Here is a 136667-nt window from a genome sequence, read left to right as displayed (position 1 = left end):
CCCCAGCGACTCTGGCACAGAGCACTGACTCTTTGGGGTGCTGGTGCAAGCCTACTGCGAAGGCCTACAGCACCCCACGGCCCAGGGCGGGGCTCACCCAGGGCTTGAAGCACCAGCAGCTGGGGGTGGGAGGGGCACACCCTCCTGTCCCACCGGCTGGAGGCCCAGGGAGTGGAGGGAGGCAGGCTGCACACCCCCCCCAGCTGCACACCCCCCCAGCTGCACACCCTCCAAACTGCACACCCTTCCAGCTGCACACCCTCCCGGCTGCACACCCTCCCAGCTGCACACCCTCCCAACTGCACACCCTTCCAGCTGCACACCCTCCCAGCTGCACACCCTCCCAGCTGCACACCCTCCCGGCTGCACACCCTTCCAGCTGCACCCCCCCCAGCTGCACACCCTCCCGGCTGCACACCCTCCCAGCTGCACACCCTCCCAGCTGAACACCCTCCCAGCTGCACACCCCCCCCAGCTGCACACCCTCCCAGCTGCACACCCTTCCAGCTGCACACCCTCCAGGCTGCACACCCTTCCGGCTGCACACCCCCCCAGCTGCACACCCTCCAAACTGCACACCCTCCCGGCTTCACACCCCCCCAGCTGCACACCCTCCAAACTGCACACCCTCCCGGCTTCACACCCCCCCAGCTGCACACCCTCCAAACTGCACACCCTCCCAGCTGCACACCCTTCCAGCTGCACACCCTCCAGGCTGCACACCCTTCCAGCTGCACACCCTCCAGGCTGCACACCCTTCCAGCCGCACACCCTCCAGGCTGCACACCCTCCCAGCCGCACACCCTCCCGGCTGCACACCCTCCAGGCTGCACACCCTTCCAGCTGAACACCCTCCCAGCTGCACACCCTCCTGGCTGCACACCCTTCCCGCTGCACACCCTCCCAGCCGCACACCCTCCCAACTAAACACCCTCCCAGCCGCACACCCTCCAAACTGCACACCCTCCCGGCTTCACACCCCCCCAGCTGCACACCCTCCAAACTGCACACCCTCCCAGCTGCACACCCTTCCAGCTGCACACCCTCCAGGCTGCACACCCTTCCAGCTGCACACCCTCCAGGCTGCACACCCTCCAGGCTGCACACCCTCCAAACTGCACACCCTCCCGGCTTCACACCCCCCCAGCTGCACACCCTCCAAACTGCACACCCTCCCAGCTGCACACCCTTCCCGCTGCACACCCTCCAGGCTGCACACCCTCCAGGCTGCACACCCTCCAGGCTGCACACCCTTCCAACTGCACACCCCCCCCAACTGCACACCCTTCCAACTGCACACCCCCCCAACTGCACACCCTTCCAACTGCACACCCCCCCAACTGCACACCCTTCCAACTGCACACCCCCCCAACTGCACACCCTTCCAACTGCACACCCTCCCAGCTGCACACCCTCCCGGCTGCACACCCTTCCAGCTGCACACCCTCCCAGCTGCACACCCTCCAGGCTGTGGACCCTTCCAGGCTGCAGGTAGGGATGAAGGGCTTTCACTGGCACTTCGGGCAGCTTCCAGGCACGGGCGGGCGTGTGCAAGGGGCGACCCCCTGTCCTCCCCCTAGGAGGGAATTCCCTCCGGCTGCCTTCCTCTGACCCAAGTGGCAGGGGGAAGGTGGGCCATTGCCCCAGGTGGTCCCTATGGTTGGAACTGGGGTGACAGAGGCTGGTGGGCCACGTCTGCACTGAGATGCACATGTGTGGCAGTCTCTGAGGGTCCCTCTCTTCCCACCCGCAACCTCCTGCTTTTGTTTTCTGTTCTGCAAACATTGCGAGGCCGTCCTAGAAGGCTCGGAATTTGTCCCCCAGAGCATGGAGACACCCATCTAGGCAAGGTGAGGGGGCCCAGCCGCACGCTCTGCCTAGGTGACCTCTTGTTTTTAACTCATTGTTTTGCCCTGGCTGGTTTGGCTCAGTGGATAGAGCACCGGCCTGCGGACTGAAGGGTCCCGGGTTCAATTCTGGTCAGGGCACATGCCCGGGTTGCGGGCTTGATCCCCAGTAGGGGGTGTGCAGGAGGCAGCTGATCAATGATTCTCATCATAAATGTTTCTCTCTCCCTTCCTCTCTGAAATCAATAAAATAAATAGATAAGTAAATAAAATTAAAATGACAGCTTTACTGCGATGTCACTGACACCCATCAATCCCCCTTCCAGGTGCACAGCAGCATCTTCACGCACTGAGAGCTGTGTGTCACCACCACTGCCAAGTACGTGCCCATCACCCCAAAGACACCTGTGCCCATCAGCATTGCTCCCATCCCAGACGCCTCCCCGCAGTCCCTGGCAGCCACTAATCCACTTTCCGTCTCTATGGATTAGACAAGGATAATTTTTCAGGAAATCCCACCGGTCTGGAAAGGAGTGTATGAGTGAGGGCGGGGGAGGCCTAAACACACTCTCTGGATCAACGTGCTCCTGAGACACGAGAAAGTGCCACCGGGAGCCAGGAGCCAGGAGCCAGGAGGGACCAGGGATGGTGGTGCTGCAGCCATTGGCCACGTCCTAAGCCCAGGCCCACGTTCTACTCATCAGCACTCTTTTTTTAAAGAGTTTATAGCCCAGCCAGTGTGGCTCAGTGGTTGAGTATCGACGTATGAACCAGGAGGTAATGGTTCAATTCCAGGTCAGGGCACAGGCCTGAGTTGCAGGCTCCATCCCCAGTGTGGGGTGTGCAGGAGGTAGCCAATCAATAATTCTCTCTCATCATTGATGTTTCTCTAGCTCGCTCGCTCGCTCGCGCGCTCTCTCTCTCTAAAAAATGTTTTAAAAAAAGAGTTTACAGATCGGCTCTTACTCGCTCCTGCTGCTCTGTTGCCTGCCTGCACCTGTGGCTCCCAGCAGGGCAGATGGCGGCTCTCCGGTCAGCTCAGTCCCTTGGTGAGACGCTGTCCCCTGGGGCTAGCTTGGCACCCAGATTGGCTGCTGGTTCCTCGTGGCCACCCCAGCCCTGCCCTCAGCCTCAGGGACCTGTTTTGATAGTCAGTGGCCGCCTCGCGTCCTGATGCTCTGCCAACTACGAGTTGGATTGTAAAGCCTCACTCGGGTCAAAAATGCCATTTTGTTTTTCCTGAACAAAAAAAAACAGTTTTGGACTTAGCCTATTTTTAACACCGAATCTTGCCGTTCATTACCCCATTCTTTACAAGCCAAACTCCTAGCAATCACAGTGCTGGGTTTCTAATGAGTATTTTCCTGATTTAGAGCAGAAATGGGCAGTTATCTGCTAATAACCCCTGAGTCTGAAATGAAAAGGAATAGAGAAAATAACCCGAATGGCGGAGATCAGTTCTTGTTAAATAAAGCCACTGGGGGAGACGCACGGCGACATTCCCGAGCGTTAGACCAGGGGCGGCCGGCTGGCCTGTGCGGCTGCGATTATCCCTGCGTCAGCAGCACCGAGTGCGCCCAACAACACTGATGGCACCTGCTCATTCCCTCAGCACAGCCCATCCGTCCGGCTACTTTCACTCAGAGAGCCTGAGGCAGGGGGACAGGTGAGGCGGGGAGACAGGTGAGGCAAGGGGGACAGGTGAGGGAGGTGAGGCAGGTGGACAGGTGAAGCGGGGGGACAGGTGAGACGGGGGACAGGTGAGACGGGGGACAGGTGAGGCAGGGGGACAGGTGAGGCGGGGGACAGGTAAGGCGGGGGACAGGTGAGGCAGGGGGACAGGTGAGGCAGGGGGACAGGTGAGGCGGGGGACAGGTAAGGCAGGGGGACAGGTGAGGCGGGGGGACAGGTGAGGCGGGGGACAGGTGAGGCGGGGGGACAGGTGAGGCGGGGGGACAGGTGAGGCACGGGGACAGGTGAGGCAGGGGGACAGGTGAGGTGGGGGGACAGGTGAGGCAGGGGGACAGGTGAGGCAGGGGGACAGGTGAGGCAGGGGGACAGGTGAGGCGGGGGACAGGTAAGGCGGGGGACAGGTGAGGCGGGGGGACAGGTGAGGCGGGGGACAGGTGAGGCGGGGGGACAGGTGAGGCGGGGGACAGGTGAGGCACGGGGACAGGTGAGGCAGGGGGACAGGTGAGGCGGGGGGACAGGTGAGGCAGGGGGACAGGTGAGGCAGGGGGACAGGTGAGGTGGGGGGACAGGTGAGGCAGGGGGACAGGTGACACTCGGGATGTTTGGCACCAGAACCTCTTCCCCTGGTGGCTCCAGCCGCCGTCCAGGCTCTCAGCTCTGTCCTGCGCAGTGGTCATAGCAGTGGGGGGGTGGGAGGGTGGGGGGGGCTAGAGACTCTGAAGAAGTCCCCAATAAAGGTCAGTCCTGCAGACCCATGACAGGAGCAGGGATGCTGAGAGTCCAAATGGACGTTAAGCTGAGGACAGTGCGGTGAGCCCGAGGGGCAGTCCAGAGAGCAGCAGGTCACCAGGGGACCGGCACAGCCCAGCTGACACTTCGCCACAGCACGGTGGAGACGCTAAGGGGCAGGTTTCCTTGTTCTGCCCCCACCCCCGCCCCCACCAGGGCTGTCCCAGGACCACAGGAGCGGGAGGGCGCTCTCTGTGGTGCCCACTGCCTCACCAGCAGGGGTGCTTCCATCCCGACACACAGACACGGAGGGCCAGAGCGTGGCTGGGAGACCGTCCCCGAGCACATCCCAGCCTGGTGGGCTGGCCAGGCGGGTGGGGGGGTGCCCTCCCAGCCCCACACCCGTCCCCACTCACTCTCTGACCCCTTCACGACCCCCCTGGCTCTGCAAGACACCCACACCCAGCGGAGCCTTGCGAGTGTCCCACGCTCAGAACAGGCGGCTCTAGAGAGGAGGCGGCAGGGTCCAGCCCTCGTCTTGGCCTGTTGGATTCTTGGGACCAAGAAGAAGTGGGGAGATGCAACCTGCAGGGCCTGTGGGTGCAGAACCTGCCCAATGGGCCAGGTCAGTTGTGGGACAAGGCCCACAGGGTCCCGAGCGTCCTCAGGGGTCAGGCTGTGTCCTGAGGAGGCTGCCACCAACAGCCAGGGGGAAGCAGGCGTGGGAGACACTGCAGGCCAGGCTGAGCCCCCGCTCGCCGAGAGGGCCCTGCTGTGGGGCAGTTCTCGGAGGGGCGAGGCTAGACTGCAGGACAGGCCGCGCTGGGATGCCATGGGGCCGGACTCCACAGGCTCTGCCGCCCCGAGGGGGAGCCTGCGGCAGGTCTTGGCTGGGAAGAGGTCCTTGGCCGGACGGTCAGGGAAGCGGCTTGCCCAGGGGTCCGGAGCTGGCCCGGGCGGAGGCCTGTGTGGTTGCAGGTCCGGGACAGGTGGCACCAGCCAGTACCAAAGGCCAGTTTAGTGATAGAGGCTGCACCCCTGGGACTCAGGTACCCCAGGGAGGCGGGGTTAGGCAGGGCTGGTAGAGTAGGGGTGTGGGGATGGGCTTGGGGAGGGGTTGGCCATGGCCCAGGGAGGGGGCTGCTCTGGGTGGGTGCTGTCAGGAAGAGGGTCGTGCGAGAAGACTGCGCACTGGCTGTGGCGGCCAGCAGAGGGGACTTTGGGACTCTGGGGTCTGCAAAGGAACTGTTTTTGGTCGGTGTTCAGACCAGAGAATGAATGTGCCCTCTGTCACCCCAGAGCCACTGTGTGCTGCTGGGGGTGGCCTGTGACAGCGGCAGGAGGGCAGCCAGGCCCCCGGGGCGTCCCGACCTCGGGCTGCTGGTCTCCCTTTCAGCCCCTGGAGCATCTCCAAAATCCCAGTCACTGTGTCTTGTCACTCCAGGCCTGCTCACCACTCTTAGGTTACATTTCTCCTTAACCTACTTGAAATAGAAGCACTTATAACTCAGTCCGATCCTAAGACCAAGCCCATGAAGACGGCAGCTCCACATGCCCAGGCTCCTCCTGTGCCCACACTGAGGGGTGCCCACGTCCTGTAAGCCAATGTTCAAGAATCTGTGTTTTTATTTACCAGTATCATGACTCACTTCTTTATTTCATAGAACCTAGTGCCATTATGTGAGTCTTATTTAAAATGGCTGCTTCCTGGGAAATTGTGTTCTCAGGAAATTTCATTTTATATTTACAACTGAAAAAATTTTAATTGATTTTTAGAGAGAGAGGAAGGGAGAGGGGGAGAGAAACATCAGTGTGAGAGAGAATCATCAATCGGCTGCCTCTTGCCCGCCCGCAACGGGGGATCAAGCCCACAACCAGGGTATGTGCCCTGACCAGGAATTGAACCGGTGACCTTTCAGTGCATAGGATGGTGCGCCAACCACTGGACAGCACCAGCCAGGGCTATGTTTGCAGCTTCTGTAGAAGAAAACAAGCAGAGCCAGTCAGACCTCAGGTCCCTCTTTGAATCACTCCTAGAAAGGAACAACGGAGCTATTTGTGTACATGTAGGTCAGACGGCACAGTGAGCTATTTTTTCATTCTATGTGCTATTTTAATAGTACTGACAATACTACTAATAAAGGTGTTTGCTTGTAAAACTTAAAAGAATAAAATAAAAGGAAAGTGATCTTTGGATGACGCCCCAGCCACCCTGCCCCGTCCCGGCACCGCCCAGCAGGGGGCTGTCCTCTGTGGCTCAAGTCAGATTCCGCCGCAGGGAGGCCACCCCCTGGGACAGGGGCTCCTGTGCTGGACGGAGCAGATGTCCTCAGCGTCCTTCCCTCCGCCTGGGTCACGTGAGCACCTCCACCTCCGTGGGCACCTCCACCTCCATTGCCACAGCGCGCCCTGCAGCAACCAGGTCTGCGGAAGGGCTGCCTGCCACCTGCTCACCCGTCACCCCTGGGCTTCCTTTACTCCTGAGGAGCAGCACCCCCTGATAGGAGGTCTGTGTTCCCTGGGGCCGTGTTCTCCTTCTCCCCCAGCTTCCGATCAGACCAAGGACAGTGAGCCACCAGACCGGCCGGACATGGCAAACTGCTCCTCCCTGCCCCTGAAGCAGGCGTGTTTTCCTGAACCCTCACCCTACCTGTTTTCCCTGCCAACACATCACTACACTTCGGGCACTTGGTTGTCTCCAAACGTTTTGGTGTTGCATAAACATATCTGAATAATTAAAAATAAGCCACCAAATCAGGAGTAGCCGTTAGACACTCAGAGAGTCCCCAGCGCACAGCGTGAAGAGGAAGATGCGCCGTGAGGTCATCATCGCGCCTCCTGCTGGGAGCCGAGCAGGACCCTGTCCCTTCATTTGATCTGCATGGTCCCCAGCCTCAGCTGTTTTATTAATTCTTTTATCTACAATTCTAAACTACTATTTCATTTATTAGAACAATAGGGAAGCTTATTGAGGTTGTATTTTTATTAAAATTTCTATTAACTTTTGCTATCAGTGCAGTTGTAGATTAATTAATTTTTACTACTTTTCTAAAGCAAAAAATATTAGAGCTGATCCCAAATTACTTCAAATGTGAAACAAGCAGCTCAGAGAAAGAGCAGTTCAGCCGCGTGGTTTCCAGAGCACATTTGGATTCAGAGGGTTTATGACCGCAGGATGAGAACACGGCGGGTCCGGGAGAGGACGCGAGCTTCCTCCTCACCTGCTCAGGTGAGTTCTGCCTTCAGAAATGCAGAGTTTACTCTTAGTTTGGGTTTTTGGTGTATGTGTATATGTGTTTTTAGGGGTGTATACTTCTGAGGTTTTTGTTTTGTTTTGTTTTTTTCAGAGAGAGAGGGAGAGGGAGAGGGAAATAGAAACATTAATAATGAAAGAGAATCACTGATTGGCTGCCTCCTGCACAGCCCCTACTGGGGATGGAGCCTGCCACCCAGACATGTGCCCTGACCCCTGACCAGGAATCGAACCGTGATCTCCTGGTTCTTAGGTCGACACTAACCCCTAAGCCACACCGGCCGGGCCTGAAAGGGAGCATCACTGCCCTCGGTGCTGCGGCTCCAGCAGGTCCGGGACACCCAGCCCCGTGCCCACCACCCGTCCCGAGGCTGCGCCTGCTCTGACGCTGATGCCAATGGGCTCACACTCTGTGCCCGCTGTGCCTGTGCTCAGCGAGCACGGACTCGAGGCCCCAGGCTGTGCCGTGGCCAGCGCCTCCTCCTCTCCCAGCCGAGCGCACCCACTGCACAGACTCCACTCTGTCCATCCGCATGTCCACTCACGGACACGGACACTCGTCTCGCCTGCGACTGTGGTGAGCAGAGCTGCCACGAACGTGTGTGCAGGTGTTTGAATACTTCTGGGCAATGCCACGTCTCACTCTCAGGAGCCGTCACTGTTTGCTTCTCTCTCCTTCCTTCAGCGTTTGCTGGTCACCTTCCCGTCCCTGCCTCCATCAGGGAGCTTGGGGGTGAGGTGCAGGGTGGGCGGTAGCGACCTGCCCCAGCTGGACCCGCTCACCTGGGGGGGTGGAGGGAGCTGCCTCCTCTGCGGCTCTTCCTGCAGGTGACATTCCTGAGGCACAGCCTGGGGTCACCCCGGATGTTTCCTGGTAGAGTACGGAGGTCACGATTAGCCACACCTATTTTTTCTTCTAAACTTGCTCCATTTTGAACTGGTGTATGTTCAAATCTCCCAATACTCCAACTGGAGAGGAAACCCAGTGATTGGGTAGCAGGGGAGGCCCATCCTGGGCCTGGGCAGGGCCTCGCTCACCCCCCCTCACCTGGAGGACGAGTTTCACAGATGGAGGAGCTGAAGCAAGAGAGACTGGACCCTGAGGAGGAGTCAGGGCGAGCCCAGCCCACCTTTCCCAAGGGGGCACCGGTCAAGCACAGACCCCAGAGGGAAGGGCGGGCCATCCCCCGAGGGGACCCACAGGTCAGTAAGGGAGCAGTTCCAAGGCCTCCACATCCTGGGCCCCAGGCCGGCTGCCAGGCTGGGGACGCCCAAGGAGGGGCTGGCTCTTCCTGGACGTGCTGATCTGGGCCTCTGGGCAGCCTGTGGCTCTGGCTCCCCCTGCCTGGCCCGCAGGCAGCTGCAGAGCATCCTCGAAGCACCGCCCACTGGTCCTCAGTGACTGTCACCCTGCGGCCAGGCCAGGCACGAGCAATCCAACATGGCAGGGTCTGCTGTGGAGCCGGGCACGCGCTTCCTGCTGTTTGCAGGGAAAGGTGCGTGGGTCTGGGGGGGCGGAGGCTGGGGCGAGAAGAAGGCAACAGAAAGGACCCTGGGCTGCGGGCTGCGTTCCTCGGTGCAGCCATCAGCCTGTCCCAGCCGAGCAGGGCAGCCTCCGGGCGAGGGTGCGGCCGCAGTCAGCTGTGTGGACTGCGGCCTGGCAGCTGCCCCAGGCACAGGGAGGGTCCCCCCTCTCCCCTTCGTCTGACCCCCCGCCCTCAGTGTCACCCAAGGACCAGGGGGAGCCGTCGGCACAGTGGCTTCTGTGTGAGCCTCAGCGTGGTGTCCAGCCCTCTCCCCTCAGCCCGGCCTCCCTGCCCGCGCTGACCTGCCCGGAGAAAGGGCTGGGGCGGGAGCAGGGCACTGGCCAGTTAGAGCCTCGGAGGTGAGAGGTGTCCAGCTTCCTGGGGATGCTGTGAAGGCAGGCTTTCTGTCGGCTCTGGACCGGCCCTGCTCCAGGACTGGACTCCCTCGGCCTAGGGCCCTGGGCGCCACAGGAGGGGCACCCACAGGGAAGGCTGGCAGGTAAGGTGCTTACAGCCAGGAGTCTAGGCAGTGACGGAACACTGAATAAGGTGCAGACATTATGATGAGGCGATATCACAAATCCCTTCCCCAAACTCATTTAAAGTCACACTACTTGTCTAGGTCAGGGCACATGTCTGGGTTGTGGGCTTGATCCCCAATGGGAGGCAGGCGGTCGATGGTTCTCTCCCACCATTGATGTTTTTTATCTTTCTCTCCCTCTGCCTTCCTCTCTGCAATCAATTTTTTAACAATTATATTATATATATAGACATCACAAATATCTATATATCTATATCTATATATTAATGAAACCAGCTGATAGATATGATTTCAAAATGACCTCTTCTATATCCCATCCAGTTCCTGGGAGAAATGTCTATATGATATGGTCATTTCATATGGATCCTGGGGTTTACTAGCTCTCAGAGTGGGGGGTGCAGCCTAGACAAGTAGTGTGACTTTAAATGAGTCTGGGGAAGGGATTTGTGATGTCTCCTCATCATAATGTCTACACCTTATTCAGTGTTCCGTCACTGCCTAGACTCCTGGCATGTGGTTTTTAAATTTAAAAATCTGTGCTGATGAGTGTGTGGTTACATGGAGGGCCGGCATCCAGGCAGAGGTGGGGGCTGAGGCCAACGGCTGGCGAACAGCGCCACCCTCTGGCACCCGGCTCCGCACACTCCTCACGCGGCTCCCAGAGCCAGGCGTCCTGAGTGGATGAAAGGATCCTGCCGAGCCCCCAGGCTCACACAGAATGCTGCCCAGACCACAGCGGTGCCTGGGGACAGCTGCTCCCAGCACCCGCGGACTCTGCCCAGCTTACAGTTATGCTCTGTCCGCAGCACGGAGCCACGCTGAGACAGGACCCGGGCACCTCGGGAGCCCTCGCGCCAACCCCATGAAGCATCTGTGCGCATACGGAGGGCAGCGTGGCACAGGCTCTAAGCCCATGGGTGCCCCAGGAGCCGAGCGGAAGGACTCGCTCTCCCTCCTCACCTGGGCAGCCCATCAAGGTGGGGGCCCAGGAGGCTGGAGGAGATTTTTGTTCCTGTTTTTTAAAATTAAACTTTTAATTGTAAGATCAGTGCAGACACGGTCAGCTCTGAGAAATGACAGGTACCCCACGTGCCCTCCTCGTGTTCGTTCCCCAAGGGGAGCATCTTGCGACACTCGTACAGTCACACCCGGGACTTGATCAACATCGACACAGTCCAGCTCTCCCGCAGCCCCAAGTTTCGCCTGCTGTTTGGGCAGGCGTACGCGCTTTAGTCTGTAGACTGGGCCCCGGTGGGAGGCGGACGATCTCAGCACGAGGACCCCTCCGCATACACCCCCCACCAGCCTTCACACCTTCCCCTGTGGGTCTCATTGGTTCCACATCCCTGAGTTATGTAAGGGAATCATACACTACGTAACATTTTGAGATGGGCTTCTTTTCCCATCAGTATAACTCTGGGCAGATTAATCCAAGTTGTCCCATGTATCCATAGTTTATTTCTTATTGCTAAATAGTATTTTGTCTGGTGAGGTTTTGAGAGTTTGTAAATTATAAAGATCACTTGCAACTTTTCAGATGAAGGGAGATTTGCCCTGTTGAGATCTGTGGCACTGGAGTGAGAAGAAAATTTTGCGTATCTCCAGAATCTTAAATATCCTATAAAACGATACTTGCTTTTTGTGTCTTTCTGAAGACACTAACTTAATCCTGATCATGCGAAACTTCAGCTAAACTTATCAACTATTTTACTGCAGTTAAATAACCTCTCTCCAGATATATTAAAAGGTATAGAAGTTATCTTTCTTATCGCTCTTTAAAGTTATTTATGTGCAAAATATGACTTACATCTTATTTCTATTTTATTTTCCTTTTCCCTTGGCTAAAAATATTCTTCATCTGTCTCTTCTATTGGCTTGTTTTTATTGTGCTGCTGCTAGAATATATGGTCTCTCATTTATTAGTTTATCCTTGTATTAAATTACGTCCATAAAAGGTTTGCAAGAAAAATGGTGCTTCAGCTTCCTTGGGGATTTGGGTGGCTTGTCTTTGGGAGGCTGATTCACAAGAGAGAAATGACCGCTTGAAAGGTGAGGGTCTTTGAGCTGCAAACCAGACTCTCCTGGGGCCTGCGGCCCGCTCTCCTCTCTCCGAGGGTTACAGGCTCCTGAAGACGGTGTTTGCATCCAGGGATGGGAGGAGTCATGGACGCTCCCGAGAAGGACCGCTGGTTGTAGGGACCCAGGGTCCCCAGGCTCTCCGCGTTTCCCTGAGGACCTGTGAGCTCCCTCCTGGGGGCGGGTCTTTGGCACTTTCCCACTGGCTGTTCACTCAGACTGTTCCTTTTTTTATAATCCTCACCTGAGGATATGTTCATTGATTTTAGACAGGAAGGGAGAAAGAGAGAGAGAGAGAGAGGGGGGGGGGGGGGAGAGGGAGAGAGGTCTAGTGTTCTGCCCATTCTTGCACTCATTGGTTTCTTCTCATCCTGGCCCTGACCGGGGACTGAACCCCCAGCCTTGGCATATGTGACGACGCTCTCACTGACTGAGCTACCTGGCCAGGGCTGAACTGTTCACTATAAAATGGAGAATTTAATATTGTGTGAATTTCATCTCCATTTAAACAGTTTTGTGATGATCTTTACAGAACTCCGTCATTCATTCATTCACTGAATCTATTCACTCATCCAACTGACACGTGTGTGCTTCCCGTGGTGTGGAGCAGGTGCCAGGAGCAGGCACTGAAGGGGCAGCAAACACTTCACACACACCCCCCACCGTGACTACCCGCGCCCCCTTTGCCAGGAGCCCATTGTGCAGAACCATGGTCCTCACGGATCCAGACTTAAAATGCAAGGCCTGGGATTCTGAGTGGGGCGACTGAGATCAGGCCCCGGTGTGAACAGTTTTAAACACCAGCCTGATCGGAGTCAGTGGTTGAGACCACCTCTAACCAAGTCCATAAAGAGCCTCACTCTGGGCTTGGAAATACCCTCAGGAAAGCATGCCCGGCCCACGTCCACACGTCGAAGGGAAGCCGGCTAAGTCCCCGCAGGTCACCAGTGGGAGGGCGGAGCAGGACTAGCCTGTGTGAACTGGTGTCATGCCTGCCTCTCCCCACTTGGTGGCAGCAAACTGGGCCGGACCTCCAGGCAGTGGGCAGGAGATTTAGATCTACTTGCCTCCCCTGGCCTGGGACGGCTGTGAGGACAGCTGGAGGGAGGAGAGGAAACAGCAAATGCAAAGGCTTGAGCTGGGAGTTCCAGGTTTGGCTGCAGGGTTCACTTTCTAAATGGTATTGTGGTTTTAGGTTCAAATTTTAATCACTCGTTGCTGGGATGCAGGGAAGCAATCAACATTTGCATGTTAACCTGTCTCTTGCACCCTTGCTTTAATTGCTTATTAGCTCCAGGAGGTTTTTTTGTTGAGAGGGAGAGAGAGAGAAACATCAGTGATGAAAGAGAATCATTGATCGGCTGCCACCTGCACGCCCCCCACTGGGGATTGAGCCCACAACCCGGGCATGAGCCCTGACCGGGAATCGAACCATGACCTCCTGGTTCATAGGTCAACACTCAACCACTGAGCCACGCCGGCCGGGCTTTGTTGATTCTTTGGGATTTTCCACAATCATGTCATCTGCAGACGAAGACAGTTTCATTCCTTCCTTCTGAAACTGCTTGGTCTTCTTTTTCCCGTTTTGCTGCATCCGCTAGAGCTTCCAGTGTGATGTTCGGTGGAAGCGTGAAGGGGCCTGATCCTGGTTTGCTTGGGTGACACTGGTTTCCCCCAGCTCTCCACCCTGACAGCCGGGCATCCGAGCGTGTGCATGTGGAGATCGGGTCTGTTCCTGGCCCCCTACTCCCCGAATGGGAACACGGCCCAGGACCTGCGGGTCAGAGCGCCTCCCACCACACCTGTCTTCTTGGCCCTGACTGGGCCTCTGGGCCGCCTGCTGAGTGTCCCCCCTCTTGAACCCTGGATTCCTAGTGGTGGTCCTCAGGTGCCCACAGGACCACAGCCCTGCTCCTTCCGTCTCACCCTGTTCCCCAGGATCTCCGGATGCTCCTGGATGACCATTCCCATCGTCCACCGTGGCTAGGTCTGCCAGGGACCTTCCCAGATGCCTCCCCAAAGACCTGGTCCCCAGTGGCTGTCCCCATGTGCCCACGGGACTAGAGCCATTCCTCCTGCTTGGGCGTCCTATCTCGTGGGTATTGGTGAGACAAGGTGAACCCGTCTGCTCAGGCCCGTGTGACAATCAGCACGCACAGCCCTCTCAGGCCCCGTGCCCTGGCATGGCTGTGAGCACCTGCGTGGAGGTGCGGTCTCCTCACCTCCCCTCTCCTCGCCTGCGGAACGCGGCTGTAGGCAGAGCATTACCAGTTCCTCACCACACGGCCTCCACAGGCTCTTCATGCCCCAGCCCTTTGGCCCTGTTCTGCTTACGTGAGTGGGAATGGACCCCAGTACGGAAGTTTGCAGGTGAGCTCTGGGTGAGGTACCGAGGCACCCGGACAACGGAGTCAGTGACGACTGCAGTGACACGCGAGGGAGGCCCAGGCCTGCGGGAGCCCTCGGGTTCTCGGGAAAGACAGGTGGGTGAGCCCCTCGCATGAGAGCCAGGGCAGAGAGGTGCGTGGAGGCCGCTGTGCACCCAAGTGACCGAATCTCCCACGCCAGCCCCAGCATCCACAGCCGGGGCTGCAAGCACCATCCTGCGCCAGAAAGAATTTGGCGGCGGCAAACCTTCAGGTGGCTGCCTGGGCAACAGCAGCAGGTCAGAGGTCATGTGCCCAGCACCACCGGCTGCGCCCTCTGATCACACTCAGAAGTGCTCCCAGGCCCCTCCTGCCTCGTGGGAGCAGCACAAGCGGCTGCAGGAACTGGAAAGAGAAGAGGAGGCCACACGGGGACCCGGGAGGGTGGGTGTGGCCCACATGAGGGGCTGCTTCCTCTGCAGCTCAAACTGCGGTTACTGCAGGACCGAATTCGACTCGAAACACACGAGTCGTCGGTGTGGGGTGCGTGCGGGGCAGGAGTAAGCTCCCTCCCTGTGGGCACCAAACCTGTTCCGCTCAACTCCACAGCAGCGTGACTTGGGAGCCCCTGCCTTCCTCGCAGGCTGTCCAGGTGGACCCTGAAGTGTCAGGACTGGCACAGCCCCCTCTCCCCCAACACTGCCTCACACCCCAAAGCTGAATCCAGCCGGGCCTGGGAGCTGCTGGCCTGCAGAGGAAGCTGCCCCTCACGGGGCTGATGGGACCTGCGTAAGTGGGAGGCACCGCACCCACCACACTCTCCTGCTGCCTGGGACCCAGAGGCCCCCGGGCAGGCCTGGCACTTGATGGCTACATGAGGTCTGGTTTCATTTCAGCTGCTGGCAGCAGCCGGACGGACATGGACGCAGGAGCCCTTCCCAGAGAGCCCAGGCGGTCGCAAAAGCAGCCCCCCCCCCACCTCTGCCTCCCGCCCTTCTCATTCACCCCTCCCCTCACTTCCTCCCTCCCCTCAGGCAGAACTCTAACATCTCACAGGGCACTGGGCATGGCCCGTGGAGCTTCTGTCAGCAACACAGACAAGATGGCCCCTGTCTCACAGGAAGAGTCTGTGTGAATGACACTGAAATGAGCCCAGGCCCTGGGGAAAGCTTGTGGGCAGACCCTCCTCCAACCTCAGACTCACGCAGGCCCTCGAGGCCCAAGAGGGACCCCAGGGCCGGAGCACAGAGCTGGCTGAGCTGCAGGAGTCCTGCTCGGAGGAGGTGGGAAATCGTTCCCTGGATCTCACACTTGTATTTGTGGGGAAGCAGCAGCGCTATGTCCCAGCCAATAGACCTGAGTGATGGACAACCCAGCAGCCAGCCAGCCACAGCCGCTACACACAGACCCTGGCTGCCTCCAGCACCAGCTGCCAGCGTGGGGCTTGAATATTTAACGCGGTGACTGGTGGGGGGACGGTGAGGGGGGGGGGCAGAGGGGCCTGGCCCGGACATGGAGTCCCTGGGAAATCAGGATGATTATTACTTATTCAAAGCCCACTCCGGAACCAGCACAACACTGAAAACACAGGCTGATTGTGCGTCGGTCTGATTTTCAGCTGAGCCGGTCCCCGTGGTCCTAGACTGGGAATCCTGCCGCAGTGCAGGCGGGGCTCTGCTCAGAGCAGCGCTGTAAAATCAGGAACAACACCTTTGATGCAGGAACACCCTAATGGCACAGGGTGCGTCTAACCATTGCTCCTTGATAAGCCAGAGCAAGATTAACTATCCACCTTGGACAGACATAGCAGGTGCCACACGTGTCCCAAGTTCATTCAAAGCATTTTCCTATTTCTCCTGTGAAAGAAAATGGGCCGCATACTAGCCCTGACAAGGCCTTACAGCTGCGGGACCAAACATAACCACAGGAGGGTCTGGTCAGATTCCTGCCGGGGTGATCCTGGCGGGTACTCGCCGTGCGGCCCAGGCCTACAGCTTTCTCAGCACAGCGAAGCCTTGACCGTGAGCGAGCCCTGTCCACTGTTCGTATACATCTAGGCGCAGTGGTCAGCAAACTCTTTAGTCAACAGAGCCAAATATAAACAGTACAACAATTGAAATTTCTTTTGAGAGTCAAATTTTTTAAACTTAAACTATATAGGTAGGTACATTGTTGTTATCTTAATTAGGGTACTCCTAAGGCTTAGGAAGAGCCACACTCAAGGGGCCAAAGAGCCGCATGTGGCTCCCGAGCCTCAGTTTGCCAACCAAGGATCTAGGGTAACACACCTTCGAAACGTCAGAGCATTTTCTCCTCCTGACCCTCGAACGCACGGCCACCGGCATCAGGGCTGCGACCACAGACCCCTCATCATTGCCCTGGCCCACCTACCGTCTCCGTGTGCAGCAATGGTTAACTGTTAGCCTTCCCGTACCCATCAATGCAAAAGAAGTATGTGTTTCTCCATTTTGCTTTTTATCCAATCCCAGAGGTTTTGCCTCTCTTCTTTCTCCTGCCCCTTCATTGATCACACATGGCTTTCATGTACCTTCCTTAGGTTTTTCTCCTTTGATTCAAAATACATAAAAGAAACAACAAAACTACCATTTTCTGGACCATTTCTCAGTCCATAAAGATCTTGCTTCCAGGCATGCCCTCAACACTTTGGCTTAAGGAAACTCTTATAAAACTTTTCAGGTTTGGATGGTCTTTCATGGACACTTAGTGCAGCATAAAGATTTAAACTGAAAACAAAGTACCATCCTACCTCAGCGCCTCGTGCCTCCTTCTCCTGCGGACTCTGACGTGTGGCAGAACCCTCGGCTCCTGGATGGTGATCCCCTGCAAATCAAGACGTTCCAGCTGTAGTTGCAAGAGTTGTTAAGTGTCTTAATTCCAGGGGAAGGTGCACAGCCCACAGCATGCCGCCCATCTCCCCGGGAAGTGGAGGAAGGTGCCGCCTCAGTTCCCCCACAGCCACGGCACACTTTCCGAGGGCGGGCAGGCGGGTGGGCAGCAGGGAAACTGCAAACCTCGCCTGGCACAGCAGGGCCGCTCACTGTAGACTCGTGGCACTGGAAGCATTCAGGCCCACAGAGAGCTGTGCAGGCCGCCCGCCCGAGGCTCTTGTGTGCCCTGCCCGCCCCCACCGCCCCCCAGCCCGGCCTCCCTGACTGCCAACGGTTCTGAAAACTAAGAAGTGAGCGTGGTAACCAGGTCTTCCACGTTCATCAGAGCCTGATCCCCCACCCCTGCTTGTCTTCCACGGCCACCACCTTGACTTGCACAGTCCACATCACAGGCTGCAAGTGGTGCGGCATCTTTTCTAGAAGCTTCCAACATTGATGGCTCACCGGGCCAGAGACTCCTCCCTGTCAGTGAATGAGGCTGTGATACTCGAGGTTATGGGGAACCCAGGCGCTGCTGGTGGCTCAGAGGAACGGAGGTTTAGATAGTCCTACGGCGGGGGGGGGGGGGGGGGGGGGGGGGGTTTCCACATTCTTAATGTGCCCCATTTCGCCCTTTCTAACTTGGCATTTGCATTTCCAGTGTAAAACGTCCCAGGACAACCGCCGAGGACAGCACTGAGCAGGGCTCTCCTGCTCGTCCGCCCCGACAGAGCTTAGAGGGAAGCCCTCGTGTGGGTTGATTATTGCAGGATGGAGTGAGCGAGTCCTGCCCAGGCTGATGAGCAGGCCCATGTGCTGGGTAATATTCGGCCACCTCTGCCCTTCAGCTGCCGCCACCACCGCCGTCTGGGCGCCCAGGCCAGTCCCTTGTGTCCTGCAGGCTCTGGCTGACTCCACAGTGTGTGAGGGGCAAGTCACATGCGTCATCTCCTGTAGTTCGTCTGAGATCGTCTGTCCAGCCAACACGGGGCCCATGAAGTGTTCGTGCTCCACGCCACGTGTCCAAGGGAACAGAGTGTGACTCCCGCTGGCAGTTTCTACTGAAAGGGCCCTGTCTCCCTCCGTGACCCTCAGGTTCCCAGCTCCAGGCCCAAAGAGGAATCAATGGGAGGCCCGGTCTCTTGGGAGCAGAGGTGCTTCTGGGAAAACACATTCCCCGTAATGAAAAAGAGATACCCATTAGACAAGGCCCTCTTCTAGAAAGGACTGTTGTGATGCTTGGAAATAGCAGCCGTCTTGCTGACAGGGAGGCCAGGCTGCAGCACCAGGCCCCAACGCTGGGGAGGCAGAGGGCATGGCGGGAGGAGCCTGGTCGGCGATGGTGCAGCTGAGCTGATGACCAGTCTCCTGCCTCTGGGCTTCTCTTCACGTGAGAGAACACACGGCCTTCTTGTTCAAGACATTTAAAAAGTTATTTGTAGCCAAAAGCACTCTTACCGCTAAGGGGGAGTTCTTTCCTGGACAGCTGTGTGAAGTATATACAGCAGGCATTCCTTCTGCCCGTCCTCAAGGTCCTGCGGAGAGCATTTCGGCGATTCCCTTTCACGCTACAAAGCCCAGTCTGTTCATGACCGCCTAGGCCTTGCCGGTCTGGCCCTGCCTGCCTCTACCTCACCCCTCGCCAGCAGAGGCCGAGAGGAAGAGGTGAGAATGTGGACTCGGGAACCTGGGTTTGACTCTCCTCAGAGGCATGTCTCTTAACTCCTCTGTGCCTCAGTGTCCTCCTCTGTAAAACATGGACCCTGAAGTGACCTGTCCGTGAAGAGCCCTGTGGTCCCGACAGAGAACCGTGTCCCTGACATGCACTGAGGCCTCTAACTGCAAGGAGCCATTTGAGGTTTGCTGACGCAGGCTCCGCGGGCCGCCTCGCCTTCCCTGTGGAGCCAGGAGTTCCAGGTCCTTCCTCCCCTGCCGACCACGAGGCAGCTCTCAGAGGACATCCAAGGAAGCCCTTGATCTTGGTGTGGGAAGAAACTCGGGTGCCTGGAGGGCTCCTAACGTATGCCGGGTGGCACCTCTCTTTGTATGAATGCAGATGTCCAGTTAGTGACAAAACACTAAACTTAAGAATATGACTTGAGCCTTAGCCGGTTTGGCTCAGTGGATAGAACCTCGGCCCTCGGACGGAAGGATCCCAGGTTCGATTCTGGTCAAGCGCACGTTCCTCAGTTGCAGGCTCAATCCCAGGCCCTGGTCGGATGAGTGCGAGCGGGAGGCAACCAATCGACGTGTCTCTCTCACATCAATGTTTCTGTCTGTCTCTCCCCATCCCTTCCACTCTCTCTAAAAATCAGTGGAAAAATAACCTCAGGTGAGGATTAAAAATATATATATTTAAAAAATAATCTGACTTGACAGTCATTGTTCTCACAACGTGGTGTGATCTTGGCCAGATCAGGACCAAGAACAGTAGAGGCGAGCCAAGTGCACCTGGTAAAACCTCTGGGTGTCCATTTCCAGGCCTACTGACCATCTCCACACACCAGAGGATGCTTGTGTGAATTCCGGCTCTGAACAGGCATGTGGGAGCCTGTGTGTGTGACGTGTGCGTGTGTGCCTGTGTGTCTGGGGAAGGTGCAGTGTCCAACCAATTACATTTCTTTGGTTAAAAACTCATTGATGAATCTTGTTTTTTTTTTAAAAACATTCATGAGATGCTTTTTACATTTCAAAAAGAAGATAAAAGCACTGTATAATGACACTGAGAATTTTTAACATTTCACTTTTTAAAAAAATATATTTTTATTGATTTCAGAGAGGAAGGGAGAGGGAGAGATAGAAACATTGATGAGAATTATGGATTGGCTGCCTCCTGCACACCCCACACTGGGGATTGAGCCCACAACCCAGGCATGCACCCTGACCAAACTGTGACCTGGTTCATAGGTTAATACTCAACCACTGAGCCACACCAGCCAGCTAACATCCCACTTTCAAATACTGTGATCTTCTTCCTCCCTGTGGCAGTAAGTGTAGTTATCACCGTGGCAGATGTAGTTACTAAGTGTAGTTACCACTGTGGCAAGCAAAATACTGCCCTCACCCCCACAAAAAATGTCCACGTCCTAACCCTGGACCCATGCACCTGTACACTACAGGACAAAACGGGTTTTGCAGCTGTGAATATGTTAAGGGTCCTGAGATGAGATGACACTGGCTGTCTGGGTGGCCAATGCCATCGTTTTAAGAGAAAGTCAGAGAAGGAAGAGAGCTGGAGTCAAAGAGATGTGGCACATCTAACCCATTTCTGAGAGTAACTAAGTTTCTTTTATCTTTAACACTGGTTATTTAACATTCTCAATTGACTTTTGGAAATGTGAGTTCATATAGCACAGTGATGGCGAACCTATGACACTCATTTTTTTGGTTGATTTTTCTTTGTTAAATGGCATTTAAATATCTACACTAATAAAAGACAAACATGCAAATTGACTGTACTTTCGCTATGTCTTAAGCCATGCCCACCAGCCAATCAGAGCGGCTATATGCAAATTAATCCACCCAAGATGATGGTTAATTTGCATATACCGGCTGGGAGCGAAGACTGAAGACAAAGTGGAAGTGAAGCACTACAGAAGGGAGCAAAGTAGAGGCGGCGGAGACAGGAACGGAGCCAAGGCTGCGGAGACGGGAGGTGGGAGGGAAAACCCAGCCGGTGGCTGGGAGCGGGAGCGAAGCCGCCTCAGTGGGTTTCGCTCCCTTCTCTGCTTCGCTCCAGCCACAGGAAGCCCTATTCTTGCAGGAATCTTCCTGCAACAGGCCTCTAGTATAAAATAAATATCAAAAATATAAGTCTTTGTTCTACTATGGTTGCAAATATCAAAAAATTTCTATATGTGACACGGCACCAGAGTTAAGTTAGGGTTTTTCAAAATGCTGACACGCTGAGCTCGAAAGGTTCGCCATCACTGATATAGCATGAAGGTAATGGATATTTGTATTTATCAAAAGGCCCAATAAATGAAAGTTCTATAGTAGGATCATTAACAAGGTTAATAATGTGATTTCTGATCCTTGAGTAATAATAATCTTGAAGGCTTGCATTTGTTTATACTTCCTTAGTAAATGCTCGTTACAAAAAAAATCCTTGTAGAAGAAAATCGAAGGCTTTGACTGGCACTGGATTTGACCACCAGGAAGAAGGGGGGATGCTGTGGAGGCAGTTTGCCAACCGCTGCTTAAGGACCTGGGTTGCTGAGGGGTGAGCACCAAGGCAGCAGGTGGAGAAAACGGCCAGAGAGGTTGGTTTCATTAAGCAAATAAACCACAGATTAAGGATAATCAAAGCCAGATCTTATACTGCTGGAGAAAGCACTTACACAGAAAGGGATGGATATTAATTTTATTTTATTTTTATTACTTTAAAGTATGTTTTCATTGATTTCAGAGAGAGGAAGAAAGAAACATCAATGATGAGAAAGAATCACAGATTGGCTGCCTCCTGCACGCCTCCTACTGGGGATCAAGCCCTAAACCCGGGCATGTGCCCTGATTAGGAATCAAACCGTGACCTCCTGGTCCATAGGTTGATGCTCAACCACTGAGCCAAACCGGCAAGGAAATCTTGCTTTAAAAAGAAAGAGGTGTTGGAGAAATGTTTATTCCAGGGCTGGGCCAGAAGATGTTCCATTGAGCCTGGAACATCTTGCGCCAGAAGATAAGGAAGGGTTTGAAGAATGATGGGGACATGTCAAAAGAATTCAGGATCCAGCTGGATGAGGCTCTCAGTGACCAAACTTGAACAATTTGAACATCAAAATAGATAATGATAGCAATAGAATACTACCCATGGAATAAAATACAAATCCATGAATCCATACTGCTATACACAGATGAGGAAAAATTAAAGAGAAGGAAAATCTTTTCCTTAAGAATGCCAACTAACAAATGTAGAACAGATGATGGGCATTTTAGAAACTGCACAGTATATCTGGCAAGGACCACAGTGACTCGGGCAGAAGTCATTGGTAAAGGTCAAGAAAGCCAGGCAGAGGTGGATGAACAAAAAGATGGTGGGATCTCGGAACCTCTCCCTCCAGAACACTAATCAACCTACAAACGGAGAAAGGGAGAAACCTCGCAGACACTGCCATGACTGGCACTGGAGATCAGTATCGCCCATGGCAGGACGGGCTGCAATCTTGTGCCCCCGATGAGCACCCGTTTCTGTCGTCTTCCTACTGAAAAGACACATCCGGCCCTGTCCTGATGACACATCGACGGACCCCGAGTGAGTCATCTTGTGTACGTGCCATTGAGTGCACTCGGACTCCTGGCAACCCTGTGATGAGTGACGTTGTGTCCTGTCCTCCGTAGCCCTGCTCAGCTCTTGGAGACTCAGCTGGTGGCTTCTGTCATGGGGCCCATCCATCTCCTATTGGGTCTTTCTCTTTCCCTGCCGCTTTCTATTTTTTCCAGCACTGTCTTTTCCAAAGAACCCTGACTTCTTCTATGTATGTATAGTCTGTGTGTTTTTTAATGTTTTTTTAATTGATTTTTAGAGAGGAAGGGGGAGGGACAGATAGAGACATCATCGAGAGAGAAACATCAATGGGCTGCCTCCTACTGGGGGTCGAGCCCACAACCTAGGCACGTGCCCTGACCAGAAATGGAATAGGATACCTTTTTTTGTTGTTGTTAATCCTCACCTGAGGGTATTTTTTTTCCCCACCGATTTTTAGACAGAGTGGAAGGGAGGGGGAGAGACAGAGAGACACCCATTATTTTGTTGCCTCTCTCAGGTGCCCAGACTGGGGCCAGGGATTGAACCTCCAGTCTTCGGGAGCTACGTGCCCTTGACTGGAATCGAACTCGGGACCCTTCAGTCCATTGTGTGGGCTAATGCTCCCACCACTGAGCAAAACTGGCTAGGGCGAACTGGTGACCGCTTGGTTCATGGGTTGACACTCAACCAGAGTCACACTGGCGGGGCAAAAGTCTGTGATTTTTCTTTTTGGTGTCTGTGTGTGTTTCTGTCATTAAGCCTCATCTGAGGATATTTTCCCATTGATTTCTAGAGAAAGTGGAAGGGAGGGGGAGGCAGAGAGAGAACATCAATGTGAGAGAGACACATAGATTGGTGGCCTGCCACATGCCTCGACCAGGGCCAGGGATCGAACCTGCAACCAAGTTATGTGCCCTTGATCAGAATAGAACCTGGGACCCTTTAGTCCACAGGCTGATGCTCTATCCACTGAGCCAAACCAGTTAGGGCAAAAGTCTATGATTTTGAATTAACACTGAAAAACTATCAGGGACAGGAATGACAAAGGACCGGGTCCTAGGTTGGAGGGGACTAAACATGTGATCGTGAGTGGGATCCTGGGGGTGGGGAGTGGGGAACATTGTTGACAGAATTCAAATGGGGTCTGTGGATTGAAACAGTATCGTTTGAATGGTGACTTCATCTGCATGGTTGGGTGGAGAACTGTTATGTAGGAGTGTCTGCTTTTGGGAAATACACAGGGGAGTATCTGGGCTTCCTGTCATGTGCAGAGCATGCTCTCAAACAGCTCAGAAAAAGACTGGGGGAAATGGGCATCTCTATAATAAAGGGGTAATATGCTAATTGACCAGACGTCTTCCAGACGTCCTTCCTGACGAAGCCGGGGCCTGGGGGAAGGTGGGGCGGGGAGGGAAGGCCGGGTCCTGAGTACTGGAGAAAGGCGGGTGCCCGAGGAAAGGCCTTCTCTTGCACGAATTTTCGTGCACTGGGCCTCTAGCATGTGCATAAATGCGCGTGCGCACCCACATGCACACACACACACACAGTCTAACCTTGCTGTTTTCCACTCCACCTGTGTGCACCTGCCTACTTGCTGAGACCCGTAACTCCAGAATCAAGGCTTGCAGAGCTTCCTGGGCCGTTGGGCCGCGGCCAGGGTGCAGGAACCCTGCAGGCGGACGGGCGGGCACAGCCCCAGCGGAGGTGCCACAGGTGCCGCTGCTTTGTTTCCGCTCCGATAGGTGAACGGGGGTCTGTCTGGCGGCGGGTCCGTGGGGCGCTGGCATTTCCGCGCTTCCGGTGGCGTCTGCTGTGTGGGACGACCAAGCGGGCGCCCTGAAGGCTGTGCGGTGAGACACGGAGAAAAGACGGCGGCGGGGGGAGCAAGTTCAGGCTGCCGCCGGTTCAACCTTCCGACGGAAACACACGGAGCCGGCTCTCCGGGCCGCAGACCGGCAGCGATGGCCCTTGCGGGGGACGTTGTGACGTATGGCGCTGAGGCGACGCCCGGTGAGTGCGGCTGCCACGGCCACGTCCGGGCCCAGGCCCCACAGTGGGGCCGGCGGTCGGGCACCGACAGGCGGCTCGGGACCGACTGGCCATGGCGGTACCGCCGCAGTCTCTATGCACCTTTAACCATCCGCGTTCTTCCGGAAACAAGGGCTTTTCTCCTACTCGGACGGCCACGCTCCCCCGGCGGCGCCCGAGGACCTGAGGCCGACCCGGCACCCCAGCCTCGCTGACCCCGCGGGCCACTGCCCTGACAGCTGCGTACCTCGCTGCGGCCCTCCGCGCCGCCCGCCGGCGCCGTCCAGCGCGGTCCGTCCAGCGCGCTCCGTCCATCTGCGCGGGCCCCGAGGCCAACCGGCCACACGCGCTGGCGGCTGTTCCCGCCCGGACTCCGCTTTCCCGCGCCTGGCGGTGAGCCCAGTGCGCCTGCGCGGAGCTGCGTCACGGTGACTGCGCAGCTCTGACTGCGCTTCGAGAAGCTGCGCGCCTGTTGGAGAAGGGAGGCGGGGCGTCGAGGAGTGGGCGGGCCGACGCGGTCGCGACCGGGCGGGATTGGTCGGGCTTCCGACGACGTCTCGGGGCGCGCCCTGAACGGCGGGACGGGATTGGCCTCTCCGGAGGGGTCGTCAGCGGGGTGGGAACGCGGGCGTCCAGGCTGCTCTCTGACGCGTCCGCCGCGAATAAATGGCAGGGACCTTGGGGTGCGCGATGCCGCTCTCTCTCCCGGGCTCGGGCGGACCGCGGTCCCTTCTCGGGCCCAGTTTTCCTTGTCCTTTCGGCCTTGGGCCGCGGAAGAGGACCACCCCGTTCCCCGGCTGCGCCACCTCCGGCTCGCCTCCGCCGCTGCGCCGGCCTTCGACGAGAGCCAGGTGCGGGGCCGGGGTCCAGGCTGGGGGCGGGGCGCAGCGGCCGGGGTCCAGGGCTGGGGCTGGGGCCGGGGTCCAGGGCTGGGGCTGGGGCCGGGGTTCAGGGCTGGGGCCGGGATCCAGCGCTGGGGCGGGGCGCAGTGACCGGGGTCCAGGGCTGGGACTGGGGCCGGGGTCCAGGGCTGGGGCCGGGGTCCAGGGCTGGGACTGGGGCTGGGGTCCAGGGCTGGGGCCGGGGTCCAGGGCTGGGGCCGGGGTCCAGCGCTGGGGCCGGGGTCCAGGGCTGGGGCTGGGGCCGGGGTCCAGAGCTGGGGCCGGGGTCCAGGGCTGGGGCCGGGGCGGGCAGGAGCAGCGGGGCCGGGGTCCAGGCTGGGGGCGGGGCTGGGGCCGGGCTGGAGTAGCGGGGTCTGGGTCCAGGGCTGGGGCCGGGGCGGGCAGGAGCAGCGGGGCCGGGGTCCAGGGCTGGGACTGGGGCCGGGGTCCAGGGCTGGGGCCGGGGTCCAGGGCCGGGGCCGGGGTCCCGCGCTGGGGCGGGGCGCAGTGACCGGGGTGCAGGCTGGGGGCGGGGCTGGGGCCGGGGCGGGCTGGAGCAGCGGGGCCGGGGTCCAGGGCTGGGGCCGGGTGCGGGGAAGGAGCAGCGGGGCCGGGGTCCAGGGCTGGGGCCGGGGCGCAGGGGCCGCAGCAGGGCTCCGGCTTGTGGGACGGATCAGCGCGCTAATGTTCCAGCAGGGCTGCCCCGGGTCCGGCTCTCACGCCCCTGCTGCGGAGTCCAGGACCGAGGTCGGGCTCTCGAGGTCGGAGCACCCGCAGGGTTGACAGTGGAGGACGGGTCTGCGCTTGGGAACCGACCGTGCCGGGAGGGGTGCGGGAGCCCGGAAGAGCCGCGGCTCGGTGGCTTGGGTGCGGCGGTGAGGGTGGCAGCAGAGGCCCTTGGGAGGGAGCGACCCTTCACCGACGCGAGGGGGCAGCATAGGAGACGCTCCCCGGAGCGGAGGGCGCGGGAGGGGCGGTCCGGAAGGCCTTCGGGGTTTGAGCTCTGGGAGGGACAAGAGTTCTCCCAGACCCGGCGGGGACCGGTCCCCCAGGGCCCCTTGGGAGGCGCAGTGGCTTCTCCAGTTGTCTCCGTTTTCCACGGTGAGTCAACAGCTTGCTGCCTCCCTGATGAGCCCCGGATTGTCGTTAAGGAACAAGTTCGAAGTAAAACCCGATGCATAAGGGGGTGTCGGAGAGCAGCGAGGGAAGAGTTGAATCTCTTCGGGAAAGTCGTCACCTAGTGTGACTTAGCTCCTGGTCACAGAGGTTTGTTTATGTCCACAAGTGTATCCAGTGGAAGGAATTAATTGTGCCCTAAACGCCACCGGGGCTGCAGCTTCCACTGGCAGCCGCGTAGGTTGAAAATGGGAAGCCCTTGTCTGCACGAGTCAAACTTTGGTTTCGCTGAAATCCTGAATTGGGGTGAGCTTCACAAGGCAGAAGGGAAAGGACTGAAAAACTGCATCTCAATGGGCTTGATTCCAAAGGAGCTGGTACTTGTGGTCCCCCCCCCCCCCCCCCCCCCCATTTTTCTCTTTGTTGAAAGAAAAGAATTTGTGACGCTTTCGTCCCCGAAGGGGCCCGGGATGACGGGGACATTTATTAACGGTCCCTGCAGAGCAGACTTGCCTGCTCTCTTTAGCTGCAAGTTACAAATCCTGGTGGCCAGCCCCAGCCGTCCTTGCTCTCCTCCTGACGGCTCCAATTCTCGTAGGTGCTGCTACACTCTGCCCTCTGTGTTCGGGACACTGTCTCCTGATGGAGTTCCCTGACTTGGGGAAGCATTGTTCAGAAAAGACCTGCAAGCAGCTAGGTAAGCACTTTTAAGAGATGTTAATAGGAAATGGGTATTTTGTTGGCTATTTTGTAGGGGAGAAATGGCCGCTGTATTAGCTGCCAGGACCAAGTGGATAGAAGTGAGAAGTGTGCTGCTGAAATACTCGTGATGGACTCTCCTTTGGAAAGATAGCTTTATAGGTTCCTCAGTGTTGCTGACACTGTGAAGTTCGTGACCCCCCCCCAGTTTTTTCTCATGAGGAGTACCTCAAAGATGTATTTGACAGTCAGTCATAAAGAACTTAGTGTAGGTGAATACCTGTTTACCATCCTATCCTATATAATTAAACCCTAATACGCAATGGACCAAACGGCGATCGACCGGTCACTATGATGTGCACTGACCACCAGAGGGCAGACACTCAACGCAGGAGCTGCCCCCTGGTGGTCAGTGCACCCCCACAGGGAGAGCACCGCTCAGCCAGAAGCCGGCTCGTGGCTGGAGAGCGCAACAATGACGGCAGGAGCCTCTCCCGCCTCCACAGCACTAAGGAGCAGCCAGCTGAGCTGTAAGGAGCAGCTAACAGGTGGGAGGTAAGGAGCAAGGGGTCCTGGACTGCAAGAGGTGCAGGCTGGGCTGAGGGACCCCCTGGTCCCACACAGTGTACAGATTTTGTGTACCGGGCCTCTAGTCCTATATAATAAAAGTCTAATATGCTAAGTGTTCAACTGTTGGTTCAACCAGTCACTATGACCCACACTGATGACCAGGGGGTAGATGGTCCGACCAGTAGGTTAGCTTCCTGCTGGGGTCCGATTGATTGGGACTAGGGGAGATGAGCTGGACACACCCTGGAGCCCTCCCACGGTCCCTCCCCAGCCCCACTCGTGCACCAGTGGGGTCCCTTGGCCTAGCCTGTGGCCTCTTGCAAGCCGGGACCCCTCAGGGGAAGTCTGCAGGCCAGGCCAAGGGACTCCACCAGTGCACAAATCCATGCACTGGGCCTCTAGTCTCTCTATATATAAAAGGCTAAGTGTCTGTCTGACTGGTTGCTATGATGCGCACTGACCACCAGGGGGCAGATGCTCAACGCAGGAGCTGCCATGACTTACACTGGCCATTTAAATATAATAAATGGCACCACGGAGCTGATGCCAACAAACCAACACTCAGCTTCCCCCAAGTAGGACACAGGCCCCACCACCACCCCAGGGCAACACCCCACCGATCACAATGCTGCCAAGACCCCATGGCATAAAATGCTGCCCATAGTCCAGCCCAGCCTGGAAGGGGTCGCTGTGGGTGCCGGGTAATGACGTCACATAGCAACGCCTAGCTTCCTCTCCCTAGCGACTAGCCTCCTTGCAGTTTCTTCAGCCCAGGAACACGACCTGCTCTATAGCCAGGTGCAGACATTTCACACCGTAATCAAATGTCTGTGAAGCGTTTTCCCATTTGATCCTCACAGAAGTCCTGGAGTAGGCAGATAGGAGACGCAGTGGAATCCTATTTTCTTTTCACTAGCCAGAAAATGGAGATTTAGAAAGTTTAGAAACTTGACCTGACTGAAAAGAATGGTGGAACTTGAAAACGACTTCAGGTTTTCTCACTGCGCAGAATATAGTCAGACGCGGCTGCAGTTAAATATTTTACCCTTTGTTCTCCCTGCGTGATCTACAATAATAATCTGCTTCGTGTTGATCTTTCCTGCTGTGTTGCTGACAATTACCTGAAAGAGAAGTTGGGGTGCTTCACTGGGCATGAAAAAGTTTAGCTACATCAGAAAACAGGTCTAATTAAACAAGTTTGTATATATTAGAGGCCTGGTCCACGAATTCGTCCAAAAGACCCCACGATCAGGGCTGGGGAGGGTTGGGGAGGGGTGCGGGAGGGCTCCAGAGCGTGTCTGGCCTGTCTCGCACAGTCCCAATCAGCTGGACCCCAGCAGCAAGCTAACCTACCGGCCGACTGTCTGCCCCATGGTGGTTGGTCAGTGCACGTCATAGCGAGCAGTTGAGCAGCCTTAGCATATATCATTAGCATATTACGCTCTGGTTGGTTGAATGGCTGACCCGTCGACCTGACACTTAGCATATTAGGCTTTTATTATATAGAATAAAGCTCTCGCTGGCACCAATCATACACATGGGTTTCGATCTGTCATTGTCGATCGTGAATCTGGTTGACACCTACTACACAGAAAGGGCGAATAGCAATATTAAAATATTTCTTCTAATTAATTTCCTTTCAATGTGCATGAATTCGTGCACCTGGACACTCGTTTAAAAATGAATGATGACTCGCGCACGCGTGATACATATAAGTTCTTGGAATGGATATTATTGAAATCCCCCGTGAAATGATTTGTAACGGATCTATTATTGAAGCTACCTTTGGAAATAGTATATCTATAGATAATAAAAATATATCTAAGCATGTGATTCTTTGTCCTAAAAATGAGCGTGTTCATAAATTAAATGAAGAAATTTTGGATATACTCGATGGAGATTTTTACACCTATTTGATGATTCCATCGATTCAATGGATGATGCCTAAAAGGAAAATTTTCCCATCGAATTTCTTAATAGTATTATTCCTTCAGGAATGCCGTGTCATAAGTTAAAATTGAAAGTAGACACAATCATTATGCTACTGAGAAATCTTAATAGTAAAGGGGGTGTTTGTAATGGCACTAGATTTATTATCAAAAGATTGCAACCTAACATAAAGCTGAAGTATTAACAGGATCTGCAGAGGGAGAGGCTGTTCTGATCCAAGAATTGATTTGTCCCCGTCTTACACTGGCCTCTCATTTAAATTAATTTGAAGACAGTTTCTCATGATGCTAGCATTTGCGATGACAATTAATAAATCACAAGGACAAACTAGACAGACTAGGAATATTCCTACCTGAACCCGCTTTCACACATGGTCAGTTATATGTTGCTTTCTCTCGAGTTCGAAGAGTGTGTGACATTCAAATTGAAGTTGTAAATACTTGATCACAAGGGAAATTAGTCAAGCACTCTGAAAGTGTTTTTACTCTTAATGTGGTGTACAGGGAGATATTAGAATAAGTTTAATAAATTAATCATTGTTTTTATCAATGTTTTTATATCGTTTTTGTTTTTATATCATCTCTTTGTTATATAATGTTATTGTTTATTAACTTATATGTTATTTTCATATACATTTTACTAATTTTCTTTCATCTCTGACACTTCTATTATAGAGAAAGGGAGAATAGCGATATTAAAATATTTCTTCTAATTAGTTCCCTATCAATGTGCACGAATCCGTGAACCAGACCACTAGCGATCTATAATTCTGTTGTTCTAGTCTTTAAAGCACTTTACTGGTTTGTGTTTTTGTTTTTGTTTTAGATTTTCTTCCATTGAAATGTGATGTATGTGAGCAAGATTTCTGTAAAGATCATTTTACCTATGCTGCACATAAATGTCCCTTTGCCTACAAGAAGGTAATTTATCATACTTTATTAGAAAGATTCTAGTTCTTACTCTTTAAAACTGTGCTGTCCAAGATAGACACCAGCCTCATGTAGCTAATAACTTGGTTAATGTCAGTCTCTCAGTCGCACTGGCCCCGGTCCGGGTGTTGAGTAATCACAGGACAGCGATTGCTGTGCTCTGTTGGGTGGTGTGGACATGGAGCATCTCCGCCATCGCAGGACGTTCCGGGCAGCACTGCCCTCGATGGACTTCTGCAGGTGGCGCCCAGCCTGGAGGCACTGTTTCTGGGCGGCACTGGGACTGCCTCAAGAGCTCTCTCGGCACTCTGCTGCTTCGTCAGCAGGCAGCAGAAATGGGAATGACTTGGCGTCACATGCTTTGATCAGTGCTGGCTGGCGTCTGAGCCTCCAGCGTATTCCAGGTCGCGAGGTGGAGGTGACTCACACACTCATGTTTACAGGCACTGAGGACCAGGCCCGAGTACTCCCTTCATTTGTTGACTTGACCTCACCTGTCCCTAGGGAGGGTCTGCCTTGGAGACCAGTAGTGAAGCTTTATTTCTTAGACTTGCTGGCTGGGGGAGCATTCCTGGGTGACTTTTCAGCTCAGCCCCAGACTGTAGGCCCCCGTGATTCTGGGATTACCTGTCACCTTCCGGGTGTCAGTTGTCACCTCAGTGTTCTCACTGAGCTAAGTTTCCTCAGCTCCTGCCCAGGCTCGGAGGTGGTTTTGACTGTGTGAGGCGTTCAGCTGCTGGGAGCTGTGTTCTCACGGGTTGTTAGGCACCTGGCTGCCTTTCACGCACGGCACCATCTTGCCTTTTTCTCATGTGAGTTTCAATTGCCTGAATGTGGAATGTCATCTTATGTTCATTATTTTAGGATGTTCAGGTCCCAGTGTGCCCGCTTTGTAACCGCCCAATCCCAGTGAAGAAGGGAGAGATACCGGATGTGGTGGTTGGTGAGCACATGGATGGAGATTGTGGAAGCCGTCCTGGGAAGAAGGAGAAGGTGAGGACCGGTTCCCTGTCGCTCTGTGAGTGGGGTTTTCCTTAGGGGAACGGGCCAGTTATCACTCAGAATTCGTCCTGATAGTTTGTGTACAAACTGAAGCTCTAATAAAGTTGGTGTTGTGAGTGGCATAGGCTTTTACAGTCAAATAAACACATTCTCTGAGTATTTGGGTCTATGTTAGGATTTGCTTTCTTTTTTTGTGTGTGAATCCTCACCTGAGGATATTTTTCCCCATTGATTTTTAGAGAGTGTGGAGGGGAGGAAGGGGGCGGAGGGGAGAGAGAAACATTGATGTGAGATGAACACATCGATTGGTTGCCTCCCACATGTGCCCCGATGTCCTGAGATTGAACCTGCAACCCAGCTACGTGCTGTTGATCAAGAGTCAAACTGTGATCCTTTGGTGAGCAGGCCGGTGCTCTAACCACTGAGCCACCGGCCAGCACAGATTTGCTTTCTTTATGAGAACCGAACCGGAACCGAACCGAGAGCCGTTCTGTGAGTGCCTCCTTCCCCCTACGCACCTCCCGGGGAAGTGCAGGAGGAGGAAGCGGAGAGGACCAGTGTGCTCGCTTGGCGGCCAAGCTGTTATCAGGGTGCTTGTGCCCCTGCTAGGGGGCGTGCAGCCGCGCCTCTCACCTCGCAGCCATGTGGTTCGTTTAGGGCAACGGTTTTTTCTCCAGGCGCGCACACTGTTAGATCTCGGGTTCGGCAGGTCTACCCGTGGGTTTGGGCGTCACCTTTTACCACAGTGTGAGCTGAACATGGAGCTCCTGTCCCCATTCTGACTCCCACACATTCTCGCCCCGTCCCCCACCCTCCCAGGAAACTGGCTCTTGTTTAGCTTAAATCTCAGTTTCAGTCATGGGTCCTTATGTGTAGTTACCAACTACCTTAACATGTCACGTTAAATACACAGCAATTACAATTACAGTAAATAAACATAAGGTCCGTTAACTTCTGCCTCCTGTTTCTCCTCGAACCCGAGAGAAGAACATCCCTGTGCCTTCCTGGCCCTCGCCTCTCCCTGCTCTCACTGTGCCCTGCGAGCTCTGCCTCCCAGCCCTCGGGAAGGTCTCCCAAAGCAAAGGCCCACTAAGCGGGGGGCTCCGCCCAGACTTTCCACCTGCGTCCTTCCCTCCGCCTCATGTGGGGGTGGCTCCATGTTCTTCAGGAGCTTTGCTCCTACCTGCTGCCGACATCGGTGTTCTCCGGGGCCCAGCACCTGTGTCCCTGCTGTTTGCACACGCTCAGGTCACTTGAGGCAGCTCACACCTGTCCTTGCAGAGGGCTGCCCCCGGCTGCTGGACACCCCTCTTCACTGACATTCTTTTTTTTTTTTTTAAATATATTTTCTTGATTTTTTACAGAGAGGAAGGGAGAGAGATAGAGAGTTAGAAACATCGATGAGAGAGAAACACCGATCAGCTGCCTCCTGCACACCTACTGGGGATATGCCCACAACCAAGGTACATGCCCTTGACCGGAATCGAACCTGGGACCTTTCAGTCCGCAGGCCGATGCTCTATCCACTGAGCCAAACCGGTTTCAGCAATTCACTGACATTCTTAACCTCCACAGACTCGGAACTGCCTGGGGCTATAGATAGATGGTCCAGCTCCCTTCCCCTGGTGGGGACGCTTCCATGTCTCCTGAGCCCCTGAAGCCAGCAGCCCTCTGAGGGACTGTGCGTGATGTCACATGCTTGGCCTCCTTCCCTCCCATGTCCCCAGTCCCCACTCCCCCGGGTGTGTGTGTGTGTGTGTGTGTGTTTTCCTGAGAATACCTCTAATCACCCTACATGAATCCCCAACTAAATAGCTGCTTTTGTATTTATCACTTAAAACTTTGTCTCCTTAATTAGTAGTTATTGTTTTATAGTAAAGCTAGAGGCCTGGTGCATGAAATTTGTGCACTTAGCGGGGGGGGGGGGGGGGGGGGGGGGCGGTCCCTCAGTCCGGCCTGTGCCCTCTCGCAGTCCGGGAGCCCTCGGGGGATGTCCAACTGACATGGAGGCTGGAGAGGCTCCCGCCACCGCCACTGTGCTCACCAGCCGTGAGCTTGGCTTCTGGCTGAGCGGCGCTTCCTGTGGGAGCACACTGACTACCTGGGGGCAGCTCCTGCATTGAGTATCTACCCCCGGTGGTCAGTGCATGTCATCGATCTGCCGTTCAGTTGATTTGCATATTAGCCTTTTATTATATAGGATGTTTGAATATAACCTTGACCTCTTCATTCCTAGTAACTAAAAACTGTTTCTAGTTCAATGTTAATGGTCTTACTATGGGGCTTGTTAAAAAATTGCTTATGGACGCAATTGAAATACTGAAGTAAATGGTTTTCTCAGGTTTTTACCTTCCGGTGCTCGAAAAAGGGGTGTAAGAAGAAAGAGATGCTGCCAGTGGCTTGTGACCAGTGTCGTGGCAACTTCTGTATTCAACACAGACATCCTCTGGATCATAGCTGCACACGCGGGAGCAGAGCCGTCAGCATCGGGGGGTGAGAAGTCCCAGCCGGGGCGCTGGCCTGACGCCTCCCCTGACGAGGGTAGAGCCAGCTTCCCGCCCACGGAGGGCAGCGAGCAGCCTGGAGCGTTGTTCTCTGTCAAGTGGTGGATGCAGGAGTTTGCATGAATATGATCTTCATTAAAGTTGGATTCTAAATTAAAGTTGGAGTCTAGCTGTGTTGTTTCCTGGGGCGGCCGTAACAAAGAACCACTAACGTGGCTCAAACAACAGGATTCCTCACCTCAGTTCCAGTTCTGGAGGCTGAAGCTGAGATCAGGGTGTCGGGGCTGGTTCCCCTGGAGGTTCTGAGGGGGAGTCTGCCAGCCTCTCCCCTCGCTGCGTGGGCGCTGTCAGTCTTGGCGTCCTTGGCTTGTAGACATCAGCCCGTCTGTCCACGTTCACATGGTGCTCTCCCTGTGCCCAAGTCCCCTTCTTATGAGCCCACCCACTCCCCTGTGACTCATCTTAACCAATGACGTTGCAGCGGCCCTGCATCCAGAAGAGGCCACGTTCTCATGCTCCGAGGGCTAGGACTCAGCCTGCCGTTTGGGGGACACATTGAGCCCACTCACTGGTGTGAACCAGAGGACTTCGCTGGGTCAGTAGAAGCATTTGCCTGAACTTGCTGTGGAATAGGAATGGGAGCTCTTTTTTAGTTGCATTTGCTTGTTACACTCCCGTCTGTGGGCTCAGGGTTGACTCTGCCCTAACTGCCTGTGGCTCCGTGGGAAGCTGGGAAGGAGTTGGCTGACTGTGGGTCTAACCCAGCCATGGGCAAACTAAGGCCCGCGGGCCGGATCCGGCCCGTTTGAAATGAATAAAACTAAAAAAAAAAAAAAGACCGTATCCTTTTATGTAATGATGTTTACTTTGAATTTATATTAGTTCACACAAACACTCCATCCATGCTTTTGTTCCGGCCTCCGGTCCAGTTTAAGAACCCATTGTGGCCCTCGAATCAAAAAGTTTGCCCACCCCTGGTAACCTTTCCGTGCAGATGTCCAGCTGCGAGAGCCTCTGAATCCGAACCGTCGGGCCCTTTGAACACACTGCCACCCCGCTGGCTGGCTCAGCGACTCAGGCGTTAGTCCAGATGGCACGCGTGGGTCTAGTGGCTTTTGGGGGGCGGGGGAGGGGGGCAGGGCCCCAGGTTACAGGTGCAGCTGGTTCCGAGCACCGTGGTCCAGCAGCGACATTGGAGGGTTTCTGCAGCACCATGGTGGGCCGACGTGCTCTGCACCTTAGTTAACGGGGCACGGGTAAGAAGTAAGTCTTCGTTCTCTTTCAGGTCGAAAGCGAGGCGATGACGCCTGGGTCTGCGCCAGCTGCAGAGGCTTGTATCTGTCCCACCGCCCTTGTGGGGAACGTGGGTGCTCGGGCACTTTCATACTCCTCACGGCAAAGGTCTGAAACGAAACTGCCCCAATGAATACCTAAGTCCTTTCCGCGAGATAAGCAAGCCGAGGGCACTCCTACCCTAAGGTGGGTTACATTGCTCCACACCCTCCCTGAAGAGCAAGGGGCCGCGTGTGCCGGTCAGGGCGGCGCTGCCCGAGCTGTTTGTCAGGCCCGACTCTGAAAAAGCTTCACCACCTAAACAGCAGAGAGGTGGTCGCACTTCGGCTTCCTCGTGGGGCTTAGGTAGTGGTGTGGCCGTCAGCTCAGGAAAAGGGGCGGCCCCACCCACCACCCACTCCCCTGAGGTCTGTGACGGCGCTGACCCCAAGCGGGACTGAGACTGGAACCTCAGTGCGTGGCAAGAGAGCTCTCTCCTGGGACCTGGAGTGTTAGGAAGCGGGGGGCAGTGCTGTCCGAGTTAGCCCACTGGTCACCCAGCTGTGCACTCAGACACCCACCGGCCTGGGTTAGCAGATCCACACAGCCACTCCTCTGGGCTCACAGCCCAGAAGGTGAGGAGGAGGGGCTTGTATTCAGTCCGATGTACAAGTGGGTGCTCTTCTCTCGGGGTGTGTTCCAAATGTGTCAGAATCGCCCAGATGCGCTGTTAGAGCAGTGCAGGCCCCACCCCAAGTGTGATTCTGGGGGCCTGGGTGGACCCTGAGAATTTCCACATCCAACAAGTTCCCGGGTGATGCTGCTGCATCGGAGCCGCTGTGGTCACAGTCCATACAGAGCACGTGGAAGGCGCCAGCGCAGCTGGCACTGAGCTCTGGCTCTGTTCACCGTGAGAGCCATTGACTTGATCCAGTTAGGAAAGTTGTAAGTCTGTTGGTAACTTGGGATGTGAACTGTACTTTTTGAACTGTAAGCCATGAAATCTGAATATAGATCAGGTCTTTCTCATGAAAATTTCTGCCCAAGTTGAGAATAAAATGCTGGTTTTGAAAGCAATACCAAAAATTTTCAAAGTAAAATATCTCACTTAAAAACAGCTACATGTTGAAATGTATTTTGAATATGATGGATTGAATGAAATATTAAAGCTTTTTCACTGGTTTCCGTTTTGTTTTTTAACTGGTTACCAATGAGACATTTTAGAAACAGGTGGGTGGCTTGCATTCTGTCTGTTAGAGAATGCTGCTCCTGATCCTCAGACTAAAGGAGAAAACCCACATCTTATCAGGAAGAATCGTCGTCTGCCTCTGGTCTGCTTCTGCCTGCAGGTGGGGATTGGGGTGTCAGTGTCTCGGGAGCTCCAAGCACCGTGTCCTCGTGCAGGTGGCTCCAAGGGTGTGCAAGGCCCGGAGAGCAGGAGCCCCTGCTCCCTGCCCCTCCGCAGCACTGAGCCCTCGCTCTGTTCCTTGCGTCCACAAGTTCTTGTCACTCACAAGTACCAAGGCCCTGGTCTGCCTGCCTTCCCAGCCTCTGTCATGAGCATCCACGTGAGCTAAGGTGCCACTGAGTGGCTCTGGACAGGGCGTGAGGTTGTGTGGGGCGGTGTGCCAAATGGGTAAGCCACATCGCACTGTACACTTCCACAGAGGGCCAGCATTCATCTTTGTCGGAAGCTGGGGGAATCCCTTTAGTGTCAGGAGTCTGCGTGCATTGTTGAGTGAAGCCCGAGCAGTAGGTTGGTGCTCCATCTCTGCCCAGGGCAGGAAGCTATGTTTTTTTCCGGTGGAGTCGTAAAGCCCAGTGGGAGAAGTGTTTTTGTGTGTTGTTTTTTTAAAAATATATTGATTTGAGAGAGGAAGAGAGAGGGAGAGAGAGAAATATCAATGATGAGAGAGAATTATTGATTGGCTGCTTCCTGCATGTCCCCTGTAGGAGATGGAGCCGGCAACCCTGGATATGACCGGAATCAAACCCAGGACCCTCAGTCCACAGGCAACACTATACCCACTGAGCCAAACCAGCTAGGGCCCCGTGGGAGCAGTGTGAATAGCTTTCCTTAGTCATAAAAATTGGACACGTTCATACCTGTGGCCCAGAAATTCTGAGTATGTGCCTTGCAGAGACATACCTGCACATTCCTGTCCAGCTGTCAACGCCCCCCCCTTTGCAGTTCCCACCTCAGCAGTGGGCCACATAAGCGACCTTCCTTTCCTCCCATTCTCAAAGTGTCTGGACTGTTAAATATTTCTAAAAACTGAACGAACGAACGAACGAACGAGGATTTAACTCAGGTATCTACAACCCAGATGTTTAGTTTTACCGGCTTCGATTCAGATACTAATCTGAAGTTACAACACTCTTGCAGATATGGCTCTACTGCATTTGGAAACCTTCGCACACGTGTAATGTTGGTGACATTTAAACATTATACAGTTTAAATTACAGCATTTACAATTTATATACATTTATAATGTCTGAGACAAATCCCCGTGGACCACAACAGGCGTCGTTCATTCATTTAAGTCCAAGGGACCCAGCACCCGGCCGCCCCCAGCCCCAGAGCCGCCGAGCCCCAGGCCAGAAGCCGCGGAGCGGGGCCCAAACCCACTGCCGCACACGGGGAGGGAGGGGTTGCCTGGCAACTGGCGGCTCCCAGCGACTTGCGGCGTCCGGAGATGACGCTACCGGCCCGCGCCCAGCCCCGCCCCCTGGCGGCCGCCGCTCGCTATTGGTCGGCCAAGAGACGGAGGCGGGTCTCGTCCAATGGGCGGCGCCGCTCCGGAGGGCGGGACGGCGTTACCTGGGCGCTGGGTCTGCCGGAAGCCGGCGTCGGCGGCCACGCGCAGGTAGGCGAGCGCGGCGGAGTCTCCGAGTCGGGGTGGCCGCCGCGTGGGGGCGCGGGCCGGGATTGGGGCTGCGGGGGCGGCGGGAGAGCCAGGCGCGGGGCCTCGGCGGCCTCGGGGCGGCCCTGCGGACCGCGGACACTGAGCCCCCGCCGCCTCGGACTTTCTGTCACGGCGCCTCTCGGGGCTCCCACCGGGGGGACGGCCCGGTGCCCTTGCCGGCCGGGGCCGGGGGTCGGAGAGGCCGGAGCACCTGGGACACAGCGCGCGGCGGTGGCGGAGCGCCCGGGGCAGCGCGCGGGCGGGGAGGACGCCGCCTTCTCCTCGTGCGGCGGGAGCCGGGGGTCTTCCCGCGAGGGAGGCGGAACCTGACCCCGCGGTGAGTGACGCACTGGCGCCGGGGGCCCTGCCCGTAAGGGTGTAGGGTCGCTGGAGATGGTGGCATTTTTAAAAAATGTATTTAGTTGACTTCATAGAGGAGGGGAGAGAGAGACAGAAACACCAGTGAGAGAAAAACACGCCCCCCACTGGGGTCCAGCGCAACCGCGCACGTGCCCTGACCAGGAATCGAACCCGTGACCTCCTGGTTCCCAGGTGGAGGCTCAGCCCCTGAGCACACCGGCCGGGCTCGGGCATCCTTTCAGCGGTTCTCAACCTTCCTGACGCCGCGACCCTTTAGGACCGCTCCTCATGCGGTGGTGACCCCAGTGTCATTGTCACAAATTGGACATCATTAAAGCACAGTGATTCATCACAAGACAATATGTATTTATCTGTGTGTTTTCCGATGGTCTTAGGCGACCCCTGTGAAAGGGTCGCGACCCCCAGGTTGAGAACCGCTGCTTAGGTCCTCCTGAAGTTTGGGAGGATCGGGGTCGCTCTCAGGCTGCGGCGGAGCTGTTAGGAGCTGCGTGTGTGTCTTGTTCAGGTCTTGCCGCCGGCGGAGGTGGAGGTCGGCGGTCGGAGGTCGGTGGAGAGAGGCTCTGTTAGCACCTGGGCGTCGCCGGGGACGCGAGGAGAGAGCGCTTCTGGTGCCGGTTCGGGCGGGTGCGGGTGGGCCGCTCCGGAGAAGGAAGCAAACGCGAGAGCCGGCTGAGGTGTGGGGCCTGGTGGTGGTTGACTCGTGGGCAGGGGAGGAAGAGGGTGCAGGAGGCGGGGTGGGCCCCAGCACCCGAGAGCAGCATTTGGCCTCGTGGGAGCCTGCAGTTTCCATGGCAACGGGCGAAGGACAGGTCCCAGGACCTAGGAGCTTGTGGCAGTCGGTGATGGGGAGTTAAGGCCTTCCGCTGAGAAGGGGGGCGGGGGGGGGGGCGCGACTTTGGAGCTGGAGAGGTCAGGAGAGGCCGAGCAGGCCCTGGTCCTGGCCAGTGGCTGCAGTTGGGAGAAGCGGGGGAATTCCTGGGTGGGGCTGGGGAGACCCGCCAGCCTGGTCCTGGGGGCCTCCAGCCGCTGGCGCAGGTCGCGGAGTCGGGGTTTTGCCAGAGAAGGAGCTGAGTGCCCGCGAGGGCGAGATTGTAACGATGGACGGGGGCCTGCGGCTGTGGAAGTGGAATGAAGGGGGCGAGGAGGCTTGCAGAGGGTGAGCTGGAAAGAGCGAGAGATGGGGGTGGACTTGGTGGGTGGGGTGCTTGTCATCACAGGGTTTAGAGCTTGGCTGGGAGGGGAGCAGAAGGGCAGACGGGGAGGCCGTGCGTGTAGGTGGGCAAGTCCGAACTGGAATAGTCCTGCATCCAAGTGGGCAGAGCACAGCCACCGCCCTGGGCGCGGGACCTGGGGCTCCGCTCACTGGCCCCTGGGACTGGCCCCCTAGACCTAGAGGACGGTGGGGCCCAGACCCTCCCTCAGGGCCTCTGCCCTGGGAGTTGGGAGGTGCCCTTCCCGTTACGAAGCGGCTGACCGGTTCCTGTCCCACCGGCCGTGAGAGGGAGCTCTGGTTCCTCGGCGTCCTCCGCGTCTGACTAGCCCGCCCAGCGACTCACGGGCCTGGCCTGTGATTGGCATTTCCCCAATGACAGTGATGTTGAGCATCGTTCGTGTGCTTACTGGCCATTTGTGAAGCTTAGGGAAATGTTATATTCACATCTCTTTGCCTGTTTCTAAATAAGACTATTTGTCTTTGTCCTTTTTTTTTTCTTTTTTTTTTTTTCTGAGTTGCAAGAGTTCTGACACCTTCTGGGTACAAGTCTCCGGTCAGATGTGAGCCTTGCGTGCATTTTCTCCCATTCCGTCTTGTGTCATTTGCAGCACAAACCTTTTTAATTCTGACCGGTCACTTACCTGTGTTTTTCCTTTTGGTGTCGTATCTAAGAAGCTGCTGTCAAGGCCATGAAGTGCTGCTCCTGGGTTTTCTTTTTAGACTTTGGTTGTTTGGCTCTCACGTTTAGGTTTTTACCCTTTTTGAGTGAGCTCTGTGGGGTGTGAGGGAGGGCCCTACTCCGTCCGGTGCCCGTGGACGTCCAGCTGTCCCAGCTCCACTGTGGAAGAGGCTGCTCTTTCCCATCGAATGGTCTCAGCCCCTTGTCGATGGCGCCTTAACTATCGGTGGAAGGAAGTGGAGTTTTCTATACAAACATTGTCTCAGATTCATGAGTTGCCATCTCTTGGAACTATTAAAAGAAACCTTTTTATAATGTGGAAGCCTTTTCCCCCTTTTAGCAAACAGACTTGGTGGTTAAACTTTTTAATGATAACTTACAGAATGAATATAGATTTAACTTAACTTTTATGGTAACTGTTATGTAAATATTTGCTAAACCAGTGGTTCTCAACCTTCTGGCCCTTTAAATACAGTTCCTCATGTTGTGACCCAACCATAACATTATTTTCGTTGCTACTTCATAACTGTAATGTTGCTACTGTTATGAATCGTAATGTAAATATCTGATATGCAGGATGGTCTTAGGCGACCCCTGTGAAAGGGTCGTTCGACCCCCAAAGGGGTCTTGACCCACAGGTTGAGAACCGCTGTGCTAAACTTTTCCTATTTCTTCAACAAGGTAATTGGCTGGCAGAGTTCTTTGTCTTTTCAAAGCCCCTTTGTCAACAGTCTCGTATTCTTTCCAGATTTCTTATCACAGTGCTAATTATGCTTTTCAAGTATAGAGCCTTGAGAAAAGCAAGATAAAACTGAGCTGTAAAAAAATAGTTCCTGGTAACCCCACCCCTTAGGCAAAGGCTTTGTTGATGTCCACAGGCATTTTCATGGCCAGGGGAATATATATACACACACGGAGCTTTCTCTGTTGTTATGTCAGCATTTTCTTAAAAACAAAATTGGACAGTGGTACTACACATAGTGTTCTACATTTTCATCCTATATCTGTAATGCGTTCTCATTTACTGTGATTTTTAAAAGATGTTTTTATTGATTTCAGAGAGAGGAAGAGAGATAGAAATATCCTTGATGAGAGAGAACCATTGATTGGCTGCCTGCTGCCCTACCTGCCGGTCGACGCTCACCCACTGAGCCACACGGCCAGGGTGTTGTGATTTTTGAATGGATTCCGTTGCACTGGTTGATCCTGATTGACTTATTCAGTCCTGTGTTGCTCTGTGATGGGGTTATTGCCACTAAGGAGGAAGTGCCGGGAAATGCACGCGTGTGTCTGCAGGCTGGTCACCATGTGGTCGCAGCTCTAGGGGCGCCTGTCCACGTGGCAGCGTCTGGGCAAAATGCTCCTGTTTTCAGCTCCTTTTTAGGCTCCACCCAAAGGGGCCGGAAGCCGGTGGGGGGAGGCCTTCTTCCTGCTCTGGTTGCCCCCCCCCCCGCCCCAGCAGCTGGAGTTGGTTCCGTTCCTGCTTCTCCTTCCGAAAATCAGCCTGGTCCCTTCATACGTCCCCACTCAGAGGTCCCGAGCCTCCGACGTGCCTCTAGGGTCCGGGCCTCCACCCTTCCTCTGGGTTCCCCAGGCCGTGGCCCCACGAAGGCACCGGGATTAGAACCCGTGGGCTTTTCTCTGTTCTTGCGGGTGGAGCTCGGTCCTGTGGAGCTGGAGAAAGCAGACGCACCGGCTCCCATGCAGCCCTCGCCACATGTCAGCCCTTATTGGCCCAGGCGCTCCTGCTTCCTCGCGCCAAGGAGCCATCGCCACGTGTGAGCAGCCCAGTGCTCTGGTGACAGCATGAATGTGGCCCCTGGTGCGAGTCAGTGTAATAGCAGGAAATAAAAATAACCCCAAATGGTCAATAATCGGGGAATAGACACATTTTTGTAATTTGCACTTTTGGAAAATTTTGATTGTCATTAAAGTGACATTTCTCTTGCCCTAGCTGGTTTCCTGAGTGGTTAGAGCAGCGGCCCTTGGACTGAGGGTCACAGGCTTGATTCTGGTCAAGAGCCTCGGTCCCAGGCTTGATCTCCGGCCCCGTCGAGGTGCATGCGGGAGGCAACCAGTCGATGTGTTGGGCCTTTTCTCTTAATGTTAGAAAGCTTCGTGTTCGTGTTTAGTTAGAAATACAGAATCTAGCCCAGCCCACATGGCTCGGTTGGTTGAGCATCATCCCATGCGCCAGGAGGTCGCGGTTCCATTCCCGGTCAGGGCACATGCCGGGATGGCAGCTCGGCGTGCAGGAGGCAGCCTGTGGATGCTTCTCATTGCTTCCATCTCTCCCTCTCCCTTCCTCTCTGAGAAGTCAATTAAAAAAACACAAACATACAAAAAAAGAAATACAGAATATATACAGGGTGGGGAAATTAGATTTACAGCTGTGAGTAAGCGAAACAGTTTATTCTTGTGTTATTATTTAGTAATTATTGTATCGTTTTTCATACGAAGAACTGTAAACCTACTCTTGCCGACCCTGCCTGTTAAAACCTCAGAAAAGAGAAAGGCATCCACCAAACCAGGGGTCCTCACACTACGGCCCGCGGGCCACATGCAGATACAAATATTGTATTTGTTCCCGTTTTGTTTTTTTACTTTAAAATAAGATATGTGCAGTGTGCATAGGAATTTGTTCATAGTTTTTTTTTAAACTATAGTCCGGCCCTCCAACGGTCTGAGGGACAGTGAACTGGCCCCCTGTTTAAAAAGTCTGAGGACCCTGCACCAGATGGTTGGGTTGGTTGTCGGAGGCCTCCTGTCACGTTTACACGTGCTCCGTGCTCCCTGAAACACCTTTGTGCTTCACATGGGAGCACGTACAAGCATGGTCCTTCCCGTCTGCTTTCCTGGGGCAGGATGGCCGCGCCGAAGAGGAAGGCTCCCGGGACGCCTGGCGCGCCAGAGAAGAAGAACAGGAAGTTGAAGAAGGCGCCGGCAGCAGAAAAACCGCCGGCAGCAAAGAAACCTCCGGCACCCGCAGCCCCGCAAGGCTCCACGGAAGCCCGTCCTGAGGTAGGTGCAGCTCACGCGGCCTCACCGTGGCCTAACCTGGAGGGACAGGTCGGGCCGTGCTGCTGGCGTCTGGGGGTGGCGTGGAGGGTGGCACTGGGTACGTGTGGGCATGTCCAGGGTCCTCCGGACGCACTTCGGACAGACAGGAATGTCATCACTCTTAGGTGGGAACACCGTGACTGTCCTTCAGCCACCAGATCTGTGTTTCCAGGGGATTTTGATGGCTCCACCGAGGCGCCAGGTGGTGAGGGCTGGAGCGGGGCCTTTGGGCTGTGCACAGGGACCAGGGTGGCCCGGCGGCCAGGGAACCTGTGTGTAGGAACTCGCGTCTAAAAGTGTCTCATCTTAGTGGAGTGTAATCCCGCCGCAGAGAACGTGTACCGTGCCTGTTACCGCCACGTTCTGAGTGAGATGTTGCTCCTGGTGTGGGGTGGTCAGAGCAGCGGGAGATGCAGAATCAGTCACGTGAAGGCAGGTTTGCTGACGGAGTCACGCCGTGCCGTGGAGGGTGGCGGGTAACCTCACGCGAGCCGGTGCAGCGCCGTATGGTCCCGCCTCGTGTCAGTGATCTGATCCCACGAACTGAACAGCTGGGCGCTCTGGCGTGGCCGCGGGCTGCTCCCTAACTCCTGGCCGGCAGGTTGACCCATAGAGACCTGCCGTCACACAGCTGGCTAGGCCGTCTCCAGCTCCCTCGGAAGGAAGGCTGGGAAACCCTCGGCTGGGCTGCGGGGCTCGTTGCTGGCGGCATGTTTGTTCCCTTCCGCACCGTGTTTCAGACCAGCCAGTGGCTGTGCGCCAGAGGGCTCCTGCCCCAGGGCAGGTGACAGGTAGCCTTTGCTCAGGACATGGGGGAAGGTTGTCGTGCAGGGGGACGAGGGGCAGGAGAGCAGGCCCTCGGAGCCACTTAGAGCAGATGTCAGCACGAGTGTGTGTGGCATGTGGGCCCGGGAATGGGTTCCCCGGGGCCACCGTGGGAGTCTAGAGGTGCTCAGGGTCTGATGCCTGGGGTCGGGTCACTCCAGGACTCCATCCGGTCGGCAGCTCTGCTCTCAGGAGGCAGCGTGCACCGGTTTGGCCGACCAGCTGGGCAGCAGAGGAGGGCGGGGTATGTGAAAGAAGGTGCCTGGCTTAGCTGGGCTGTGGGGCAAGAGGCCAGGCCAGCACCCAGGACCCCCACTTGTCCTGCGTACCCTGAGGACCTACAAGGTGTGGGGATGCACGGAGCCCAGGCAGCTCTCCTCCTGCTCCGACGGCCCCTGGGTCAAGGGCCCCTGCTTTTGTGGCCACCTGCCTGGCTGTGGGTGCAGCCACCCCAAGGCCCTGGGCCTGCTGGCTCGCTCTTCTCCCCTCTCCACCCAGGGTCCCGGGTCCCGGGTCCCAGGTCCCAGATGGAAACTGCTTCCTACATCCACTCAGGCTCCGTGGCCAGCACCCCGTTCTCACAGAGCCTCGGTCACTCCTGTGGCTTTCGTGGACTGTTTCTGTGACACTGTCCTGCTTTCTGGGCCCTCCTGTTGCTTTAAGTGAACTAACTGCACACGCCGCCTTGCGATGGAGTTTTGTCATAAGAGTCTCAGCTTCCCTTGTCTCTGCAGGACCACGCGCGGCTTTATGGTAAATAGGGCCCGCGTTACAATTTCGCGGGGGGGGGGGGGGGGGGCCTCTTTTTGTTAAAAGTGATTGTCTTTCGTTATTGAAGTTCATGTTGGTTAAGAGAAATCTGGGAAGCGAAGGAGAAAAGCAAGCCTGTGGTGGGTTTCTCCCGTGTCCTGTGGCGCCCAGGTGTGCGCTGGTCTGCCTCTCAGGGGCAGGCCCTGGCGGTCCCGGCCTTCGGTTCAGTGTCCGCCAGGTGCCAAGGGTCCAGCACAGGAGGCGGCCTGTGGGAGAGAGCGAGCCAGCTGACAGCCCCGGAGGCCCCCCCGAGGCCTGTGTAGCCCCACCTGGCCAGCGGGGCGCAGGGGCTGCTGGTTCCCCCCACAGGTGCTGGGGCCCAGCGGGTCCGGCACTTGGAGGGTTTCAGTGCGTCTCAGCGAGTCGGGTCGGCTGGGGCTTGTGTCCTCAGGACCCTTCTTGTCTTGTGAGGCCAGTCTCCCAGGAGGTGGAGTCGCTGTCCCGAGAACACTCCCTGCTCCGCTGACAGCAGTGCCTCTCCGCTCGCGCTGCTTCTCGTGGGAAGGAGGGAAGAGGGGCCGGCGTTGCTGAGGGACAGCGCTGACCGTCACACCTGAGTTTACGGAGGGTGGCCGCCTGGCCGGGGAGCGCCTCCCGGCACTGGGAGCTTGTGGAAAAGTACCGTGCCCCTCCCGCCCCCGTCCTGGAAGAACCTCTGGAATCCAGTGGAGAAGGGAGACGCCTCTGTCCCCAGGGGCCACTGTGTGGTCCTCCCGGAAATGTCTGTCTGGGCGGCCTGCGCGTCCCCATGTGGTCACTTCCCACAGCACCAGCGCCCTGGACCTGTGCCAGGATGGCTGAAGTAGCCCAAGCGTTGGTAGTTCATTGCCCCTGGGGGTGTCCCCAAGCTCGGCCCTCCCCAGCTCGGCCGCAGGCTGTGGTCTGCTCATCTGACTGGTCCAGCTTCCTCCAGGGTCCCTGCTGGCGCCCCTGTGCTGCTCCGTCCGTGAGGGCCTCTGCTCACTTCTCGCTTCTGGGTTTGCTCAGCTCACTGGCCATTAACCTGCACTGGCCCTTGTGAGCCTGGACTAGGGAGAGGTGGGTGCTCTGTGGAGGCCTCAGCGTCGCCGTGGTAACCGTCTTGCAGAGGACCTGAGAGCGAGGGCCTTTGGATGGGCCTCCAGGCCCCTGAGCTGATGCTCTCCAGCAGGCCTCAGCGTGCACCCTGCCCTCCCTCCCCTTCCCACAGCTGCTTTTTTTTTTTTTAAGTATGTTTTTATTGATTTCAGAGGTCGAAGAAGGGAGAGGGATAGAGAGATAGAAACATTGCTGAGAGAGTGATCAATCGGCTGCCTCCTGCACGCCCTTACTGGGGATGGAGCCCACAACCCAGGCATGTGCCCTGACCCAGAATTCAACCAGTAGCCTCTTGGTTCATGGGTCAACGCTAACCACTGAGCCACGCCGGCCGGGCCTCAGAGCTTCTTGAACCTTCCTCGTGAGCCTGCACTTAGGGGCAGGACAGAACCGGTCTCTTCCTTGAATGAAAGGGTTGCGAGGAGCAAATGTTCCATGAACAGGGTTGAGACGGGCTGCTGGCTCGGGTGCGTTTGGGGTTGGGAGGGGTGGGCTGGTGCGGGTTGGCCTCCTTCCCCTGCTCCTCTCCCTGAGCACTTGTGTAGCCTGTCTGTTCTGCCCCCGAGGGAGACAGCGCAGCGCCTGTCACCCTCGAGCCGGTCAAGCGTCTGCGCTTGGTGGTCAGCCGGCCGAGCACCCCTCTGCTGCTGTGAGCAGCCTCGCCGCCTGGAGACAGAGCGGCCGCAGGGCTCCTCTCGCTGCTCTCGGTCTGGGAATCCCTGGTGTCTGCAAAGCACTCGCTCTTCCCCTTACAAAGGCACCTGAATGCTGGCTTCTCCACGCCCCTGATGCCAAGGGCCCAGGTGCCGGTGCCGGCTTCTCGGAGGCTGGGTCGCCTGCACAGTCACCTGTCCGGCCGGTGACAGAGGGGACTCCAGTTTCCTGGCTCCGGTTACCTGGGGAGCACAGGAGGAGACACCTGCCCGGCCTGGTCCCGCAGAGCACGGCTGGGAACTGTCGGCGGTGGCGCGGCCGCGTGGGGCCGCTTTGCCCAGCACCACATAAGGAAGCACCGTGCTCTGGCGTGGCTCTCAACTGAGTGTGACGGGGAGGGGAGAGGCCCGAGGGGCGGGCCAGGCTGTCCGTCCTGCGCGTGGATGAGTCTGGCCCACAGTGACAGGTAACTTGGAAGGACAGTAGCCCCTCTTTCCCTTCAGAATGTGATGGGCGCTCGCCAGAGCCCGTTGGTCCCCATGCTCCCAGGGTGGTCTCCACGGGCATGGCTGAAACGGGACCAAAGGGTCGGACGGCGTTTGTAATCTTGGAAACCCAGCCAGTTACGTGGGCATGAGCTGCAGGCTCTTTCAAAGCAGCCAAGAGGCCATGGACTCTGCGGCCGGAGCATCTGCCCGAGCCAGCAGACCTCAGACCAGTGGTATTCGCCGCAAGAAACGTTTCTGGTCTGGCAGTGGGCTCTTTGTCCTCAAGGGGTGGGGCTGCTAATCTGGCCCAGCAGCTCCCTGGGAGCCTGGACTGTTTTCCTTCGCAGAATTTCCTCTCTCCCATTGTTTTTGTTTTCTACTCTGTGCCTACTGAGCACTGGGCTGCCAGGCCTGGAATTGTAACTGACAGACTTGGGCTGGGCAGGCACCAGGGACAGGGAGCCAAGTCCATAGACCAGGGTCAGTGACTTCCCTGCGGTTGCAGCAGGTGCCCCTGGAAACAGTGTCCGTGTGGCACTGCCTAACTGTCCGTCCCTGGGATGTGCACCTAGAAGGATGGCAGGGCAGGGTCTGCACCCCGAGTCTGAGGAATCTGATGCCTGACCCCCCAGGGGCCCCGCTCCACACTCCCCCCCCCCCCCCTTCCTCCAAGGCAGCTGGGACTGGCTGTGCTGACCTGGTGAGTGAAGGGCGGGCCTGTGTAGTTCACACTTCAGAGCTCACTGGTGAAGCAGTTTTCAGCTATTTGTTAATGAGGCCCGGGGCATGGATTCATGCACATCGAAAGGACATTAATTAGAAGAAATATTGAAACTTCACTCTCCGCCCTTTATAATAGAAGTGTCAACCACATTCACGATCGACAATGACAGATGGAAACGCACACACACACGTGCGATTGGCGCCAGCGAGAGCTTTATGTGCATGCACGAGTCAACTTAGCCTTTTATAGAACAAACTTGCTTAATTAGACCTGCTTTCTGACGTAGCTAAACTTTTTCATGCCCAGTGAAGTACCCCAACTTCTCTTTCAGGTAATTGTCAGCAACACAGCAGTAAACATCAACGCAAAGCAGATTATTATTGTAGATCACGCAGGGAGAACCAAGGGTAAAATATTTAACTGCAGCCGCGTCTGACTATATTCCGTGCAGTGAGAAAACCTGAAGTCATTGTCAAGGTCCACCATTTTTTACTTCTGTTCAGTCAGGTCAAGTTTCTAAACTTTCTAAATCTGTTTTCTGGCTAGTGAAAAGAAAATAGGATTCCACTGCGTCTCCTATCTGCCTACTCCAGGACTCTGTGAGGATCAAATGATTGTTAAAGTGTAAAATGTTTCCACCTGGCTGTAAAGCAAGTCATGTTCCTGGGCTGAAGAAACACCAAGAAGGCTAGTCACTAGGGAGAGGCGGCCGGGCGTTGCTACGTGACGTCATTACCCAGACAGACACTTGGCACATGAGCCTTTTATATATATGGACAGATTGCCATTGTCTTTCTCCATGAGTTTCCTTTTCACATCTTTTGCCTACTTTTCTGTTGAGTTACCTTTTTTAAAAAAAGATTTTTTTGTGTATATATTATGCATACTTTCTCCCAATTTGTTTCATGGTTTTTGATGATAATATTCTTCTTAGGAACTTTTTATGACAGGTGAATTTTAAATTTTAAATTTGATTTTTTTATTGAGGTTTAATTGACATAACATTAGTTTCAGGTATACAACATAATGATTATTAAGAAGTCTTCTAGTTAATTATAAACACTTTTCTTACATGTTTTTCTCTGAATTTTTTTTTTTTTTATTGATTTCAGAGAGGAAGGGAGAGGGGGAGAGAGATAGAAACATCAACGATGAGAGGAAATCATTGATCGGCTTGCTTCCTGCATGCCCCCTAACTGGGGATCGAGCCTGCAACCGAGGCATGTGACCTTGACCGGAATTGAACCCAGGACCCTTCAATCCGCAGGCCAACGCTCTATCCACTGAGCCAAACCAGCTAGGGCTGAATTTGATTTTTATGTTTTGTTTTTTAAACTAATTGAAATTTATATTTGTGTCTTATGTGAGGTGGGAATCTGACTTTATTTTTTTCTCAGAGAAAGATGCAGTTGTGCCCTATCATTTGGTGCATACTATGTCCTTTTTAAACATGTTAACCCCCTCTAAACTCTTGAACTTGCATCTCATCCCAGCAATTGGTCTATTCTTCTGTTCAGTGCTTGGAACTTGTTCTTAGATCAGGGGGCATGGGACATGGTGCAGAGTTCAGAAGGAATGAAGGATGCTGGCAAGATGCCCCCCATATACACGCCCCCCGCCCCAAGCCGAGCTCATGCCCCAGGCACCTGCAGCTGCCCTGGGCGGAGTGCCCCTGCCAGGCGCTGGGCGCCAGCTCTGCTACCCTCAGTTTGGGCCTGAAATTCCCTACTCTTTTGTCGGCCCTTTGATGCTTTATGAAAATAGTTGTTTTTTACATTTTGGTCAGTGTTTTTGGTCCCCATCCCTCCCCCGCTCCTCAGAGCTGGTCTAAATCAAATCGGGGTTTGGTACATTTCTTCCCTCGGGGCCAGCTGTGAAGTGCCTCAGGCTTGGGGGCCGTCTGCCACACCGTCAGTGCTGCCAGGCGTGCGTAAATGAGCGGCAGGGCTGGGCCCAAGTCTAGGTTATTTGCCAAAGCGAGCTGGCCCCGGGGCTGTGGTTTGCACTGTCCTGGGCTCCATGATGGAGCCACCAAAGTGGGAAGGCATTTCCTGGTCACAGCTGTGACGGGGTGGCCTCCAGCCGGCTGCCTCCCATGTCTGAGGGGTCCCTGCTGCAGAGCAGCCCTCCCTGGCCTCGTGCCCCCCGCTCCGGGTCTCCTGCTGGAAGGAGGCTGGGATGCACTTGAGGTGGGGGACCCTGAGGCCTTGGCTGTGGGCACTCTGAGGGAGGTGGCATCGCTGTGGTGGGACAGGTGGCCGTGGCACCGCACACAGGGCTAATGCGGGAGAGAACACGGCGTCTGCGAGCTGCAGGCGAACGTTTGGGTTGTAAATTCGTCTCTGCATAGAGGGGAAGTTCAGCCACCAGAACTGTGCTCATGGACACTTGTTGCTGAGAGGACACCTGTTCCCTCTCTTGGGACACAGGTCCTGACAGTTGCGAGCCGGAGTGTGGAGCCTCAGCCCCAGCTCCTCCGTCTCATGGGAGGTACTGACCACATTCCTGGCTGCAGCTGCCAGGACTCGCAAGGACAAGCCCCCGGGACATGGAAACCCTGGCTGGAACCCCCGATGGAGCCTTGTCCAGGGTTTTAAAGGCTGGGGCTCAGGGCACTTGGCTCTGCCGGGCGACGCGGAGCTGCCCTCAGGTGGGAGCTGCCGCCGTCTTCAGTGCTCGACGCTGCGCCGTCCTGTCCAGCGGGCTCTGCACTCCGTGCTTCGGGGTCCGAGCTGGGCGCGGTGATCAACCACAGAGGGAGGTGCAGCTGCCAGCGAGGGCCTCTCAGAACCCGAGCCTCTGTGCGAGAGGGACATGCTCAGCTGGGACGGGGTGGGGGCGTGTTTCTGGGGTGCACTGGACGGGTTCGGGGGGGTGAAGTGAGAGACTTCTGAGGCTCCTCCCAGCACTCCAAGCCCCCCATCCTCTGGGGTCCCTGGTCCCATCTGTGTTCTGAATGGAAGGGGGGGCAGCTAAGTGTGGGGCCTGCTGGGAGGGAGTGTCTTCTGCCGGAGGGAGCCCCTGGCGGGTGGGCGAGGTGCGCTCCCAGCGCAGGAGCGAACAAGTCACCTGTGACGGCGCTCACACAGGCCACAGGGCTGTGCCATGGGGTGCCCGGTGTTACGTTTTCTTAACGAAAACTTACTTTTGAAATTATTGTGGATACGTAGTAAGTTGCAGGTCCCTGTGCCCTTTGCCCTGTTCCCCCATTGATGACAGACTGTGGCAGCAAAACCAGGCAGTGGACATGGTGCCACCCAGACTCCTTCAGGCTCCACGCGTGGTGCGTGTGCGTGTGCTCGTGTGGGGGGGTCCTCGTGGGTGTTCTGTGCATCCATCACAGGTGGGTGTCTAACCCTTGCGGACGGCCAGGGCACAGAGTGCTCCGTCACCCACGCCCCCCCGTGCCCCGTTACGGCTCCTCGCCCGGGACCAGGGCACGATGCTGTTCCCGGGGCCTTGCTTCTTCGAGGGCACGTTTCCTCTCAGAGGGCACCGTGTGGCTCCTGGGGGGGTGGGGGTTGGCACATGCGTGTGTCGTTCCTGGAGAAACTGCCACCTGCTTTCCTGAGCGGCTGCTGTTCCTAAGCCTCCCCACCGTCACCGAGACCCAGCACCCGAGTCGCCACAGTGCGCGGCACGTCCCTGCTGGCGCTTCAGGCCTCGGTCCGGCACTTCCGCTGGGGAGAGGACAGCCCCTTGTCGGGGGCCAGGACCACGGGCAGCACTGGCTTCCGCGTGGCAATGTGGGCGTGGCTTCAGTGACTAGAAACTGCCGGGCGGCTGGTATGGGGGGTTTTCTGGCTTCGTGGCGGGCGGGGTGTCCTGCTGGGTCGCCCTTTGCCGTGCCTTGGTCTGCCTTGCCTGTGTGTGATGTCCTTGTCTTTCTCCGGGAGCTCTTTGGGCATCGTTTGGAGCAGAGGGGGGCTGGGGCTACAGTCTGTGGTCGGCTTGCAGGCTGGCCCGAGCGGGTGCCTCAGACTAGACCGGCTCCGGGCTCATTGTTGAGCCGCAAGAACCGCCCAAGAGTTGGGAGCTGAGCAGCTTTCCCGCCGGCCGCGGAGATGCAGCCTCCCCATCGCATGCCCATCGGCCGCATCGTCCCGGCTCCGACGGCCCTGCGGCAGCCAGGGAGCATCTGTGAGCCCTGCTTCCTGTGTCAGCACAAAATAGCTCAGCCAACTGTGACTTTAGAAAGCAGTGTTATTATTTCCTCTGATCAGACATGACCGTGTTAAAGGGGAGTGAGAGAAAAGACAGGGAACATGGGAGGGGGGGACCAGAATCGGGTTCTACCTGCAGGGCACCGCGGGGCCGGGAGCCGCAGTGTCTCACCGCGGAGCGGAGCGCTCCCTCTGCTGCGCCTTCCTCGCACCCGCACCCAGGCCTGTGGGACCGGGAAAGGGCGGCTCGCGGGGTTTCAGCTGCCACCTCACTGATGCTGTGACCGTACTGCCGCGCGCCGGCCGTCTGCCGGCCGTGTGGCCGCTGTGTTTCTCACCATCCAGTGCAGCATTTGTCTTCTTGCACAGCTTTCTTCATGAAGCACAGATTCCCCCGTCGGTTGTTGTTTATGGCTTTTGCCTAAACAAACAGCCCCTCCGCCTGCCCTCCCGCCTCCCAATGTGGATGAGAAAATGCCGCCCCGGGCAGACATAGCAGGACTCTGGGGGCGGGTGTGTGTGAAAGCGTCTCCCACAGGAACCAAGGCCCATGGTCACCGCGCGTGGGTGCTTGTGCGTAACGTGGAACTCAGCTTGATTGTCGGCAGGTCTTGGCGGGGAGAACGTGCCCTGGTGAAACCACAGCGCAGGGTTCACGAGGGGCTCGCTGTGCGCCCGGGCGGGTGTCCGGCTCAGCACGGTTGGCTCTCCGCGCTCACACGTGATCCTGAGGTCACAAGACTCACTGGTTAGTCCTTTTGCCATTTTTGAGATTGAACTGAGTCTAGGTGGCCTGTCCATCTGCAGTGCTCCCAGAGGCTGGGGTGGTGGCTCCCGTGTCCCCGACAGCCTCCACGGCTGTGGCAGAGCCGCAGGCCCCTGGCCGGAGCGAGTCTGCTTTCTCGGCTTTAGGAGTCCTGAGATGGTTGGTCGTGGTGTGGAGGGTGTCCCTGGGGCCTGTGAGAGCCGGGGGTTTGTGCCCTGGGGTGCCCAGAGCTGCTCTGGATGGGTGCTCGTGCTCCCGTCGGGCAAGGGCGCGCAGTGCGTCTGCGGCTCGTCTCCACGGAGCCTGGGCGGGTGGTTGCTGGTGCAGGAGCGACACCACACATGCTGGGGGAGGGGGGGGCGGGGGGGGGGGGTTCCTTCACGGTGACGCGCACTCAGCTCAGCAGCAGCGTCCCCGCCTCGCCCACAGCGGACTCGGGAGCTCCGGTTCAGGATCCAAGATGCAGATGGGGCCGAGGCAGCTGCTGGCTCAGCTCCGGATTATTCTTGTGGTGGAATGACGAGCTTTCCCAGGCGCCGTCGCCACAGCTGGGAAAACAGTGGCGGCTCTGCAGCAGTTTCCCAGGCACAGAGCTCGCCTCCTGCTGCTCGAGCATAAACATGTCCAGTTTAGCTCTCGTCCTGTGGGCGGTGTCGGGGCCGCGGCCCTGCGCGTCTGCTCGGCCCCCTCTGCCTGCACCTGGAGCAGCCAGGATGGCGTCGGAGCGCCCGCAGCAGAGGCCCGGCTCGTGTGTGTGCTCAGACATAACACCCTTGGAGCTAAAATCGCCACGGGGTTCAGTGTGACAGCGCTGCCATCTGCACCTCGCAAGGCGCCACCTAGAACCAGGAGGTTGGGCGGCGAGGCCGCTGTTCCGGGCAGGGCCTGCACTGACTGCGGGCACTGGCCGTGACCAGGGATGTGGCAAGTGCCCCCCACCCCAGGGCACAGGGCTCCTGTACCAGGTGGCTCGGCAGATGTTGGGAATGAACCAGGAAGAAGGGCCTGAGACCGAGGTGGAGGCTGACCAGTCGCCAGGCGATAGACCCCACAGTCCAGGCCTTAAGCAGGGGGACATGATTTCACAGTCCAGAGGGGTGTGGCAGAGCTGGGCGGCTGGTCATGAGTTGTCCGGGGACCCGCTGCAGGGCCTGAGGGAGCCTCTCCCCGCTCCCTGCACATCTGTGTTTGGGGCAAGGGGCAGACCAAGTGAGGGCCGACGGCTACACTTGGCAGGAGGTGACCTGGAAGCGGCCGGCTGCCCTCCTTCTCGCCTGCTGACCTCACCTTAGCGTCCGTCCTATCCGGCTACGGGCACGGCCGGCAGCCCAGGGCCCGGTCAGACCCTGGGGGCTCTGCTCCTGGCAGCAGGGGGACTGGCACTGGATGGGAGGAGTCCTTGTCACGGGGCTCGATGGCGCTGCTTTCATGTGACTTCAGGGAAGGGCTGGGGCAGGTAGACACTCACACAGGGCGGGGGGGGGGCGCGGGGTTCCTCGGAACACTCAGTGGGGGCACCGGGGGCGCCAGGAGGGGATGTGAAACAGCAGGAGCAGGAGCGGCCGGAACAAGCACTGGGTCGCCCGGCACCAAGCGGTGGGGCCGCTGCGTCTGTGGGAACGAGCAGTTCATGGCTCAGTCTTCGCTCGTGTTGCTGCTCTAAAAACCTGGAGATTCTGAGGAGCGTCCAGCTGTGGAGTCAGAACCCACACCAGCCTCCTGCCCTCACAGCTCCAGGAGCTGCTCCTCCTGCGCCCAGCCAGAGGCCCCCCGAAGCTCGGTGTCCACTGAGCGCCTCACGGTGGGCTCCCCCTGAGACCCCCCGAAACTCCACATCCACTGAGGTCCCCCGAAACTCCACGTCCACTGAGCGCCTCGTGGTGGGCTCCCCCTGAGACCCCCAAACTCCACGTCCACTGAGCGCCTCGCGGTGGGCTCCCCCTGAGACCCCCCGAAACTCCACATCCACTGAGGTCCCCCGAAACTCCACGTCCACTGAGCGCCTCGCGGTGGGCTCCCCCTGAGACCCCCAAACTCCACGTCCACTGAGCGCCTCGCGGTGGGCTCCCCCTGAGACCCCCAAACTCCACGTCCACTGAGCGCCTCGCGGTGGGCTCCCCCTGAGACCCCCCGAAACTCCACGTCCACTGAGGTCCCCCGAAACTCCACGTCCACTGAGCGCCTCGCGGTGGGCTCCCCCTGAGACCCCCAAACTCCACGTCCACTGAGCGCCTCGCGGTGGGCTCCCCCTGAGACCCCCAAACTCCACGTCCACTGAGCGCCTTGCGGTGGGCTCCCCCAGAGTGTCCATCCACAGCCTCCCACTGCTCCCTTGCTTAGGCAAAATCCTGTTCTTACTTTTTTTTTTATTGTCATAAAATGCACCCAACATAAAATGAGCTCTTTTAGCCATTTTTTTTTCTTTAAATATGTTTTCACTGATTTCAGAGGGGAAGGGAGAGGAAGAGAGATAGAAACACCAATGATGAGAGGGAATCATGGCCTGGCTGCCTCCTGCACGTCTGACCGAGCCCACAGCCCAGGCATGGGCTCTTGACCAGAATCAAACCTGGGACCCTTCAGTCCGCAGGCCAATGCCCTATCCACTGAGCCAACCCGGCGAGGGCCTCTCAGCCATTCTTCGACGTCGCGTTCAGTGGCAGTGAGCACGTCACCACCACCACCATCTCCAGAACTTGCTCACCTTCCCAAACAGACTGTCCCCGTGAGCACTCGCTGGCCAGGCCCTGGCTCCCGCCTCCCCCTCCTGTCTGTGGATCTGTCTCCTCCGGGGCCTCGCATTCACTCTTGGTTCCTGTGTTGCTCTCCCGTCCCAGGAGGGTCCTGTGGGCTCCCACGGTCCAGTGGCCGTGCAGAGCGAGGCTCTCTGGGCCTTGGGTCTGGGCAGTGTGGTGAGGGCAGCGTCCGCGGGCACCGTGCTTTGGCGCGCAGTCACTGGCCCGGTTTTGAGCTTCCTGCCAGATTTGGTGTGGGAGTCCATCATTTTATTTATTTATTTTTTAGAATATTTTATTGATTTCAGAGAGGAAGGGAGAGGGAGGGAGAGAGAGAAACATGAATGATGAGAGAATCATGGATCAGCCGCCTCCTGCACGCCCCACACTGGGGAACGAGCCCGCAACCCGGGCCTGTGCCCTTGACCAGAATCGAACACGGGACCCTTCCGGCTGCAGGCCAACGCTCTATCCACTGAGCCACACCAGCTCGGGTGGGAGCCCGTCCTTTTAGGCGCTCGGCTTTAAAGGGGACTGGACATGTGCTGTCCGAGCCGCCCTCGCCCGGGGTGGGGTAGGGGATGGAATTGTGAGACTCAGGGGACTTAGGGACTCGGGGAGCCCGAAGCAGGTCTCCCCTCGGGCAGCTCGGGCAGCTCAGGCGCTGCTGTGGGGGAGAGCGCTGTTGTGGCGGCGAGGGAGGACCTTTGCATTTAACTGCGTTTCTTGGAAGGAGCTGCTCGATGAGACCAGTGTCCTCTGAGACAGTGGCTTGCTGGGGTTTTCTCTGTTCCTGGGCCGTTTGCATTGTTGAGTCAGCGAAGAAAAATGCCATGTTGTTGGCCAGGGACGGCGTGTTCCATGCTGGGCCGGGTCTCAGGAGGACGTCCCCCGTCTCTTGTTTGTTGAAGCAGTGACTTCCCTGGAGGACCCAGTCTCCTGGGACCTGGGCGACTCACCTGGATCCAGGTGGCGGCTCAGCAAGACTGAGTCCACGCATCTTCCTTCAGAGCCTGTGCAAGGGCCACAGGAACCACAGACTCGGGACAGCCCATTCCTCCCAGGGGACGCAGGGCGGGAAACGGCCTGAGGACCAGCTCATTCATGGCTGTGCGGGGGGGTTGGGGGGCGCACAGGCTCTCTGTGTACAAGGACCCTGCCACCCCAGGGGCTCTCGTCACCTCGAGTCGCAGCTAGCGTCCTGCGATAAGCGCTCGGTGGAGGCCACCCAGGAGGACCCTTCGCATCAGTCGGTCTGGTGACCTGCATTCGCTTGGCTTTTAAACTGGTATTTCCAGGCGGGATCCGCACTCACTGCTCAACAGCAGGAGTCAGAGCCGTTGGAGAGCTGACGTTTTCTGGGTGTGTGACAGCTGCAGCTGCAGGTGTGAGCACACACTCACCTGCCCGCCCGAGGCGGGGGCGGGGGGGGGGGGCAGGGACTGTCAGACACCCTGGACCTTTTACGGGGCTCTCCCAGGCCTCATGCTCCCAGAAGCTGGTTCAGTGCATCCGGGGCAGCCTGTGGGGGCCCCGCTGCTGTCCCGGGGCCACCCCACCTGATGGGCAGACCTGCCCACTTCTCGGGACCCTGCCTGCGGACTCCCTGACTGTCCGGAGCTGCAGCTGTCCCTGCAGGACTGTGGGTTGTGCTTGTGCTGACAGCCAGAACCTTCCAGAAGAGTGAGGCCGCGTGGAACATTCTGCCCAAGGATGGAGCAGCAGGGCTCAGACCCCCAGAGATGCCGCCGTGTCCAGGGCTGCGGTGAGATGTTAACCTCTAAGGGCTCTCACGTGAGTGAGGAGCCGCATCGAGCAGGATACTTTACGGGGCTCCGTGAGCCCCACCTGCCCCGGAGGGAGCTGCTTCGAGAACCTGGAAGCACCAGCACAGGAGTTTTATTGACAGAGCTGAGCAGTGCCAGCCACCACTGCTGTTACCTCTTTACATTTTACCCAGAACTGTTCTCACGGTGTCCTCACTGCTCCACTGTCCCCACGAGCGTCTCGCCATGTGCCCGGAGCCGCCCTCAGGGCCCCTCCACTCCGCTGCTGCAGAGACGCTGCGTCCAGATGGAATGGAGGGAGCGGTGGTGCCCAGGCAGCCTGAGCGCACAGGTGTCACTCTCACCTGGGGACCAAAGGTACTGGGCACGCACGCAGCGTGCGGACACGGATGGGGCAGTGGCCTTGCCAGCTCAGCTCATCCTCAGGCTCCATTTCTCCTGAGGGGCAGGCTCCTCGCGAGCTGCCTGGCACGAAGGCGCTCCACCAAAGCGCCCTCCTTGCTGCTGCCGTGAGACAGTCTGCGCGGAGAGGGCCACGCGGGTCCCAGGCCCGTGGCATCCGTGACTGCCATCGGGAGCACGGTGGTGGCCCAGCTCTGCAGCAGCTGGTACAGGTGCCTGAGAGCCCGAGGGTGGCAGCACTCCAGCTGGGAGAGGCTCTGGCATGCCCTGACCCCCTCGGTGCCCTCGCCCGGGCGGTGCTGAGTGCGGGAGCAGCTCCCGTCAGGCCACGCTGCTGAACCTCACCTCTGGCTGCTCGGCGTCCGGAACGACGGCCTTCAGGGCCGCGTGGCAGAAGCGATTCAGGGCCGACACGCTTGTTCTCTGCTCCATGTACAGACGCAGCTTGAATCTGAAGGTCTCCCCAAGGAAGCTGTAGATGAGGGGGTTCAGGCAGCTGTTGGAGAAAGCTGCGAGGTTGACAATGTGGCCGGTTAGGGGGTAGGCATGGCGGAACGACTGTTGGCAGGGCTCGGCGCCCGGCTGCGCCTGCTGCAGGAGGTGCACGCTGATGAACACGTTCTCGGGCAGCCAGCAGATGAAGAAGACGAGGACCACCGCCAGGATCATGCGGAGTGCCTTCTGCCGGCGCGGGCGCAGGCCCCGGCGCCTGTGGGCCTTGACGAGGACCCGGGCGATGAGCGAGTAGCAGAGGCCGATGATGGCGAAGGGGATGATGAAGCCCAAGGTGACCTCCAGCCACTGGATCTCCTTGACGTCTGCGAAGCAGAAGCAGACGTCCCCGGAGTGCTGCAGGTGCACCGCGGTGAAGGGCACCAGCGTGGCCGAGACCGAGGCCATCCAGATGAGGCCGCAGCTGAGCCGGGCGTGCTGCTTGGTGCGGAACAGACCGCAGCGCATGGCCTGGGCCAGGGCGAGGTAGCGGTCGAAGCTCATCCAGGTGAGGAAGAAGATGCTGCTGTACATGTTGATCTGCAGGAAGAGGGACATGAAGGTGCAGAGCACGGCGATGTCGTAGTACTGCTCGTCCAGGTTGAACACCTCGATCAGCGAGTCAGCCACCAGGATGAGGTCGGCCGCCGCCAGGTTGATGAAGTACAGGTCGGGGATACTCATCCTCTCCCGGGAGCTGAGGTTCACCACCAGGATCAGGATGTTCCCCACGAAGCCGATGGGGAAGAGGAAGACGGTGTAGAGGCAGGAGAGGAAGAGCCCGATGGCGTACTGTGGGTGCGGGGGCGCCGCCAGCTCGCCTGTCTGGTTTGCTAGTGCCCTGCCGGCCAGCACGCGGGACAGGTTGAGCGCCACGGGGGTGCCGTCGTAGGCTCCGGGGTCGGTCTCCATGCCAGAGACGGGCGCTCGGGAGGTCATGCCCACACCTCCACCACGTGCGGCCCTCAGGCTCTGCCGCGGGGCTCTCGGAAACCCGACTTAAGCAGCACATCCATCTTTAGAAAGCCGGACGTTGCTCACTCGGAGCCGTCAGCAGGAGCCCGGCGGCCGGGGTCTGCTCTGCAGAAGGAGGCGGGCGGCGGGCGGGCTCTGCACGACCCGCTCCTGCAGGCACCTGGGAGCAGAGGGGCGCAGTGCGCCCTCCACCCGTCATTCTGCAGGCAGGTGCACTGTGGGTGCGGGAGGGCCCCCTGCAGGTGTGTCTTCTGGGAGGACAAGTGCTGCTGAGCCAGGCAGAGAAATAGACGCTCCCCCAGGGCTCGCTGCGGCGGACGGACAGTGAGTCAGCCTCACCCGGAGCCTCTGGCGGTCCAGTGGCAGCTTGTGAAGTAATGTGCAGACGGGTTGGAAATCTTCGGAAAACTACTGTCTGTCAGGAGAGGAGATAAAATTTATGTTGGCAGCTGTTGAAAAGAGGAATAAGCAGGAAGGGAAAAACCCAGCTTTTCTGAAAGACTGGATCCCAGGCGCCGTGGGGAGACGGGGCAGAACCTCTTCTCTGACAGGAAAGTGATCCAAGAAATCTCGCTTCCTTGCTAAGCCTCGCACTAAGTTTAGATGCCGAAAATGAAACTTTTTAAAATAACATGGCATGAAAGACAAACTAAGGAATGAAAATGGTAATTGTTTTAGGGAACACTATTGAAATTGTGTTCAGTGTGTTGACAATTACTGTCACACCTAATATGTTCTGTAATGCTGTTTGTAACCTAGCAACTCGGTGACCTGGAAGTGGGCAAGGCAGCCGCCCTTTGAGCCGGCTCTGGGGGCTGGCGGCCGGCTGCTGGCCGATGCGGGCAGCTCTGTGGAAACTGGGGCTTTGGGTCTGCACTTCACTGTTGTCGTCCCCCACCCCCCTGTGGGTCGGCTGCATGCGGTATTAGGTCACAATGCGGAGGAGTGCCCCCTGGCAGTGGGCAGGCCCCACAGCACACAGGACGGCCCCACCCAGGGACCCAGGGCAGAGAAGCCCAGAGGAACTGGCTGGTCCCACTAAAATGGATTTGAATTGTTGATTTGAGAGTTTTCATTTAACCACGGGAGGCCATGAGGAACCGATTCTGAAGAGTTGCCAACCAGACTAGACATTCCTAGACCTCGCGCTCGAAAATGCTGGAAACTAGAGAGAGAGCAAGCCCCTCTGCCCAGCTCTATGTCCAGGACCCTTTGCGTGGCGATCGATAAATTTGATTTTAGTCTGTGTTTTTAGAGCCTCTTTTATTTCTCTGTAAAAACTGCCCTGGCTGTTTGCTTTGCTCTTTAAATGTGGGAATCCTGAGGAGTGTTAGGCGGCTCTTGGGGGAAGCGTGACTGTGAGTGGGGCGCGGCGGCGCCGGCCGCCTCCTGCGTCGGCACAGGCTGCGAGGGAACCTCCACCCAGGCTGTCTAGGAGGAGGTGCAGGGACGGGGCTGGCCGCGAGCACCCACTAAAGGGTGGGGAGCAGTAGACGGGGTGCGCCATCGGGTGGGCCCCACTGCTTGTCCATCGAGAGGAGCCAGGCCACATTTTGTCAGACCCATTAGGCTCGCGTCCTTGTAAAGGGAGTCAATCACTGGTGCTTTCTGGGTCGGGCAAGCGTTTTCATTAAAGGAGGACAGAGGACTGTGCTGCCGGCGGGGCTGCGGGCGCTGCCTGTTCTGTGGGCGCCGGTCCTCACTGGGACACAGGCGAGAGTTGGGATGCAGCCCGCACGCACACCGAGCCTCCCGCGTCACACCGACATCGTGAGAGCCGAGTTGGGGTTTTCCCCCATGGAGCGTGGCTCTACCCAGAGGTTGGGGGCCTCGTGCCCCTGGCCCCAGCTGGTGCCCAGTCTACCCATATCCGTGCCCAGCTGTCACCCACAGTGGGCTGCGCACCCACCTGAAGGCAGAGCCAGGAACCCAGACAGACTTACCTGTGCCGCAGCCGGCGCCCGCCCGTGCCCCTCTGAGCAGACCCCCTGTCCTGCAAGGGCTCCTGGCCAGCCCAGGTACTGTGCTCACGGCCGCCGGCCGCACGCGGGAGGAAGGCTGGGGCCGCGTGGAAGCAGAGGTGCCTGTGGTCCTCATGGAAGTGGAAGCGTTGCAGCTGCAGCCGGGAGCAGCCTTTATATCTACAGGCTCTGGGGCTGGGCCGCCCATGGGCTCTGGAGGCCTCCCTCCCAGAAGGCCAGGGTTAACCCTTTTTCTGCCGGCCTTTTTCCTCCCGCACTGGCAGTGAGCTCAGGCTTCAGTCCCACTGCCTCCTTCATCCACTGATGCAGTTTTTTTACTTTGAAGGGATTGTAAATAGGTTTTGTCTGTCCTTTAGATAATAACCTGTCACCATGTGTTGAAACTTTAAGTAGTCTTGCTTGTTTTAGCAACTGACTGGCCTTAGAACTGAACACTGAACGTTCTCGGCTTGGAGACAGCATGTGAGTTACATGCAGAGACTTTACCTGGGAACTGCATAGACATTCGCAGAAAGAAACTTAAATTTAAGAGATAGCAGGTATTTTGGCAAGTAAATGAGGAATTGGATTTGTTTTCTGCTCTCGATGTTAGCCATGTCTCAGCTCCCCCTCCCCTTGCTGGCAAGCCACCTGTGTGGACCTGAGACCTCCTCCCCCCACAGCCCGCGCCTGCCTGAGGGGCCAGGATCGAGTTAGCTCGGTTCCCAGTGCCCACCTGCTGGTGGTCAGCATTGTGCCTGGAGAAGGGCTGGCAGAGCAGGGCCAGGAGGCCGATGGCCCCGGCGTCCAGGCATGCGGGGGTGAGGGTGCAGGGACTGAGGGCCCTCGTGCGCCGCGTTCGGCGGTTTCGTAAACATCGCATCTTACTGGGCCTCGTCCTTCCTGCCTGGTGTCTTCTGTGCCTTTGCAGTTTGTCGAAAGCAGGCGGTTGCCTCTGGTGATCTTTTGCGAACTGAGCACGAATCATCAGCTGCTGCAGCGCCGGCACCGCAGCCGCGTGCGCTTCCCAGGGACGCAGGCCGTTAGGCTTGGTGCTGGCCGGACAGGCACGGGCCCTGATCCTGCAGCCCAGGCAGCCAGAGTGCGCGCCACAGCTTCCTGTTGTGCACGAGTCGATGGCAGGTGCGCTGGGAGGCCTTCTGCAGGATGAAAACCACACTCTCTCAGAGACGGGTTCCGGGAAACACAAACCTGTTTGCAACAGAGAATTCTGCGTGCGTTTCTATGGAAAAGCACTGACGCCGGTCCTCCCAGCCTGGGGTCCCACGTGATTCCAGTGTGAGCTTCTGACCCTCCGAGGGACGCGGTCGCCCAGGGACGGTCGGATTGTAGGCACACCTCGGGCCGCAGCGACGCCAGGCGGTCTTGGCGCTGCCGCCTGAGCCACCATTTAGAGGGAAGGGAGCCCCGAGAAAGTCCAGCTTCCTCTGCAGCTAAGTAAATAAAGCGAAGCTAAACCTTGAAATAGCCAAACATGTCCCTTAAAATAGCTGCTTGCCACTCGCGCTCCCTGGCCTGTCCCAGCGCTGCCCGGCGGCTCCGGAGGCCACTGTGCCTTCGCGTTTGCCCTGGGTTCCCTTTGGGGTGATGGCCCTGTGGCTGGTCCCCAGTTCTGTGCTTGAAGCTGAAATCAGCTGAACGGGGGCGGCCAGGTCTTGGACCCCGTCTCCTGGAGCACTGGGTGGCTGCCCAGAACTGGGAGTGGGAGGGACGGCAGCGTTAGGGAGTGCAGTCCCCGGGGCCCAGGAGAGTCCGTGTGAGTTCACACGGGTGGCGCACACCAGGCTCTGCCCTGGGGGAACCATCCAGTTCCCGGGCTGTTTATGAGCGGGATGTTCTGGAATGTCAGGCTAAAATCTGGGGTCCTGGTCCCGGCCCCACCTTATGTGATCGCCAAAGCTGTGTCCTCAGGGAGGGCCCCAAGAGCCACACAGGAAGTGTCCCCCTCCCCCCTTTTATTTTAAATATGTTTCCATTGGTTTCAGAGAGGAAGGGCAAGGAAGAGAGCTAGGAGCATCAATGATGAGAAAATCATGGATCGACTGCCTCCCACGCCGTTAACGTTGAGGCTTGTGGTCTGTGTTCTTGGGCTGGAGAGCCTTCGTGCTGAAGCAGGTTCTGCGCAGGCTCCAGTTCTCGGGCCCAGAGCTGTGTCCTGGCTCGTCCTCTACAAGCTCCCGTCCTCAGGGAGGGGAACTGGACCAGAGTCTCGGTGCATCCCTGCAGGGCCAGCCCGGCTGGCAGCTGGGGCCCTAGGAGCCAGGACGTGGTACTGTCAGCTCCCGACCGTCCGTCCACCCCAGCAGCAGGCTCCTCGCATCTCACATGTGGGGCTCGGTGTACAGAGAGGACCCCGCTGCCAGAGAGAGAAGGTCCGAGAGCCGGCGGTTCATTCCGTGGCTGGTTCCCCAGCTGCTCCCTCGGCTGAAATGCCTAGGAACTCGGGCCGGGCACACCTACGCTTCAGGCCTCGCGCAGCCACTCCCAGCAGCCCCTGTAGTTCTGGAACCAGTCTGACGAGGGCGTCTGTTGCTGTGGTTTCATAAATTAATTCAGGCCCTTCCACTCCTAGCCGTGCACGAGTCACAGGAGGGAACCGTTAAAAGTCAGATAGAACAAAGAGACGACTGTTTTCAGACAACAGGCAGTGCCCCCCTCCCAGGCCTGTCCCGCTGCCCAGGGTGATGGCCCACTGAGGGGCGGCCATGGAGAGAAGGGGGTCCTGGCCTGAGTGTGCCCTCAAAGCGTGAAGCCCTGCGGCTGAGCTGGGGCGGCCTGCTGGAGGGGAACCCAGGCTGCAGGGGGCTGGCCTGCGGTCCAAGCCCACCAGCCACACGGGACATCTCACCCCAGAACAGAGAGGCCTGGCGGCCGAAGCTCAGCCACAGCTCAGGAGGTCCTGCTGGTCTGCCTGCCGAGCCCACGCAGTGCCCTTCAGAAGGCAGTCGAGGTCAGACCCCGGCGGGAGAACGGTCCACCTTCTAATAAAGACGACCACGGGGGAAGGAGCGGCTCCCGTCTGCCCGGTGCTGGCTGGCTGTGTGGACGCCCCTGCTGGGAGGCCCTCCTCCTGCCCTGCCTCCCGCCTCCTGTTCACCACGGGCCTGCTGGGAGCCGACCTCAGCCGCATACTTACGGTGAAGGCTTCATGAATATGTGAGCAGAGGAAGGAGAAGTACAAGGAGAGCTTTTGGAAGCATTTACTATTTTAATGTATGTACAGAAGCCATTGAAATAGCTAAGACCCAAATCCTTCAGAAGGAGGGATGCAGCTGTAGACGTGGAGAAGGGGGCTCACCCAGGCACGGGTCTGTCCTCAGCTTGCAGGTTGATGTGAAAGCATCCGTTAAATACACATCCAGGCAGCGGGGTACCAGCTGTCACCGTTCAGACATGGAGGGACGCAGGTGCGTGTGACTCGGAAGGGAGCCAGCCTGGAGGCTGCCGCCGTAGCTCCAGCTGCTTGGTGGGCGCTGGAAGAGGCGAGTCGCAGGGACAGCAGGGTGCGGGCTGGTGGGGGCACGTGGACTTAGCACCATGAATGCTCCTGGTGCTGGGCAGGGAGTGCAGTGTGGGTGTGGAGTCTGACAGAAAAAGCGGGGCTCTCCAGGGCAGTGTCCCGGCCAGAGGTGCCTCCCCGCACATCTCTGGTCAGCCAGGAAACTCGGGGTGCGCCCAGCAGGAGACGCGTCTGCGCCTCAGAATAAGACTGCTGCTGGGCTCAGTGCTTTTGTGTTTCCTATGCGACTGCGTTTCTGCAGATGCTACAGATAGAAGAGGCCTTTGAAACAGCTGCTCCCTGGGCCACCCAGAGCGCCCGCCAGGCCACCGAGGCGTGTGCCTTGTGCCACACCAGCTGCGTTCCTGCTCTAGGCCTGTGGGTGACTTCTCAGACCTGCGATGGCGACCCATTGGAAACCACAAAACAGCCCTTCCTTGTTCTTGGCAGCCGTGAGGTAGGGCAGGATTGTGATGTGGCCACCAGCTCATTAGCATCATGTCTTTATCTTCGAGATGCCTTCCCCGTCGTCCCCCTTCCCGGCCGGATACGCCCCCGACCAGCGTCCCCAGGCTCCCCGGCCGGAGGAGGCGGGTGCCAGGCCGTGGTGCAGCCCTCCGCACCCAGCACCAGCTCCGCAGGCTCATGAGCAGCTCGTCCCTGGGGGACACCACATCCTGCTGCAGTTTGAGCCGGGCTTGCAGGAGCGCCGCGCTGTGGAGCAGGCGGCAGGAGCACGTGGCCAGGGCGATGGCCAGCACTGCCGGGTGGGCAGAGCCCAGGTCCCTCGGGGGCAGAGCAGCCCGCCAGGCCCCCTGGGCAACCAGCAGGGTGAGGCATGCCAGCTCCAGGATGAGCGCGAGCCCGAAGCCCAGGCCGACGTTCACGATTTCACACTCGGGCCAGGCGGTCAGCAGGTCCAGCTGGCACAGGGCGGTCCTGTGCAGCTCCCGGGCATGCCCAGCAGGGCCACCACTGCCAGGGAGCTGCAGAGGGCACAGCCCCCCAGGGCCGCCAGGCCCCCCACACGCCTCGGAGTCGCCTGGGTGGCCGGGTATAGACAGCATGGGGGGCCCTGCAGCAGGAACACGAAGAGCATCGCCAGCTGCACGTACTGGCATTGAAGTAGCAGGTGTTGGACAGGAAGGAGAGGGCGGCACAGCCCAGGTGGGTGGTGGCCAGGTAGTCGGCCGGGTGGCGACGGTGAGCGAGGGCAGCGTTGCCAGCACGTTGGTGACCGTGAGGTCCACGAGGAACATGTCCAGGCCCCCAGCCTGGTGCGGCCCCAGATGAAGGTGGTCAAGTTGAACAGTCCAGTTGCCAAGCTCACAGACCCACGTAGACCTGCACACACCTGGCGATGGCACCCTGCGAGGCCATGACGCCCTGCACCACCGGGAGACGCGGCTGGGGTGCCGGACCCAGGACATGTGGGGGGGCCATCTCAGCACACGGCTGCAGCAGGCACCACAGGGTGATGGAGCCTGGTGGTGACTGGGGGTTCTCTCCCCCTCCCCCTCCCCATACCCTCCCCCCACACTGCTCCTTACACTGTAACTAAGCAGACGAGGCTAGGAGGTAGCTTTGCTGTTTGTCCACAGGAAACTGAAGGCAGTGGTTCCCAAACTTATTTGGCCTACCGCCCCCTTTCCAGAAAAAATATTACTCAGCCCCTGGAAATTAATTTTTTTAAAATTTTAATAGCAGTTACTCATCGCCCCCAAATGCACCTCTGGCCATCACCGCCCCCCTGGATCGCTGCAGCGCCCACCGGGGGGCGGTAGCGCCCACTTTGGGAATCACTGTTCTACAGGAATACTCAGGGCGCCCAGGTCCCTGCGGCTGGTGGGCGGCCAGGCTGCAGACCCGGGGTCGGGAGTAGCGAGGGCGTACAGCCTCTCCCCGTGCGGCGGCTGGACTGTGTTGGAAAGCCTGGTCCTCACACACACAGGCTGTTGGGTGTTGCTGTGGGCTTTTCTCTCTGTGTTGTGGGAGGTGGCATGTGGAGCCAGAGCAGCCATCCCAGGGGACTGCCTCGCTCGTCTTGTTCCTCGAAGCTTTGGCCTGGGCCAGGCACGGTCATGGCACAGCTGCGTGTCACGTGAGCAGGACAGCGGCGCCCTCTCCCCAGGACCCAGGGTGCCGGACCTCGTGTCTGATGGCAGCCACCAGCTGTGTGTGGCCACGAGTCGCCCGCTCCCCTTGGCGTGCCAGTGGGAGTCCTTGCTCCTTTCAGGCACCCACCCTCCTTCCTCGTACAATGCCCATCTCCTCCCGGGTCAGGCAGGGCCTGGGTTCTGCGTGTCTGCTCCCGCATCACAGTCCCTTGATCCCAGTGAAACCTCACCCTCTGAACTGGGCTTTGGGGCGACGGCGTCATGGGCACCCGCTGTGCCTGTTAGGCCGGAACCCTGCTCCCTGGACTGACCCTGCGTCCCCAGGCCACGCCGGGCGGGACTCACGCTGCGCCGGGTGATGGTCTCCATCTGCCTGTGCTCAGGAGGTGAGCGGCGGCCCAGACAGGAGCAACGCGGAAATTAAGACGAGTGACCAGGCCGAGAGGAAGCCGTTTGCAATGTCTCCTTAATTAGGGTGAATCGGAAGGCGCTTCTGAGGACATTGACGGTCGGTCAGGAAACAGCATTAGGCCGTCCCCGTGTCCGGACTCTGCAGCCGCCGCGGTGCAGCGCTTCCTGGGCGCTGTCGTCGCCCCCACCCTCCCTCGCCTATGGCCGTCAGCTCTGCCATCTGACGTGTTCAGCAGGGTCACCCCCCAGTGGATGGAGACGCGCGTGTCCTGGTCTGGCCTCAGCCCGATGGGCAGGCTTGTGGGCTGCCTCTTGCCTTGTTCTACGCTTTCTCCAGAGGCGAGGGGTCTGCCAGGGGGAGGTCCAGCTGGACCGTGTCTCCTCCTGCCCCCACCCATAGTGACAGGACATGGCCTCAGGGTCCACAGATAGGACCCACCTGCTGGCCAGCATGGGCCACTAAACTCCGATGGCAGCCCCCTTTACAGCAGCGCCACCCAGGGTGGGCGCCAGGCACGGCTGCTGAAGGCATGGCTTTGCCCTCCTGCATGCCCGGTCCTGCTGCGGCCTCTCACCCGTGCCCAGCTCTCAGTTGGAACAGGCCGGACCCCCAGGAGCCAGAGGTGATGCTCAGGGGGGCTTGGCAGGAACTTCATCTGCCGTGCTGGACCCCCTCTCTGCTTTCCACCACTTCTGGATTTTTCTTGGAAAGGTAATAGGCTTAGTCCCCAGTCCACACCCCCCTTCCTGGCTCCTTTATACCCTGGGCTTCTCTGGCCTTGACCGGCTTCCCTCCAGCCAGTGCAGCGGCCGGGGGGGCTCCCGGGAGGCGAGGCCTTGGTGACATCGGCAGGCTGGCTGAGTTCTCCCCAGGAGCTGGCGCTGATGAAAGCCTTTCTGTGGGAGCTCATCAGACACCGCGGGGATGGGGGACCCCCCTGACAGCGGGGCGCTTGGTTGCAAATGACAGCATCTAGGCCTAACCCTAGATGGTTTGGCTCAGTGGATAGAGCGTCGGCCTGCGGACCAAACGGTCCTCGGTTCGATTACAGTCAAGGGCACGTACCTGGGTTGCAGGCTTCTCCCCATCCTGGGCCCTGGTCAGAGCTCGTGCAGGAGGCAACCCATCGATGTGTTGCTTTCACATCCATGTTTCTCTCTGTCTTTCCCTCTTCCACTCTCAAAACCAATGAAAAAATATCCTCAGGTGAGGAGTAACAACGACGACAAAAAATTTACACACAGCACAGCTTCCTGGTGTGGGTGTGTCCTGCACAGGCATCTAGTCACAGAGCCACCCCTCTGGTCCTCTGGTCAGTCCAGTCCCATCCTCCGCCCCAGGCCTGCAACACTGCTTTCCGTCCGTGTCTGACTTTCCCAAAACGTCCACACGTGTGGCCTTTGGCGTTGTGCACGGAGACTCACCGTGATGCGTGCCAGAGCCTCATTGCTGGGCAGCCTTGGACCGTGTGGCTGTCACGTGCTGGTGTGTCTGCTCACCCGCTGAGTGCCGTTGGGCCGTTATGAAAACAACTACTATAAATATTTGCACGCGGGTTTTTATGACAAACTAGAGGCTCCGTGCACCTCGGCCTGGCCTGTGCCCTCTCACAGTCCGGGACCCCTTGGGGGATGTCTAAGGCCTGGTGCCTGGATTCAGCCCCATCCCCGCAGGCCAGGCTGAGGGACCCCACCCATTCATGCACCTGGCCGGTTTTGGCCCGATCTCCACACGCCAGGCCGAGGGACCCGCCGGTGCATGAATCCATGCACTGGGCCTCTAGTGTGCACATAAGATCTTTGGTTAATCTCTTCCCGTCCCCCCCCCTTCCCCCTCCCCTCTGAGATTCATCAGTCTGTTCCACGTTTCCATGCCAGTGCGTTGAGCGTCTGCCCCCTGGTGGTCAGTGTGCATCATAGCTACCGGTCAGATGGTCGCTTAGGCTTTTATATAGATAGATGTTCGGGGTGAACCCGAGTGAAACTGCGGGTTCTTCCAGGGAGGTGTGCTCCACTGTACAAGTAGCCGTGGGGTCTTCATCAAGCCCGCCGGCCCTGGAGGCCTGTGCTCACTGCAGCCAAAGCGGTCCTGCCCGTTCGGTCCCCAGGAGACGGGCTGAGCCTCTGCTGCAGGCCCTGCGCTCGTCCAGCCAGTTTCAGGCCCGGATCCAGGGTTTCGGGGCCTCCTGAGGGACAGCAGGGCTGCCCAGGCCGTCCCGGTCCCCTGGGAGCTCCTGAGCCAGAGCCGGAGAATGTTGTGTTCTTTCCAGCAGCTCTTGGCTGCGGCGCCTTCGTCGTCTTTCAGACTAGACTGGCTCTAGGGAGCGAGGGCCTCCCCAGACAGAGGGGCACGCGAGAGCTCTGGCCTGGTGACAGGACGGGATCGGTGGTTTCCGTGGGGTGGGGTGGGGTGGGAGCAGGGACGAGGTTGGCAGGTGGGGAGGGCCAGCTTCCCTCTGGCCAGCTCCTCCCTCCCTCCCTGTTCCTCTGGCTCTTTAGCGCCTCCGGTCTTGGCTGCGTCAGTGTTTCCAGGGCAGTCCCTCTGCTCCCTGAGCCTAGGAGCCGAGCGGCCTGATGCGTCACCGTGTCTTGAACGTGGCTGTGCCCCGCGCCATCCGAGCCAGCTTTACGCTGCCGCAGCGGGCGTGACCTGCCGAAGTGAAGGTGGTGTGGGGCGTCCGGCGCTCTTCTCTCGGCGTCATGCAGACTTGCCGGGGGTGCGGCCCGAGCCCAACTGCTGAGCGGTGTTGGGCTGTGGGCACAGCCTTGGTTTGTCCGTTTGCTGTTTGAAGGACGTTTGAGTTCCTTCCAGGTTTGGGCTCCGTGTCCTCCCCTGTGGGTGGAAAGCCAGGCCCACAGTCTCCGTGGCCAGGTCCGAGCCCGGGACAGCGCAATGCAGACGCGCCCCCAGGCCCCAGGAGGGCTGACGGGGTCCTGGCTCAGCTGGACTGCTGGTCGCCCCTCTCAACCAGCAGGGCCCGCGCAGCTGCTGTGCCCCTGCGTCCAAACACTAGGAGACACCCTGCTTCTCCCTGGGGCCCGCCTGGAGTCTAAGCAGCTGCCCTTCTCAGGAAAGCTTCGCTCCAGCCTCCCGCCATTTAACACAGCGTCCCAGAGAGAGGGACGCAGGGGAGGGCTGGGCGGGTGCTGCTGCCAGGGACCACACTCACCTGTGCGCTGCTCCAGCTGCTCCTGCCCCTCCTGTGCCCCTCCTGCCCCTACTGCCCTGCACCTGGCTGGGCCTGCCCGCTCTTGCCCTGCTCCGGCCGAGCCAGGCCTGTCTCTCCTCGCAGCCTCACCCTGTCCTGCACTGCTCTGTGCTCATGGAAAGCAGGCAGGCGCAGAAACCTACAGTTCTGTAAGGAAAACAGGAATTCGGTCTTAATTCAAACCACACGCGGTATTTTAAGCAGAGTATGGTCTGGCCATGTGACCAGAGACGTTCAGTTGGACTGGGAGGGGCCGCTGTGCAGACAGAGGCTGTGTGTGTGCCTGGCTCCCAGCGGCTCCTGCAGCTCCACACGCCGGCCCGCAGACAGTCCCTCCTGAGTGCTGGCACCGCCTGCAGGAAAATAGGACCCAAACCCCACCCCACACACAGGGTGTGCTCGCAACCTGCCTAGTCCCGGCCCGGACGCGCCGGCCTCCACACCAGCTCGGGCCAGTGCTGGGCACCCAGAGCGGGCTCTCCGCTGCCCTCCCCGGTGGGTGTCGCCGCTTCTCCCTCCTGCCCCGCAGGTGGTGCTGAGCCCCTGCTCGTGGGCAGGGTGAAGGCGCCGTGCCAAGACCATGGGAAAGTAGGTTCCCGGCATCCGTCGCCAGCACGTCCTCGCCATGCCTGGCAGGAGCCGGGCACCAGGCAGGTAAGATTGGAGGGAGTAACTGAGGACGAGGTTGGCCGGTGGGCATGGCAGGGAGCCGGCACCGTCCTGAGGGAGCAAGAGCTTCCCCGCGGCTTGCCCCTGCCAGCACCTTGGGAAGCGCGAGGGGCCGTTCCCTTTGAACACCTCCCCACTGGCGGTGCCCCTTCCTGACGCTCGCCCTGTGAGGGTACAAGCTTGGGGGACTTTCTTAGCAGCGCCAGCCCATCTGGGGTCCCTGCAGGCACCCGTGGCCGCGGGTGTGGGAAGAACTACGCTGGAGCGTTCGCCAGCTTGGAGTGGTGAGGGCACGGTGCATCTCCCCTGGGCTGGAAGCCGGAGGCTGGGCAGCTGGGCCCCTGTCAGCCCCTCTGTCCTGGATCCTCCCAGCTCCGTGGACATCAGTCACACCCCGCACCCGTCCTGTGCACCCCAGGAGGACCCGCCTGGAGTCCAGCCCCGAGAGTGCACTCAGGCCAGTGTGGGAGGCAGGCCCTGAGCTGCTCCAACAGCTGGCAGTCCCTCAGCCCCTGGTCTGACTCAGGACCTGCAGGGACAGGGCACTGGGTCCCAGGCCCCGAGGCGGCCCTGCTCGGTGAGCTCCACAGGGAGGCTGCGGAGCCGGGCAGGGTTGTGGCTCTGAGTCCCTGCCCTGCACTTAGAGCTGTGACTGTGGCCTGTCCCTTCCCGTCGTTGCACACGGCTGCTGTCAGGGCCCTTGAGAGGGTGGAGCGGGTGGGGTGAGAGGAGAGTGGCCGCCGCCCGGGGGTGCCAGCTCTGCTTCCATCTGCTCGTGTTGGTGGCGGTGGCGGTGCCCCTTCCTGACGCTCGCCCTGCGGGGCCTTGTCCACAGCATGAGTGACACCTGCGCCCCTGGAGGAGGAGCCTGGGGCCCAGGAGGCAGTGCCCCTGCACTCGGGGATTCAGGGGTTCGGGCCCGGCTCCCTGTGTGTGTGTGTGTGTCCCGTCCCCCCCCCCCCCCGACTTGCAAGAAGCCCCATTTGCAGAGGCCGCGTCCGGCTGCGAGGACTGGTGTGGCTTTGGTCCCTCCTGTCCACAGGAGGAGGATGCGTCCCCTGGCGCTGCGGCTGCTGCTGGCAGGACAGTGTAGCCTCGCCGGCCCCGCCCACCGGCCTGAGGCCCGAGCCTGAGCCCTGCTCCCGTGTGAGCCAGACAAAGGTGGCCTCTAGACTCTCCGTCTTCGAGTGCAGGGCAGAGAGCACTCAGGCGCTGGGGCGTGCGAGTGGCTTGTCCTCGCTCCTCCACGTCTCTGCTCCCCGGGCCTGACCTCCCACTTGGATCCTCTGTGTCCCAGGCCACTGCTCTGAGCGGGGTGGGTGGGGTGCCGGGAGGCAGGATGTGCTGTGTCCGCCTCATGGCCTGCGGAGCCCCTGGGGCCCAGACTTCGCAGACGGGAGGCGTGCGTGTGAGCGCTGGAAGCAGTGAGGGGTGAGCAGGCCGTGACCTCGCTCCCCTGCAGGAGCGCCGGATCCCAGGCGGAGAGGTGGCACCCAGACCCTCCCCGTTCCCTCAGCTCTCCTTTCCCGGCTCCAAGCCTTGCCCAGGTGTCCGGAGGCAGCTGGCAGCTTGTTTTACGGATCAGGGCTCTTCCCTGGTCCTCTGGGGGCCAGGCTGCGTGCTCCCACGGCCCACCCAGGAGGGGACATGCATGGGCTGGGAGCCTCCCCACCGCCTCTCACACCCTGGGGCGCCGTGGGTGTGAGCATGGTCCACGCAGCCCCCAGGGGCCACGGGTGCGGGAAGGACGAGTGTGGCAGACGCAGGCGCTGCATCTGCACGTGGGGTTATTGCTCGGCCTGGAAAGGAGCGGAGCCCCCACACGCTGCAGCCGGTGGGGCAGCCCCGCGGCAGGAGGCAGGGGGCAGGAGGCAGGTGCGTGCTGCGGCCGGGCTGCCTCTTGCGCCCTTGCCCACAGGACCAGCACCATGACCTCTTTGTCTGGACTTGGTCACTCAGGCCTGTTGAACAGCTTCCTCATTGGAGGTGTCGTCCGCCTACTGTGTCATCCCCCCGTTTAGAAATACAGCTCAGTGATGTTCCGTAGCTCACAGAGGTGTGCAGCCATGACCACCGTCCGCGTTGGGGACAGCGCCCCAGCTCCTCGCTGCCCTGCAGGCCTGCTGCTCTTTGATTGGCAGCGGAGAACCCAGTCCCAGGCCAGGCCACCAGGTGGCGCTGACATCCCGCGGGGCTCCTGCTCACAGACTCCTGGGTTCCTCCTCCGCTTCTCGCCTCGTCCTGGCCAGGGACCTGGGGGGTCTCCGACGTGGGGCCTCAGGAAGGGGTCTTCTCAGCCGCTCAGGGGGCTTGGGGTTCTTCTGAAGAGAACATTTTAGGGCTGTTTGCATGGCTCCTCCCCTCCGTCTGATCCTCCCGCTTGTCTGTCTGTCTCTTCAAACGACAGGCTAGCGGGCAGTCCCAGCGTAGCAGAGGCCAGGCCTCGGTCTGCTGGCCCTTCCCATTGCCTGTGTCATCTCACAGCTGTTTCTCTGCCGTCGTGGTCCCTGCGTCAGGTGCCGCCACGGAAACTTCGTGCCTCGCTCTCGCCAAGCCCACACCCCTTCCCCTCCTGACCCCAAGGCTGTGCAGGCCTGTCCTGCCAGCACATGTGTGTGTGTGCATGTGTCAGTGTCGCACATGTGTGTGCATGTGTACGTGTGCATGTGTGTGCCACGTGAACGTGTGTGCACACGGTGTGCGTGTGTGTGCACACGGTGTGCGTGTGTGTGCACGCATGCAGAGCAGCACCAGGTATACTGAGTGTTTCTCCCTGCGGCTGTGGGTGTGATTGTAAAAGCAGAATTCAATGTGACCTCTGAGAGCCAGGAGGATCTGGCTGTGTCCACAGGGGACAGTTTCTGAAGGACACTCGCGTCCAGTTGCTGGGAACACGTGGGGGGGTGCCCTTTGCTCTCCACTGGCTAGGGGTGGGGGGGCGATCGCCTCCTGAGGTCATGGGGTTATAGCCTGAGCTGTGGTCGCCACATTGGCAGCTAGGAGCCTGTTAGCAGCCTCCTGTCATGGCACAGACCCAGTTCCTCCCTCAGGAGCCGGGGGTGGCGGGCGTGCGGGGGGCTCCCTCTGACTCTGGGGTCTCGCTGGCTCCTCTGCCCTGAGGCAGGTCCGTCGGCGGCCACTGCGGGGAGCTCTGCATACGCGCCTGCTCAGCTGCAAGCGGTCACCCTGGAAGGCGTGTCCGAGTCACTCCTGCTTAGAACTTCCAGGTGCGCACGCTGGGTGCTGCAGCAATGAGCGTTCTTGTTTCCAGATTCCCACCCCTCCCTTCCTTCCTGCGCCCGCAGCTCTCTGACGCTCCCTCTGAGGCCCCTGTGCCCGTGGGGACCCCTGGCTGGTTCTAGAGCACAGACTTGGCCACCTGCTCTGTGCCCTGTCTCCTGTGAGCAGCAGAGTTCTCGGGGCCTAGGAATCCCTCAGGACACGTCCCCCCCCGGCTCCCCCCCCCCGGCCGCACGTGGAACACGGTGCCACGCACCCCTCTCGTGCAGCCTTGGTGCCTCGTGTTGCTTTTTTCTTTCAGTTGATTTTTAGAGAGAGAGGAAGGGAGGGGGGAGAGAGAAACATCAATGGGTTGCCTCCTATACACACCTCTCCTGGGGATCGAGCCCACAGCCTTTTGGTGTTCAGGACAACACTCCAATCAGCCGCGCCCCCGGCCAGGGCTGCATATTCCTTATTAATATACGGCGGGAGTGTTAAAATCACTGCGTCGCTACTCACTTGCTCATCCAATCTCCAATGTCCTGAGTGCTTACTGTGTGCAGTGATGGAGGGCCCTGGTGAGACAGGCCCCTTGCAGGGGGACATGGGGCTCCCACGCTGGCCAGAGGCACCGGAGGCAGCTGGAGCCCCCGGGATGCTCCCAGGTCTGCTCCACAGAGAGCCGCAGGCCACAGACTCGCCGGCCTCTGGCCAGCGGCCGGGAGGGAAGGACCCACAGAAAGAGCCAGCAGGGTGACGGGACGGGAGGAGGCGAAGGGCCAGCTGTGGTCCTGCTGTGTCGTCCTCTCAGATACGTCGCCTAACCTTGGAGACACAGATTTGAGCATTCAGAGGCTGGAGAATAAGTATCAAATAATTTAATAGTCTCCCAATGTGTGGGACTTTCAAATACATAGAACTTCAGACAGATGGTGTGGCCCCCGGGGCAGCTGTCACAGCTTACAAATGAGGAAGCCTCCAATTCCAACTGATTTTAAATTCAAGAACTTGACATGCAGTATAACTTCTTGTGAAGCATGACAAGGTAGGTGAGTTTTTGTGAACAAAAGTGAGATAATTAACTTAAAAATTACAATAGTCAAGAGTGCTGGCAGAATGAGTGACCTTGGGTGTAAAGTGAGAGCTTGTATCCTGGCATCGTGCAAACTCAAACATAGGGTTGGTCAGTTAAAAGAAGGCAGGACTGAGTCCACACTGCTGGCTACTCCCAATAGCTCCTCGTCGTCCTCTGCGCAGCGCAAATTCCTCCCATTTTTTGGCAATGTGGCGAAAGCGCCGGGTCAGACATTCCAGGAAGAAGGGCAGCGAGAGCCTGCGGGTCATCCAGGTGTGCAGGGTGGGGTGAGCACAGGCATGGGGCCGGGGCGGAGAAGGTGGAGGTTACTCCTGGTGCCCAGGTGAGCGGTGGAGAGGGTCCCTGTGAGAGGGGAGGGTCTGCCATGGGGCCTAGTCTGCCCCGGCTGGTGCCCCACCAGGAGGAGCTCTCAACACCGCGGACACTCTCCTGCACAGGTGGGCTTTGGGACAGAGCCAGCAGCCCTCCCAGCCCCCAGGAGGCCCCCAGGAACAAGCCAGTTAGTAGCCAAAACCACTGAGAAACAACATTTAAAATCGTGATTTGAGGCCCCCTTCCCTGTTTGGGGAAGAGCAGCTGGGCTGCAGGTCAGGGCTGTGGGCAGAGCTGGGCACTCAGGATCCCCTCGCCCAGGGCCCCTGCCGGAGCAGGGGAGACAGACAAACGGGCTTTTATTTATACCCGACCGGGCTCCCTGACCAGGGCCCGCTGTGCCTGGGGGGCCCCGTGGCCTTGGCCTGGAGCCTGCAGACTGAGCAGCAGCAGCAGCCGCGTGCAGGGGAGCGCCGCCACAGCTGCACTCTCACTCCACCGGGCCCCCAGGTGGAGCCATGACAGGGGGCCCCTCGTGCAGCCTGGTGCCTAGGCTGGAGGGGGTGAGGTTGGCCTGGGCGGGGCACAGGCTGTGCCTGGTGCGGAAGGACTGGGCCGGGAGTCCTGGCACTTCTCGGGCAGCACGCACGCTCTGCACTACCCTGGTCACACCTGTCTGCGGGCTCGTCTCCAGGCCGTCAGCGCGGGAGGGGCACCCCAGCGTCGCGTCACTGTTTCCTCCCAAAGACACGGCACCACTTCACATCAGGGTTTGCTACCAAATGAATTGGCTGCAAACTTGAAAAATCTTTCTGTTCATAGGCTTTTGGGCTTCGAAACTGGCATCAGAGGGTTACGAGCCTGTATTCTGTCATAAGGACTTGGGGGCGGCGGGGGGGGGCTCCGTCAAGTGCAAAGTGGCTGCTGACAGAACAGCCTGGATGGAGGCAGGAGGAGGGTGAACCCCGCTGACCTCCTCCGACCCCATGCAGCCACTTCTCGAACGTAGGCCAGCCTCACTCCGGTCACACAGCGTCAACTGACGCGGACCTGGCGGCCGGTGGTGGCGGCAGCGTGGGGGCCAAGGTCTGTGCTTGGGAGCGAGGTCACCTGCCGTCCCAGCCTCCAGACCAGGCGCTCAGTCCCGGGCCCCAGGGGGTCACAGTCCCGCGTGGGACACGCACGCCCTGGCCTCGCCCTCGACAGGACCCTGTGGTGGCCCCGGCCGCGCCCCATCACGTGTGTGCTGTGTGCTGTGTCCTGTTTCCTTCATTTGAATGCTCCGTGGCTTTTCTTTCAAGCATCTTTTTATAAAAAACCTAAGATGGGGGATCAAGCATTCCAACAACACAGAGTATAAACACTGGCTTTCATTTCCATCACTTCATTCGCGAAGCCCCGTGGGAGGGCGCTGGGGGGACGCCCGCCTCCAGGAGCCGGGCCGAGCGCAGCTCCCCTTCGCACACGCACTGGGTCCAGAGCACAGGCCTGTGCTGTTGTGTGTTCTTGCCTCGGCGCTTCCCCGCGGGGACAGCGACAGAGCTACGGGTGGCAAAGTGCTGTGACTGGCTGAGCGCCGGCCCCTCCTCCCCCGGGACTCAGACCCGGTCGGTGGGCGTGCACTGAGCCCGCAGGCTGTGCACCAGCGGCGCCTCTGGGCTGGCCCCGTGCTGCTGGCCGTCTATGCCAGCACCTGCTGGACCCCCGCCTGGTCCGCGGAGCAGCTCTGGCGCCCGCAGGGCATCTTCTTGACCAGCCGCCGCAGCTTGCCGGGGAAGCTCCTGTTGAGGCAGCGGTACAGCAGCGGTGTCACGGCGCTGCTGGAGAAGGCCAAGCACCGGGACAGGTCCTTCGCGAAGAGCAGCGTCCCCAGGTGCTGCCCGGCCACCGCCCCCCCGCGCAGGGCCAGCGACGTGTGCCCCAGGAGGGTCAGGTAGTGCGGCGTCCAGAGCCCAAACTGTGTGCACACGGTGGCCACCAGGAGCCTGTGCACCGAGGGGTCCAGCCTCCCCGAGTCCTGGTCGAGGGGCGTGTCCTCCTTGCGGATCCGGGAGATGAGCACGAGGGCGTAGAGCACAGCCAGGCCGGGCACCAGGTACCCGATGAACACCATGATGGCGTCGGCGGCCTCCGGGTGCTGCATCTTGGCGCACTCGACGATCCTGGCCGCCACGTGGCTGCAGATGTAGAAGAGCAGGGAGGAGAAGCTGGTGAGCAGGGCCCCGCCCCAGACGAAGCCGCACACGTGCCGGCTGTTGTAGACGCTGGACATGTAGGTGCGGGGCAGCGCCCGCTCGATGTAGTAGTCGAGGCTGAGCAGGGCCGTGGAGTACATGGTCACCAGGGAGCAGACGTTGAACAGGACCAGCAGCGTCACGTGGGCCTCGCTGCCGAAGCCCCACAGGGCCCACCCGGAGGCGCTGGGGCCCAGCAGGTGCGCGGGCGCCAGGGCGCTGAGCACCAGGCCGGCCACGGCCATGTTCACGAAGTAGACGTCGGGCATGGTCATGCTGCCCTGGTCCTGCAGGTTCGCCAGCACCAGCAGCGCGTTGTAGCCCAGGCCCACGGGCACGCCGACTGCCAGGTAGAGCAGGGAGAAGGCGGACAGCACCAGCTGGGAGTGCTGGCAGAGGGGCTGGTCCTCGCCCCGACCCGTGCCGTTGAGCGGACCGCAGCTCCACATGGCGCTGGGGCAGCTGGCTGTGGGGAGAGCAGGGAGGTTAGTCGTCACCTGGAGCCAGAGCCCCAGGCCTGCAGGTCCCCAGAGAGCTGGGAACCCCAGAAACGGAGCCTTTTAACAAGGAAGCTCCATGAAAGTCACGTGTCGCCGCAGGTGCTACCCAGAGCCCGAGGGCCAGGCTAGGAAGGCCAGCGCGGCAGTGATGTCGGGGCCACAGACCCGTCCCTGAGGAGTCTGAGCACCGGGCCTTTACCCAGGCTGCTCCTGGGGCTCGGCCCCCACTGGCTCACCACCACAGTGGCTGGCAGTCAGGGCATCTCCCCCGGGCGGGCGCCCTGCAGCCCCTGCTGACCTGGGCCGGAGCCCTCGGGCCTCTGCTCAGTCCTGCCCCTGCCCTTCCCCCAGCTCTGTTACTGGAAAGAGATTAAGAACACAAAGTGCCCTCGGACGCTGGTGGCCCAGCCCGGGCACCTCCAGGGGAGGGAGTGCCTGCCTGCGGCCTGGCCTCCCAGCCAGCTCAGCCTCATCAGCCCCTCCTGCTCCAGAGCCACCTGCCAGGGGAGCAGGGACTGAGTGATGGACAGAGTGAGGGCGCAGCCTCTGGGCCAATGAGGACACAGCCGGCTTTCTGGCCTGAATCTGGACTCTTCACCACACGCGTGGGAATCGACAGTCCCTCTGCCTGCGTTCCCTGTCTCTCACGGTGCCTGGGTAGCACAGGACGCCGCACAAGCAGCCCGAGAGCGGGCAGAGGCGCTGGGCGCTGGTGCACGGTCACGGTGAGCCTGAGCCTCAGGAAGTAGGAAGCGCTGCTCTGGAGATGCCCGCACCAGGGGCTGGAGACCTGAGGGACCTGCAGGGGGCTGGGCTCAGGTGACGTTGCCTGTGGGAGCCTGGCCCTGTCCTCCCGCGTCACGGGCCGTGCACGCCCGGTCCGGGTGGCCTGTCCGTCCGGTGCGTGGGAGGCCTGGGTGGGCTCAGCACTGGCATTGGAGAGAACTGGCAGGAAGAGCAGATCCCCTTTCTTGGGAGGAAAAACTTAGGACCCGATGTAGTTTGGCCCCAGCACCTGTGCTCGCAGGCCAGGTGAGGGCCGCTCAGCAACACTTGTGTCCCAGGCTCAGGCACAGGCACAGTCAGCCCTGCCGGGGCACTGCCCCCTGGGTGCCATGGACAAAGGGCTCTGCCGCCTTGAGTCCCGAGCCCGTCCCGTGGCACGTCCCACAAACTTTTCCCGTGTCTGCCACGCCCCACCACCGTGCCGGAGGCTGAGGCTCAGCAGTGAGCAGCGGGGAGGCCCCACCGTGGTGGGGAGGGAGGGGGGTGCCGAGACAGGGGTCAGCGCCCCTGCGCCCTCTGACCGCCGTGGGGCAGGCGGGAGGGACACCGAGTGTGTGGGTGGCAATGTCCTCACAGCCTCGTGAGCGCCTCCCAGCAGCCCAAGGAGGGGGGTGCAGGCGGTAACGGAAACGCAGGGCAGCCCCGCTCTGCCCACACCTGCTATTACATCACTGTCCACAGTGCCCAGCGGAGCAGTGGGTTCTCCCCCTGCACAGTGCTCCTCGGCCTGCGGGGCTGGATTCCAGGGGAGCAGGTGTGTCAGGCAGGGTCCCCCATGGCCCTGGTGCCTCTGGCCCAGCTCAGGGGAAGCTTGGCTGTTCACACGCTGCGGGAGGAGCCGTGCGCGGCTCCCTTCAGCTGCCTCCCGCAGCTTCCCTTCTCCCGTTCCCCAGCGAGCCTGTGAGCACACGGCGCAGGTGTGTGAACGCTGTCTCCTGTCCTGGTGCCCCTCCCTCTCAAGGCTCCTGCTGAGCCAGGAGCGTGGGTGTGGGGTTTGTCCACCTGACCTCGCCGTTCCCGTCCCCAGCAAACACTGCCTTCCTGGGGCCACTCCAGCCGCCCCGGCCTTGCCGAGCTGCACGCCCCAGGCCCCTGGAGTCTACCAGGGGGTTCCCACCTGTCCCCGTGGGGGCAGGAGGTGGGACTGCAGCCCCTGGGAGGCAGATGCCCACTGTCACTGGAACAGGTGGCGTCTGTCCCTGGGGGTCCGCTGCCAGGACACAGCCCAAGAGATGCGCTCTTGGTCCCACAAGGCTGGCCCTTCTCAGGCCGCCATTGCCAGCTTCCTGCCCTCACCTGCCCCGTCCGTGCTCACGTTCTGAGCGCCGGGCCACCGTCTCCTCGCAGCAGCCCCTGCTCCCCTGGCAGGTCCGTGCCCCCCCCAGGCTGTGTGCAGCCCGTTTCCTGCAGCGGGTGGCTCGGGCGGCTCTGTCCCCACTGCGGGCGGCCCGCACGCCCCAGCCCGTGTGTGGGGCACGCAGGGCGAGGAGCTCCTCTCGCCTGCAGTGAACCGAGCAGACATTTGAGCAGAAACTCAGGACAGTTGTACCTTCTGGACACACCTTGGGCCTCGGGTCAGTGCTGTCCCTGGGGTGGGCGGGGCACAGAGCCAGGAGGCAGCAGCACAGGCTGCAGGCCCGCCTGCCCCCCACCCCAGGGCCCAGCCACGGCCCAGGGACTGCACCCCGCAGCAGTGGCTGGCCTCGAGCAACCGTCCGGTTCTGGCCCAGGCGGGCTGGTTCTTGGGAAATGGTCACATGGAATAAAATCCGTAGAGAATTTCCTGGAAGCAAGGGGGACGGGTGGGGACTGTGTGCTGGGCTTCAGAGCAGAAACGGCCGCATGCGTGCGTGCGTGCGTGCGTGCGTGCGTGCTGGCAGCTCGTAAGCATCCCGTCGTGTGGCCTCCCGCACCAGCGGGAGGGGAGGGACTGGCTTCAGGTGCAGGTTCGGGCTCCAAGGCCCCGGTGCCCGCTCGCTTTCAGTCTGGTGCTGCCCACGGGCGGAGTGGCGGGGTCCCTGGTCCCCCCAGGTGTGAACAGGTGTCTGGCACGTTCTAGAGTGCGGACCTCTCACTCTTACCCTGTGAGCTCGCGGGGTGGGGGCGGGGAGGCAGGGTTGCTGGACTTGGCCCCACCCCTCTGGCCCCCATTTTCCTGCAGTCACTCCCCTTCCCTCCTGGCTCTGGTTCTGTGAGTCCGGAAGGAGCTGCCTGGCAAGAGGGGGGCCAACAACAACGCTCGCCCTTCCCCCTCTCCCCCCTCCCCGCTCCCCTCAGGCACAGGCCTCGGCAGCCGGATTCCAGGTACCCAGCCTGTTCCTTCCTGAGACAGGAACTCACAACTCAGCTGTGCAGACCCGGCTCCTGGAAGGGCCTCTCTGCTTCTTGGTCCCCTGACAGGACAGGAGAGAGGAGGCGGCTCCCTCCAGCCACGGGCGCTTCTGCAGAGCACCTCCCCGTGCCAGCCGGCGTCCTGCCAGCCCTCGGCTGAAGGGCTCTGGTTGAGAGGGCTCCGGTGGCGTGCCGGCCCAGCCTTAAGAACAGGCCTGCTGCTGCCCCACCTCTGGCTACTGCCTCTGCCAGGTCACCTCCAGACTCACTGGCCGGTTTGGCCACCTTCTTCCCATTCTTATCACTGACCCGCCCACTCCCTGAAACCCTCCCCCACGATTCTTAGGACTGTCGCCCACTTGCAGTGGCAGCCTCGTCCACGCCCGTGTCCCATGAGACACCGGGAAAGGCAACCTGCTGTCTGTCCGGACTGCACCCCAGGCCCACGTCCCTGGCTCTCACACTGGGCTGGGCCCTGGCTCTATCCCTGGCCTCTCCCTCCTGCCTGGTCCGGGTTCCTTCCCCACCTCACTCCGTGGGGGCAGGACACAGGAAGTGTCTGTGCTGCCTTGGGGCATGTCCCGTCTTCATGGCGGGGAGGAAAGGGGGCCGCCAGGGGGAGCGGGGAGCAGCTGCCCTGCAGGAGGGTGCTGCCACCCGTGGGGGGCTCAGGCACCCAGGCTCCCCAGTGGAGAGGGGGGGGGCTCCTCTTCGTGAGGAATGAGAATGCACTCGCCTTCCCTGCCCAAGCTGCCAGGGGGCCATGGGGCTTGGGAATCTTTAAAGGGATCAGAGCTGTGGTCAGTTCCTCTGGGCCAGAGGGGCCGTCCCACATTCCGAGGAAGGCCAGGCAGAGGTGGCGAGGCCAGCTGCCTGATCAGAAGAGCCGAGTCCACCTGTGTCCCCTGTTGCCGGGCGCTGCCCACGGCCTCTCTACCACTGAGTGGTGGCCTCGGGCCGCCATCACGGCCACCCCGACCGGGGACCAGGTGAGCGGCCGCGGCACCAGGCATGGCCTCTCTGAGCATCGCTGGAGGTCCTGTCCCGTCCAGCCCCTAAGCCCTCCCGGAGCCTCAGTGGGACTGCATGTCGTCAGCTGAAGACGGTCCCTCCTCACACGAAGGGGCTCCTCCAAGGCCACCCGCACCCCACCACCCGGTCCTCCAGGTGCTGTGCTGGCCGGCCAGGCCTCCGCCCAGGGCCGCCGGTGCTGCGGGTGCCTTCGGCCGCGCTCCCTCCTGGGCTGGTGGCGGGCTCTTGCCGGGTCCTCTGCTCTGGGGCGCAGGTTGGAGGTGTGTGACTCCAGAGCAGGCCACACTGGCCGCTCTCCCTGCCGGCCTGGAGGGCTGTGGAGGCGAGTCCAGGTGTTCCCTGCTCTGCCTGGGCCTAGCAGGTGCTTCTGCACCTGTGGTTTCTTCCTCTTGGGCACCTGCAGGCCTGAGCGTGCTGCCCCTTCAGGAGCCTGTCGGACGCTTGGAGGCCCGGGCTCCCACTGCAGCAGCAGCGGTGACAACGAGTCCGCGTGCGGCTGAAAGGCCCTGCGGGACAGACAGGCCACACAGGCTCTGCCCAGCACCTGAGTCCCAAAAGACCAAGCGGGGCACCTCGGACAGCAGCCTCCCCGGTCCTGGGGTGGGGCCAGAGGTGGCAGCACTGTCCTCTCCAGGCGAGAAGGCAGCTCCCAGCTGGCCTCTCCGCCCTGGCCAGTGCGTCCTCCATGTGAGGGAGCTCTGAGCAGGGCTCCACGGTGACCGAGGCTGCTGCTGCGCAGGCCGCAGAGCGCCCAGTTGGATTTATCAGTGCGGCATGCAGAGCACAGGGTGCCTGGCCGTCCTGGTGTCGGGGTGAGGAGGGTGCGGGCCCCCTCCCCAGATCTTCCCCACAGGCAGCTGGGTGGGGGAACTCAGGGTCCTGTTCACTGACACATGCGAAGAGAAAACCAGGAGGGAGGGATGAGGGCGTGAGACCTGTCACAGCCACGTGCAAGTCCTCCTGGGAGAGGACCCCGAGAAGGGCATGCTGGGGGCCCCGCTGAGCCCGGCAGACGGCAGAGGCCTGGCTGTGGGTCTGGTTGAGTCAGGGCTTTCCTGGGGTTGCCCTCGTCCCGAGCTCCTCACTGTATTCACAGCTGCCCCAGGAATGGGGACTGGAGAGGTGACAAGCTCAGGTTCGTAACTATGACAACCGACACTGCAGGGACCACAGGCCAGTTGGGCTGGTGTCTGTGGCACAGAGGGAGCCCTGGCCTCCCTCTTCCTGGGCCTTTTCAAGAGCACAGACTTGCAACCCGAAGCCCAGTGCATGTCCATAGCAACCAGAGGGAACTTGGCTAAAGCCAGGACCAGCGTCAATCGTGATCTCCATGGAAACAGGATGCTGGCATGGTCAGAGCAGCAACTGGGGAAGTAACTGGGCCGAGATGGCAGGGAGCAGGGGCCTCCCAGGAATCTTGTACACACAAGGCCAGCAGCGAGCTGTCCTCTCCCCCAGCGCGACCTCACCTTCCCCTGCTCCGAGTCAGAGGCGCTGTCCTGCACCCAGGTCCTCCGCGCCGGCCCATAGCCTGGCCGCTCACATTCACTGCTGTCCACACACAGACTGCTGGCCTAGGATGCCCTTCCTCGCTGCCCCTTGACCACCAGACTCGCCCTTGAAGCTCGGCCCGTCTCCACCTGGCCCCACCTGCTGAGTCCCTCTTCCCACCACCAGAGCTCTGAAGGGGCGCTTTCTTGGTTGAGACCTGCAGCCGGCTGGCTCCGTCTTCGAAGAGATGCTTCGGGTGACGTGAAAGGCTTTCCCCACGGAGGCAGACGCGCTGACTGGAAGGGGGAGGCGGGGAGAGCTCTGTGGTGCCGAGATGGCGTGACCTTTGAACCTTCAGAGACCTAGTGTGCGGTCGAGGCCAGGCTGGGCAGTGCGTCCTGAGTGGGCAGGAGCTCGGCTGGGACTCACCCTCCCACGAATGTTCTGGGACAACCAAAATGCTTTGAAAGGGACTCCTGAACGCGTGTTTCCTCTGTACATTGGCAGAGGTGTAGCCACAGGTAACCCCGCTGGTCGGGGCAGACGCTCCTGAGGCTGTTTCCAGGGTCTCACGGGGGCTTACGCCCTGATCCCCTCGCAGCCGGTGCCTTCTGGGGGGTGATGGGAAACGGCTCGTTATACAGGTGGGTCACTTGGATGTGGCAGCCTTTTGCTTTTTACGGCTCCAAACTGCCGAGTGGCGACAATGAACCCGGCAACCTGGTCAGATGCACAAACGGAGCCGCCTCTCTCCAGGGAGCACGGCCGCTGGCTGGCTCGGGGAGGGCGGGGAGGAGACGCAGCAGGTCCTGGCCAGCGGCCGCGCAGCCACGGCCCCTCTCCTGGGAGAAGCAGGACACACGCTCTTTGTTTATGGAGACTGGTTACTTGGGCTTTCTGTTACCTGAGGAACTTGGTTTGAGGCTGCTGCTCCCTCCAGGTCCACCAGACCACGGGAAACCGGAAACACAAGAGGCTGGCTCCACGGGCCAGGCCAGGCCGAGCACAGCGCGTCGCATTTCACTCGCTCCGCCGGCGTCGGCTCTGAACCAGGTGTGCTCTTACCTGGGGAAGGACTCAGCCCACAGATCCTATCGCCACTGCTCTCGGAGGAGGAACAGCCAGTTATTTCCATTCGTGGCAGTGGCTTCCTCAGCCTGCAGCTCCTGGCAGGCCCAGCGGCGCGTGTGGGAGGAGGGGCCGGTGGGCCTCTGAGGACGCCCGGGACCGGCCGGCTCCGCGGCCCTCCGCCCGCGAAGGGGCTCTGCTGCACATGGAGACCCAGCAGCATCCGTTTTGGCAGCTCAAATGAGAAGACTCCCCTCCTTCCTCTACACTGAGCCTCTGCTGTGGAACCTGCGCAGCGTTTCCGGGCCGGGGCCGGGCCTGGGCGGCTGCCCGGTCGTGCACTGGCTTTAGCCTGAGAAGCTGAGGAGCCCGCAGCAGCAAGAGGAACTATGGGAAGCACTGCCTATGGCCGGAGTGCGACCGGTGTGCACTCACACAGCGGCCAGTCTCGGGGAGGTCATGCCTCCCGCCCCCAAGACACGGCCGGGTGGCAGTTATTTTGTTGGGATTCCCAGCATCCCCTAGGGCAGTGATGGCGAACCTATGACACGCGTGTCAGAATTGACACGCGAACTCATTTTTTTGGTTGATTTTTCTTTGTTAAATGGCATTTAAATATATAAGATAAGTATCAAAAATATACATCTTTGTTTTACTATGGCTGCAAATATCAAAAAATTTCTGTATGTGACACGGCACCAGAGTTAAGTTAGGGTTTTTCAAAACGCTGACACGCCGAGCTCGAACAGGGCATAGGCTGTGAGATGGAGCAGCGGTCCCTCCTCCTCCCATGAATCACACAGGCCTAGCCCCTGTGTTCTCTGCACGGCTATCATTTTCCATTGTCTCCTAGACAGTCCGTGTGCACACTGTGACCTAAACCACACTGGTGGCCGTGCCTGCCCTTCACCCTCAGCCCACAGGGGCTTTGAGCTACCGGGAGGGCAGGTCAGTGTCCATGTTTACATCCCCCCCAAAGCCATGTCTCCTGTGCTCAGGGTGTCCCCCCACTCACTAGGGAGCACGACACCATTGGTTGGGCCTGAGCCCACCGCCCTCGGCCATGTGTGCCCTGAGCACGGGCATCATGGTGTGGCTTCCCGCCTGGGCAGTCAGCACTCACAGAGCCGCGGTTGTTAAAGGCCGGTCATCTTCCGAGGCCTGGTCACCAGGAAGCTGCCTGAGGCCCTGGTTGGAGAGCGTCTCTTCGCCGTCGGCGGTGCCCACTGGGCCCAGTTAGGACACAGCCTGGGAACACGGTGGGGTGTGCAGAGGCTGTAGAGCCAGCTTCTTGCCCCGTGAGTGAACGCTGGCCTCGGCCAGATGGGGAGATAGCAGGAGGAGGCCAGGCTGCTGGTTGCTTAAGATAGGGAGCTGGTTGTTTACAGGCGGCAGGGTGCAGCGAGCGGATAAAAAGCTGTGGACGCAGAGGGAGGCAGCCGGGTCCCGCCGCTGAGCCCACTCTGCCCATGCACACAGGACATCACTGGGCCACAAAAAGGAAATCTCGCCGTTTGCGACCACATGGATGGACCCAGAGGTATTGTGCTCAGTGACACGTCAGGGAAAGACAGATGCCACATGACCTCACTCGCTGCGGAATTGGAAGAACAAAGTGAAGCAACAGAAAAGGTGGCGAGGGGACACCGAGGTCTGCACGGCACCCGGTGAGGGTCACCCTCGGAAGGGGGCGCGGCTGTGACAGGACCGCCCAGAAGGGGCGCCGAGCGCGAGGCCCCCTCTGACCCGAGGAGCCTGTCCGAGCCAGGGGTGACCTACTTCTCCAGGAGCCCAGCCAGTTAGCCACAGACTTTATCTCCCACCAGACGTGGCTCGGAACGCGCTGAAATGTTGTAATCACGAAAGGACGAGAGCTGTGACCACGGGACCCAGAGGGCTGGTCAGTCCCTGGAACATGTGGTGCCTCCCTCGGCCGCGGGCAGCCGCTCAGCTGCCTGGGAAGGTGACTGACCCTGCCCGGGGCTGCCCGGCCTGGCTGCCCTCCCGGCTCAGCGGCTCGGCGCCCCACCCCCCCGGGACAGTGCCCTGCGCCGGGACAGCGCCACCCCCAAAACACGGTCGGGCGCAGGGACAGTGCCCTGCACGGAGACAGCGCTCCCCCACCCCCAGGGGACAGCGCCCCACCCCCGGGACAGTGCCCTGCGCGGGCACAGCGCCCCCACCCCCAGGGGACAGCGCAGGGCGGGGCCCGGGGACCCGAGTCCGAGCGCAGCCCCCGGCCAGAGGGGCCGCAGCCCCGGCTCGCTCCCCGCGCGCCGCCCGCGAGAGTGCCCAGTGCCCGGCCCCTCCGACCCCGCGTCGGCGCCCACTCACCGGCTCGCTGGGCCGCGCAGTCGCCGCGGGCGGGCAGTCAGGGCTCACGGCGCGCACGCCGCGCGGGGCCTGTGTACACACGTGACCGCCGTCGCCCCGCCCCCGGCGTGGCCCCGCCCCGCGCGGCCCGGGACCGCTGGCCGGGCGGCCGGGCCCTCCCGGGACCTGGGGTCAGCCGAGCGGACGCGGGCCCGGGCGGCCCGGGTGCGCCGGGCCTGGGACTGAGCGCGGGCAGCCCCGCCCCGCAGCCCGCGACCTGCGCCTGGCGAGCACCTGCTCGGCTTCCCGGCGTTTCCCGGCCGCGCTCCCGGGCGCAGGAGCCTCTTTGTAAACCGCTCGCCCCGGGAGCCGCTCAGAGGCAGCGCATTGTTCGCCGGGCGGACCCGCGCCGCGCGGTCATTAGAGGCTGATTCCCGCGGAGCGCGCGGGGCCCGGCAGCACGTTCGGGCCCAGGCCTGAGTAAGGACAGTTCCCTCTGAAAACCCGGATTTGCTGCGTGGCCCGGAGTGGAAGGCGGCGGGCGGCGGCCTGGCCTGGAGGGGGCGGGGGTCAGCGGGTCGGACCCTGGCTGCGGGCGGGCTGAGCCTTACTCTGCGAAGCCCCTGGGCCCCGCCGCCTGTGGCTCTGTTGTGGCCTGACTGGCCCCTCCGCCAGCACCAGCGAGGGTGGCCGGGGCCCCTGGCCGGCAGTGGCCGCAGTGGCCCCGAGGCCGAGACCAGGCCCGGCCAGCCAGTGCGGACGGCGTGCAGGCAGGAGGACTGTCCTCGCCCTCAGGACCGCCTCTCAGGGCAGATTCCCCCATCGTCCCTCCCATCGGAGACCCACTCACATAGCCACCGTCTTCCTATGGACCACTAAAGAGGAGACTATCGATTGTACGCAGCCCCTGGTTCTAGGGAGGTTAAATGAGAGGTGGCCCGTGTGGCATCAATGAGATAGCGCCCTCCTCACTGTTCCAATGACCTTGAGCCTCAGAAACGTCGAGCAACTTGCCCCAGGTCACAGAGCAGGTAGCGAGCGAGGTTTGAACCAGGGGGTCTTGGCTCTCTAGGTCAGGGCCTCCCGGATCACAGCGCTGTCTCCTGTGCGAATGGCCTCCAGTTAGAGGTTCCGGATGCCAGGCCGCCGAGCCCTGCCCACGGCGTGTCCTCTGGGGACAGCCACTCAGCCCTCAGGGCTCCCCGACCAGACCCTCTGGTCTGCACAGGGAGACGGCAGGGTCTGTGTGTCCGCCAGGCGTGCAGATCTGCCCCCGAGCGCTGCAGCGAGTCCCTGCTGCTGGCTGCCCGCCTGCTCGGGCAGCTCCTGTGAGAGACCCGATGACTTTGGGGACAGCTCCACCGCCTGGGCACACGGACTGGGCTGTGGGAGGCCCGTGAAGCTGAACCTGATTCTGGGGTTCGAGAAGCAATCGGTCTGGTGTTGGTTTTTTAAAACCACGTGGAGCTGGTGTCCCCTGCCTTGCTGGGGACGGGGTGCCCTCATTGTGCGCCAAGCTCTGCAGTGAGAAGGGAGACCCCGCCCGGATTGTGGGAGCGTCGCAGCCACCGTGCTCACCACAGTCTGGAGGCGGGCACCGTCCTGTCTGTCCCAGAAGCACTGATGGCTCGCGGACCCACCCCGTGGGGACTGGGAGGGCTGCCTCTGAGGGCCTGGGGGTGCCCTGGCTGGAAGGCAGGCAGGTGTCCTGAAGGGGCCCCTTGCAGCCCTAGGTGCTTGCCTGCGGATTGGGTCCTGTGTGGCATGCGGATCAGGGACAAGGAAGCTGACGGGTGAGTTCTCTGAGTGTGGTTTGACCTCTGTGTCCCAGTAAGGTGTGAACTTTGATAAGAAAGTGTGGAGGGAGGGCTGTAACAGACAGAGGCCCGACGAGGGTGGGCGGTCAGCCCCAGGCTGGGCTGTGTTCCTGCGTGGTCACAGCAGGTCAGCGCTGTGTTGTGCAGCCGCCACCCTGCGTCCCTCTGCACCGTCCCCCCCCTTTCCAGTGCCGTCCCCCTGGCCCTGCCAGCACTGCTCTGTCCTCTGGGGAAGCAGATCATCCGTTAGTCACACAGGGAGGGCCCGGGCTGGGTCTCAGCCTGTGTCCTGAGCACATGGCCTCATGTGAGACCTGGTGGCAGGTTCTAGCTGGGCCAGCAGAGCTGCCTCCGGGGCCGTGTGGCCGGCAGCGGCGACATCTGCCTGCCTGCTGACCTCTCCCCTCGGGCCACGGTGCCAGTCGTGGAAAGCTCATTCTCATGGCCTCTGGGAAAGGTCGGCGGCAACTTTGTGCTTCCAGAACGCCAGCCACCAGGCTGCGCTCACCCCAGGGGCCGCAGGTCCCCAGCCACCCTGGCTCCTCAGACTCAGGGGGCCTCTGCGCCTCCCAGGACCTGGGTGGCAGCTGTCCCCTCTTTCTGGACACGTCTCTCCCAAACAGCCTGGCTGTGCCCTTGCTTCCAGTCTCTACTCAGGTGTCACCTTCCTGGCACCGTTTTCCTTGACCTCCATCCTCCCACGACCATTCTAAATTACAAAATGCAAATAACCCTGCTCTCTGTCTGACCTGCCTGGGTTTCTCCCAATACTGCAGCCTCCTACGGTCATCTCGCTGCCTCCTTGCTGCCGCAGTGTCTCCGCCCGCAGGCTGCCATGACCGAGCCTCACATCATGGAGGCTGGCCCAGCGCCAAGGCGCCAGCGGGTCCCAGTCCACTGAGGGCCCTTCCTGGTTCCTAGGCGGCCGTCTGCTCGCTGTGTCCTCCCCAGGGGAGGACAGGACACCCTGGTGGCAGGGGCCTCCACTTACAGGGCGCTCATCCCATCTAGGAGGCCTCCGTGACCTGATCGCCCCATCGCCCCACCTCCTGACTGTCACACTAGGGGTTCGGCAATGCGTACGGGTCCCCGTCACGTACCCACTCTTCCTGCCCAGGAGCTGCTGAGAGAATGTGCAGTGTGTGGGTTCTAGGGTCTCAGTTCCCCCGGGGTGGACGCAGTGCTGCCTCCAGGTTCACTCGGTAGGTAGGCAGGCCTCTCGGTCACGCCGCCAGCTGTGTGAGGTCCTATTCCCGTGGGGCCCTGTACTGAAACCCCGGGCTGCAGTGGGTGGCCAGTGGGTGGTGTGTGGCCTGCAGGCTGGTCCCAGGTCAGAGGGAAACACTGCATCGGGCGTAGGCAGACCTGGTGCACTTCACACCCTCTCTGAGCCTCGATTTCTCCTCTGTAAAGTGTGGGTGACGGGGTGGCTGGGAGCGTGAGGGAAAGCCTGCTGAGCCGTGTCCGCATGTGTGTCCTCAGCCAGCACCTCTGGCCTGTGCACCCTGGGGTCCAGGGCTGGCCGTGGAAGGCAGCGGTCAGTGCGCAGACCCAGAGCAGACTTCACTCCATGAACCAGCGACCTCAGAAACAACAACGCTTCCCAGTCTCAGCCTTGTCTGTACAGTGGGGGCATGATGCCCGCATCCCCGGGATTAATCAGGAAGCTGTGAGCTGGCCCAGCACGGGACCACTGTGGAGACCGGGCCCACCCTACCCTCGCAGCCATCCAGCTCTGGTCAGGCCTCGGCAGCCCCTGGCCTTCCTGCCCCGACCCCCGCCCCCGCCAGGGTTGAGCAAGCCTCTGTGGATTTCTGTCGGTAGCGGGGAAAAACACAAAAAGACGCTGTCTTGGCTCCAAACCTTGGAGATCCTTATCAGGCCGGGAAATTGGAACACCCACACCCAAAGCAGGAAGCCCACACCCACTGGAGCAGGAAGAAAGGGCCCCGCGAGCACCCTCCCCAGCGCCGGTGCGGGGCCTCCTGCAGCCCCTGGCCCGACCTCTGCCAGGGGCGGGTGACAGGCCCGCCAGGCTCCTGGCTGCTGGAGTGCGGTCATCCTGGGTCATAGATGGATGTGCAGCCTCAGGGGAGGGCACACAGGCTCTAGGAGAGGGAGAAGCTGTGCCCATGGCGGGAAGGAGGTGTGACTCACCCGTGGGTGCCCGGAGCCCTCCCTGAGGCCTCGTTGCTGGGCAGCGTCAGTGCAGTGAACGCCCCCTGTCCCTGTGGGGCTCGCGGTCCGGGGCACCGGACATCAGCCCGAACTCTGAGGGCTGTGTCGCTGCTCGGGGGCGGGGCGTGCTGGGGACCATGGTATTGGAGGCTGCTCAGTAGGTGACGCAGAGAAGGGGCCCTGCAGCTGCGGGTGGATGGCCCGGGGTCTGAAGTGAGGAGGGTGAGTTGTGAGCTCTGGGCAGAAGGAAGAGGAGCCCGTGCCAAGGCCCTGGGGCGGAGACTGCAGGCGGGTTCTGGGAACCTCGGGCCCTTTGCTGCAGGCGTGCACTTGCGGGATGGGGTGTCCATATGTGCAGAAGGGAGGGAGCGACTGCGGGGGGGGGGGGGGGGCGGCGCGCGAAGGCACTGCACCGGTTGCATTTCCGGTCTCCGGTCTCCGGTGTGGGGAGCTGCCAGGGAGAGCTGAAAGCAGGGCCTGCCACCCCCCACCCCCGGCTGCGTCTGCCACTTGGAGGCTGAGCTGCGGACCAAGAAGTGGCCCCAGGCCCCCGTCGCCTCTGAACCACCTCGTTAGTGAGGGGGCCCGCGGGTGGGGGTGGGGGTGGGCCCGTGCCCGCCACCCTTCCCGCCGGGCCTCCGCACCCGCCCGGGTCTGCGAGCCGGCGCCCACGTGCGGCGACCTGGCTCCGCCCACCGCCGAGCCACGCCCACGCGCCGGCGCGTGCGCGCTGGCGTCGCCGTCCAGCCGGCTGGATCTGGTTCCAGCCGCGCAGGGGCGGCCTGACATGCGCAGTGCGCCGGGCGAGGCGGGGCGCGTGGGCCGGGCTGACCCCACGGCCTGGGACGCGGAGGTCAGTGCGCCGAGCCGGGGACCCGGGGAGCCGGGAGCCGCGCCCGGGGCGGGGTCCGGCCTGCGCGTGCGCTCGCGGCGGGCGGCTCCCGGAGGGGCTGTGGGTCCGGACCGGGGGACGCCCCTGCGCCGGCCTCCGCCCTGGAGACCCCGGACCCCGGCAGATCCTCGGCGTCACCAGGAGGGCGTGGCGCCCCCACGGGGTCACGGCCGGCGCCCCGCCTCATCCCCGCTTTCCGTCCCCGCGTCCCGACGGGAGGGGGCTCTGGGCCCGGAAGATCTCGGGATGCGGGCGCCGCGGGGTCCCGATCCCCGGTGGGTGTGACCCGGGAGCTCGAGCCCCGGCACCGGGAACACCGTGTTTGCAGCGAAATTCCCACGAGGGTGTTTGCCGTTTTGCTCGTGAATTATTTGGCTGCGACTTGCTACTCAGCAGCGTGGGCGGCTTTGGAAAACGTGCTGTGCGCGCAGGGTTCTTGCGAAGCGAGCAAAACCTACCCCGCAAACAGCTTGCGAATGTGACGAAACGATTGTGGAAATGACACCCAACAATGAATGACGTGGAGGTAACGATATTCTCTGTAGAAACTGGGTGAAGCATTTGTTCTGGTTTTGCTGTTTCCTGATTTTGGAGCCAGTACCGAGTTTGGGTTTGGGCCCTGCTCGGGGCTGCGGGACTCTGATGGGGGGGAGGGGGGGCTGAGAGCTGGTCCGGTGTTCGCTGCACCCCCGGCCGGGCCAAGGCATTTCCCCTTCTAACTCGGGGCGCAGAAGCCACTGGGGGCGCAGGGCAGGACGGAACCTATTTGAAAATATGTGCAAACTTGCTTTTCCTTTGAGGGGCTGGCATCCGGGGAGCCGCAGCCTCGCCAGGTGCGGGGAGAGGTGTCTTCGGCTCCGGGGTAATTGTCGTGTGAATGGCAGGTGGGCACTGCCCAGCCAGCTGACGGATGTGGCTTCCGGTGCGTTTGCAGGTCCTGTGCCTGGTGCCCGTCGGCTCGGCGCTGGCCGGCCCCCCCCTGGCAGAGCCGCGGAGTCGGGACAGTCCCAGACACCACGTGTTTCCACAGGTGGAAGGAGGCGGATTTGAACTTCAGCCGGAAGGCGGTGGCCTGGCTGGGACCTGCAGTGCAGCAGCCTCTGCTCCCGGAAGCGTGGCACCTCCGTGACCTTTGCCTGCGAAGTTCCACCCCAAGCTGGACCGTGCGGGGTGCAGCGGGCCCCACGCTGCCTCGCCTGCTGGTGATGAAGGGAACAGGGACGTTGTAAACCGTCCCACCCGTCCGCGTGCCTCACGGCCGTATGGGTGACAGCCCACAGGCCTCGCTGAGATTCCAGGGGACGGTGGGGACCGGTGGCCCTTAGGATCTTGGAGCCACAAGGCTCAGCTCGGTCCCTGCTTCTGCCGAGCAGTTAGCCACTCCGAGGGTGGCAGTGCCAGGCCTGTGTGAGCTGCGAGGTGCTGCGGGCGCCCTGGCCCAGGGCAGGTCCTTGGCGTTCTGCGTCCCGTGTCTGGGCTGCGGGACAGGACTCTTCCTGGGACTCCTGGTCCCAGAGGCCTTAAAGGCTGGACATGAGGGAGCAGCTTCCTGCGCAGGCTCGGCCCAGGACGGCCGCCTCACACAGATCCCGTAAGAAGAGACCCTCGCCTCCGGAGCGTCTCTGGGAACGGAGCCGGAGGCGCCACCAGTGCTCAGCGGGTCCTGAGGCCTCGGACCCACTCCTCCGGCGCCTGGACGCCTTCCTGCTGCGATGCCCTGGTGTTCTGTGATCTTACCTGAGCCTCAGCCAGGCCCCGAGGAACGTGTCTGCAGGCACCGTCATGGACCAGCCTGGGGTGCTGCACCAAGGCCAGCGCTCCTCACTCCTGCCCAACACCCTGCCCTGCGGCTCCCCACTGCCAGTCACCGGCGGCCCTTCTCCCACGGCTCCGGCAGAGCCTCAGCCACAGCTCAGCGTCTCCACCTGGAACTTCACACCTGTCCCCTGAGGCACCGGCCAGCTGTGCCCTGGACCACTGCCCGGTGCTCTGGAGGCTGGGATTCCCGGCTCCACATTGGACCGGAACTGCTTCCTGCCCTGAGCCCTTGGGGGTGCTGCGGAGTGTCCTAACCGGTGGGAGGGGCGCTTAGAATTCCCGCCTGCCCGTCAGGCCTGAGCCCTGGGGAGGGGGCTGTGGGCTGGCGCAGCCCTGAGGTGTGCCCAGTGGGACCCCTCTCCCAGAGGCCCAGCCCCGAGCCTCCCCTCTTCCCATCCGTCTGCCCCCGGGGAGGGCCCTCCTGGGACAGGGCCTGGATGGGCTGTGCCTGAGTGAAACGGTGAACGTGCACTCACGGGAAATCACGCCTTCCCTCCTGTCGGAGGCCTTGTCTCCAGAAACCCAGTCGGACCTTGTGAAAAGCGGTCCTCAGGGCATAGCAGTCTGCCTCCTGCCAGGCCGTTCCTCGGGGCTGGACCCCGGCCCTTGTCCTGCAGGCCTGGGGGTAGGAGGAGGGTTGAACCGGCCTCCTTAGCAGACCGGAAGCGTGGCGCCTCGTGGTGCGGACCGCGTGGACCACGCTGCAGCTCTCCGGGGGCTGAGAAGCTGGCCCAGGCCTGGGTGCAGCTTTGGGACCTTGAACAGGTGTGGGGGAGGGTCCTCCCCACCTGGCTTTGTGCCAGGGCTGTGATCCCAGTGCCTGTTGACATTAGCAGACCTGCTTCATTCTCGGGTGTTGTCACGGCTCTCCCTGCAGCTGCTGGTTGTCGGTAATAACGAAGCCCAGGTTCTCCTGGAATTCAGCCTGGCTACTAAAGGGGTGCGGTGGCCGCCCGTCTCCAAACAGCCAGGTGTCCAGCTCATGGGGTGTTCATTGCTTGCAGCCTACGGAGGGCAGAGCCGTGCTATGCGCCTGGGAGAGGCTCTGGCCGGCGTGTGGCCTTTGTCCTGTCGCGTCTCTGATAAGGGCCAGTGTGCCCGCACCACGGAGCTGAGGCCAGTCGATTCCAAACTCCTCCCGCCAGGATGTAGGGGGGCAGGGCCCACTGTCGGCCAGGGCCGAGGCCAGAGCACTGGCCTGTCCTGCACGGACAGGGTTCCAGCTGCCACCTGTGCCGAGACCTGGACAAGACCTTCCTCCTCGGTCCTGTCACTGGGCTGAGGAAGGAGGTCAGATTCTGGGTCTGAACCCTCCAGGCGCAGAGGGAAGGAGGCGGGCGGGGGAAGGGGAGTCCCAGGAAGGGCCTGCCCTTTCCCAGGGCTTCATGCAGTGTCAGAGCCAGGGCTTGGGGGTCTGGGTTCTGGTTGGGGTTCTGTTCTTTGCCCCGTCTCACAAATTCAGGGAGCTTGAACCTGGATAAGAAAAAACTAAGTATTTTCTCCATCTCTGGCCCCAGCAGAGCCTTCCTTCACTGTGGGTGCTGGGGGGCCTGTGCGGGCGGGGACGTCAGGGCTGCCTGCACGCAGCTCCCCGGGGGCTGGTACCGGTGGCACTAAGCCTGGTGGTCTTCCTCATACTCGGGGACCTTTCCGTTTGTGCCTGTGAGTCCCGTGGACTGGTTCGTGCACTGAACACCTGAGTCGGGCCCGCAGGCCCCGCCACACTCGCAGGAGGTCCATCGAGACGCGAGCCTCCTCCCCGGGAGGCCTCCCTGCACAGCGTGGACCTGGATCGGGCAGCCGCTCTCCCTGTCCTCCAGGAGCTCACCTGCGTCCGGCCGTGAGCTCCTCGGGGCCAGAGCCCGCGTCTGCCTCCATGCCAGCGCCAGCCCAGGACCCCGAGGGCAAGGGCCCACCCCACACAGCCCGCCCGCCCACCTGCGCTGGGCCCACCGACGCTCCAGGGCGTTTAAGTGGCTCATCGCAGCGCAGCCTCAGCTGCTGACGTGCAGATCCTCGGAAGTGACTTCCGTTCTGATCAGGGTATTGCCAGGCGGTGGAGGGAGAGCTTCCCGCTCCCTCTGCAGCCCCAAGGAGGTAACTCGGGGCCACTCACGGGGGTTTGGGCAGATGTTTCCGCCGGGTGAGGCGGCTGGGGAATTGGCCTTTAGGGACGTACAGTCTGAGTCTGTGTGTCCTCAGCTGACAAAGCTGCTGAGCGTGACTGTGTCGTCTGGACTTTGGGGGGGGGCGGGCCTGGCGGTGGCCTTGGCTCTGGTTCGGAGGTTAAGTTAGCACCAGGGACGCGGCACAGGGCACAGGGTGCATCGAGTTATCCTGTGTAAAAGGCTAAGTGACCGGCCGTACGTACGTCCGACCACCCGGCCGGTACAGAGGACATGCACTGGCAATTTAAAATGAACGTTGACTTGCACACACACGATACATATAAGCTCTCGGAATGGGTATTATTGAAATCCCCCGTGAAATGACTTGGGTCCATTATTGAAGCTACCTTTGCAAATAGCATATCTATAGATAATATTTTTAAAAATCTAAATGCGATTTTTTGTTCTAAAAATGAGCGTGTTCATAAATTAAATGAAGAAATTTTGGATATATTCGATGGAGATTTTCACACCTATTTGAGTGCTGATTCCATCGATTCAATGGATGATGCTGAAAAGGAAAATTTTCCCATCGAATTTCTTAATAGGAGTATTCCTTCGAGAATCCCATGTCATAAGTTAAAATTGAAAGTAGACACAATCGTCATGCTACTGAGAAATCTTAATAGTAAATGGGGTGTTTGTAATGGCACTAGATTTATTATCAAAAGATTGTGACCTAACATAATCGAAGCTGAAGTATTAACAGGATCTGCAGAGGGAGAGGTTCTGATTCCAAAAATTGATTTGTCCCCGTCTGACATTGGCCTCTCATTTAAATTAATTCGAAGACAGTTTCCCATGATGCCAGCATTTGCGATGACAATTAATAAATCACAAGGACAAACTACAGACTAGGAATATTCCTACCTGAGCCCGCTTTCGCACATGGTCAGTTATATGTTGCTTTCCCTCGAGTTCGAGGAGCGTGTGACATTCAAGTTAAAGTTGTAAATACTTGATCACAAGGGAAATTAGTCAAGCACTCTGAAAGTGTTTTTACTCTTAACACTCCGGTGTGGGGTGAATTTCCCGCCAAAATATAAGATGGCGCGGGCAATTATTTAGGTTTCCCGCGCAAAATCAGGGATTTTTATGATACCTATTACCCCAATGGGTATGAAACGGTTCGCATACGCAGGTAGGTATCTTTGTGAACAGCAAACAAACAAATATTTGGTAATACGCAGTTACAATCGGCCCGAGTTTACACGTTTCCCGCACTCCACCGCAAATCTATATGAACCGAGTTAAGACGGCTCCCGCGGAGTACGCGCAATTCACGCGAGCCGACTTAACTCGTTTCCCCCACTCCAAGTGTTAATGTGGTGTACAGGGAGATATTAGAATAAGTTTAATAAGTTTATCAGTCATTGCATCAATGTTTTTATATCGTTTTTGTTGTTTTTATATCATGTTTTTTTGTTTTTATGTCATAGCTTTGTTGTTATAGCATGTTATTGCTTATTAATCAACTTATATATTTTCAGATACATTTTACTAATTTCCTTTCATCTCTGACACTCCTACTACAGAGAAAGGGCGAATAGCGATATTAAAATATTTCTTCTGCCGAAACCGGTTTGGCTCAGTGGATAGAGCGTCGCCCTGCGGACTGAAAGGTCCCGGGTTCGATTCCGGTCAAGGGCATGTACCTGGGTTGCGGGCACATCCCCAATGGGAGATGTGCAGGAGGCAGCTGATCGATGTTTCTAACTCTCTATCTATCTCCCTTTCTCTCTGTAAAAAATCAATCAAATATATTTAAAATATATATATTTCTTCTAATTAATTTCCTGTCAGTGTGCACGAATCCATGCACCAGCCACTAGTTTCAAAATAAAAGGTTTCCTTAAAAATTGTGGGAAACACTCATTGGTTTCAGCAAAGGGAAAAGGCAATGTGCTGCCGTGCGTCACCCTTTCATTTTTTAATCGTTTAGGCTCTGACCCTGCGCAGGTGGGGACGGGGCTTCCCCTGGGGAAGGAGGGGGCGCCTCGGGGACAGCGGTTCTGGGACCCGCCTCCGTCCATCCCTGAGCTCCGGGCTCTGCAGGGCCGGGCTGGCTCAGCTTGTGGACAGGGGCTGTGGTTGGGGCCCACTCGGCCTCAGGGGCCTCTGGCGCAGCTCCAGCCGCGGCTGCCCTTTGGGACTGTCCACCTCCGCAAACAGGCTGAGCCAGCAGCTGCCTCTCCCAGCCCAGGCCTCCCGCCCTCCCTGCGGCCGCTCGTGCACACTTCCCTCACCCACTGGGGCTGGGGGGTGGGAGGGGGCGGAGGTGCTCCCCTGAGGAAGCCCAGGCCAGCCCACCCGGGCCTCTGCTGTGATCGTGCTGGGTGGCTGCACCCCCTCCCTCCCAGCCAGCAGCCTCCACATCCCAGGCCGTGTGAGCTCTGGGGACAGAGCAGCGACACCACCCAAGTCCCGCTCCCTGGGCCTCACCCCAGGCCCTGTCAGAGCAGCCCGCCGGCAGCCACTTTCTGATGAAGGAGCGGACGCCAGGCACCGCCTGCCGGGCAGGTGGTGGGAAGCGCCCGGTAAGGCTGGGCTCTGCGGCTGGTGCCAGGCTTCTGGGCGCAGAGTGGTGTCCGGTGCCGGTCAGCCCCTCCGCACCCTCCCCGCCCTCGCTCCTGGGAGCGCCAGCTCCCCGCCTGTGCTCCCTGCCTGTGCTCCCGGCCGGTGGTGGGCGCGTGGCTCCAGACAGCGGCCACAGTGGGTGCGCAGTGTGCATGTGCTCAGCCTGGGGGCCTCGGGTCGCCGGAGGCAGCAGTGGGGTCCTCGTTCGCAGTAGGGCTACGTGCTAGGGCTCTGTCTCTGCTGGAGTTACTCTCCTTTATTCCACGTTTTGGAAAATAAATGCCCAACCCACGCAGGGAGGGTGCTCCAGCACCGCAGAGGCAGCGGTGAGGCAGGTGCGCCCTGGCTGTGGGCCCGGCCGCCTCCGGGCCGACCCTGGGCTTCCACAGACCTCACCCAGGAAAAGCGTGTCCCTGGCCGGACCGCCCCGAGTGTGGGGTCAGTAGCCCCCTCCAGCGGGCAGTGCGGGGTCTGGTGCCTCATCCCGGCTCCGCTGCTGGCGGCCGGGCTAGGCCTGTGCAGAGCCCACACTCTCAGCCCAGCTGCCTCGGAGGCTCCGGCGTCAGGGCTCGTGTCCTGGTGCTGATGGCATGTCCTGGTGCTGGCGGCCGGCGGCCGGGCGCTCTCCGTGTCCCCGCAGACATCTCTGCCCGCAGCCAGGCCCTGCCTCGGCCTCTCCCACTCCTTGTGGACGAAATGCTTTGTCTTCATGCTGGACGCCTGTGGACGGGCGGGCAGGCGGTCATCCCAGCAGCCTGGGGACTGCAGTGCTCGGACCCCGCCCCCACCCCCCACCCCGTCCAGCCCCGGGGCCTGGGTGAGCGCCAGTGCTATGCAGCCTGTCACTCGGGCACGTGTGTGTCTATGTATGTGTGTGTACGTGTGTGCGTGTGCGCGTACGTGTGTGTGTGCGTGTACGTGTGTGTGCGCGTGTACACGAGTGCGCGCAATCGCTGTGGGGAGGGGAACACCCCCCGAGTGACCGTGTACTGTCTCAGGCAGGAAGCCCAGACTGGACAGTCCAGAGCCCTGGGCCATGCTCATGTCTCCAGGGGAAGCCAGGGCCCTTTGGGGGCCCCACCCCCACAGGAAGAGCAGAGAGAGGGTCCCTAGGGCACACCTGCGCCATGGCCGCCCTCAGTCCGACCCTGCTTGGCCTAAGCAAGTGCTGGGGTCCAGTCATGGGCCACCAGACGCAGCCTGGTACCCACGTGGGGTGCACAGCCCAGCGCCCCCTCTCTGCCCCTCGCTGCACTGCACTGCCCGAGGCTGCCGACGGCTGGGTGCTGACCTGAGCCCCGTGTGCTGCCTGAGCCTGGTGGTCAGGCCGTTGGCCAGGAGAGCCCAGCAGCGGGGGACGCCTCGGCGGCGGGGACGGGTGCTTGTCTGCTGCCGCCAGCCTTTCTGCGGTGCCCGCGGGTCCTGGTCATTGCCACCATCCTCTAGGACTGGGCACGCCCCTCCCACACACAGATGCCCCAACCCCTGCCGCCCTGCCCCCCAGCCGGCGGTCGCACGTGCGGGAGCCGGAAGGAGACCCTCGAGGTGGCCTGTGAGGCCGCCACCCCCCAGGCCCTGACGCTGGTGAATTCCACCTGATTCAGGGAGGAGGGAGGGGCTGACGGAGCTGGGTTGGTTTGTTGTTTTAGAAGATTCCAGAAGGAGCGAGTGTTGTCAAGGGATTGGCGCTTTATGGGGGGCCTGGTAGGGGGCGTGGGCGTGGGGGGAGCAGAGGACGGAGGGGGCTGGAGCCCCACTCTGCTCAGCTCTGCTCTGGGGCCTCGGTCCTGGGCCCGTCCCCTGAGGGCCCGCCTGACCCAGGGGCACTTGTCTGGTTGGGAGGGAGGAAGGGGGGCCCTGCCCGGTCAGAGGAGAGCCAGCCACCCCGGACCAGGGCAACACCAGACCCCAGAGCCAGTCTGCTCCCGCCCAGCCCTCTGCGGGGTCAGCTCTGACATGCTGAGTGGGCGCCCGCGGGCCTGCACCCCTGGCCTCAGGCGAGGGCGGGGTGGGGAGTGAGGTGCAGCTGCTGGAACCCTGACGGTCCCCTTCCCCTCAGGAGAGAGCGGAGAGCCTGAGCTCAGAGGCGGAGCTGTCCCCGGAGGAGAAGCGGGTCCTGGAGAGGAAGCTGAAGAAGGAACGGAAGAAAGAGGAGAGAAAGCGGCTCCGGGAGGCGGCGGCCGCGGCCCCGGCCCAGCCCCTGCCAGCCAAGCCCTCGGGTGCCCAGCTGGCCCTGGACTACCTCTGCAGGTGAGAGGCCGCGGGGTGTGGGGGGGGCTGGGCTGTACCCCAGGTCTGTGGTCCCTGGGAGGACGGGGCGGCCCGTTCTGGCCCGGGCTGCTCTGTGCTGCCCGTGAAGTGCCCCTGTCCCCGGCAGACGGCCTGTCACTCGGCAGGTCACCTACAGCTGGGCAGCCGGCGGGGCCCCGCACCCCCCAGAGGAATGGCAGGTGGACCCGGTGCACCCCCGCCTCACCCCGGGCCTCGCTCCATGTCTGCCCTTGGGCTGTGGGGGGGCCCCCAGAGCCCCCTGGACACTGGGAGCCTGGACACTGCCCCGGCCAAGCAGAGGCCACCAGGCCAGTGGTGCAGACAGACCCCCAGGCCTCTGCCTGGTGCTGAGACCCCGTGTTCTCTCCAGCTGGGCCCAGAAGCGCCAGAGCTGGCGGTTCCAGAAGACGCGGCAGACCTGGCTCCTGCTGCACATGTACGACTGCGACCAGGTGTGCGCTGGGGGCGGGGCCGGGGGACCGAGGGGGCGGGGCGGGGACCAGGGTGGCCGGGGGACCGAGGGGGGCGGGGTGAGGGGGGGGCGGGGGTCTCCCAGCCCTGCCTGCACCGCCCCTCCCGACTCTGCCCTGACCCTGCACAGTGGTGCCTCCTTCCTTTCTGTGCTGGGGGCCCAGTTCAAATAGAACCTGGGCGGGGCAGGCCTCCAGCAGGTAAACTCTCCAGCACCCCTCCCCTGGCACCACCCCCCAGGCCCTGGGTCCCCGGGCGAGAACACTGGGCAGCGCCATGGGCCTGAGGCACCAGCGGCAGGACCGGAACCCAGGGCCCACGCTGCAGGCATCAGCCCAGCGTCCTCCTGCCTGGCTGCTGACCGGCCCTCGTCCCTCCTGCACAGGTCCCCGACCAGCACTTCCCCACCCTGCTGGCCTACTTGGAGGGCCTGAGGGGCCGGGCAAGGGAGCTGACTGTGCAGAAGGCTGAGGCCCTGATGCAGCAGCTGGACGAGGCGGATGCTGGCCCGGGCCACCCCCTGCTGGAGAGGAGCCGGCGCGCCCGGCAGGTGCTGCAGCTGCTCTCCTAGGGCCACAGGCCCCTGCCAGGTGCCAGCCCAGCTGCCCTCGGGCCCAGACGCTGCCTGCTTTTCTACCAGGGCCCGGAGCCTGGCAGAGCTCCCCGCCTGGCCGCATGGAGCCTCCCGGGCCTTAGCCGTCCACCTCTTGCCTCCCTGCTTGGGCCAAACCACGGCCTCACTGCCCGCTCCAGGGGAACCGGCTGTACCTCCAATAAAGCGGCCACGCCGGCCACGGCTCTCGTCCTTCGTCCGTCCTGCTTGCTTGCAGGTTGGGAGGGGTGTTTCCTGAGGGAGCGTGTGCGGCCACCAGGCCGTCCTGCCGTGCCTGCCCCAGGACGTGCCGGGCGTCTGTCACCTGGCCCTCCTGCAGGATGGCCCTCCTGTGGGCTGGCCCTTTGCAGTGGCCGCAGTGACCATGGTGCTGCCCTCCCACAGCCGCCACTAGGAACATTCACCTGCTGTCTGTCTGCACGAAGATGGACCTGCTCTCCTGTTCCCAGCAGTGCATGCGTGGGACCCCGGGAGTCACAGGGCTGAGCGCTGAGCACCAGGGGCCCATTCGGGGCGAGGGGAGGAGTCAGGGCCAGAGCCAGTCCCTTGCTGACCACTGGGGCCTCGGCGTCTATTCACCTGCAACCCAAAGCCCTGTCTCGGGGTCACACCACCCCTCCCATCTGGCACCCAGGGGTCAGCACCCCACCGTGCTGTGTGGTAACTTGGGCCCCTCCAGTGCCTGCTGGTGCAGCTCTAGTCGTGATCTCACATACACAGCTATATGCACACACGTGTGTACACACACACAGCTTGTGTGCACACGTGTGTACACATGCAGACACGTGTGCACACCTATGCACGCTCACGTGTCTACATACACACACCTGTTCGTGTGCACGTATACCTGTACGTGCTCGCACATGCACATGCAGGCACACATGGTTGCACACACACACATACACTCCAGGCAGAGAGCCAGAGGGGCTTCGGGACTGAGCCTCAACACCCTCCCAGCCCTGGTGTTTGCCCTGGGGGGTGGCCTCAGCTCCGCTGGGTTTGTTTTGGTTTTTTGGCTCATCTTCCCCTGGGGATAGTTTTCCATTGATTTTTAGAGAGAGGAAGGGAGGCGGGGAGAGAGATATCAGTGTGAGGGAGACACATCCACTGGTTGCCTCCAGCACACACTCCAACCAGGGCCAGGGATCAGGCCTGCAACTGAGGTACATGCCCTTGACAAGAATTGAACCCGAAAAAAAAAAGGAGTTGAACCCAGGACCCTTCAGACTGAGGGCCAACGCTCTAACCACTGAGCAAACCAGACAGGGCTCCGCTGGGCTCTCCATCGGCAGGTGGACATCTCCTCTCCGAGCCCTGGGAGCTGAGGCCGCCCCCTGAGTGCCCTGGAGGGTTTGCTCACCCTCCGGGGCCCTAGTTTTGGTTTTGGGGGGCTTGGGGGGCCCCTGTGGGTGGCTAGGGGCCAGCGCTGGAGCCACAGACAGATCTGGCCAAGGGCACCTCAAGGCAGGGGTGCTGGGCTCAGGTGTTCAGAGCCCGTCGCCCGCCAGCGTGGCCCTGCGTCAGGCCCGCCTGCCCCCCGACCCACACGCAGAGGCCGGGGCCAGACTGCGTGCAGCTCCGGGGATCGGCCCGCAGCCGAGTCCCGTCTGTGTGGCCAGCGATGCCCCCGTCCCAGGCCAGGCTTCCATGGTGAGGAGGGAGGTGAGGCCCGGCAGTGGCTCACTTTTTGGTGTTTTTATTTATATATATTTATTAATTTCAGAGAGGAAGGGGAAGGAGAGTGAAACATCAATGATGAGAGAGAATCACTGGTCAGCTGCCTCTTGCAGGCCCCACACGGATCGAGCCCACAACCCGGGCATGTCTGACCGGAAACCGAACTGTGACCTGCTAGGTTCATAGGTCGACACTCAAACCACTGAGCAACACCGGCCAGGCTCACTCTTGGTTTTTATTACTTTGACCCCACGGGAGGAGGGTGCCCCCACACTGCCTAGTTCGGGGCCTGGCTGCACCCTCGGCAGCCTGTCTTCACGGGGACATGGGGGAGATGTCGCAGAACCGGGCCCAGGGCGGGCGGTGCGGGCTTCATGGGTCAGACGGATTTGGAGGAGAGGCTGCACCAATGGGCACGGGCGCGGGAGGGGCTGGTGGGGGTCCTGGTGCAGACGCAGCGGCTGAACCCCGGGCCGGGGGAGGGGCAGATGGAAAGAGGTGGGGCCCTGGCTGCTCTGGGAGGAGGGACGAGGCCCAGTGTGAGGTGCGGGGCCTGGAGGACGGCCTGCCTCCAGGGCCCACTGCGGCCGAAGGGACAGCTGCCGGCCCCGGGCACACTGCCGGACAGGCCTGTGGTGAGCGAAGGGCTGGTGAGGACCGTCTGTCCAGGCTGCCGCCAGGCCAGTGACCCACACCCTCCCGGGCCCAGAGCTCAGGCCAGGCCTCCTCGGTCAGCGCCCTGGGGCCTGGGCACGGCACACAGGACTTGGGCCGGCGGCCGCATGGTGAAGGCGGGCGCGGGCACGGTGCGCAGGCCAGCGGGGCCGAGGCCGGGCGGGGGCTGCAGGCGGAAGCTCTGGAGGAGGCCGGTGAAGAGCAGGAACAGCTCTGTCCGGGCCAGGCTCTCCCCCAGGCAGACGCGGCGGCCTGTGGGGAAACCGAGGCAGGGGCATCAGCTCCCAGCTGGGCGGGCGGGGGGGGGGGGGCGACTGGGAGTCCAGCCCCCGAGATCCTGGCCCAAGGTCCCAGCCCCCGAGGTCCCAGCCCCCGAGGTTCCAGCCCCCGAGATCCCGGGCCCTGAGGTCCCGGCTCGCAGCTGCCCACCCGCGGAGAAGGGCAGGAAGGCCTCCCGCTTCACGAAGTGCCCCTCGGCGTCCAGGAAGTGACCCGGGTTGAACTGGCCGGGCGTCTCCCACTGGGTCTTGTCCAGGAGCACGGAGCTCAGCAAGGGGACCACTGGCGTGCCCTGCAGGGGGAGCAGCTGGGCTGGCTGGGGAGCCTGACCCCCCGCAGGCCCTGGACAGGAGCCCTGACAGGGTCCCGGGGAGGCCGGCCGCCCGTGAGGGTTGCCCCAGGGTGGACCCTGCACTCGCTGCGCCACCCCGTTTCACAGGGGACCCCAGACCACACAGGGGTCCCTGGCCTACTGCTCTGACGCCCTCCCTGCCACCGTGTGAGCCCAGCATCAGGGCACCCGCAGCCTCCCCTCCCCCAAGAGAGAGCCAGTGAGGCTCAGGGCTGTGGACCAGGCCTGGCCGCCCACCTTGGGGAGCAGGTAGCCGCCCAGCCGGGTGGTGCCCGCCGTGCAGCGGGGCACGTGGGGCAGAAGGGTGATGAACCTCTGCACCTCGTGCAGCACGGCGTTGGTGTAGGGCAGTGCCCGCTGGTCCTCGGGCCGGGGTGGCCGCCCGGGCCCCAGCACCCGGTCCAGCTCCTCCTGCACCCGGTCTGCAGGCAAGAGAGGGCGCCAGTGTCCCTGGGGGCCTCCGTCCCTGGGCCCCGGGGACCCGCCCCCCGGGGGCTGGCGCAGGCGAGGGCGCGGCCGCACACCCACCCTGCACGCTCGGGTGCCTGCCCATCAGGAGGGCCGCCCACTGCAGTGTGGCCGAGGTGGTCTCGGTGCCAGCCATGACCATGTCCAGGACACAGGCTACCACGTTCGTCTCCGAGAGCAAGCCATCGGGGTCTGTCCCCTGCGGGGCCGGTGGGCAGGGCTTACCGGAGGCTGCCCCACGGCCCCCCCAGCTCTGGGCTCCAGAAAAGGGGCAGAAGCCAGACTTGGCGGGAAGGGCAGCGCCAGGATCCCTGAGCACCTGCCGGCACGCGGGGCTCACCCGTCCTCCCAGCTGCCCGAGGCGGCACCGGAGCCCCTCTCACAGGTGGAGATAGGCTCAGGGAAGCCCCAGGCGGCGGGGCGGAGCTGGGCAGGACCAGGTGGGCCCGGATGCCCAGGCCTGGGGGGTGGGGGGGCCACACCTGGCCTTGCTGCCTCAGGGCGTCCACGTAGCTGTGCACGGGGCCTCCCGCGGGCGGCCGTGCCTGGAGGAGGGCCCTCAGGATGGCCCGCACCTCGTCGATCTTCCTCAGGACCGGCCGGTGCAGCTGGAGGAGGGCCCCCAGCCGGGGGTAGATGTTGAACAGCTGGGGGCGGGGCAGACAGCGAGTCGGGGTGGGTGAGGCTCAGTCCCCACAGCCCCGTGTGGTGGGACCAGCGGCCGGAGGAGCCTGGTGACCAGTAACACCTGGGAGACCAAGTGCCCCCTGCTCCCCACCGAACCAAAGCCGGCGGCGGGAGGGCTGGAGGGCGAGGGCTGTGCTGTGGGGAGAGCTGAGTCGCTGCCATTGAAAGGGAGGAGTTGGCACCGTCAGGGCTCGGCCCTCAGCCCCTCTGAACCGGCCAGCGGGGTCGGCATGCAGTCGGCGCTCACTAGATGTGCGCTGTACCTGCACTGTGCGTCCCGGGAGCAAACTACGCACCTGGGCCGGCACCGGGCGGTGAGCGGGCACCGGGCGGGGGCTAGAGCGTCCGGCTGCCGGGTGCCAAGCGGCCAGCCCATATCCGGTGGCTCCGCCATGGGCCTTGGTGCGGCGCTGGGCCCGCGGCCTCCTGAGGGGGGCTCGGCCGTGCAGGGACGCAGCGGCCCCGCCACCTGCTCCCCGACCAGAATTAGGGCTCAGACGCACTGCCCAGCGCGGCGCTGCCAGCCCAGTGCGGGCATGGCCCATGGAGGCGGGGGCGGGTTCGAGGAGTTAACTGAATTTTTTGTGTTTCTTATGGTTCTAGGGGCCTCATGTACAGTTTATAAATACGTTTTGTGACATGTTTATGCATTTCAGTTCTATCGTGTTTTGAAACTTTGCTATTTTCTCCTATCTCTTCATATCGTTATTTTAACCATTTCTCAGTGATTTCTTCCTCAGTGTCCAGCTGTCCTTTGGTTTTGTGTTTCTCGTTCGTGGACGCCCTGCTCCTGGGAGCCTGTGTGGACCAAGTTCATGGCCTTAGGCTTCCTCCACGTGAATCACAAGAATTCTCTGTCCCGGGGGCATTGGGACGTGAGAGATGCTCGGGGGCGTGGCCAAAGGAGGTGGGAGCCACTGCCCTCGCCGACCTCACCCCTCCTGGCTGGTGGCCCTGGCGACCTCTGACCTCTCACCTGCAGGCCGGGCGTCCCCAGCAGGACCATGACGTCGTCGATGAGGCCCAGCAGGGACACGAACACAGGGTCCTGGTAGTCAAACCGCTGGCCGAAGAGGAGCGTGAAGGTGACGTTGGAGGGAGCCCAGCCCAGCAGGGCCAGCGGGAAGGGCCGGCCTGTGGGGGAGACAGGCCTCAGTGGGGAGGGGCCCGGGGAAGGGCCCCCCCGGCCCTCACTCACCTCCGTACTGGTCCAGCTGCCCCACGAGGCACCGCAGCTCCTGCAGGACCTTGTCGGCCCCGGGCCCGCGTCCCACGCCCAGGCCGTGGAGGGTGCGCACGGCGAGCTGGCGGGCGGCTTTCCAGCGAGGCCCCGAGGAGAAGAAGATGCCTGTAGGCCCCGGGGGGGGGGGGCACCCCAGAGGCAGGCGCTCACTGTCCCGCTGTCTCCCCGGCTGGCCTCGTCCCCTCCGGCTGCAGGGTCCCCGCGCACCGCCCCCACCCCCACACGGACACCCTGTCCCCCCTCCCCCGGAAGAGCAGGGCTGGCGACTGCCCCTCCCCACCGGGGGGGCCCTCTCCCCCTCGCAAACCTACCCCTGCCCCCCTGGATGAGCTGGAAGATGGGGATGGGGGGGCCGGTCGGCCAGCTCCTGCCCCGTGCCCACCAGGGCCTCCCGGACCGCCTGGTAGCCGGTCAGCACCACCGTCTTCTGGCCTCCCAAGTGGACGGTGAACACCGGCCCGTACTGTTCTGCGAGCTGGCAGTGGGGGGCCGTGAGGAGAGGGCCGGGAGCCGCACAGCGGGCCCCACAGAGCCCCCTGCACCTTCCGGAAGGGGCACCGCCTGTGGTGCTGGGTGTGGCCGTCCTGGGGGACACTCGGGGGAGGATTGAGGGCTGTGCGCTGGGGTGGCTGCGCTGGAAGCTTGGGGCCTGCACAGGAGCCCAAGCCCCGCCCCTCGAAGGGCCCGCCTGGCCCATGTGTCTCACTCTGACCTCCCCTGGCCGGCGTGAGGGCACAGAACAATATGCCAGCAAGCGCTGGCCTTGGGGGCCCCGTCCCAGTCCCCGCCCTGTTCTGTCCCCACCACACCCCTGGCCGATGTGGGGGCTGCCATCCTCCCGCTGAAGCTGGGGCTGGGGCTCGGCCGCTCTGCCCCAGCGTGCTGGATCGCAGCCTCGGGACCCAGAACCCAGGCCTGCAGCCATGTGCAGCCCCTCCCCACCCACCTGCAGTCTGCCACCCAGGGAGGTGGAACCGCCACCAGCTGCCCCTCTGGTAGGCAGTGGGCAGTGGGCAGCCCCATGAGTGCTGCTGCATGTGCCGCTCCCAGGAGGCCTGCTCCCTCCCCTCCACTGCCCCGAACCTGCCCCTGCAGCAGTCAGGGTCTCTCCAAATGCTGCCTCTTCCAGGAAGTCCTCCTGGCTCTCTGCTCCTTGGATGGCCCATCTTCAACGTGCAGTGGAGCCTTTCTCCTCCCACAGCAGGCGGGCAGTTGGGTCCCTGTGTCCCTACCTGGCTGGACCACGAGCCTCCTAACCCACAGGGGTCCCAGAAAACGAGGGCCCTGCTTCCTCAGGGAAGGGGCGGCGCCCGGCTGCAGGACGCCTCCCCTCTTACCTCCATCAGCGAGCGCTCCTGCTGGGACACCCGCAGCAGATGCAGGTTCCCGATGAGGGGCAGCGGGCGCGGCCCGGGGGGCCAGCGTGGGGCCGGGCGGGGGGCACGGGCACGGGCGTGGGCGCGGAGCAGCACCCAGAGCCCCAGCAGCCCCAGGAGCCCCAGGAGCAGCGGGGCCATGAGGACGAGGTGGTGGGGCCCCCCGTCCCGCCCTGCGCCTTATAGGCCTCCGAGAGGGCGTGCCGCACCCCACACCCACCACCCGAGAATGTGGAACAAGCAGTTTGCAGGGGACAGCCAGGCGGCTTAAAGCGACAGGCGTGTGGGGAATGTGGGGTCGAGTCTGCAGGGGGCGGGCGGGGGCGGTGGGGGCAGGTGCCCCAGCCCTGTGCGTGGGCACCCCGTCAGGCAGGGGAGAGGACCTGGGTGGCCCGTGGCCCCTCCCGGCAGCCCCCGCCTCTGCCTCAGTCTCCCCATCAGAACCAGGACTCCGGGCTTAGAGCCCGGCCCCGCTCCGAAGGGGGAGCCCACCTTCCCTGCTGAGCCTCCCCCCCTGGCCCCGGTCCGAGTTCCTGGGCCTCCCAACCCACCACCACCTGTGCCCACCCGGCCCCTCTCGTGGGCCAGTGGGAGCACCCCGGGCTGGTCCTCGAGGGGCTGCACGCAGACACCTCGGATCCCAGGCGTCAGGTCGCCAGCAGGGCCCCCACCCGGCCCCGAGGGAGCAGCCCTGAGTGACAGCTGCTCCGTCACCTGGGCCTGAGGCACCAGCCTGCGCCAGGACAGGGCGGGGCTGACCGCCCAGAGGCCGGCCCTGCAGCCGGCTGGCGGGTGACAGGTGGCCGGTTAACCAGCCCTTGTCCTGTGCCACACGCTGTCTCCTGAACCCGGTCACCCAGTCGGGAGGGGGGGAGGCGCCTCTTAGGAAGGAGCAAGGAGGGGCGGGAAGCTGTTGGCACCAGAACTGGCCGGGCCTGCTCCCACCACCTGCCCCGACAGGAGGCCACCAGCCCGGCCCCACAGGCTGGGCCCCACCACAGGCCTCTACCCGCCTCCGTGGCTGCCCTGCACGCCTCCGTGGTGGGGTGCTCACACCTTTGCACGTGGCCTGTCCTACCGCCCGGCTGTGGGATACGGGGGGGGGGGGGGGGGGGGGGGGCCGGGGGAACAGCTAATTGTTGGGGCTTCAGTCCTTCGGGCCGAGCTCCCGAACCCAGGCTGCTGCCAGGCGTGTGGCTGGGTCCTGCCGATCAGGGACGGTCACTTCATTGGCAGCTTCGACTGAGCACCCGTGTGTGCGGCTCGGCCAGGAGAGAGGGCGACGGAGCTGGTGGGCGGGGTCCTAGGGCCCCCAGCCTCGCGGAGAACCAGCGGGCAGTGACTCTGCGTCGAGAGCCCCTCGGACAGACGGGGCCTCAGAGGGTCCACCTGGGAGCCGAGTTACAGGGCCCCCCTCCCGAGGGAGCCGCCTGCAGGCGGGCGCAGCCTGGAGGACGGGTCTGTGCAGTCCTGGGCACGTGCCGGTGGGATCCCGGGACCGTCCCCCGGCCGGGCGCTGGCCAGCTCTGCCATGGGGCCTTCAGCTCCTCCTGGCAGCCTGGAGGAGGCCTCCTCGACGGAGGAGGAAGCGGGGGTTCAGCTGAGAGGTCCTGGTACGCTGGCAGGTAAGGGGGGTCAGGGCGGGGTCCCCAAAGTTTCCGCCAAGTCTCAGGATTGACCCCTCTGACCCCTATTCTGGGAACGAGGGGCAGAGGCCACGACCTATGACCCGAGTCTGGGAAGCCACACAGCTTTGTCCCGGCCAGGGGAGGGGGCAGGGCTCCAGAACAGTCTGTCCCACTGCCCTCAAGTCCACCCCTCAGGGGTCCTGGCACCAGGTGGGCCCTTCAGAGCCCTGGCCCCCCTCTGGGGCGGCTGAGGGGCCTGTGCCTGGCGTGGGGTGGAGTTGGTCTGTCTGGGTGCCCGCAGGGTCCAGCCTGGGGGAAGCCCCAGAGGCCTCAGATGGGGGTGTCTGGACCCTTATGGGGCCACTGCGTGTGGGCAGAGCTGGGCCCCGGGGGCTCGGGGAGGACCTTCTGAGGCCCCAGGTCCTGGTGGCCCCGCATTCCTCCGTGTCCCCCAACAGGTCAGGGCTCCTCTCCCTGTGTCTGTGAGCCTCTCCGCTCGGCCCCCTCAGGAGCCCTCGACCTGGGGTGCAGCCCGCCCTCCCCCAGGTCACCTCGTCCGGTTCCTCCCGTAGTCACACCTGCGGAGAACAGGTGGGCCATCTCCTGTGGGGCCACCGGTCAGCCCACAGCAACGCTGACCCGCTCTGTCTGGGCTCCTCACAGGCACCCGGCGGAGGGCCCAGATGTCGCCCCGGCCTCAGTGACGGGGAGCCCCCGCCCCCACCCGCTGTGCCCCCGGCTCCCGCGCCTCCCAGTTACCTGTGTGCTTCCTCACACCTCTGCCCACTTCTCGTCCTGGACACAGAGCAGGTTCAGATGTGACACCTTCCCCGGGGGGTGGGGAGGAGCCGCCTGCCTGGCCTGGGCCTCCGAACCAGCTGCTAAAAATACCTGTGGGCAGATTTCTCCGTGCTCGGGTGCAAGGGACGTAAAATCCATCCCGAGAAAGGGGGTCCCTGAGCCGGGGTTGCTGCCTGTCAGATTCCGGCAGGTGGTCCTACTGTGACGGGTGAGGTCAGGTTCCCGCTGACGCAGCCGGAGCCCAGGCTCTGGGCCCCTCCTCTGCTGCTCCTGCGTTTCCTCTGGACACGGGGTGCCCTGTCTTACAGGGGGCTCTCCAGCCTGAGGCTGAGCCACCCCAGCGGGTCTGCCCAGGCTGCGAATCCACGAGGGAAGCGAGGGGTCGCGGCCTGAGTCTGGCCGGACGTGTCCACAGGCCCCCGGCCGGGACTGGGCCTCGGTGTCCCCGTGTAAGACGAGGATCAGGACAGACACTGACTAGGCTCACGCTTCAGGGAGCATCGACCGGTGCCTACTGCGCGCCGGCACCCTCCCGGCCGCGGGACCCTTGGGAAACAGCCTCCGCACTGGGGGGCTTCCAGAAACATTGGCTCCTCCCCTGCTTTTCTTAGCTGCACAGCTGAGCTCTGTCCCCCACGGAGGAGTCCATTAAAAGCTGGCTGTCACCTCAAGGTCACGACCCCGCCGGGCCACCGGCCGAGGCTGCGGGCAGGGGGTGGGGCTGCCCCTTTTACTGCCGAGTGGTTCCATCTAGTCGAGTGGAAAGTGCGACTTGCTGGTGATAAAGCCGCTATTGTCCGCGGCCCTGGAAGCTGCTAATGAGTAACTGTGTGGCCCCGGCTCCAGCCTGTAAAAGGGTTGTTTATGCGACAAGAACAAGGTGCAATTTTCCTTCTGCGGTTGTCAGGGGGCCCAGAGGCCCCGCCGGTCAGGGCCCAGGCGACGGGATGGGTGTCCAGCAGCCCTGGGTGTCCCCAGGGACCCACTCACACGGGTGCCCGCTCTGTGCTGCCCCTCCCCCCACAAAGCAGGTGCGGCCACAGGCACCCGATCCAGCGATGCCCGCTGGGGAGGCACCCGGCAAGGTGGGGGCCTCCTGGGGTGGGGGCACCCAAGCCAGGCCTGGAGGAGGAGCTGGCCCTGGGGCGGGGCTGTGGGGCCCGTTGGCAGGCAGCTGCCTGGAAGCCTGTGTTTGGAGGTGGCTGCTCCTCCTGACCCTGAAGGGGTGGAGGTGGAGGTGCCCAGCATTCAGGGCTGGGGGAGGGCTGGGGTCTCCACTGAGCCTCTCACTGTTGTCGTTGTTGCCACAGCAACAAGGAATGACGGCCAGGGGCCCGCCTCTCCAGGATGCCCTTGTTCCCACAAGGATTCGGGGAATGCAGGAGAAACGGTCCTGGCGGAGTCACAGCTCCGGTGAGGCCATTGCGGGTGGGCCCTACGCCAGCGATTAGCGGGAAATCCGGACACAGACACGCCCCCAGGGAGAGGCCGGGAGCGGGTGGAGGCTGCGATCAGGTGATGGGTCTACATCCCAGGAACCCCAAGGACTGCCCGCAGCCCCTGGAAAAGAGGGGAGCCCGGCGGCGGCTCAGCGGCTGAGCGTTGACCTACGAACCGGGAGGTCACGGTGTGATTCCCGGTCGGGGCACAGGCCCAGGTTGCGGGCTCGATCCTCGGTTCCATCTGTGATTGTCTCTCATCACTGATGTTTTTCTCTCTCTTTCTCTTCCTCTCCAAAATCAACAAACACATAATAAAGATAAAAATGTATTTTAAATGAATAAGATAAAACTTTATTTAAAAAAATAAAAAAGAGGGGAGAGTCACCGCGCAGAAGGGACCAGCCTGCGGGCACCCCCGGGCGCAGAGTAAATCTCTGTCGTCCTGAGCCGCCCGGGAAGCTCATCACTCCCCCGTCACTGCCTTTCTGCCAGGTGAGCGACAGGCAGGCCCTGGCGGCCCCAACACCGCGGCCCCGCAGCCGGCCGGGCTCCGTGTGCTCCGTGTGCTCGGAGGCTGCGTCCCGGGGCCGCTGCTGAACCTCCCGCGCTGGGTGCTGTGAGTGGTTCTCAACCTTCTGGCCCTTTAAATGCAGTTCCTCATGTTGTGACCCAACCATAAAATTGTTTTCGTTGCTACTTCATAACTGTAATGTTGCTACTGTTATGAATCGTAATGTAAATATCTGATATGCAGGATGGTCTTAGGCGACCCCTGTGAAAGGGTCGTTCGCCGGCCAAAGGGGTCGCGACCCACAGGTTGAGAACCGCTGGGCGCTGCGGGGAGCCTGCGCGGGAGAGGGCGGGGCCCCAGCGGTGGGGCGGGGCCTCGAGGGTGGGCGGGGCCTCACTGCGAGGGCCGCTCGACGCGCTCGGCGCTCGGCCGGCGGCCTGCGTAGTGCGTGCACCGCCCGTGGAGGCTCCGGCGCCACCATCATGTCTACGGCCATGAACTTCGGGTCCAAGAGCTTCCAGCCGCGGCCGCCGGACAAGGGCAGCTTCCCGCTGGACCACTTCGGTGAGCGGCGCGGGGTCTCGGGCCGCGGGGGGCGCCCGTCGGCGCGTCTCGCGAGATGTCCGGCACCTCAGTCACCTCTCGGCCTGAGGTCTGCGGTGGCTAAGCTCCCGGGCCAGTCAGGGCTCCGGGAGGTCGGTGCTGCCGTCCGCAGCGTTTCACGGGGCACCTCAGGCACAGCCCGGGCGCTTTGGGGACAAAATGCTGCCTTCGCTCCCGTCCCAGGTGAATGCAGACGCTTCCAGGAGAAGTTCATGAAGTGTCTCCGCGAAAACAAGTTTGAGAACGCGCTGTGCAGACACGAATCCAAAGAATATTTAGAGTGCAGGATGGAGAGGCAAGTGCGGGCCCCGCCCCCGGCCCCGCCCCCATCGGCTCGCCCCCGCCTCCGCCCGGACGCTGCTTTCCCAGAGGCCCCTGCGGCCGCCCCTGTCTCCTTGGGGACGCGGCTTTCCCAGAGGCCCTTGCGGCGCCGGGTCCGTCCTGCCCAAGCTGGGGCCGGCGCGTGCGCACGGGAGCTTCTCCCTCGGGGCACCCTGCGCGGGCCGCGTTCCTCCCGGCAGCGTCTCCGCAGACCGGGGTGGGTGCCGTCGCTGCGGCTGCGGACCGAGGGAGGAGCCGGAGGCGGGGCGCAGTGGCTCCCGCCCCCTTGGCCCTGTGTTGTGCGGTTCGGAATGTGCCGGCGACGGGAGGCAGTGGGCACCTAAAGGTGGGGGGTGGAGGACTTCCGACGGCGCCCGGTTCCCAGCCACTTCTGTATTATTTCTTGTTGTTAATCCTCACCCGAGGGTATTTTTCCATGGACCTTTTTTAGAGAGAGGGGGATAGAGGGGGAGACAAACGTGGGTGGGGGGGGGACACGTGGATGGTTGCCTCCTGCAGGCGCCCTGACACAGGCCGATGCTCTATATCCTGAGCCAAACTGGCCGCTTAAACACGACCACAGTGTGGCCTCTGGCCCTTCCCGCTCCTGACCGCCTCTCGGACCACCGCCGGCGGAGGCCTTGACTTCAGGGTCCCCCACGGGGTGAACCCAAGTGATCTCCCCCAGAACCCCTGAGCCTGCAGTGGGCTCCCCCTGCCTTAGGGGGTGCTCACAGGCTTCAGGGCCAGTGCGTCCCTGGGGGTCCTGGGCCCGCCCACCGCAGGGAAGTCAGGCTGCAGCTCTGAGAGCTGTTGGCCAGGCGTCCTCCTCACCAGGACCGAGAGGGTCCACTGTGGGCCTGGCCCAGTGTGAGCCCACTGCCCTGGAGTTACTGTGACCTGCTGCCAGTCCACCCTGTGCTGACCGGGCTGGCCGTTCGGCGGACATCTCCCTGAGCTTTTGTTAGCCTGCCCCTCGGAGCCCAGGATGCTCTTACCCGGCACCTGACCACCCCGCCAGGCCGGGCACACCTCCCAGCCAGCACACGGTTCAGAGGCACCTGGCACTGCTGTCTGAGCTCGGGCCGCTTTGGCTTTTCAGCCGCCGGCCTGCAGGTGCAGCTGCCCTTTCAGTCCTGCGCGTTGTTGCCCAGGTTCCCGGGATCTGGCCTCCCTGCCGCCCGCCCACCCTGTCTCCAGCGACAGGCCCCTCCCAGCCCCTTGGCTGCCTCTCCTGTGGAACTCCTTGCTGGGCACCGCCTTCTGGGGACCTTCCCGGGTGTAACCTGAAACCACTGAACACACAGCTCACACTGGTAGGGGCAAGTGTGCTAAGCAAGGAGCTTACCTACCAGCTTGTCCAGCCCTTTTGGGGACACAGACAACTTACTTAGCCTGTCCTCCGCGTAGACTTTTTATGTTTAAGTGGATCCTGGCTTTTCGCAGTGGAGATTGTCCAGCACGTGCAGAGTAGAGAGCAGTCCAATGAGCCCTGCCCTCGTCCCCCGGCGCCAGTAATTGCCCACATTTCTCCATCTTTCTCCCGTCCCCACCCCCCTTCCATTTGCTGAGTCTGAGAGCAAGTCCTGAGCACCTGGCTGATGAAGCAGCTCCGGTGGTTTTCCGAGTGGGGACGGCTGCAGGGGACCCGGGGGGCGTGGGTGCAGGTCATTCCGGGCTGTTTGTGTTCTCAGCAGCGTGGCCAGCGCACACAGGCCCACAGAACCTGTTGTGTCTGAGCATCGCAGGTGTTCATAGTGCCCAGCGTGCCTGGGGCGGCTCGCCCGCAGGGGTGCAGGGCGCACACGCTCAGCGTTGGAAGCGGGGGTGGCAGTGATGGTGGCCAGCGAGGGGCGGGTACCGGCACGTCCGGGAGGTGAGCGGGGGCCTCAGAGCTGCCTCCCCACACAAAACAACGCAGACCCAGCTCTTTCCCGGCCTATGAGTGGGAGGCAGGAGGGGCTCTGGGCTCCCAGGCACCTGCCCCGGCGCCTGAACAGCAGGAGGCTGGTGAGGACCAGGTCCCTCCAGTGGGATGGCAGCCTGGGCACCTGGGCGCTGCTCCTCATTCTCCCTCCACCTGACACCTGTCTGTCTGTCTTTCAGGCAACTGATGGCACAGGAACCACTGGAAAAACTGGGGTTTGGAGATTTGATGGATGGAAAGGCAGACAAACACTAATTCTCACGGGGATCACGTGGGGTGTGGCTGAGAATGGGGCCTCGAGGCCCTCGGGGCACCTCGGTGGGCGGGGCTCGCAGCCGGAAGGGCTCATCCTCCGCCTCCTGGATCACTGTGAGAGATGATCTTCCCCCGGGTGCGAGTTCTGTCTAAAATGCACGTGGGACGGCTTCCTGTCACCTGGGAGGCCCGTGACGGTGACAGACTGAGTCTCGTCTGTGAGTGGACACTCGAGCCGCATCTTGTAACACTGGACGTTTGTGAATTTTAGAAAACTTCCCTGGAAAAATGGTTTTCTTTCCCGTTTTTATAAAACAAAACAATGAAGAAGCAGAATCCAAGAGTATCTGTGATATATGAGAAAGATGTTAGAAACTGCAGAAGTGGCCCTGGCTGTGCGTCCAGATGGTTAGCGCATCCTGATGTGCCAGGGTTGTGGGTTCAGTCCCCAGTCGGCACATAGAGAACCAACCAGTGAGCAAGGGGAACAACAAATCTATGTCTCTCAGTAAATTAAAAAACAACAAAATTGCCGAAACCGGTTTGGCTCAGTGGATAGAGCGTCGGCCTGCGGACTGAAAGGTCCCAGGTTCGATTCCGGTCAAGGGCATGTACCTGGGTTGCGGGCACATCCCCAGTAGGGAGTGTGCAGGAGGCAGCTGATCGATGTTTCTCTCTCATCGATGTTTCTAACTCTCTTTCCCTCTCCCTTCCTCTTGGTAAAAAATCAATAAAATATATTTAAAAAAAAATTAAAATCTGTGTTGACTGGATTAAAAGAAAGTTTAAACTAGAAATATCCGTGTGTTTGTACCAAAGGAAACTCCGGCATCAACGAGAATGGCTGCCAGCCTGCGGCTTAGCTCTGCCTCGGAGCCATGTTGTTTCTCACAGCCAGGCCGTGGGGCCCACAGGGAGCACCCCGTGCACAGAGGGGAGGGGGGAGCGCCCAGCCTGACGCCCCGACAAGGCACAGGTCACTCCGTGGTTTTCTTGCCAAGCGCATAGCGAGGAAGCCCAGTGCTCAGAGCGTCCGGTCCGGGAGGACACTGGGCCGTCCCAGGCTCCAGGCTCCGTGGCCCAGGCCAGGGGAACGGGCGGGAGGCTGCCGCTGAGGGTCTGCAGGTGGGTGGCCATGGCGATCCCGCCCTTGTCCTGTGATCAGGTAAGATGCTATGGAGAAACTGGGCCTGTGACGCTCTGTTTTTGTAGCTTTTGGGGAGTCGGGGGTTGTTTCAAAATGAAAAAATACTGTGTGTGGAACTCTTTGCAGTTGAACTTTCTGTGGACATTGGGGAGGTTCGGGTGATGCGACACACAGGGTCTCGGAGCCAGGGAGGCGGAGGAGGGCCAGTCTGAGAAGAGCCGGCGTGGGGATGGCGGGCGGCTCCTGACAGTAAAAACAGGACGCAGGGCCCGCCGTCCGCCCGCTCCTGTGTGTGAAGTGCGTTCACTCCTCGGCCCTGGCCCTCGGCCCCAGAGTCAGCAGGGGCACCATGTCTCCAGGGCCTTGGGGAGGGGTCAGGAGCACGGCCAGGCTCAGGCCCTCCTCAGTCTGGCCCTTGTCTACCACCCCCCCCTCTCCGCCTCATCCACACATGTCATGGCTGGGGGTGCAGGGCTGGGTCCCCCTCGCCCCTCGCCCTGTGCTGCCTCCACTGCAGCCACACCCCAGCCTTCAGGAGGCCCCTTCCCTCCACATAGTTCCCAGAAACCCAAACGAGGAGGCGTGTTCCTGAGGGGTCTGGAGCCTGAAACCCCCGAGGGGCCACGTCTCTGCTGGGGGCTCTGGCGAGACCCCTGCCTTTCCCGGCGTCTGGAGGTGCCTCGTGCTGTGGCCTGTGGCCTGTGCTCCCTCCTCTCTGCTCCCTCCCATCTTCCTGCTCTGCCCGCTCCCCCCCGACACCTCCCTGTGACAGGACCCGGGGATGCCCTGACCTGGGTCGCCCTGGCCTGGGTGGCGTCTCGTTCTGGAACCTGTGGCGCTGGCTTTGTGGGCACTGACGGTGAGGACAGGCTGCTCCCAGTAGACGGGGTCGGCCAGGGCATGTGTGACACAGTCCCTCTCGGAGTGTTTGTCCACCACACGGCTCCTGGTCTGGGGGGCGGGGGAGCACGTTGGGGTCCCTGTCCGGGCTGGCATGGCCGACATTACCTGGCTCCCTTCCCAGTTCTCTTCACGACTTTCACAGCAAGCACGTCTCGTTTTTATAGAAACAGTAAAGCCGTTAGTCAAGAGCAGCTCATTGTGTTTACTGGTGATTTTACATCGTCTATAAATGATGTGCCTGTGGCTGTCATTTTATGTCCATAAGCGCAGCCCAGCTCATCTGCCCTGGTTTCTGTGGTGGAATCCAGTGTGGCTTTGCTGGCAGCCGCCAGGCACGAAGGGCTGGTGAGGGGCTCCATGGAGAGGCAAGCGGGGTGGTCAGAGCCGCCTGGTGGCCCAGCACAGAGGGCTTCTCCCCCACCTCCCGGAGCCTGAGCCTGGAACGTGGAGCCAGAGCCTGAGCCTGGAACCTGACCCCGGACCCTGGAGCCTGAGCCCGGAGCCCAGAGCCTGAGCCTGGAGCCAGTGGAGGGCTGGCCGAGGGAGGGGGAGGGGCGGGGTCCTTTGTGGCTGAGGACACGAGGGAACGTGTGAGCCGGAGCGTGAGCTTTGTCTGGAATAAAGTTCCGAGTCTCCAGGCTCCTCCGGGGCACAGAGCCCGTTGCACAGCTGTGTGCCACGCACGGGGCGGCAGGACCGCCTCCTGGACAGACCCCCGCCTGGGCTCCCTGGGGTCAGCCCTCCTGCGGGAGGCCTGGCAGGACACTACCCACCCCCTTACTTTCTTAGGGGACACGCCCTGTGGCGGCGCCCACCATGCTCAGCTGGGCTCCAAGGTGTGGGGTCTGTGGGACAGGTGTCTCCTGGGGGCCTGGCCCCTGCCCTGAGCCTCCCCAGGAATTCGGGGGCCTCCTGGTGCTGGGCCTGGCGGGGGGGGGGGGCTCATCCCAAAGGCCTGCAGGTGGGTCTCCCGTGGGAGCCGTGCGGCCTGAGCGTTCTATAACAGCCGAGGGGGTTCCTGGTCTGGGACCTGGACGGTCAGATCTGGAGGCGGCCGCCGCAGAGGTGAGCTCTCGGAGGGCAGGGGCCAGGCGCAGCCTCGCGGAGCCTGCTGTCCCCTCGCGGGCACACGCCGACCCCACACGGTGAGGGCCCAAGGGTGCCACGTCCCCTGCTGAGCCCTCCCTGCTCCAGGGACGCCCTGGAGAGGGTGCTGCGGGGCCAGGACAGGGAGCGTTGTTCCCGAGTCCCACCCGAACCTCCGGCTCCCAGGGTTGGACCAGCAGCTCTAGTCCCAGGTGGCGCTGCTGGAAGGACAGAGTCCCGGACGGTGTGGGGACGGGCTGGGACACCTCCTCCGGGGGTCTGCCTGCCGGTCCCGCCCTCCTGAGGATGCTGGGCTGGGGGCCCTTTGGGGGTGGGGCTGGTCCGCCCAGTAATTGGGCCAAACCCTCAGGAAACTTCTTCTCCTCTGACCCACTGCACCTCCAGGACGGAAGGTGGCAGCGTGGCGGCCCCTGCTGGACGTCGGTGGCATTGCAGCGCCGAGGGGGGTCACCCGGGAACCTGAGGGTGGGACCCAGGTCTTCCTGACATGCCAGGGTGTCCCCCTGAGGCTCATCAGTGCCCCCGCCCCCACCCCGTGGGCAGCACCGCGGTCCACCTCCGCTTGGGGCAGGTGCCTGCTCACCTGGTGGCCCAGGCTCGCCGCCCACACCTGCAGACAAGTGCCCGGGCAGGGGCTGCGGAGGTAGGAATGGAGCTGGGTTCCCGCGCTGGAGACCAGAGAGGGCTGCGGGGGGCTCACCCCGAAGGCCAGCGCTCTGTCTGGGGCGCGTGGGGAGCGCGGGGTTGGGGTTCGGGAGATCCCCTGTGCCCGTCCACCCTCCCTGCATTTAGACACGGCGTTTTCTGGTGACATCCTCTCGGCCGTGGGATTGGCTGCGCTCAACCAGCTTCTCGCTGGGCCGTAGCTGAGGCTTCATCGCCTGAGGCCTCTCACCGGGGCTGGGAGGACGCCAGGCACTGGGGCATCGTGGGCTCCCTCCGGCTCACTCCACTGGTCTCCACAGGGAGGCAGCCTGAGAGGTGCGGGCTCCGTACCTGGCTTCCCAGGCTCAGCTCCCCAGGAGAGACTGAGAGACAGAGAGGGAGAGAGACTGAGATGCAGATAGAGACAGAGAGAGATAGGAAGAGAGAGATGCAGATACAGAGAGAGAAAAACAAAGAAAGAAAAGAAATCTGAGAGCTTGTGCACCAGGTGGAGGTGACTTCCTGTCAGGGCCCAGCCTTGGCAGTCACGTGGGCCTTGTAGCCATTCTGCACTGTTTGAGCAGTCAGAACCCCACCCAGACTCAAGTTGAGAACAGAGATCCCTCCTCTCAGTGGATGGATGGGTGGGTGGATGGATGGTGGGTGGTGGGTGGGTGGATGGATGGTGAGTGGATGGATGGATGGTGGGTGGGTGGATGGATGGATGGATGGGTGAATGAATGGATGAGTGGATAGATGGATGGATGGATGGATGAATGAATGGATGGGTGGGTGGGTGGATGGATGGATGGATGGATGGGTGGATGGATAGATGGGTGGGTAGGTGGATGGATGGATGGATGGATGAATGCATGGATGATTGGATGGATGGATGGATGAGTGGGTGGATGGATGGATGGATTGTGAGTGGGTGGATGGGTGGATGGATGGATGGGTGGATGGGTGGACAGAAAAGGAAATACAAGCCCCATTACACCTCTCCAGGCCCATCCCACATGTTGGTGCAGGGACCTGGTCACACAGACCCACTCAGAGGCAGCTGGTTTGAGGTGGGTAGAGCCCAGTGACCTGTGAAAAGCATCCCACCTCCCACCCTGTGTTCTGTGAGGCTGTAGGGCTTCCCGGCTCCTCCCTCTGGGGTGTGTGGGGTTCCTCATGCTGGTCTCTGGCCTCAGGCCCAAGGTGTGACCCAGGAGACAACCCCCGTGAGGTGCATGGCCCAGCCCTTCCCAGCCTCAGTCTCCCCATCCGCTACGGTACATGGGGCCAGCTTCTGGGGGGCTGCTGAGGGGGTGGAATCAGGACCCCGTCACGCGTGGGGGCTGCATGGGCTCAGCACAGCCGGGACGTCCGTCAGGCCCAGAGCAGGAGAAGCGGGAGAAGCTGGTCAGTCCCGTTGGAACACGTGGGAAATGCTTTGGACCGAGGACGCCCGCAGATGGACCCGCCGCGGCCCCTCTGAGCGGTGCACACCGCCGGGCGTGTTCTCAGGCCGTGCCCGAGTGAGGTGTGTCGCTGCCTCACGCATGTGTGTGACGAGCTCTGGGTGGGGACGACCCTGTGTGTCCGTCACCTGCCGGTGGACACTGGCTGCTCCCACCTCTAGCTGCTGGGACTCGTGCGGCCGTGAGCGAGTGTGCAGGCCCCTGTGCCCAGGAGTGGACTTGCTGGGTGGTGGTCACTGCATTTAACCATCTGAGGAGCCGCCGGACACTGTCCGCAGAGGCTGCCACCTCCCACCCACCGGCTCCTCCGGGTTCTGCTCCCCGCTCGTCTGCACCTACACTCGCCTTCTGCTTTTATTTTTATTTTTTAAAATTTATTTGAGAGAGAGATTTGCTGCTCCGCCCATCCACGCACTCAGTGCTCGCTTATTGCGTGTGCTGTGACCGAGGCTCGAACCCACAACCTGGGCGTATTGGGACGACACTCTAACCATCTGAGCTGCCCGGGCAGGGCTGTCTTCCGTTTTTAAGTTCTCGCCACCCCTGGGTGTGAGCTGGCACCTCTCAGAGCCCGAACTTTGCTCCCTGGTGACTGGCGGTGGGAGCACCTTTTGCGGGCTCCGTGGCCGCGTGTGTCTTCCTTGGAGAAATGGCCATGTGGGTCCTGTCCAATGTTTAACTGGGTCACTTAGCTTTTCATTATTGACTTGTAAGAATTCCTTACCAGTGGTTTTTAAAAATATATTTTTATTGATTTCAGAGAGGAAGGAAGAGGGAGAGAGAGAGAGAGAGAGAGATACAATAGAAACATCAATGATGAGAGAGAATCATTGATCAGCTGCCTCCTGCACGCCCCCTATTGGGGATCGAGCCCACAACCAGGGCAGGGAATTGAACCGTGACCTCCCGGTTCATGAGATCCACGCTCAACCACTGAGCCACACGGGCCGGCACAAGTGGACTTCTTTGCGTGTGGCACCCATTTGCCTGTGAACTTAAAACCCGCAGCTCCGCCCGGGGTGGTGTTGCCCAGTGATGGGAGCATTGGTGCTCCCACTAAGGGTCAAGGGCACAGGCCTGGGTTGCAGGTGGATTCCTGGCCCTGTCTGGGTGTGTGCGGAAGGCAGCCAATCTCTCTCTCTCTCTCTCCCCCCCCCCCCCCCCCCACTAGCTCTCTCCCTGCCCTTCCACTCTCTCTAACAATCAATGGGAAAACATCCTCGGATGAGGGTTAAAAAACAAAAACAAAGCCCCACAGTGCCATGGCCGTTGCTGCAAGAGGCGGGGCCCGGGGTGGAGTGGGAACCCATGTCCTAGTGCGCTCCGCCCGCCGCCCCCCCCCCCCCCCCCCCCCGCAGGTAAGGGAATGGCTGCGAGTGGGTGTGCAAGCTTCCCTGCCGGTCCCCACCGTCCGCAGGAGGGTGGCTGCCTGGGAGCCGCTCTGCTCAGGGCTGTGCCCAGCTGAGTGCCTCGCGTCCGTGCCCACAGGGGCCTGGCAGCACGTCCTGCCCCGCAGCCCGGGGAGCAGCCCCAGGGCCTGACCCTCAGACCCCCCCTCCCCCCGGCTTTGGGGAACTAAGCAAAAATTATCTTTATTTTTCTGCCAGGCGTGCCCGCTCCTCCTCCACCCATGCCAGGGCCCAGGGCCGAGGCCAGTCCGGCCAGATGGGTGCTCGCTGCTTCGGCCTCAGGGCCCCGGACACCCCACCTGTGAGGGCCTCTGGGCTGTGTCTCCCTGCACCTCTGGCTTTGGCCCCCGGGAGGGGGAGGGCCGCTGGCTCCATGGGCCGGCCCCCCAGCAGAGCTCCCCCAAAGCTGCTACCCCATCTTTCCTCTGGCTTTTCTGTTTCTCTGGGTGGAACACAATGACCCTTTTGTAGGGGGTGGTCCAGCGGACTGTGTGCCCAGGGCTGCGTGGGGAGCCTGGCTTTTCCGCAGGCCGTGCCCAGCACCCCCTCCAGGAGGCTGTCCCCGGCCGCACAGCCTGCCCTGCGGCCCAGTGGCCTTCCCTGGGCGGCCTCACCCTGTGGGGCCAGGGGAGGGCCGCCTCCCGGGCAGGCAGCAGGCCCTGGAGGAGGAGGCGAAGGAGAGGATGCGGCCTGGGAGGGAGGGCGGGGGGAGGACTGGCCGCTCCAGGTCCTGTGGTTGTTCAGCCCGAGCTCCAGTGCGTGTGGGGGGCAGGGCAGGGGCAGGGTCTGCTCTGCCAGGCGTGCCCGCTCCTCCTCCACCCATGCCAGGGTCCAGGGCCGAGGCCAGTCCGGCCAGATGGGTGCTCGCTGCTTCAGCCCTCAGTGTCCATCGGGAGCTGGGGTGCCGAGGCCTGAGTCTCAGACCCAGAGTGTCGCCCGGCCATGGCCCCCCAACCCTGGCAACTCGGGAGAGAAGTGAAGGCCACTCTCACGCCCACAGGCTGCCCGCCCCGAGGGCTCGCAGGCAGAGGGTTCCTGCGGGCACAGCCGGGCTCGTTCGCAGTCTGAGATTCCAGTAGCCGAATGTCACTCGTCAGGAGGACTCGGGGTGGTTGCTCGGTTCTCCTCGGGCCTGGACATCTGGAGGCCCTGGGCTGGGCTGGGAGCTGTGGGGTCCTGGCCCTTGGGTGGGGGGTCTCTGCTGATTACTCGGGTCCTCAGCCTGGCGGCCTGCGGGTAAGACGGGAAGGATAGAGGCTTCCGGAAGGTGCTGAGGGGCTCAGCAGGGCCTGGCGGGGGAGGCTGTGACTTCAGGCCTCTGTTGCAATTTGTTCTGAACAGGATGTGTCACTGCGCTCATAACTGAAGGAGAAAACAATCAGAAAACGCAGGGCACCAGAGGAGGGACACCTGTGCCCGCCCCCTCCTCTCTGTCCGGCCACCTTCCTGCGTGAGGCCCCGGCAGGAGGGCTTCGCCAGGGCCTGGCCCACCCGGTCCCGGCCCGGGAGCATGGAGGTGTGGCCCTTACTCCCCCTGAGCACCCACCGACTGGACGCCTTGTCACGTGCTGGCTGTCTCCCCCGGGGCAGAGATGGTGAGGGGGGTCCCCAGCTCCGGGCAGCACCCCTTCCTTCCCCAGCACTCAGCGGGGGGCTGGGCGGGCTGCGGCCGGGAAGGCGCAGTGGGTACGGGGGTGCTGGCACCCCGACCCCCCCCAGGCCGGCAGGTCCGCGTCCCCCGCCCCCCACAGGGTGGCTGGTGGCCGAGTGCAGAGCGGGTGGCACATGGGGCGTGGACGGGGTGGGCGTCGGGCCGCCCAGAGGCCGGCGCGAGTCTGGGTGCGTCCCGAGGAGGCCGCCTGCCCGCGCCGCTGGGGGCCGCCCGCGGGCCGTGCCGGCCAGAGCGCGCCGTCTGCGCCCGGGCCCCGCGCGGCACTCGCCTGGCGGCTCGGCGGCGGCGGCACGAGCGGCGGCGACCGGCCGGCAGGAATGCGGAACCGGCGCTCCGGCTGAGGCCCGCATGGCGCAGGGGCGGAGGCGGGCAGCCCGCGAGGGGCCCTAGCGGCGGAGGCGACCTCCTGGCCCCGCCCGGCCCGGGGGGCGCGTCGCGGCGATGGCCCAGGAGCGGCCGCGGGTGTGCGAGCTGCTGCGGCGGCCCGGGAACGCGCGCTGCGCCGACTGCGGCGCCCCGGGTAGGTGCGGGGGAGGGGGGGCGGGGGCGCCGCCGGGGTGGGTGCGGGTCCGGGGCGCCGCCGGGGTGGGTGCCGCCGGGATGCAGACCGGGACCGGGAGGGCGCTATGGCGCCGGCGTGGCTGGGGCGCGGGCGCGCAACCTGGTCCCCGCGCGGGTGGGGCGCGCCGGGTGCACCTGCGGGACCGAGTCCAGGCCCGCGCCCTCCCCCCGCCCCCCGCCCCGCCGCCTCCCCTCCCCTCCCCTCCCCTCCCCTCCCCCTCCGGGCTCCGGGCTCCGGGCTCCGGGCTCGCTGTCATCCGCGGACCCGCCGCGTTGCGAAACCTCGGGCTCCGCAGAGAAAGAGGAAATAGCGCCGCGCGGGGCGGCGGGAGGATGGGAGCCCCGGCGGTGCTGGGCGTGGGCGTCCACCTGGCCCCGCGACCTGCAGCGACGTCACGGCCCCTCGGAGCCGGTGCCGCGCCCCGCACAGCAGGGGGGAAGCCCTGCAGGCCGGCCGCCCCCGCCCCCATCCCCGCCCTCCCGGCGGGCACCTCCTGGACTTTGCCCGGGTGGCCGGCTCCCTGGGGTCCGCAGGAAAGGGACTGGGGACTTCCGGGGGTGGGGGGGGCACAACCCCCAGGGCACCCCCTCATCCCGGGGCGAGGCGGCCTCACGCAGGGACTGTCCCCAGGCGCCTCAGTTGGGCCCTGGACGCTCCTGGGGGGGGGCTCCCAGCCGGGACCCCCTAAGGCACCGGGAGTGGGTGGCCCTGGGCAGGTGATGGGAAGTCCTTGCATGTGCCCCCGTCACCTGGGCGGCCTGGGACAAGCCCAATAGGACCTTCCCGCTCCCCCTGCACCCCCCCCCCCCCCCCCCGTGGGCAGGGAGGGGCCGCTGCGGCCCCAGGTCCTGGGAACCGGCTGGTCAGCCGCCCGAGGCTGGGGTGGGGGAGGGGGCAGCACACGGGGCGCTTGGTATCCCACAGGGCGGCCTCCCCAGTGCCCCAGGGATTGCTGGGTCGGAGCCCTCACCGGCAGACTCCTCCCCTCCCAGACCTGCCTTTCCACTTAAGTGCCAGGGGGTCAGGGGGAAGGGCCGTCAGCTGGGCGCTCAGGTTTGGCCGGTCCCCACCCTGCCTCCTGGCCACACTGCCCTCCGGCCTCTGGTCCCGGGCCGCGGCCTGGGTGGCTCTCGCAGAGCCCGGCTCCCCTGGCCCAGGCCATCCGCATCCAGCCCCCCCGCCAGGTGGCCTGGGAGCAGGCCAGCCTTGAGCAGTCGCCCCCACTTCACGGGTGGGGGACCTGAGGGCCTTAGGGGACACGGTGCCTCAAAGGCAGACAGGACTCCTGATGCCCAGCCACAGCTCTGTGCGCCCTGCTGTGCCCTCGGCCTGCCTTCTCGCTGCCTGAAGGCCCCCACACCCTCCTCCAGGTGAAGCCGCCGCTGGGGCCCAGATGGCGGCAAGGAACCCCCCTGGCACTGCCCGGGCAGGGGAGGGCCGGGTGCTATGTTGGCACTAGCTCTCCCCACCTCGGCCAGCCAGCATCAGCCCTGGACAGCAGGACAGTGCGGGCCTGCCAGCTGGCCCTGCGAGGGCTGGGGGAGGGAGGAGGTTTGGGGACCCCTGCAGCCCCCAACACCCGCTTCCCGACCCTCCCCCATGACATTGAACACGGGCCCTGTCTCCCAGCCTCCCCAGGGCGGCCTGTGCAGGGTGGTCCCTCCAGGAGCCCCGAGCTGCTGCTGGGAGAGGCTCCGCCCCGCGCCCCTGCCTGGACCCGCGGTAGGAAACCCGGGATCTGTTAACCTGTGGTGGGTGCGGAGCTCCCACGAGTGTTCCTGCCAACTGCTAGGCGTCTGCTGGGGAGCCGGTGTGCCTGTGGCCAGAGTGTGAGCTGAACTGCTCGTGTCCAGGAGCCCTGGCTCAGGCTCACAGACAGTGGCAGCTCCCAGGCCCGACGCCGTGACCTGAAGTTACAGGCCTGGCGAGACCTTCTTTTTTGAAAAGCAGTTATTTATTGTTGAAAGTATTGCATATGACCCCTTTTCCCCCCTTGACCCCCCAGCCCGCCCACCCCTGCCGGAACGTCACCTTCTTCACCACGGGGACCCTGCAGATGGCGGCACCGAGCACCCTCAGGGCGAGCCCCGCCCGCACAGCTGCCTCCCGCAGGTGCCTCACCTGGGTGCGCACCTATCCCCACGGCCCGCAGCCGGCATCGCTGGGCGGGGTCCACTGTGAGGAAGGTACTGGGAGGGACCCTGCTGGGTCCCCGTGGCGGGGCCAGGAGGGGCGTGGTCGCCGTGGAGAAGCCGGGACTTCCTGCTCTACCGCCCCCCCCCCCCCCCCCACACACACCTCTAGTGCCTGCCTCTCGCTGTCAGGCCCTGGGCGGCCAGGCCAGTGGGTGCTTTTCTTGTGTTAAAACACACTTAACGCGAAGCTGCCATCTCAGCCACTTGGAGCGCTGAGCCGAGTGGCACCCGATGCGTTCACACCGCGCTGTGGCCTCCACCCCCGCCGTGCCCATCACGCTTCCTCTCGCCCCCACCGCAGCCCGCACCCCCTCCCACTGGCTCTGCCCTGGTCTCCGTGAGTGCGGCCGTGCAGGTTTGTCCTTCTGTGTCCGGCGTGTTTCAGGGAGCACGGCGTCTGCAAGGCCCACCGAGTGGCAGACTCTTCTGTTAAAACAGGCGGATGTGCCCGCTCACACCGCTCAGGGGCTGAGCGTCGACCTGGGAACCAGGAGGTCTCAGTTCGATTCCCAGTCGGGGCACAGGCCCGGGTTTCGAGCTTAATCCCCAGTGAGGGGCGTGCAGGAGGCAGCCGATCAGTGATTCTCTCGCATCATTGATGCTTCTCTCTCTCTCCCTCTCCCTCTCCCTTCCTCTTTGAAGTCAATAAAAACATATTTAAAAATTCAGATATAACAGACATGTAACTTAGAGGAGTCCCAGATGTACACCATAACCATTAAATAGTCGCGTGTGCTGTGAAGTGGTCTCCAGAGTACCTGGACTTAACCTCCATCACCTCACATAGTAACAAGTTATTTTTCTTAATTAAATTTTTCTCCATCACCAGTTATGCCCTCCCTCCCCTCCTCCACCTCACAGTGTCTTTTTCTTGTGGTGAGAGCTTTTAAGATCCACTCTCTTAGCAACTTTCAGAGTTTGACACAGTATGAGCCGTGGTCGCCCTGGTGTGCGTGACACGCCCAGAAATCATCTTATTACTGGAAGCTTTTCCGTTTCACCCTCCGAACCCATGTTCCCCGCCTCTGACAGCCGCCCGTCGGTTCTCTCTGTGCCTTTGGGGTTTGTTTCTCTCAGATCCCACATATGGTATTTGTCTTTCTCTGACTTACTCCACTCAGCACACGCCCTCAGGGCTCATCCACGCTGTCCTAAATGACAAGGTTTCCTTCTTTTTTAAATATATTTTTATTGACTTCAGAGAGGAAGGGAGAGGGCGAGATAGAAACATCAGTGATGAGAGCATCATGGATCGGTTGCCTCCTGCGCGCCCCTCACTGGGGATGGAGCCCCCAACCCAGGCCTGTGCCTCCACCTGGAATGGAACCGTGACCTCCTGGTTCCTAGGCCGAAGCTCACTCACTGGGCCGCACCGCCGGGCAAGGCTTCCTTCTTACGGCTGCAGCATAGCCAGTGCGTGTGTGTGGCCCCACTGACCTCCGCTCACCTGTGCGCAGACCCCGGCCGCCACACAGTGCGCGCTGCGCGTCTTTCCTCCGGGTTCCCATTGTCGCTGGGTCCATGGCAGCCGGGCGTGCCGGGCCTGGGCTGCTTTCTCTCGGGCTGCACCGATTGGCACCCCAGCCAGCAGGGCCCGTGGCTCCCCTTCTCCACCTTCTCGCCAGCCTGGTCCCGGTTCCGGTGAGCACCATTGCCAGGTGGAGGCAATGGCTGGCTGTGGTTTTGATTGGCGTTTCCCTGGTGAATAGTGACGGGTGCTGAACACCTTCCAGGTACCTGGGGGCGTCTTCAGAGTGTCTTCCCATGTTCCGTTTGTTGTTGCTTTTTTAAGGGTTGACGCTATTCCGATGTCCCCATTTCCCCCGGCCTTTGCCCCCCTCCACCCAGCCTGCCCATGTTTTAATGATTGGGGGTTTTTGGTTTGGGGTTTTTTTGCTGTTGAACTTGTATGAGTTTTTGTTTTGCTTTATATATATATTGATTTCAGAGATGAAAGGCGAGGAAGAGAAAGAGAGAAACATCAATGGTGAGGGAGCATCATTGATGGGCTGCCTCCTGCACACCCCCTACTGGGGATCGAGCCTGCAACCCGGGCCTGTGCCCCTGAGCAGAATCGAACCCGGGACCCTTCCGTCCGCAGGCCTAAGCTCTATCCACTGAGCAAACCGGCCAGGACTTGTCTGAATTCTTTGTGTTTCTGAACGTTAAGCCTTTATCAGGTCCGACCTGTGCTGCTTTCTCTCGTTCGTTGGCTGCCTTTCGTTTTGTTGCTGGTCCCTTTGCTGCGCAGTAGGTTTTAGTTCTGTGTGGCCCCACTTTGTTTTGCCTTCTTGCTTTTGGTTTCTAATCCAAAAAGCATTGCCAAGACCACTGCCAGGGAGCTCACCACCTGTGCTTTGTTTGGGTGTTCTGTGGTCCCAAGTCTTACCTCGAATTTTAAGCCCTTTTGGAGTTGATCTGTGTGTTCGGTGTCAGACAGCAGCCCAGCCTCACTGTCGGCACGCGGCTGCCCGGTCTTTCCAGCACGTTGGCGGAGAGACTGTTCTTTCCCCACCGCGCGTTCCCTCCTGTGTCGTCGAGTAACCGGTCGTGTATGCGAGGGTTTACTCCTGGGCTCTCTGTTCCATTCCTCTGTGCGTCCGTTTTTATGCCGATGCCGTACTGTTTTCATTACTGTAGCTTTGTAATACAGTTTGAAATCTGGGAGTATGATGCCTCCAGCCCCCCCCCCCCCCCCCCCCCCCAAGGATTGCTTGGCCGATTCTGGGTCTTTGCTGTGCAGTAGGTTTTAGTTCTGTGTGGCCCCATACAGTGGTGGTTCCATACACATTAGGATTACTTGGTCTATTTCTGTGGGAAATGCCAGGGGGGTTTTGGTAGCGATTGTGTGGAATCTGTAGATCGCTTTAGGCAAGATGGCCATTTTAACGACGCTCCTTCCTCCAGTTCTGAGCAAGGAGTACCCTTCCATTTCTCCGAGTCTTTAATTTCTTCATCGACGTTTTATAGTCCCGTGTGCGGGCCTTTCACCTCCTATGATGTGTCTCGGAAAATGTCTCTTCAGAGCCTGTCCCCATGCTTTGCAAATGCCTAGATGTGTCCCTGGTTAGACTTGTTCCTGGGAATTTTATTCTCTCTATTGCGATCGTAAGTGGATTGTTTTCTTAATGGCTCTTTCTGATCGTGTATTAGTGTCCGGAAACACAAGAGATATTTGTAGCGGTTTGTGTCCTGCAACTTTGCCGAGTTTGTCTACTAGTCCTAACAGTTTTGGGTGGAGCCTTTAGAATTTTCCACACACGGCGTCATGTCATCTGCAAGAGTGAAACTGCCACTTCTCTCTGAGTTGGGTGACTTTTATTTGTCTTTCTTGCCTAATTCTGGCTACAACGCCCGGGACTAGTTGCATAAAAGGGGGAGGGTGGGCATCCTTGTCTTGTTCTTGATCTTAGAGGCGAACTTTCCCTTTTCACCCCGAGCGAGCTGTTAGCTGTGGGCTGGTCACCGTGGTCTCTGCCACGCGGAGGCACGCTCCTCTGATGTATCTGTGGAGGGTACTTGTCGTGAGCGGGTGTTGAGTCTCCTAAAAGGCCTCTTTGGCATCTGTGCGACGATCGTGCGGTTTCTCTTCTGTGTGTCTGTTTGGTCTCTCACACTGACCAGCGGGTGTTGGACCGGCCTTGCGTCCCTGGACTGAACGCCCTGGACCCTGGTGTGTGATACCGTTAATGTCCCATTGAGTGCGTTTTGCTCGCCTTCTGTTGAGGATTTTGCATCTGTGTTCGTGAGAACGTTGGCCTGCGATTCCCTTTCCCGCAGCTCCTTCTCTGTTTCCGTATCAGGACCATGCAGTCCCTCCTCCTCTAGTTCTGGGAAGAATGTAGAAGGATCGGTGTTAATTCTTCTTTAAATGTAGCTTATGGAGGTGACAACCCGCTGGCAGGGTGAGGGGCCTGGGCTGCCCCCAGGGCGGGCTGGGAGGGGACGGGGCCTTGGCCGTGAGGCCCTGACACGGGCCCAGGCCTGCCCCTCCCACCTGAGCGGGCCCCAGAGCAGCCCCGTGGCTGTCAGCACAGAATCTCAGCCCTCCTCTCGCGGCCTCGCCTCAGGAAGGGCAAAGGCCTGGGAGCCGGCCACGGGCTCGGCCAGCCCCTCCTCCCCTGCTGGGCCTTGGCTGCCGGGACGCACCTGTTCTGCTGGCTCAGCCCTACCTGCCTCACGTGTCCCAGTCCGTCCACCTCCCGGAAATGGACAGGGGGCTGAGTCAGCCAGAGCGGCCTGGAGCAGGCAGGGCAGAGCAGACGGAGGCGCTGGCACCTGGGGAGCTGGTGCCTGGACGGTCTGCCCTGAGCCACAGGCGATGTCTCCCCGACTGAGAGTCAGGCAGTGGCCTGGGACACGGGGGCAGCCCCCCCGTTTGTGGCTGGGGCAGGCGTGGACCTGAGCTTCCGGCCTGGTCCCGTCTCCCACCCTCCTGTTACTATAGGGTCCATGGGCTCCATCCCAGGCCCTCCCCACCCTTAGGCCCAGGGTGGTACCCACTGGCCTCGAGGTCTCACGGGCCCTGGAGCTCGACTCCAGCCCGTGGGGCAGGGATTCTGACTCCCGGCCCCACAGGAGGCCAGCGAGCAGGAGCAGGTCCCGTCAGCTCCTCTGTCGGGCCTGGGAAGCGGGGCACAGTGACATGGAGCCCAGGACGAGGGTGTGGGGTCCTGGCCGGATGAAGGGGTCCTGGTGCCGGGGTGTCCCCAGCCAGCTCGGCCCACCACAGGCCCTCCTTCCCCCGAGGAGGACTCTGAGCTCAGGATGCGGGGTTTTGTGCATGTGGACACCCTCCCTCCTGTCTCCCTCCCAGCTCTGATGGGGGCGTGTGCAGAGGGGGCAGACCAGATGGGGGGCTTGTATAGAGGGGGCAGACCAGATGGGGGGCTTGTATAGAGGGGGCAGACCAGATGGGGGGCTTATATAGAGGGGGGCAGACCAGATGGGGGGCTTATATAGAGGGGGGCAGACCAGATGGGGGGCTTATATAGAGGGGGGGCAGACCTGATGGGGGGCTTATATAGAGGGGGGGCAGACCTGATGGGGGGCTTATATAGAGGGGGGCAGACCAGATGGGGGGCTTATATAGAGGGGGGCAGACCAGATGGGGGGGCTTGTATAGAGGGGGGCAGACCAGATGGGGGGCTTATGTAGAGGGGGGGCAGACCAGATGGGGGGCTTATATAGAGGGGGGGCAGACCAGATGGGGGGCTTATATAGAGGGGGGCAGACCAGATGGGGGGGCTTATGTAGAGGGGGGGCCAGACCAGATGGGGGGCTTGTATAGAGGGATAGACCTGATGGGGGGCTTGTGCACCTGGTTGGGATTGTGGTCCTTTTTATTCTTATTTAAAAGGTTTAGTGTCTCCATTTCTTAATTTGAAACTTTGTGTTGTTAATCCTCACCTAAGGATATTTTTCATTGATTTTTAGAGAGAGTGGAAGGGGGGGGAGGGTGGGGGAGAGAGAGAGAGACATTGATGTGCAAGAGAAACATCAATTAGTTGCCTCCCTGTCTGCACCCCAACTGGGGCTGGGGATCAAGCCTGCAACCGAGGTACATGCCCCTGACCAGAATCGAACCCGGGACCCTTTGGTCTGCAGGCGGACACTCTATCCACTGAGCCAAACTGGCTAGGGCTTGAAACTTCTTGAACCCTCCTTACAAGCATCTGCTCAAGATGGGTTCTGGCCCCCACACACGTGTGCACATCCACATGCACACACAGACACACACAGGCACACACAGACACAGACACACACACAGACACACACAGACATACACACAGACACACACAGACACACACACAGACACACACAGACACAGATACAGACACACAAACAGAGACACACACAGACACACACACAGACACAGATAGACACACACACACAGACACACAGACACACATACACACAGACACACGCACACACACACAGACACACACACACATAGACATAGACACACACACAGACACACACACACAGACACACACACACAGACATAGACACACACACAGACACACACACACAGACACACACACACACACCAGGTGGGCGCAGGGGTTCCCGTGGGTCCCCCCAGCTGCGAGGTCAGGCAGGTGTGACCCCCCTTGGCCCTGGGGCAGGGCGGCTGGGAGAGGACGTTAGTCAGGGCGTGGCCACCGTCTGGGCGCCGCCTCCCTGGGCCACACCCTGTGTCCCCCTAAAGCTGGGCGTGGCCATCGCGCTGAGAGGCCGGACAGCACACACTGGGGCTCCGTGGGCCCCGCGATGTGTGTCCCGCGGGGTTGGCCGCTGAGTGGGCGGCGTGAGGAGGCCACAGCCCCTTTCCTGCTTCGGGAGGAAAAAACCACCGATTGCCCTGCGCCTGCGGTTTCCATGGAAACGGCCGCTGGGGCCCCCAGCCCCGCCCTCGCCCGCTGCCCCGCGGGAGGCCCCCGCCCCCACAAGGCCCCGCCCCCCGGAGGCCCCGCCCCGAGGCCCCGCCCCCGGAGGCCCCGCCCCCAGGCCGAGCCCCCGCTGCCGTCTCCCCGAGTCCGCGTGGCCCTAGCGCCCCCGGGGCTCCTCCCTGTCGGTGTCTCCGAGGTTCCGGCCGTGGGTCCGAGGGTTTCCTCATTTCCTGTTGGGACAGCGTTTTCGCAAAGGGAGCCGGCTCCTGGGGCCGTGGGCGGGGTGTCCCGGGGCGGCGGGGCCGAGGCCCAGGGTGTCCCGGGGCGGCGGGCCGTGGGCGGGCGGTTGCCCACGAGCTCCCGGGACCCTGGGCGGGGCCTGCGGGGCCTCTGCCGCTGTCCGGCCGTGTGAGCGACGCGGACCCCAAGGGGGACGGAGCCCAGAGGACGGACGGGACTGGAAACCCCGTGTCCCCGCGTGCCCGTGACAGCTCGGCCTGGGTGGGGTCTCCTGTCTGTGGCTGGAGAGCCCGTGGGTGGAGGTCGGTGTGTCCCCCTGCCCCCACGGAGGCTCAGAACCGGGGGGTGGCCCCCAGCCCCCCCAGAGCCCGCGCCCCCTCCGGGCCTCACCGATGCCTGGTCTGGCCCCTCCCAGCCCCGGCCCCGCAGGTGGAGGCCTGGCCCTCGGGCCGCCGGCGGTCCCCCTGCAGGTGGAGGGAGCCCAGGGCAGGGCGGACAGCGGGCCCCACCTGCGGGCAGCCCACCTTTACCTTCTCGGGGCGAGGTGGGGTGGGGGGTAAGCGGCAGAGGAACTAACATGCCCGCGGTGGGTGCTCTGGAAGCGACAGGCCTCTGACTGCCCCCCCCCCCCCGCCCCCCAGGGGTCAGGGAGCTGGTGTGCGGTGACCTTCGGGCTGAGGCGCAGGCGGGGGGGCGGGGGGGGGGGACTCCCCAGGGTCGGGGGCAGCCTCTGGGCTGGAGGTGGCCTGGGAGAGTCTTCCAAGCAGAAAACGGTGTGCTGTGCGCCCCGAAAGGACCGCTGCAGCTTGGGGGCTGGCAGACTGCGGCCGCGGACCTGGTGGAGGGCAGGAGGCCACGTGGGCAGGAGTGTGCTGGGCGTGCAGAGGTGTTGGTGGGAGGGGCCCGTCTCTCCGGCCCTCCCCTCCGGGCACAGCTCTTCTGAGTGGAGGGGGCGGGGGGGGGGCGGGGGGGGGAGGCCCCTCAGATCCAAGGCTCCCAGGCCTTGGGGTCTCTGCCCCGCCCCGCGCAGGCCCTTGGTGGGCCCCTGATGTCAGCCAATCCCAGTGCAGGAGGGGGTCCCCTGTGAGGGCGGGCACTTCCCCTCCCCTGCCGCCCAGATCCACCCGGAGCCCCTGCCACCCCCCATAGACCCCAGTGCGCCTGCCCTCCCAGCCGTCCACCCACAGGAGGCCACTCCATGCCCGCAGCCCCGGGGAGAGTCAGGCTGGGCAGCCCGCGGGCGACGCAGCTTTTTTCTCTGAAACGTCTCTATTCCGAGTGTCACTTACAAGCTGTGTCTTGGGCCAGGCCCACCTGCCTCCTGGCCTCCACTTCTTGCCTTCAGGATGGGGCCTGGACGCTGGGCTGTACTGGGGGACAGGGAGGGGCCTGGACGCTGGGCTGGGGGACAGGGCGGGGCCTGGACACTGAGCTGGGCTGGGAGACAGGGAGGGGCCTGCACGCTGGGCTGGGGGACGGGGAGGGGCCTGGACACTGAACTGGGGGACAGGGAGGGGCCTGGACACTGAGCTAGGGGACAGGGCGGGGCCTGGACACTGAGCTGGGGGACAGGTCCGGGCCTGGACGCTGGACTGGGGGACAGGGAGGGGCCTGGATGCTGGACTGGGGGACAGGGAGGGGCCTGGACGCTGAGCTGGGGGACAGGGAGGGGTCCTGGACACTGAGCTGGGGGACGGGGAGGGGCCCCTGGACACTGGGCTGGGGGACAGGGAGGGGCCTGGACACTGGGCTGGGGGACAGAGGGGGCCTGGACACTGGGCTGGGGCACAGGAGGGCCCCTGTGCTGTGGGTCAGAGAGAGACATTGACCCACAGAAGCTCAGAGCCCTGGCCCCTCTCACGTGGGGCTGGGGGGTCAGCAACCGCCAGTCGGCATCACCCACATGCGTGTCTGCTCAACCTTCTCAATAAACTGGACGCGTGGTGTGTCCCGCCCCCGAGTGCGCTGCGTGGACGGTCCAGCCAGGGTCCCCGTCACGCGGACAAATTGTGCGTCATTTCGCGTCCGTCCTTGGACTTGGGTCATCAGTGTCCCCCACAGGATGCAGCGTCCAACTCGGGGGGTTGGGCAGCTCTGGCCCCAGGGCAGGGGGGGTGTCAGGCGCTGCTGCTCCCCTGGGGGGAGCCTCCCCCCAGCTGCCCTGCACAGAGGGGGCCGCCCAGGCCAGAGGGAGGCCCCTGCAGGCTGGGCTCCCGGCTGTGACCGGCCCCCGCTCCCCCCCTTGACCAGACTCTGGCCTTTGCCTTCCAGATCCCGACTGGGCCTCCTACACCTGGGCGTGTTCATCTGCCTGAGCTGCTCCGCCATCCACCGCAACATCCCGCACGTCAGCAAG

The 136667-nt window shown here is 61.2% G+C and overlaps 6 protein-coding genes across 9 annotated transcripts; 3 read left to right on the top strand and 3 right to left on the bottom strand.

Annotated features, from left to right (window-relative positions):
- Positions 1 to 24847: 24847 nt before the first annotated feature.
- On the top strand, positions 24848 to 33994 carry ZFAND2A (zinc finger AN1-type containing 2A). 2 transcript variants are annotated; one of them, XM_070414247.1, is made up of 5 exons: positions 24848 to 25042; positions 26787 to 26885; positions 30233 to 30327; positions 31201 to 31329; positions 33680 to 33994. In XM_070414247.1, exons 2-5 carry the CDS (start codon positions 26831 to 26833, stop codon positions 33833 to 33835), a joined length of 435 nt encoding a protein of 144 aa, XP_070270348.1. In that variant the 5' UTR covers positions 24848 to 25042; positions 26787 to 26830; the 3' UTR covers positions 33836 to 33994. The 2 variants fall into 2 exon arrangements, with proteins under 2 accessions (XP_070270348.1, XP_070270349.1); XM_070414248.1 differs by lacking the exon at positions 24848 to 25042 and adding an exon at positions 26111 to 26173.
- Positions 33995 to 37922: 3928 nt separating this feature from the next.
- Positions 37923 to 102517, top strand: CHLSN (cholesin). 3 transcript variants are annotated; one of them, XM_070414244.1, is made up of 5 exons: positions 37923 to 37981; positions 43158 to 43314; positions 101033 to 101223; positions 101615 to 101696; positions 102101 to 102517. In XM_070414244.1, exons 2-5 carry the CDS (start codon positions 43159 to 43161, stop codon positions 102284 to 102286), a joined length of 615 nt encoding a protein of 204 aa, XP_070270345.1. In that variant the 5' UTR covers positions 37923 to 37981; position 43158; the 3' UTR covers positions 102287 to 102517. The 3 variants fall into 3 exon arrangements, with proteins under 3 accessions (XP_070270345.1, XP_070270343.1, XP_070270346.1); XM_070414242.1 differs by lacking the exon at positions 37923 to 37981 and adding an exon at positions 38005 to 38357; XM_070414245.1 differs by lacking the exons at positions 37923 to 37981; positions 43158 to 43314 and adding an exon at positions 92390 to 92936.
- GPER1 (G protein-coupled estrogen receptor 1) lies at positions 57879 to 59269 on the bottom strand. The gene has a single exon (XM_070417048.1). The coding sequence runs from the start codon at positions 59213 to 59215 to the stop codon at positions 58106 to 58108; it is 1110 nt and encodes a 369-aa protein (XP_070273149.1). The 5' UTR covers positions 59216 to 59269; the 3' UTR covers positions 57879 to 58105.
- Positions 75222 to 87621, bottom strand: GPR146 (G protein-coupled receptor 146). Its single transcript, XM_070414241.1, has 2 exons — positions 87545 to 87621; positions 75222 to 78468 (listed from the first exon to the last, which is right to left on the bottom strand). The coding sequence occupies exon 2, from the start codon at positions 78449 to 78451 to the stop codon at positions 77450 to 77452; it is 1002 nt and encodes a 333-aa protein (XP_070270342.1). The 5' UTR covers positions 78452 to 78468; positions 87545 to 87621; the 3' UTR covers positions 75222 to 77449.
- A 1714-nt stretch (positions 102518 to 104231) lies between the features above and the next one.
- On the bottom strand, positions 104232 to 109226 carry CYP2W1 (cytochrome P450 family 2 subfamily W member 1). The gene is given in 10 exon segments (XM_070417047.1): positions 104232 to 104932; positions 105110 to 105251; positions 105549 to 105733; positions 105840 to 105978; positions 106262 to 106426; positions 107443 to 107600; positions 107665 to 107814; positions 108021 to 108060; positions 108062 to 108184; positions 109047 to 109226. Coding segments are annotated over 10 exon segments (1497 nt in total). The 3' UTR covers positions 104232 to 104717.
- A 4687-nt stretch (positions 109227 to 113913) lies between these two features.
- Positions 113914 to 117334, top strand: COX19 (cytochrome c oxidase assembly factor COX19). Its single transcript, XM_070414240.1, has 3 exons — positions 113914 to 114031; positions 114254 to 114365; positions 116498 to 117334. Exons 1-3 carry the CDS (start codon positions 113950 to 113952, stop codon positions 116571 to 116573), a joined length of 270 nt encoding a protein of 89 aa, XP_070270341.1. The 5' UTR covers positions 113914 to 113949; the 3' UTR covers positions 116574 to 117334.
- Positions 117335 to 136667: the final 19333 nt, after the last annotated feature.

This window comes from Myotis yumanensis, unplaced genomic scaffold, assembly GCF_028538775.1.
Source record: "Myotis yumanensis isolate MYYU_CA2020_CCGP unplaced genomic scaffold, mMyoYum1.0.hap1 SCAF_5, whole genome shotgun sequence".
Lineage (NCBI taxonomy): Eukaryota > Metazoa > Chordata > Mammalia > Chiroptera > Vespertilionidae > Myotis > Myotis yumanensis.
This window is presented reverse-complemented; position numbering and strand designations above follow the sequence as displayed.

What these genes read in the sequence shown, in the direction of transcription:
- GPR146 (XM_070414241.1), bottom strand. Translation starts at nt 78,451, where the DNA reads ATGTGGAGCTGCGGTCCGCTCAACGGCACGGGTCGGGGCGAGGACCAG.
- GPER1 (XM_070417048.1), bottom strand. Translation starts at nt 59,215, where the DNA reads ATGACCTCCCGAGCGCCCGTCTCTGGCATGGAGACCGACCCCGGAGCC.
- COX19 (XM_070414240.1), top strand. Translation starts at nt 113,950, where the DNA reads ATGTCTACGGCCATGAACTTCGGGTCCAAGAGCTTCCAGCCGCGGCCG. An exon ending in CTTCCCGCTGGACCACTTCG is followed by an intron (nt 114,032 to 114,253) that starts GTGAGCGGCGCG and finishes CTCCCGTCCCAG; the next exon opens with GTGAATGCAGACGCTTCCAG. An exon ending in TTAGAGTGCAGGATGGAGAG is followed by an intron (nt 114,366 to 116,497) that starts GCAAGTGCGGGC and finishes TCTGTCTTTCAG; the next exon opens with GCAACTGATGGCACAGGAAC.
- CHLSN (XM_070414244.1), top strand. Translation starts at nt 43,159, where the DNA reads ATGGCCGCGCCGAAGAGGAAGGCTCCCGGGACGCCTGGCGCGCCAGAG. An exon ending in CCACGGAAGCCCGTCCTGAG is followed by an intron (nt 43,315 to 101,032) that starts GTAGGTGCAGCT and finishes CCTTCCCCTCAG; the next exon opens with GAGAGAGCGGAGAGCCTGAG. An exon ending in GCCCTGGACTACCTCTGCAG is followed by an intron (nt 101,224 to 101,614) that starts GTGAGAGGCCGC and finishes TGTTCTCTCCAG; the next exon opens with CTGGGCCCAGAAGCGCCAGA.
- ZFAND2A (XM_070414247.1), top strand. Translation starts at nt 26,831, where the DNA reads ATGGAGTTCCCTGACTTGGGGAAGCATTGTTCAGAAAAGACCTGCAAG. An exon ending in GTCCCTTTGCCTACAAGAAG is followed by an intron (nt 30,328 to 31,200) that starts GTAATTTATCAT and finishes TCATTATTTTAG; the next exon opens with GATGTTCAGGTCCCAGTGTG. An exon ending in GTCCTGGGAAGAAGGAGAAG is followed by an intron (nt 31,330 to 33,679) that starts GTGAGGACCGGT and finishes TGGTTTTCTCAG; the next exon opens with GTTTTTACCTTCCGGTGCTC.